The sequence below is a fragment of the Diadema antillarum genome, unplaced genomic scaffold, assembly GCF_040938485.1.
Source record: "Diadema antillarum isolate AM-2024a unplaced genomic scaffold, OU_Dant_1.0 seq00000288_RagTag, whole genome shotgun sequence".
Taxonomy (NCBI): Eukaryota; Metazoa; Echinodermata; class Echinoidea; order Diadematoida; family Diadematidae; genus Diadema; species Diadema antillarum.
The window spans coordinates 668827-813005 of record NW_027271315.1 but is presented as its reverse complement, the minus strand read 5'-3'; the positions used below and the strand labels follow the sequence as shown (position 1 = coordinate 813005).

At 38.7% G+C, this 144179-nt stretch overlaps 5 protein-coding genes and 1 long non-coding RNA gene across 7 annotated transcripts; 4 read left to right on the top strand and 2 right to left on the bottom strand.

Annotated features, from left to right (window-relative positions):
* Positions 1 to 34375: 34375 nt before the first annotated feature.
* On the bottom strand, positions 34376 to 41099 carry LOC139730053 (kelch-like protein 4). Its single transcript, XM_071640965.1, has 2 exons — positions 40918 to 41099; positions 34376 to 35891 (listed from the first exon to the last, which is right to left on the bottom strand). The coding sequence occupies exon 2, from the start codon at positions 35876 to 35878 to the stop codon at positions 34508 to 34510; it is 1371 nt and encodes a 456-aa protein (XP_071497066.1). The 5' UTR covers positions 35879 to 35891; positions 40918 to 41099; the 3' UTR covers positions 34376 to 34507.
* A 9089-nt stretch (positions 41100 to 50188) lies between these two features.
* LOC139730060 (BTB/POZ domain-containing protein 17-like) lies at positions 50189 to 51645 on the top strand. The gene is made up of 3 exons (XM_071640970.1): positions 50189 to 50447; positions 50559 to 51017; positions 51626 to 51645. Exons 1-3 carry the CDS (start codon positions 50189 to 50191, stop codon positions 51643 to 51645), a joined length of 738 nt encoding a protein of 245 aa, XP_071497071.1.
* A 3364-nt stretch (positions 51646 to 55009) lies between these two features.
* On the bottom strand, positions 55010 to 58881 carry LOC139730052 (kelch-like protein 4). 2 transcript variants are annotated; one of them, XM_071640963.1, is made up of 2 exons: positions 58537 to 58881; positions 55010 to 57801 (listed from the first exon to the last, which is right to left on the bottom strand). In XM_071640963.1, the coding sequence occupies exon 2, from the start codon at positions 57786 to 57788 to the stop codon at positions 56349 to 56351; it is 1440 nt and encodes a 479-aa protein (XP_071497064.1). In that variant the 5' UTR covers positions 57789 to 57801; positions 58537 to 58881; the 3' UTR covers positions 55010 to 56348. The 2 variants fall into 2 exon arrangements, with proteins under 2 accessions (XP_071497064.1, XP_071497065.1); XM_071640964.1 differs by having other exon boundaries at positions 58684 to 58881.
* Positions 58882 to 84308: 25427 nt separating this feature from the next.
* LOC139730051 (uncharacterized) lies at positions 84309 to 90205 on the top strand. Its single transcript, XR_011710906.1, has 3 exons — positions 84309 to 84445; positions 89274 to 89474; positions 90157 to 90205. It is a non-coding gene; the product is annotated as an uncharacterized lncRNA (long non-coding RNA).
* A 112-nt stretch (positions 90206 to 90317) lies between these two features.
* On the top strand, positions 90318 to 95248 carry LOC139730050 (uncharacterized). Its single transcript, XM_071640961.1, has one exon. The coding sequence runs from the start codon at positions 90331 to 90333 to the stop codon at positions 91663 to 91665; it is 1335 nt and encodes a 444-aa protein (XP_071497062.1). The 5' UTR covers positions 90318 to 90330; the 3' UTR covers positions 91666 to 95248.
* Positions 95249 to 115938: 20690 nt separating this feature from the next.
* LOC139730049 (tRNA-dihydrouridine(47) synthase [NAD(P)(+)]-like) lies at positions 115939 to 139277 on the top strand. The gene is made up of 13 exons (XM_071640960.1): positions 115939 to 116065; positions 118105 to 118257; positions 122959 to 123488; positions 123921 to 124108; positions 127160 to 127312; positions 129205 to 129321; positions 130250 to 130315; positions 132108 to 132218; positions 132939 to 133035; positions 133942 to 134068; positions 135106 to 135193; positions 136447 to 136628; positions 137518 to 139277. The coding sequence occupies exons 2-13, from the start codon at positions 118115 to 118117 to the stop codon at positions 137588 to 137590; spliced, it is 1875 nt and encodes a 624-aa protein (XP_071497061.1). The 5' UTR covers positions 115939 to 116065; positions 118105 to 118114; the 3' UTR covers positions 137591 to 139277.
* Positions 139278 to 144179: the final 4902 nt, after the last annotated feature.

Here is a 144179-nt window from a genome sequence, read left to right as displayed (position 1 = left end):
TTAGTTCGAGAAGACTTACCATCATACTTCAAATTGTGATTAAAGGTAAAGACTCAAAATCAGACAAGTTGAGTTATCATTTAAGTTTCGCACAAGATCATCGGATCTTCCGTGTGGCAGAATCGCTTAGCACGCTGCGTGTTTATAATGCCCGACCGGAAGGAGAGAAGTTAATCGAGTCCCGCAGGACTTTTTCCTTTTATTTCTTTTTTTCTTTTTTTTTCTGCAGTTCAGCTTCACTCTTATGTCATGAACACAGCTACTCTATTTCCCTTGTTTTGCATTGGAGTTTGGAGGTTGGGTTTGCTTCATTAATTTTGTCACACGTAATGTTGTAAATTGCCCCTTGACACAGTACCCCGCTTGCCACCATTCGTTTTCTCTTTCCTTTTCTCTTCATTTGTTCTTGTTATACTGTAGCAGGATATTTAGGAACGTGTACGTTTACATAACTAACATGAATGGGAACTGAATTAATTAACTCTAGTCCAGGTGCATGGCGTCTCGCTTATCTCTTTGGAATTCCAGGTTGTTATTGTTTGACCAAATAACGAAGTTAAAGACAGGCAGGGAAGGAAGTGACTTGATATTGCTTCATAATGAGGAATTTCGGGCAACACCTTTCCAAGTGTAGTGATTATGACGGGGTTCTCTGTCGTTTATTTTCGTCATGGCTGTTTCACTAGTTAGCCATAGGTGATATATGTTGCTGGCATCTTGGAGAATAGAACAGATCAGTACCAAACTGGAATAGCCCTATAAGCAATGTGGTAAGCGTTCAATTTTTTGCATTATCTTTCTTCTTTAAAGTCAATCACTACTGATCGAAATACACACTATAATATGACACGTTCCACTGGTAGTTTAGGAAAAGGGAGTTAATACACGATGCAATGATAAATGTGCTACCATTGATTTTAGAGACGTCATTGTGGTGTGGCACTGGTGATGGTAAGGGAACCATAGATTGCTTTGAAAGTAATGAGACAATCATTGGACCTTTGCATCAACACCGTATTCCCATCTAGAATATAATGCGGCGTGCGGCGTTTTTTAAAATCCTGACGTGGACATTTTCTTTTTCTTGTTTTTAATTTACGAATGTTATATCTAAATTTGTTTCTTTCTAACATTTTTTTTTGTTGAATATAAAGTTGGACGTTCCTTGACCGAGTCGAAGAGCAGCGATTTAGTTACAGTTTCAATGCATCTTGTTTACCATCTTCTCTGACATTAAATTGATGGTTTTTATATTTGACATTGTCTGTCTATTTGCCTGTTTATGCTCATAAAACACTGCTATAACAACTAATACCTTTGCTTCACTTGTCACACGCAATGATATGGATTGCAGTTGTGCATGCAGTTTTACTTCTGCCACCTCTCGTTTTTCTCTCCCCTTTTCCCTCACTTTGGTTTTGTTATACTGCAGATGGGAATGATTACACTAACATAACCCAACTTGAAGTAGGAATGAGAACTGAATAAATTAACTCTAGGCCAGGTGAATATAGCGTCTCACTCATCTCTTTGAAATTTCAAGTTGTCATTGTTCGACCAACGGAGTTGAAGACAGGCTTTATGTTGCTATAGAGGTATCTCGCGCCACATGAATGGAATGCATACGCTGTTTAGTATTAGTAATGAATTTTTTCATGTCCATCCCTGCCAATAAAAGTGAAGTGTGTTTGACGGGGTTCTGTGTCATTCTGCCTATGAGAAAGCAAAGTTTTATTTTCGCCATGGTTGTTTCTCTATGCGTGGCCGTGGGTGATGGGTGTTGTTGGCATCTGGGCAGTAAAGAACCGAGTATCATGCTATAATACCCCCCCCCCTTAGGTTCTAAGCGTTCAATACGGTGATATATCTCTCTTCTTTATCATGTCAATCACTGCTGATGGAATTACAGAGTTATGTTATGACACGTTTCACTCAAAGCTTAAAAAACAAAGTTTATGCAAGATACAAGCAATGGTGCATGAGTCCTATAGGCCATTGATTTTAGATGAGAAATTATGATATGCCTATAGTAGGGGTGTCATTGATTAGGAATTATTAATGACACGATTAAGCACTCCTTCCACTTCTAACTCTCCCCTTTGAATGTGTGTCGATCACGTGAGATCGTCATAAATTATCATTCACGTATAAGCTTTAATTACATACCCAAGTAAGAAATAATCTCACATCCGCATCTGGGAATCTACACCCTACAAGCAATGCTTCTATGTAGATTCCTCATATTTCACATGTTTTATTGTCTTATAAGCTGTACGTGACAATTCATCCAGGCTTTTGTATCGTGATGTCTATGTTTTATGTATTTGTTGAAATGTGGAATATGGAACAATAAAAAACAAAACAAAAAAACAAAAGCTTTCGTTCAAAGTGTACTCTTAGTTGGAGGAGACCTATAGTTACATGGTTAAAGGCGATGTCTCTTTCGCTAGAGCCGTACGTTTGGCCCGTTTTTCTTTTGCCCTTTTCTCTTTAATTGAGGTATCACTTTCGTCCAGGATAAATCACATTCTCATGTAAACAGACTCACTTGCTCTGTATCCCTTGTTTTGTATCGGAGGCTTCATTGGTTTTACTGCTGGTAAATCTCACAGGCTTGTATATAGCTGTAAGAGCTCTCTGAACTGATCATTATGATAGCAAGATTAGAGGGAGTCATATTGGTTATGTAAATAATGGTCAAAGGTCATGTTTTAAAAGGCCACTGTTAAAGCCAGGATGGTTATAAACACTTAATTGTCATGTTTTATTTGTACGTGCCGAGGATCCCTTGGACCAGGTTTACAGTGTGAGGCTCGGCCGCGCCGAGCCCACCTTCATTTCGGTGTAAACGCGCAAAAGGCCAAATGCGGGGCCAAATTTGGCCTCGCATTAGGCCACGCTCTGGAGGTGGTCTCGGCCGCGGCCGAGCCGCGGTCGCGCCCGGCCTTTTTCTCAGTGTAAGCGCAAACTGGGCTAAATGCGCGGCCAATTCTAGTCTGGCTTCCAAACCCTCGCCTGTACTATTTCGCTATTCAGGATATTAACCACTGCAACGTCGAAAACTAGTATAGTTGAAGGTGGTTTTGTCCTGCAAAGGATTTTCTCCTTCGGCAAAAGCCTTTGCCCGAACGGCGACTTCGTCGCCACGGAATTCAGTTGGCAAAGGATCTGAAAACCAGACAATACCAAATTGCGTTTGTTTACAAGTAGAGCGCCACTACGACAAAATAATGAAAGGTTTGAATCAAAAGCGCGGTCGAGTCCGGCAGTGTAAACGGACTAAATTGCGGGGCTCGGCCTCGCAATTGAGGTTGGCCTTGGCCGCGGCTCCGCCCAGCCCCGCACCGTTAACGGGGTCTAAGTTTATGCACTGTACGTACTCAAAAAGTCCGTAAATCAACTTAGTCGCACACGCACAGAATTTCCACCTAGTTTGTGTGACAGAAAAACAAATGTGATCTGAATAATGTAGGCCCAAAAAAGTTCAACTAAGTATCTCATTATAACTTCCAGGTGCTATATTGCATTCTTTTCTTTGTCGATCACGGATAACCGATATCTGATGACCCCAAGCGTATCACCTAACTCGTCTTTAAAGTGACGAGTTTCATGTCTCGTTTTTTATTAGGTGATACGCTATCAGCGTATCACCTATTGTGATTGTCAAAATTTCTCTTTTTAGGTGATACGCTTTTAGCGTATCACCTATTGTGTTTGTCAAAATCTTCCTTTCTTTCTTTTCTATTGTGATTGTCAAAATTCCCCCTTTTAGGTGATACGCTTTTAGCGTATCACCTATTGTGTTTGTCAAAATCTTCCTTTCTTTCTTTTTATTCTTCTTTCTTTCTGGCACATTTTGTGTCGTGAATATCTCAACATTGACATGACGGAATAACATGACATTTTCAGGCAACATGTCTCATGACAATATCTAGCCACAATAAGGTTTTCATGACAGTAACATATCTATGACGTCATCTAGGCGCCATTTTGTGATTTTCGGACCATGTTACATGATCGATCATAACTTCATAACTAAAGATCATTTCTGTATCATTTTCCTTGGACATAAAGTTCAGGTCACGCTCTATCTTACTTTTTAATGCTAATTACCTAGGACATCATTACGCGCGCATTAGCGCGCGTCAAAGTTTTTAAATGCTTAAAACGACTTCCCAATGGGAAATCTCGAAGTTTCAGACAATTTTAAGCGTTCCGCGCGTTCGCGTCCGTCCGCGCATTTCCGCGCGCAGTGCGCGTAAGCAACATGAAAATGCACATTTTTTGACAGATTTGGATTCCTGATACATTAAGTAACAATATCCATTGATTTCCGATCAATTTCGACCTATAACAAGGGAATGCGCTGGCGTCAAAGTTGAAATTTCGTGTGCGCGTCTATGTGGAAATATAGCGAAAAACATGTCTTTGTTTATTTCGCCATAGCTCTTTAAAACGTCAGGTAACCCTATGTTTTTATTGCATATTACAAAAGCATATGAATTGAAAATAACGTTTCAAGTATCAATATTTCCCTAAATACATTATGACGTCATCATATCATCTGAAATAAAAAAAGTGAAATTAATTTTTTTGAGGTACTGTTTCTGACATTCATTTGCTCGTATCTCTGTTGTTTAAGCTCAATATTATCCCAAATTCAGATATGTTGTACTTTGAACATTTGTCTTTCAAGTCCATGTCATGGTTTTGATATTTGATGACGTCATCATACCTTAAATTGTGATTAAAGGTAAAGATGCAAAATCGGACAAGTTTACGTGTTATGTCTATGGGAGGTGATTTTTTTTAAACCATGCATTGACTTGACAACGTTTAAGCACCTTTATCTCAGCTGATTTTGCTTCATTTCCTCTTAAACTTAAGTATGTTGTAGCTGAGACAATAAGCTGCAGTAATCATATATTTTATTTTTTGAAATCTCATTATCAGGTTGACGATTTTGCAGTTTAAAACTGAAAATGAGAATGGAATGTGGACAAAACGATTCCCGATTCATCTTTCACGTACATAAGTTTACGCTCCTCATATTTTCTCGCCGAGACGTATGGCCGAGTGGTTAAAGGCGACGTCTCAGAGACGTGAGGTTGCGGGTTCGAACCCCACAAGATCACGAAACAAAATACTTAGCTATTTTACTTTTTTTCTTCAATTTTGTATTACATATTCGTCCATGTAGAAATAACGTTCGTATATAAACGCACCTACACACACACACAGACACACACACACGCCATATCCCTCTTTTTTGTGTGTTGGAGACCACATTGCTTCGACTGCAGCACAATTTTGCAGGTTGACTTTGTCAAACCGATCATAGTATGTAATGACGACGACTGAGGTGTTGTACTTTGAACAATTGTCTTTCAAGACGATGTCATTGTTTTGTAATTTGATGACGTCATTACACTGAAAATTGTGATTAAAGGCAAGGTATCAAAACCAGCCGATTATAGGTTTTATGTCTGCGGGACGTATTTTTCCCAAGTTGCCAGAAATGGCATAGCGACCTCAGTCGTTACAAGGCCGCTTTTCCGTCTAGCAATGCAATAGATGTTCACACGGCCACGTTGGTTGAGTGGGCATTGACTTTCCCCCTGTTATATCTATACATTGTTTTTTTTTTGTCTTACCATTTCCGTGGATGACCCGTGGCCGAGTGGTTACAGAAACGGTTTCGCATGTACGCTCAATATAACTTCAAGGTGCCTATATCACATTCTTTTCTTTGTCGATCACAGATGACTGTCATCTGATGACCACAAGCGTATCACCTAACTCGTCCTCAATGTGACGAGTTTTCATGTCTCGTTAGGTTATACGCTATCAGCGTATCACCTATTGTGATTGTCAAAATTTCTCTTTTTAGGTGATACGCTTTTAGCGTATCACCTATTGTGTTTGTCAAAATCTTCCTTTCTTTCTTTTTATTCTTCTTTCTTTCTGGCACATTTTGTGTCGTGAATATCTCAACATTGACATGACGGAATAACATGACATTTTCAGTCAACATGTCTCATGACAATATCTAGCCACAATAAGGTTTTCATGACAGTAACATATCTATGACGTCATCTAGGCGCCATTTTGTGATTTTCGGACCATGTTACATGATCGATCATAACTTCATAACTAAAGGTCATTTCTGTATCATTTTCGTTGGACATAAAGTTCAGGTCACGCTCTATCTTACTTTTTAATGCTAATTACCCAGGACATCATTACGCGCGCATTAGCGCGCGTCAAAGTTTCTAAATGCTTAAAACGACTTCCCAATGGGAAATCTCGAAGTTTCAGACAATTTTAAGCGTTCCGCGCGTTCGCGTCCGTCCGCGCATTTCCGTGCGCAGTGCGCGTAAGCAACATGAAAATGCACATTTTTTGACAGATTTGGATTCCTGATACATTAAATAACAATATCCATTGATTTCCGATCAATTTCGACCTATAACAAAGGAATGCGCTGGCGTCAAAGTTGAAATTTCGTGTTCGCGTCTATGTGGAAATATAGCGAAAAACATGTCTTTGTTTATTTCGCCATAGCTCTTTAAAACGTCAGGTGACCCTATGTTTTTATTGCATATTACAAAAGCATATGAATTGAAAATAACGTTTCAAGTATCAATATTTCCCTAAATACATTATGACGTCATCATATCATCATCTGAAATAAAAAAAGTGGAATTAATTTTTTGAGGTACTGTTTCTGACATTCATTTGCTCGTATCTCTGTTGTTTAAGCTCAATATTATCCCAAATTCAGATATGTTGTACTTTGAACATTTGCCTTTTAAGTCCAAGTCATGGTTTTGAAATTTGATGACGTCATCATACCTTAAATTGTGATTAAAGGTAAAGATGCAAAATCGGACAAGTTTACGTGTTATGTCTATGGGAGGTGATTTTTTTTTAACCATGCATTGACTTGACAACGTTTAAGCACCTTTATCTCAGCTGATTTTGCTTCATTTCCTCTTAAACTTAAGTATGTTGTAGCTGAGACAATAAGCTTCAGTAATCATGCATTTTATTTTTTGAAATCTCATCATCAGGTTGACAATTTTGCAGTTTAAAACTGAAAATGAGAATGGAATGTGGACAAAACGATTCCCGATTCAGCTTTCACATACATAAGTTTACGTTCCTCATATTTTCTCGCCGAGACGTATGGCCGAGTGGTTAAAGGCGACGTCTCAGAGACGTGAGGTTGCGGGTTCGAACCCCACAAGATCACGAAACAAAATACTTGGCTATTTTACTTTTTTTTCTTCAATTTTGTATTACATATTCGTCCATGTAGAAATCACGTTCGTATATAAACGCACCTATACACACACACAGACACACAGACACACACCATATCCCTCTTTTTTGTGTTGGAGACCACATTGCTTCAACTGCTGCAAAATTTTGCAGGCTCACTTTGTCTAACCGATCATAGTATGTAATGACGACGACGGAGGTGTTGTACTTTGAACATTTGTCTTTCAAGACCATGTCATTGTTTTGTACTTTGATGACGTCATCACACTGAAAATTGTGATTAAAGGCAAGGTATCAAGACCAGCCGATTATAGGCTTTATGTCTACGGCGCGTATTTTTCCCAAGTTGCCAGAAATGGCATAGCGACATCAGTCGTTACAAGGCCGCATTTCCGTCTAGCAATGCAATACATGTTTACGCGGCCACGATTGTTGAGTGGGCATTGACTTTTTCCCCCTGTAATATCCATACATTTCTTTTTTGCCTTACCATTTCCGGGGATGTCCCGTGGCCGAGTGGTTAGAGAAACGGTTTTGCATGCACGCTCAATATAGCTTCAAGGTGCCTATATCACATTCTTTTCTTTGTCGATCACAGATGACCGACACCTGATGACCCCAAGCGTATCACCTAACTCGTCAGCGTGACGAGTTTCATATCTCGTTTTTATTCTTCTTTCTTTCTGCCACATTTTGTGTCGTCAATATCTCAACAATGACATTACGGAATAACATGACATTTTCAGTCAACATGTCTCATAACAATATCTAGCCACAATAAGGTTTTCATGACAGTAACATATCTATGACGTCATCTAGGCGCCATTTTGTGATTTTCGGACCTTGTCACATGATCGATCATAACTTCATAACTAGATATCATTTCTGTATCATTTTCGGTGGACATAAAGTTCAGGTCACGCTCTATCTTACATTTTAACGCTAGTTACCCAGGTCATCATTACGCGCGCGTTTGCGCGCGTCAAAATTTTAAAAGGCTCAAAACGACTTCCCAATGGGAAATCTCGAAGTTTCAGACAATTTTAAGCGTTTCAAACATTTTCTCGCGTGCGCGTCCGTCCGCGCAATTTCGCGCGCAGAGGCCGTAACTAACATGAAAATGCAATTTTTTTGACCGATTTGGATTTCTGATACTTTGAGTAACAATATTCATTGATTTCCGATCGATTTTGACCTATAACAAAGGAATGCACTGGCGTCAAAGTTGAAATTCCGCGCGCGCGTCTTTCTGCAAATATAGTGAAAAAACATGTCTTTGTTTATTTCGCCATAGCTCTTTAAATCGTCCATTGACCCTATATTTCTCTTGCATATTACAAAAGCATATGAATTGGAAATAACGTTTCAAGTACCGATATTGCCAGGAAAACTCATGACGTCATCATATCATCATCTGAAATCAAAAAAGTGGAATTAATTTTTTTGAGGTACTGTTTCTGACATTCATTTACTCGTATCTCTATTGTTTAAGCTTAATATTACTCCAAATTCAGATATGTTTTACTTTGAACATTTACCTTTCAAGTCCATGTCATGGTTTTGAAATTTGATGACGTCATCATACTTCAAATTGTGATTAAAAGTAAAGACACAAAATCGGACAAGTTTACGTGTTATGTCTATGGGAGGTGATTTTTTTTTAAACCATGCATTGACTTGACAACGTTTAAGCACCTTTATCTCAGCTGATTTTGCTCCATTTCCTCTCAAACTTAAGTATGTTGTAGCTCAGACAATAAGCTGCAGCCATCATGTATTTTATATTTTCAAATCTCCTCATTAGGTCGACAATTTTGTAGTTAAAAACTGAAAATGAGAATGCAATCTGTACGGAACAATTCCCGATTGTTCTTTGCAACTGGATATTGGTCGAATCCACGCGGCCACTTGTGGGAAGTTGAATAGCGCCATCACAAGTCAACGCTATAACGACAGTGTTATTATACATTTAAGTTTCTCATTCGATCTTCAGGACAGCCGTATGGCGTAATCGCTTAGCGCGCTGGGTGTTCATAACGCCATACCGGAAGGAGAGAAGTTCGACTCCCGCAGGACTTTTCCCGTTCTTTCTTTTTCTTTTTTTTTTCGGCAGTTCAGCTTTACTCCGATGTCATTTATCATATTATTTTATCAAGTGTACGTAACCCGTGAACACGGCTGCTCTATTTCCCTTGTTTTGTATTGGAGTTTGGAGATTGGGTTTGCTTCATTAATTTTGTCACACTTAATGTTGTAAATTGCCCCTTGTTACAGTGTCCCGCTTGCCACCTTTCGTTTGCTCTTTCCTTTTCTCTTCATTGGTTATTGTTATACTGTAACAGGATAGGTAGGAACATGTACGTTTAAATAACTTGCAGGAATGGGAGCTGAATTGATTAACTCTAGTCCAGGTGTATGGCGTCTCGCTCATCTCTTTGAAATTCCAGATTGTTATTGTTTGACCTAATAACAGAGTTGTAGACAGGTTTTATGTTACTATAGAGGTATCTTGTGCCACATGAGTGGAAGGCATCACTGTTTAGTGGTAGTAATGAACTTTTTCATGTTGTATATGGTATAAAGATATAAATGTCACATCCAATCTTCGGGACAGCCGTGTGGCTTTATAGTCACTTGGCGCGCTGCATGGTCATTACACACCACCTTAGGACGAGATGTTTGAGACCCGCAGGACGCTATTATTTTTTTTCTCTCTCTCTCTTTCTTTGTTTTTCTTTTGGCAGTTCAGCTTCATTCCGATGTCATTACCCCACGACACACAGTCACTCAAGTTCCCCCTTTTTTTTGTCGGAGGCTGGAGGTTGGATTTGCTTCATTTATCATACGTAATGTTGTAAATTGCCCTTGGTATACAGTGCCCCGCTTGCCACCTTTCGTTTTCTCTTTCCTTTTCTCTACGTTTGTTCCTGTTACACTGCACAAGACAGGTCGGAAAATAATTTACATAACACAACCGGAGCAGGAATGGCAACTGAATAAATTAACTCTAGGCCAGGTGTATGGCGTCTCGCTCGTCTCTTTCAAATTCAAGTTGTTATTGTTTGACCCAATAACGGAATTGTAGACAGGTTTTATGTTGCTATAGAGGTATCTTGTGCCACATGAGTAGAAGGCATCACTGTTTAGTAGTAGTAATGAACTTTTCATGTCCCTCCTTGTCAATTATAGTGTGTTCAAAGGGGTTGTGTGTCTATCTGCCAAAGAAAAGGAAAACCTTATTTTCGTCATGGCTATTTCTCTATACGTAACCGTAGGTGATGAGTATTGTTGGTATCTGAGCAGTGAATAGCACAGCATCAGGCTAAAATCCCCCTTAGTTATACGCGCTAAGCGTTCAATTTGATATATCTTTATTTATGTAGTCAATCACTGCTAATGGAGTTACAGAATTATGTTATGACACCTTTCACCGAAAGTTTGTAAAGCAAAGTTTATAGACAAGGCAAGCAATTGTAAATGAATAATACCAATGATTTCAGAGGGAAATTATGGTATACCTAAATGTAAGGGTATCATTGCTTTGGAATTGCTGAGACAATATCTTGGCACGAGGGCTTCCACCTCTAATAACTGATCCCTTTGAAGATGTGTCGGTCACGGGTGATCGTCATGATTCGTCTTTCACGTAGAAGCTTCCGTTCCACACTCTTAGTTCGAGAAGACTTACCATCATACTTCAAATTGTGATTAAAGGTAAAGACTCAAAATCAGACAAGTTGACGTGTTATGTCTATGGGAGGTGATTTTTTTTAAACCATGCATTGACTTGACAACGTTTAAGCACCTTTATTTCAGCTGATTTTGCTCCATTTCCTCTCAAACTTAAGTATGTGGTAGCTCAGACAATAAGCTGCAGTAATCATGCATTTTATTTTTTCAAATCTCCTCATCAGGTTGATAATTTTGCAGCTAAAAACTGAAAATGAGAATGGAATGTGGACCAAACGATTCCTGAATCATCTTTCACATTATAAGCTTACGTTCCTCAAATTTTCTCGTCAAGACGTACATGGCCGAGAGGATAAAGGCGACGTCACAAGAGACGTGATGTTGCACACGTACGGGTTCGAACCCCAAAGGAGCACGAAACAAAATACTTATATCTTTTGCTTTTTTTCTTTTATGGAGTATTCACCTTCGTCCATGTAGAAATCACGTTTTCATGTAAACGTACACACACACACACAGACACACACAATATCCCTTTGTTTTGTGTTGGAGACCACATTGCTTTGACAGGCAACTTGGACTTGAAATTACAAATGTTAAAGTGAAGATGACTCTTAAAATACCGCATGGCCATGTTTGACTTTTTTTTTACAATATAAAGACCTATTGGTAAATATTCATTCACATATCCTTTCCAATCAACTTACTTGAACACGCCGACACCACACGAAATTTTCAATTAGTTGCATGACAGAAACAATTTCATCTGAATTATGTAGGACTGTATAAAGAATTGGACTTCACGAATATTTCTCAATATTACTTCAAGTCGCTACTTAACATTATTTTCGTTGTCGATCACTGAAAATGAGAATGGAATCTGGTTGAAACGATTCCCGATTTATCTTTGTAACTGTATATTGATCGAATCCACGCGGCCACTCGTGGGAAGTTGAATAGCGCTATCAGTCACTTGACGTATATAGCCAAAAAACTGAATATCAATGTAAATTTGTGTTGTGTATAGCATACATAGATAGATTTAAGTTTCGCACAAGATCATCGGATCTTCCGTGTGGCAGAATCGCTTAGCACGCTGCGTGTTTATAATGCCCGACCGGAAGGAGAATAGTTAATCGAGTCCCCCAGGACTTTTCCCTTTTATTTCTTTTTTTTTCTGCAGTTCAGCTTCACTCTGATGTCATGAACACAGCTACTCTATTTCCCTTGTTTTGCATTGGAGTTTGGAGGTTGGGTTTGCTTCATTAATTTTGTCACACTTAATGTTGTAAATTGCCCCTTGTTACAGTGTCCCGCTTGCCACCTTTCGTTTGCTCTTTCCTTTTCTCTTCATTGGTTATTGTTATACTGTAGCAGGATAGGTAGGAACATGTACGTTTAAATAACTTGCAGGAATGGGAGCTGAATTGATTAACTCTAGTCCAGGTGTATGGCGTCTCGCTCATCTCTTTGAAATTCCAGATTGTTATTGTTTGACCTAATAACGGAGTTGTAGACAGGTTTTATGTTACTATAGAGGTATCTTGTGCCACATGAGTGGAAGGCATCACTGTTTAGTGGTAGTAATGAACTTTTTCATGTTGTATATGGTATAAAGATATAAATGTCACATCCAATCTTCGGGACAGCCGTGTGGCTTTATAGTCACTTGGCGCGCTGCATGGTCATTACACACCACCTTAGGACGAGATGTTTGAGACCCGCAGGACGCTATTATTTTTTTTCTCTCTCTCTTTCTTTGTTTTTCTTTTGGCAGTTCAGCTTCATTCCGATGTCATTACCCCACGACACACAGTCACTCAAGTTCCCCCTTTTTTTTGTCGGAGGCTGGAGGTTGGATTTGCTTCATTTATCATACGTAATGTTGTAAATTGCCCTTGGTATACAGTGCCCCGCTTGCCACCTTTCGTTTTCTCTTTCCTTTTCTCTACGTTTGTTCCTGTTACACTGCACAAGACAGGTCGGAAAATAATTTACATAACACAACCGGAGCAGGAATGGCAACTGAATAAATTAACTCTAGGCCAGGTGTATGGCGTCTCGCTCGTCTCTTTCAAATTCAAGTTGTTATTGTTTGACCCAATAACGGAATTGTAGACAGGTTTTATGTTGCTATAGAGGTATCTTGTGCCACATGAGTAGAAGGCATCACTGTTTAGTAGTAGTAATGAACTTTTCATGTCCCTCCTTGTCAATTATAGTGTGTTCAAAGGGGTTGTGTGTCTATCTGCCAAAGAAAAGGAAAACCTTATTTTCGTCATGGCTATTTCTCTATACGTAACCGTAGGTGATGAGTATTGTTGGTATCTGAGCAGTGAATAGCACAGCATCAGGCTAAAATCCCCCTTAGTTATACGCGCTAAGCGTTCAATTTGATATATCTTTATTTATGTAGTCAATCACTGCTAATGGAGTTACAGAATTATGTTATGACACCTTTCACCGAAAGTTTGTAAAGCAAAGTTTATAGACAAGGCAAGCAATTGTAAATGAATAATACCAATGATTTCAGAGGGAAATTATGGTATACCTAAATGTAAGGGTATCATTGCTTTGGAATTGCTGAGACAATATCTTGGCACGAGGGCTTCCACCTCTAATAACTGATCCCTTTGAAGATGTGTCGGTCACGGGTGATCGTCATGATTCGTCTTTCACGTAGAAGCTTCCGTTCCACACTCTTAGTTCGAGAAGACTTACCATCATACTTCAAATTGTGATTAAAGGTAAAGACTCAAAATCAGACAAGTTGACGTGTTATGTCTATGGGAGGTGATTTTTTTTAAACCATGCATTGACTTGACAACGTTTAAGCACCTTTATTTCAGCTGATTTTGCTCCATTTCCTCTCAAACTTAAGTATGTGGTAGCTCAGACAATAAGCTGCAGTAATCATGCATTTTATTTTTTCAAATCTCCTCATCAGGTTGATAATTTTGCAGCTAAAAACTGAAAATGAGAATGGAATGTGGACCAAACGATTCCTGAATCATCTTTCACATTATAAGCTTACGTTCCTCAAATTTTCTCGTCAAGACGTACATGGCCGAGAGGATAAAGGCGACGTCACAAGAGACGTGATGTTGCACACGTACGGGTTCGAACCCCAAAGGAGCACGAAACAAAATACTTATATCTTTTGCTTTTTTTCTTTTATGGAGTATTCACCTTCGTCCATGTAGAAATCACGTTTTCATGTAAACGTACACACACACACACAGACACACACAATATCCCTTTGTTTTGTGTTGGAGACCACATTGCTTTGACAGGCAACTTGGACTTGAAATTACAAATGTTAAAGTGAAGATGACTCTTAAAAGACCGCATGGCCATGTTTGATTTTTTTTTTACAATATAAAGACCTATTGGTAAATATTTATTCACATATCCTTTCCAATCAACTTACTTGAACACGCCGACACCACACGAAATTTTCAATTAGTTGCATGACAGAAACAATTTCATCTGAATTATGTAGGACTGTATAAAGAATTGGACTTCACGAATATTTCTCAATATTACTTCAAGTCGCTACTTAACATTATTTTCGTTGTCGATCACTGATAATGAGAATGGAATCTGGTTGAAACGATTCCCGATTTATCTTTGTAACTGTATATAATAATAATAATAATAAACTGTGCTTGTATAGCGCATATCACATTCAGGGAGAAGTCTCTATGCACTTTAAGAATGAAACAATACAAGTAAAGGAAGTAAGGTGAAAATGGGACAGGTAAATGAACAATAGAAAATTAAGATTAAGCTGACACTGAGAAACACTGATGGCCATGAGCCTTATCATTGCAAAAATAAATGTGTTTTCAACATTCTTCTAAATGAATCAATTGTTTCAGCATCTTTGATTTTATCAGGCAGACTATTCCATAATTCTGCTGACGCTACAGCAAATGTTCGTGCTCCATAAAATTTGGTGACAGTCTGGGGACAAACTAAGAGAGACTTGGATTTTGAGCGAAGATTTCTAGTCGGATGATACCTTTGGATGAGGTCTTGGAGATATGTGGGACCCAGACCCTGTAAGCATAGGAAAGTCAGCGACAGTATTTTGTATTGCACACGGACCTTTATTGGTAGCCAGTGCAATTCATGTAAAATAGGAGTGATGTGGTCATGCTTTTGAGCATGTGTCACCAATCTCGCAGCAGAGTTTTGTATCCTCTGAAGCTTGTTTATTTGCATGTCAGGAAGACCATACAGAATACTATTACAAAAATCAATACGTGACATCACATGAGCGTGAACAAGTCTCTCTACTGATTTCCGGTTTAAGTACTGTCGTATTGTCCCAATTTTATGGAGTGCGAAGGATGCAGCTTTACAAATATCATTTATGTAAGAATTCAGCATAAGATGTTTGTCGAGTCTGACACCTAGATTTCTAGCAGAGTCGGCAATTGTATTAACAACTCCTTCATCCAGTGTAACAGATTCAAGTTGATTACGTTGTCTAAATCTACTGGTAAAATGAAGAACCTCAGTTTTATCTGCATTAAGTTTGAGACAATTGTGAATAGACCAATGCTTAATATCTGAAATGCAAGCCTGTAGCTTCTGAATGGCATCATTTTGCCTACCACCTTCAATAAATACATAAACTTGAATATCATCAGCATACATCATACAGTTCAAATTGTGATGTGAAATGATGTCCTGCAGTGGAGCAGAGTACAATGTAAATGCTAAAGGGCCAATTACCGATCGAATCCACGCCGATCGAATCCACGCGGCCACTCGTGGGAAGTTGAATAGCGCTATCAGTCACTTGACGTATATAGCCAAAAAACTGAATATCAATGTAAATTTGTGTTGTGTATAGCATACATAGATAGATTTAAGTTTCGCACAAGATCATCGGATCTTCCGTGTGGCAGAATCGCTTAGCACGCTGCGTGTTTATAATGCCCGACCGGAAGGAGAGAAGTTAATCGAGTCCCGCAGGACTTTTCCCTTTTATTTCTTTTTTTCTTTTTTTTTCTGCAGTTCAGCTTCACTCTTATGTCATGAACACAGCTACTCTATTTCCCTTGTTTTGCATTGGAGTTTGGAGGTTGGGTTTGCTTCATTAATTTTGTCACACGTAATGTTGTAAATTGCCCCTTGACACAGTACCCCGCTTGCCACCATTCGTTTTCTCTTTCCTTTTCTCTTCATTTGTTCTTGTTATACTGTAGCAGGATATTTAGGAACGTGTACGTTTACATAACTAACATGAATGGGAACTGAATTAATTAACTCTAGTCCAGGTGCATGGCGTCTCGCTTATCTCTCTGGAATTCCAGGTTGTTATTGTTTGACCAAATAACGAAGTTAAAGACAGGCAGGGAAGGAAGTGACTTGATATTGCTTCATAATGAGGAATTTCGGGCAACACCTTTCCAAGTGTAGTGATTATGACGGGGTTCTCTGTCGTTTATTTTCGTCATGGCTGTTTCACTAGTTAGCCATAGGTGATATATGTTGCTGGCATCTTGGAGAATAGAACAGATCAGTACCAAACTGGAATAGCCCTATAAGCAATGTGGTAAGCGTTCAATTTTTTGCATTATCTTTCTTCTTTAAAGTCAATCACTACTGATCGAAATACACACTATAATATGACACGTTCCACTGGTAGTTTAGGAAAAGGGAGTTAATACACGATGCAATGATAAATGTGCTACCATTGATTTTAGAGACGTCATTGTGGTGTGGTACTGGTGATGGTAAGGGAACCATAGATTGCTTTTAAAGTAATGAGACAATCATTGGACCTTTGCATCAACACCGTATTCCCATCTAGAATATAATGCGGCGTGCGGCGTTTTTTAAAATCCTGACGTGGACATTTTCTTTTTCTTGTTTTTAATTTACGAATGTTATATCTAAATTTGTTTCTTTCCCCTAACATTTTTTTTTGTTGAATATAAAGTTGGACGTTCCTTGACCGAGTCGAAGAGCAGCGATTTAGTTACAGTTTCAATGCATCTTGTTTACCATCTTCTCTGACATTAAATTGATGGTTTTTATATTTGACATTGTCTGTCTATTTGCCTGTTTATGCTCATAAAACACTGCTAAACAACTAATACCTTTGCTTCACTTGTCACACGCAATGATATGGATTGCAGTTGTGCATGCAGTTTTACTTCTGCCACCTCTCGTTTTTCTCTCCCCTTTTCTCTCACTTTGGTTTTGTTATACTGCAGATGGGAATGATTACACTAACATAACCCAACTTGAAGTAGGAATGAGAACTGAATAAATTAACTCTAGGCCAGGTGAATATAGCGTCTCACTCATCTCTTTGAAATTTCAAGTTGTCATTGTTCGACCAACGGAGTTGAAGACAGGCTTTATGTTGCTATAGAGGTATCTCGCGCCACATGAATGGAATGCATACGCTGTTTAGTATTAGTAATGAATTTTTTCATGTCCATCCCTGCCAATAAAAGTGAAGTGTGTTTGACGGGGTTCTGTGTCATTCTGCCTATGAGAAAGGAAAGTTTTATTTTCGCCATGGTTGTTTCTCTGTGCGTGGCCGTGGGTGATGGGTGTTGTTGGCATCTGGGCAGTAAAGAACCGAGTATCATGCTATAATACCCCCCCCCTTAGGTTCTAAGCGTTCAATACGGTGATATATCTCTCTTCTTTATCATGTCAATCACTGCTGATGGAATTACAGAGTTATGTTATGACACGTTTCACTCAAAGCTTAACAAACAAAGTTTATGCAAGATACAAGCAATGGTGCATGAGTCCTATTGGCCATTGATTTTAGATGAGAAATTATGATATGCCTATAGTAGGGGTGTCATTGATTAGGAATTATTAATGACACGATTAAGCACTCCTTCCACTTCTAACTCTCCCCTTTGAATGTGTGTCGATCACGTGAGATCGTCATAAATTATCATTCACGTATAAGCTTTCGTTCAAAGTGTACTCTTAGTTGGAGGAGACCTATAGTTACATGGTTAAAGGCGATGTCTCTTTCGCTGGAGCCGTACGTTTGGCCCGTTTTTCTTTTGCCCTTTTCTCTTTAATTGAGGTATCACTTTCGTCCAGGATAAATCACATTCTCATGTAAACAGACTCACTTGCTCTGTATCCCTTGTTTTGTATCGGAGGCTTCATTGGTTTTACTGCTGATAAATCTCACAGGCTTGTATATAGCTGTAGGTTCAAAACCACTAAATATGTACAATTCAGTGAAATACGTGTCGCAATAGTTATACCAACGAAAAAATAAAGCATCGACAGATTGTCATAAGTTTCGGGTAATAGCTACCGTTAGTACACTGTTAACTAGAACTGCCGAGAATTTGAACATCCAGTTATGATTCTTTCGGAAGTTATGCATTCATAAAGATGGTAAGCCCGCCAAAAACTGCATGTCGCAAATTAATAATTTTGCCGATTTGTTACTATTATGCAAATGAAAGCATGATCTTTTCTCATTAAAACTTGTTCATGACAAATCAAGCCATTTGCCTACACGTTAGAATAAAAAGAAATATAATTGAAAACTATTTAATTGAATTATTTTACAACTCAAATTTGTCGCAAAGGCCTGTGAAACATACGTTACCATGATTTCAAGTTTTCCTTTAAAACATTCCCTGGGGTTGAAATTGTGAATTATCCGTCCTAAAAACTTAGAAAATGTCTCGTTCAATGCTGTAAACAATAGTTGTGCCACCTGGTTATCTGCTGCAGAGAAAAAGCTTCAAGCACTAACATGTGTCAGACCGTATGGTTAAGAAATGAAACATACGTTACCACCGCTATGGAAAATTAAAAATGAAAATGTTACAAGGAAGTTACTAAACATAGGCATACGGTACCCCAATCTCTCCACTGAGTTTTCAATTATGAGCCATTACTAATCGCTTGAAAAAGTCACATCGAAGGTCAGATGTAACTTACGTTACCGAAACATACGTTACCCCCGAAAAAAATAATCTTAATTAGATTCACTAACATTGCAACCATTCATCGATAACAAGTGCTATCTAGAGCCATCTTACTCCATAGTTGCTTAGAAACAGTCCTTGCGACAAAACGGCGCATCACGTTGACGACTCACAGGGAATGGACTGCACGAGATCTTTCTCAGTATCTGAGCGAACGGTATATATTTTCAAAGTCATGTTTAGCGTAATTACATTCAAATATTGGTACTTTTTTACTATAAGGAAGTACTTTGGTGATTGTTTTGTCGAGGAGAATAACAAGTTTACATCTCACTCAGATATTTATACAACATTAAGGTACCTAAACATAGAGTCAATATTGTAACGTAGGTTTCACTTGAGGTAACGTAAGTTTCAATTTTACATCTGCATTTACACTGTCGTAGTTTTCACCAAAGTTTTATCCTAAAAAAGACTAATAGCCATAAATAAACAGATGAAAAACATATTTCAATTTTAGGCTTGCACTAACCATTCTTTTTTTGCGATAATCATTGTCAATGAGGCCCTGAATACCCTGGTAACGTAGGTTTCAATCACTCTAAATCAATCCAATATGTACGTTGATAGATAAATGATGAAAACAATGGTTTTCATTTTAATTATCATACCATTTACTTCAAAGTTATAGTGATTGTAGTCTACCAAATTCATTATGTGACACTTCATTCCTTGTAATTAGAGGTAACGTAGGTTACGTAATTATGTAAGAATATCTTATTACTGATTTGCAGTATCGATTTTCTTATTTCTCTGTTAAGGGAATTTTATCATTACTCCTTAGGTTCCAAGAGGTCAAAATAGGAACATCAAGAGCCAAGATTCAGGCCGATTACTGAAGAAGGAAAAAGGAAAAGATTGGAGAAGAAGCCTTCCTTACTCTCTCTAAAAGAAAAAAAAATAGTCAAAATATTCACCCTTTATAATGGAGTGAATACAAAAAAGAGTGAATTTAGAGTAAAGTTGGAATGAATTTTGAGTGAAAAAAGTTCATTTTCACTCATTTTAGGGTGAGCTCAGGGATCACTCGAAGATTTAGGAGTGGTCCCTGAGGTCACTCTAAAAAGAGTGAAAATTAACATTTTCACTCTATATTCACTCTTTTTTGTATTCAACCCATCAAGAGTGAATATTTTCACTCGATTTTTTTTAAGAGAGTAAATCCGAGAAACAGCGTGTAAAAGAGTATTACGTTCCTGTGGAAAATCTTAAGAGTTGGGAAAAACAAGAGCGCAGAAAAAAAAATGAAAGAGTTAAGAAGCACAGAGCCTTCGGCAAGAAAATAAAAGACTTAAACTGATCTCAGCAAAGGGTGAATGAATTTGATAATGTCGACTTGATTGACAAGGATTGACATGGAAATTGATTCACAAACTTAAAAATTTGCTAATGATGTATACTTCTGTATGCTTTACAATGAAAGGTACTGGATAAACGTGTTGTCTTGTAGATATCAAATTGAAAGGATGAAATGTATGTAAATTTCCTTGTTTATGCACCGAAAATCATCCATAAAAATTTCTACCAATCTAACTCTTCCAAGATATTAATGAAAATATGAAGTTTAACCAAGAAAATAGAAGAAAGCGTCATACTAACGTTCTTATACATGTACCAACTTTTATATCATTTCACTGAAATACAACTCACCACTTTTGCATTCTTCTCTCCTACACTGGCTCTTACCCAGTTTACCTATCATTGAAAGTTGCCTTTTGCAGAAAAATACCAGATTGTGAGTTTAAAGTTGTCTTTTACAATGATGTAATATACATTGAAGACATTTAATATGTCACCGAACTTTTATTTTATGTAATGGAAATAGAAGAATTCCAATTTGTTCTTCTGACATTTCCACGCATTTTCCATTGCCTCTTTCCAAAAAAAAAAAAAGAAAAAAAGAAAAAAAAAAAGAGGGGGCATCCAAATTATGAAAGGTGCGCCTTTTTGTGTTTATCATTGTTGTCTTTGTAGACTAGTGTGTCATAGGTCAGTTATTCTCTCAATCTAAAACCGTGAGAAAGCTGTCTATTTGCGTGACCCCTCTTGAATTGTTCATAATTCTGTATTTTTGTGACTATTACCCAAACCATGCATTATTGTTGCTTAAAACTTACAGATTTCTTGGCACATTATTGAATAATGTGCCAAGAAATCTGTACGTTTTAAACAACAATAATGCATGGTTTGTTCATTAATGAAACTCGTAATAATCATGCATTATTAATCATAAAGCAGTGCTGGTGTTTGCATTTCAAACTTCATAGGCTCGGTGTGATTTATTTCATATTTTTCACTCAACAATATGCCTGATATACCTTATTGATGTAAACTTTAATATATGCCAAACAGTTAAGTGCTGACCAGTTTGTGCACTTACACTGTGCAATGTTGTTTAGTGATGTATCATTCCTTTTTAATGCATTTTCCAATGCATCTCCACTTTTGAGTGATTCATATTTCAATCTGGAAACATTTGAAACATACGTTACTATCGTTTATAGTACACACTGATACATTTTAGGGGTTGACACTGTCTTTTGTGGCTCTTATATAAGTGCATTCCTTTGGTTTTAAATAGGGCACTTCAACAGGTAATTTTGCAGTGAAACTCATAATATTCAGACAAAATAAACTCTTGAAATCTAATATTTTATTCCAATTTTTCATTTTAGGCCAAATGTATACACTATAAGGACGATAACGTCAGACGACAATTAAATAAATCTGCTTCCAGAAGTACTGAAGGTCTTGCAACGCTAATACTCTTGATATTTATTAGAATTCTTAAGATTTATCTTCTTTTTTAGTGTTTAATATATTTATGTAACATACGTGACTCATATGCGTAACAAACGTTACCAAGCTTTAAACAGTCACATTTTCTGGTGACTGAGATTGTTTGAGAATATGTGTAGGACAAATCCCTTTAAAATCATTTGGCAGTTATCTGCAAGTTCTTTGTGTACGAATAAAAAAAAAATATAGGAAACAATCTAACTTTACATAGTTAACAACCTCCATCATATCTATCAATATCTTAATTCACGGTTACAGTTACTCATCAAATGAATGAAAAATATAGCAGGCACATTGAAATAAGAATGGTCATATCTTCGAAACTATCCACCAATAGAAGGATAGTTGCATTGTCCATCCCTAAACAGAATGAATATGGTCAAAGAAAAATAAGCGCAGTAACGTAAGTTACAGTGGTGAAATTTTCATGCTCAGCTTCAAATTTCAGAACATAAAAAGTTTGCAACATTTGTTGCTCATTTTTGTTTAAGTTGAAATTCAGTGTATCCTCTAGCAATTTTTCGTTGCCGGAATGTTTTTGAAAAAACTCTATTTTTTCAAAATTTCAAAACCTGAATTGTACATTTTTAATGGTTTTGGGCCTGTAAGAGCTCTCTGAACTGATCATTATGATAGCAAGATTAGAGGGAGTCATATTGGTTATGTAAATAATGGTCAAAGGTCATGTTTTAAAAGGCCACTGTTAAAGCCAGGATGGTTATAAACACTTAATTGTCATGTTTTATTTGTACGTGCCGAGGATCCCTTGGACCCCGTTTACAGTGTGAGGCTCGGCCGCGCCGAGCCCACCTTCATTTCGGTGTAAACGCGCAAAAGGCCAAATGCGGGGCCAAATTTGGCCTCGCATTAGGCCACGCTCTGGAGGTGGTCTCGGCCGCGGCCGAGCCGCGGTCGCGCCCGGCCTTTTTCTCAGTGTAAACGCAAACTGGGCTAAATGCGCGGCCAATTCTAGTCTGGCTTCCAAACCCTCGCCTGTACTATTTCGCTATTCAGGATATTAACCACTGCAACGTCGAAAACTAGTATAGTTGAAGGTGGTTTTGTCCTGCAAAGGATTTTCTCCTTCGGCAAAAGCCTTTGCCCGAACGGCAACTTCGTCGCCACGGAATTCAGTTGGCAAAGGATCTGAAAACCAGACAATACCAAATTGCGTTTGTTTACAAGTAGAGCGCCACTACGACAAAATAATAAAAGGTTTGAATCAAAAGCGCGGCCGAGTCCGGCAGTGTAAACGGACTAAATTGCGGGGCTCGGCCTCGCAATTGAGGTTGGCCGCGGCCGCGGCTCCGCCCAGCCCCGCACCGTTAACGGGGTCTAAGTTTATGCACTGTACGTACTCAAAAAGTCCGTAAATCAACTTAGTCGCACACGCACATAATTTCCACCTAGTTTGTGTGACAGAAAAACAAATGTGATCTGAATAATGTGGGCCCAAAAAAGTTCAACTAAGTATCTCATTATAACTTCCAGGTGCTATATTGCATTCTTTTCTTTGTCGATCACGGATAACCGATATCTGATGACCCCAAGCGTATCACCTAACTCGTCTTTAAAGTGACGAGTTTCATGTCTCGTTTTTTATTCTTCTTTCTTTCTGGACAATTTTGTGTCGTCAATATCTCAACAATGACATTACGGAATGACATGAAATTTTCAGTCAACATGTCTCATAACAATATCTAGCCACAATAAGGTTTTCATGACAGTAACATATCTATGACGTCATTTAGGCGCCATTTTGTGATTTTCGGACCTTGTCACATGATCGATCATAACTTCATAACTAGATGTCATTTCTGCATCATTTTCGGTGGACATAAAGTTCAGGTCACGCTCTATCTTACTTTTCAACGCTAGTTACCAAGGTCTTCATTACGCGCGCGTTCGCGCGCCTCAAAATTTTAAAAGGCTCAAAACGACTTCCCAATGGGAAATCTCGAAGTTTCAGACAATTTTAAGCGTTTCAAACATTTTCTCGCGTGCGCGTCCGTCCGCGCAATTTCGCGCGCAGAGGGCGTAATCAACATGAAAATGCAATTCTTTTGACTGATTTGGATTTCTGATACTTTGAGTTACAATATCCATTGATTTCCGATCGATGTTGACCTATAACAAAGGAATGCACTGGCGTCAAAGTTGAAATTCCGCGCGCGCGTCTTTCTGCAAATATAGTGAAAAAACATGTCTTTGTTTATTTCGCCATAGCTCTTTAAATCGTCCGTTGACCCTATATTTCTATTGCATATTACAAAAGCATATGAATTGGAAATAACGTTTCAAGTACCAATATTGCCAGGAAAACTCGATGACGTCATCATATCATCATCTGAAATCAAAAAAGTGGAATTGATTTTTTTGAGGTACTGTTTCTAAAATTCATTTGCTCGTATCTCTATTGTTTAAGCTTGGTATTACCCCAAATTCAGATATGTTTTACTTTGAACATTTGCCTTTCAAGTCCATGTCATGGTTTTGAAATTTGATGACGTCATCATACTTTAAATTGTGATTAAAAGTAAAGACACAAAATCGGACATGTTTACGTGTTATGTCTATGGGAGGTGATTTTTTTTTTAAACCATGCATTGACTTGACAACGTTTAAGTACCTCTATCTCAGCTGATTTTGCTTCATTTCCTCTGAAACTTAAGTATGTTGTAGCTCAGACAATAAGCTGCAGTCATCATGCATTTTATATTTTCAAATCTCCTCATTAGATCGACAATTTTGTAGTTAAAAACTGAAAATGAGAATGCAATCTGTACGGAACGATTCCCGATTGTTCTTTGCAACTGTATATTGGTCGAATCCACGCGGCCACTTGTGGGAAGTTGAATAGCGCCATCACAAGTCAACACAGTCACGACAGAATTATAATACATTTAAGTTTCGCATTTGATCTTCAGGACAGCCGAGTGGCGTAATCGCTTAGCGCGCTGGGTGTTCATAACGCCATACCGGAAGGAGAGAAGTTCGACTCCCGCAGGACTTTTCCCGTTCTTTCTTTTTCTTTTTTTTTCCGGCAGGTCTGCTTTACTCCGATGTCATTTATCATATTATTTTATCAAGTGTACGTAACCCGTGAACACGGCTGCTCTATTTCCCTTGTTTTGTATTGGAGTTTGGAGATTGGGTTTGCTTCATTAATTTTGTCACACTTAATGTTGTAAATTGCCCCTTGTTACAGTGTCCCGCTTGCCACCTTTCGTTTGCTCTTTCCTTTTCTCTTCATTGGTTATTGTTATGCTGTAACAGGATAGGTAGGAACATGTACGTTTAAATAACTTGCAGGAATGGGAGCTGAATTGATTAACTCTAGTCCAGGTGTATGGCGTCTCGCTCATCTCTTTGAAATTCCAGGTTGTTATTGTTTGACCCAATAACGGAGTTGTAGACAGGTTTTATGTTGCTATAGAGGTATCTTGTGCCACATGAATGGAAGGCATCACTGTTTAGTAGTAGTAATGAACTTTTTCATGTTGTAAATGATATAAAGATATGAATTTCACATCCAATCTTCGGGACAGCCGTGTGGCTATATAGTCGCTTAGCGCGCTGCATGGTCATTATGCACTACCTTAGGACGAGATGTTCGAGACCCGCAGGACGCTATTATTTTTTTTTCTCTCTCTTTCTTTGTTTTTCTTTTGGCAGTTCAGCTTCATTCCGATGTCATTACCCCACGACACACAGTCACTCAAGTTCCCTTTTTTTTTTGTCGGAGGCTGGAGGTTGGATTTGCTTCATTTATCATACGTAATGTTGTAAATTGCCCTTGGTATATACAGTGCCCCGCTTGCCACCTTTCGTTTTCTCTTTCCTTTTCTCTACGTTTGTTCCTGTTACACTGCACGAGACAGGTCGGAAAATAATTTACATAACTCAACTGGAGCAGGAATGGCAACTGAATAAATTAACTCTAGGCCAGGTGTATGGCGTCTAGCTCATCTCTTTGAAATTCCAGATTGTTATTGTTTGACCCAATAGCGGAATTGTAGACAGGTTTTATGTTGCTATAGAGGTATCTTGTGCCACATGAGTAGAAGGCATCACTGTTTAGTAGTAGTAGTGAACTTTTTCATGTCCCTCCATGTCAGTTATAGTGTGTTTAAAGGGGTTGTGTGTCTATCTGCCAAAGAAAAGGAAAACCTTATTTTCGTCATAGCTGTTTCGCTATACGTAGCCGTATATCAGGTGATGAGTGTTGTTGGTATCTGAGCAGTGAATAACACAACAACAGGCTAAAATCCCCCTTAGTTGTACGCGCTAAGCGTTCAATTGATATTTATTATCTTTTTTTATGTAGTCAATCACTGCTAATGGAGTTACAGAATTATGTTATGACACCTTTCACTGAAAGTTTGTAAAGCAAAGTTTGTGGACAAGGCAAGCAATTGTACATGAATAATACCATTGATTTCAGAGGGAAATTATGGTATACCTAAATGTAAGGGTATCATTGCTTTGGAATTAGCTGAGAAAATATTACCTTGGCACGAGGGCTTCCACTTCTAATAACTGATCCCTTTGAAGATGTGTCAGTCACGGGTGATCGTCATGATTCATCTTTCACGTAGAAGCTTACGTTCCACACTCTTAGTTCGAGAAGACTTACCATCATACTTCAAATTGTGATTAAAGGTAAAGACTCAAAATCAGACAAGTTGACGTGTTATGTCTATGGAAGGTGATTTTTTTTTTAAACCATGCATTGACTTGACAACGTTTAAGCACCTTTATCTTAGCTGATTTTGCTCCATTTCCTCTGAAACTTAAGTATGTGGTAGCTCAGACAATAAGCTGCAGTAATCATGCATTTTATTTTTTCAAATCTCCTCATGAGGTTGATAATTTTGCAGCTAAAAACTGAAAATGAGAATGGAATGTGGACCAAACGATTCCTGAACCATCTTTCACATATAAGCTTACGTTCCTCATATTTTCTCGTCAAGACGTAAATGGCAGAGAGGATAAAGGCGACGTCACAAGAGACGTGAGGTTGCACACGTACGGGTTCGAACCCCATAAGAGCACGAAACAAAATACTTATATCTTTTGCTTTTTTTCTTTTATGGAGTATTCACCTTCGTCCATGTAGAAATCACGTTTTCATGTAAACGCACACACACACAGGCACACACACACACACACACACACACAATATCCCTTTGTTTTGTGTTGGAGACCATATTGCTTTGACAGGCAACTTGGACTTGACATTACAAATGTTAAAGTGAAGATGACTCTGAAAAGACCGCATGGCCATGTTTGATTTTTTTTTTACAATATAAAGACCTATTGGTAAATATTCATTCACATATCATTTCCAATCAGCTTACTTGGACACGCCGACACCACACGAAATGTTCAATTAGTTGCATGACAGAAACAATCTCATCTGAATTATGTAGGACTGTATAAAGAATAAGACTTCACGAATATTTCTCAATACTACTTCAAGTCGCTACTTAACATTATTTTCGTTGTCGATCACTGAAAATGAGAATGGAATCTGGTTGAAACGATTCCCGATTTATCTTTGTAACTGTATATTGATCGAATCCACGCGGCCACTCGTGGGATGTTGAATAGCGCTATCAGTCACTTGACGTATATGGCCAAAAAAACTGGATATCAATGTAAATTTGTGTTGTGTATAGCATACATAGATTTAAGTTTCGCACAAGATCTTCGGATCTTCCGTGTGGCAGAATCGCTTAGCACGCTGCGTGTTTATAATGCCCGACCGGAAGGAGAGAAGTTAATCGAGTCCCGCAGGACTTTTTCCTTTTATTTCTTTTTTTTTTCTGCAGTTCAGCTTCACTCTGATGTCATGAACAAAGCTACTCTATTTCCCTTGTTTTGTATTGGAGTTTGGAGGTTGGGTTTGCTTCATTAATTTTGTCACACGTAATGTTGTAAATTGCCCCTTGAAACAGTACCCCGCTTGCCACCAGTCGTTTTCTCTTTCCTTTTCTCTTCATTTGTTCTTGTTATACTGTAGCAGGATATTTAGGAACATGTACGTTTACATAACTAACAGGAATGGGAACTGAATTGATTAACTCTAGTCCAGGTGCATGGCGTCTCGCTTATCTCTTTGGAATTCCAGGTTGTTATTGTTTGACCAAATAACGGAGTTAAAGACAGGCAGGGAAGGAAGTGACTTGATGTTGCTTCATAATGAGGAATTTCGGGCAACACCTTTCCAAGTGTAGTGATTATGACGGGGTTCTCTGTCGTTTATTTTCGTCATGGCTGTTTCACTAGTTAGCCATAGGTGATATATGTTGCTGGCATCTGGGAGAATAGAACAGATCAGTACCAAACTGGAATAGCCCTATAAGCAATGTGGTAAGCGTTCAATTTTTTGCATTATCTTTCTTCTTTAAAGTCAATCACTACTGATCGAAATACACAATATAATATGACACGTTCCACTGGTAGTTTAGGAAAAGGGAGTTAATGCACGATGCAATGATAAATGTGCTACCATTGATTTTAGAGACGTCATTGTGGTGTGGTACTGGTGATGGTAAGGGAACCATAGATTGCTTTTAAAGTAAGGAGACAATCATTGGACCTTTGCATCAAGACCGTATTCCCATCTAGAATATAATGCATGTTCGTGCGGCGTTTTTTTTTTTAAATCCTGACGTGGACATTTTCTTTTTTTTTTGTTTTTAATTTAAGAATGTTATATCTAAATTTGTTTCTTTCCCCTAACATTTTTTTGTTGTTGAATATAAAGTTGGACGTTCCGTGACCGAATAGAAGAGCAGCGACTTAGTTACAGTTTCAATGCATCTTGTTTACTATCTTCTCTGACATTAATTTATGGTTTTTATATTTGACATTGTCCGTCTATTTGCCAGTTTATGCTCATAAAACACTGCTATAACAACTTATACATTTGCTTCACTTGTCACACGCAATGATATGGATTGCAGTTGTGCATGCAGTTTTCCTTTTGCCACCTCTCGTTTTTCTCTCCCCTTTTCCCTCACTTTGGTTTTGTTATACTGCAGATGGGAATGATTACAATAACATAACCCAACTTGAAGTAGGAATGAGAACTGAATAAATTAACTCTAGGCCAGGTGTATATATCGTCTCGCTCATCTCTTTGAAATTTCAGGTTGTCATTGTTCGACCAACGGAGTTGAAGACAGGCTTTATGTTGCTATAGAGGTATCTCGCGCCACATGAATGGAATGCATACGCTGTTTAGTATTAGTAATGAACTTTTTCATGTCCATCCCTACCAATAAAAGTGTGTTTGACGGGGTTCTGTGTCATTCTGCCTACGAGAAAGCAAAGTGTTATTTTCGCCATGGCTGTTTCTCTATGCGTAGCCGTGGGTGATGGGTGTTGTTGGCATCTGGGCAGTAAAGAACCGAGTATCATGCTATAATACTCCCCCTCCCCCGTTAGGTTCTAAGCGTTCAATACGGTGATATATCTTTCTTCTTTATTATATCAATCACTGCTGATGGAATTACAGAATTATGTTGTGACACGTTTCACTCAAAGCTTAAAAAACAAAGTTTATGCACGATATAAGTAATGGTGCATGAGTCCTATAGGCCATTGATTTTAGATGAGAAATTATGATATGCCTATAGTAGTGGTGTCATTGATTAGGAATTAATGACACGATTAAGCACTCCTTCCACTTCTAACTGTCCCCTTTGAATGTGTGTCGATCACGTGAAATCGTCAGAAATTATCATTCACGTACAAGCTTACGTTCAAAGTGTATACTCTTAGTTGGAGGAGACCTATAGTTACATGGTTAAAGGTGATGTCTCTTTCGCTAGAGCCGTACGTTTGGCCCGTTGTTCTTTTGCCCTTTTCTCTTTAATTGAGGTATCACTTTCGTCGAGGATAAATCACATTCTCATGTGAACAGACTCACTTGCTCTATATCCCTTGTTTTGTATCGGAGGCTTCATTGGTTTTACTGCTGGTAAATCTCACAGGCTTGTATATAGCTGTAAGAGCTCTCTGAACTGATCATTGTGATAGCAAGATTAGAGGGAGTCATATTGGTTATGTAAATAATGGTCAAAGGTCATGTTTTAAAAGGCCACTGTTAAAGCCAGGATGGTTATAAACACTTAATTGTCATGTTTTATTTGTACGTGCCGAGGATCACTTGGACCCCGTTTACAGTGCGAGGCTCGGCCGCGGCTCGGCCGCGCCGAGCCCACCTTCATTTCGGTGTAAAAGCGCAAAAGGCCAAATGCGGGGCCAAAATTGGCCTCGCATTAGGCCACGCTCTGGAGATGGTCTCGGCCGCGGCCGAGCCGCGGTCGCGCCCGGCCTTTTTCTCAGTGTAAACGCAAACTGGGCTAAATGCGCGGCCAATTTTAGTCCGGCTTCCAAACCCTCGCCTGTACTATTTCGCTATTCAGGATATTAACCACTTCAACGTCGAAAACTAGTATAGTTTAAGGTGGTTTTGTCCTGCAAAGGATTTTCTCCTTCGGCAAAGGCCTTTGCCCGAACGGCGACTTCGTCGCCACGGAATTCAGTTGGCAAAGGATCTGAAAACCAGACAATACCAAATTGCGTTTGTTTAAAAGGGTAGAGCGCCACTACGACAAAATATTGAAAGGATTGAATCAAAAGCGCGGCCGAGCCCGGCAGTGTAAACGGACTAAATTGCGGGGCTCGGCCTCGCAATTGAGGTTGGCCTTGGCCGCAGCTCGGCCGCGGCTCGGCCCAGCCCCGCACCGTAAACGGGTCTAAGTTTATGCACTGTACGTACTCAAAAAGTCCGTAAATCGACTTAGTCGCACACGCACAGAATTTCCACTTAGTTTGTGTGACAGAAAAACAAATGTGATCTGAATAATGTAGGCCCAAAAAAGTTCAACTAAGTATCTCATTATAACTTCAAGGTGCTATATTACATTCTTTTCTTGGTCGATCACGGATGACCGACATCTGATGACCCCAAGCGTATCACCTAACTCGTCTTCAGTGTGACGAGTTTCATATCTCGTTTCTAATGTGAATGCACACACACCCGACGGTGCTTTCTTCGATCTCCATGATATGCCTATCATTGTCGAACTTTCGGCCATGTTTTAGCCATTCCGAAAATTGCTTTTGTCTCTAACGGTATTGTATGCATATGTTGGATGAAATGACACCCATCTACATGTTGCAACAAACAGACTTTCCCGGACTCTGGAGGAACCTCAGATAATATTCTATGCAAACACCAATCAACGAACAAACATGACCTTTTTGGTCTACTAATCAAAAGGGAATACATATTTCAAAATAGCTATTTTCTTCTTCATTGGTCATATTATACTACATTCAAAGTCTCTCATGATAGTGCTCACGACATCGCTGTCTGTGTGTTTCCGCCATTCTAGCCTTCATCGAAACTATGACAGGCTACTATACAAACACATTAAATAGTCCCACCCAGATGGATCCTTTATTTTTCCTTGTGTGTGTGTGTGTGTGTGTGTGTGTTAGTGGGGCAGGGGGGTTGGGGTTGGTAATGGCAAAATTGCCTATTTTCACTAAATTATGTTATGTTATGATATGTTATGCTATGTTCTGTTATGTTATGTTGATATCTCTGTTGAAATGCCAGAAACCTATTCGTTGATCTGACAGGCACAACATACTTCCTACCAAGGGTCATTCATCCTCAAGGGCATGCTGGGAGAAGAAATCAAATTCCTACAGGTCAGAGGTATAGGTGTATACCCCTGAGAGGAGCGATGGCCGGATTGTGACTTGGAAGCAATACTTATTGTATAAATCACGTGACTATATTACCTCCTCTTGCTCAAATCAGTCAGAATATCGAGTTAAAAAACAATAAGAGCAGCAACAACAGCAAACAATTCTTGCTACTTTTCAAACCTTCCCAACACCAACCTTTGAACGAGGCTGTGAGCACATCATATCTGATACATGCTCTCATGCATGAAAGGTAAAAGACGCTATGAATAATGCACAGGGAACATTGCACAACTTGGAAACAGAAGGACTTTATTGCTTTGGACTCTTGGAATATCAGCAGTGTACATTAGTCCAAATAAAACTTAATAGATTTCTACGTGCATAAATTATGCTCGTACAATTCAACTTCACTTAAATGGAATGGCAAAGGTAGAATTTGGATGAAATTGCAGCGGTTCAACTGGAAGCAGATTGATCTAAATACTATTTTTGTGTCACCAAGCACAGAGCTTGTTTTTTCATTTGAAATCACATCCATGTATTAGTGTGCTTTTATAAAGTGAATGCACTGCAGTTTGTGACACCATCCCTATAGAGAATATCAATAAGCACAAGCTAGCCTCTGCATGCAAACTGCTGTATCAGCAGCCAAATTATTTAGTTTTTCTACTACATACCATCGCCATGTTTTCATTAGCATTTTGATTATGCAGTCAACGACAACAGCGTAATGTGCTAAGTGTAATCGAACACCACCGCATGGGTGTTTTGCTGTACAAAAATAATTAGCTAATCAATTAATGACATCAACTATTATTCCATAACATGTGATTTACTAATTGACATGTCAAAATTCTAAATCCTTTATAGCCACAGCATTCAATTGCAGGTATACATGGTGTCTGTAAATAAATATCATAACCTGCAGAATGGGTAATTCCCATTTTACATTTGCAAATACACTCAATAGTGCTGCACCTTCCATTCGCGTCAAATTTCATGGTTTTACATTTCATACATGGTTTGGTTTCATGTCTTATACATTTCTACTGCAGTGCACTCCCGTTTAACATAACGAACACCGTTGTAACAAAATTCCGGTTACAATGAAGCAAAACTTCAGGCTGCAAAAATATCCACTCTGTGTTCTTTATTGTTTGTTTGTTTGTTCGGTTATAATGAAATTTCGATACCACAAAAGAAAACCGCCGGTCACGAAGTCCACGTACTGTATCATAGAGAATCCATAGAGAGCTATGGATAGGTATCCTAAAGCCATTTCTGGAACATACGGGTACTTTTACTAGACCACTGCAGTCATCAGTCTGTTTTGAGGAAACTGAAAGTAAAGTTCAACTTTACGTTCAGGATAACTTTGATATTTCATGAAACTACATGTACGATAATCTCTAACAAACAAATCATTGACAGTTTCATTGAAATTCGGGTAAAGAGAAGACGGTCACAAACGTTTCACATATTCTCACCAAACCATCTTATCAATTACACGAAACTGAGATGAACAAATGTGCTATCGCCTTAAGAATGTCCAGTTCGTTTCCACTCACACGTGAACTTAGATTTAAATTATGAAAGAAATTTGAAATGAAGAAAGTATATTTTACATAAGAAAGTATAGAGTAGTTATAGTTGTGGTAAGGAGTGGAAATTAGTTAGTATATGAAAGGGTAGAATCTGATTTGATTTGATAAAATACTTCAATAACAATAGCAGATGTCCACGCTTTAATTTTCGTTGTCTTTTCTGCCAGAAATGTTTCAGGTAGCTGCAAAGGTAGTGCCTATACAGAAAGATAATTACATGTATAGCGCAGCTCACACTCTTATGTACAGTTCCGAAAGGAACGTTGTTATCGTGTTTTCAAATCTTTTTTTTCTCTTCTACAGTATGTTTACTGTAATACTTGGGGCATTGTGTACAACCGTAGCCCTGACATAAAAGCCACCTCCTCTTACATAGAAATGGTAAATAAAAGAAAAAGTAAATGGTAAAATGGTAAATGTACCTATTCAGTCCCACTCATACGCTGCATGTACTGAATGCCTGTATGTACCACATCAGCCTGCAAACCAAGGTGCTACCTACTGTTCTTTGTTGATATTTTTTCCTCCACACCTCCCCATCCACGGCCCACCTATGGGCAACCCATACACACAATATTTTCCAGTGGTAGTAGTCGATCGTTCCTTTTTTATTGATTTCTATTCTGTTTCTTTTAGTGGCATGTCCAGCAGAGTACAAAACAACCACCAAAAAAGATAAACTCTCAAGTCACCATAAAGAAATTTACATGGTTAACATTTTTTTTTCAGATGAGGAAAGAATGCTAGGACTTACTATATTAAAACTAGCAGTACACCAAGACTCTGCGGATCATCACAAATGATACATCCTAACAGACATCACAAAAACAAAAGAAACATGCCAAAGCTGTAACACTGTCTCTCACACTTTTATGATTCAAGAGAAAAAGTAAAATTGACTTTAGCCGACAAGATACAGTTTCTTTATATACAATGCCATTTGAGGAATTAAGGCAAACTTGCCTTTTCTTTTCTTTTTTCTGATTAAAAAGTAGTGTACAGGTGTATTTTCAATGTAGGATCGTCTTTGATGGGTAACTAAGGTTGCAAAGCAGGGCCTATTTGTTGGAGTGCATCCAATATTTTTCCACACACACACTAAAAAAAAAGAACTTTGCATAGAAAATTTGGATTTGATCATTGTTGCGTGTGCATCACACAAACTTGCCTGATCGTTGCTAGCTAGCTTCATATCTACATACATACCGCTCATATGTCTCTGCCAGAAGTGGCGAAAACCACAAACGCGAGCGACACGTCATAATAAAGTCTGGCACAGGGTGGCGCTATTCTTGACCTTCATTAAACTCATTCCCATCCCATCCCATCATGTCACTTTAACTGTAGATAGATCTTCATGTATGTCATCATCTTTCTTCGTTATGTAAATAAAACTCATTGCCTTTTCCCAGCAAAGATGGGTGGAGTGCGTATAGTGATGACATGATGGGATTCTCGATAGCGGCGATTTGACACTTCCTCCAAGTGTGACACATCCTGGAAGGAACCCTGGCACACGGTCACAACTGGGTTGTCCGGTAGGTAAAATTCAGCATCTTTGTCGCTACTTGTCGTCACAATGGCTATCCTGTAGTATTTTCCCTTGTGTTGTATTCTTGCTCTGCAGGGTTCATTATAGTACCCGTACACGTCCTCAACGTCCACACTGTCGCACAATATGATATTGTACTTCGCATGCCATGCCTCAACATCACCTGACTTTTGGGACTCCAGCTTAACAGTCATCTCCAAGTAGGTGTCTGTCCATGACCCATTCTTCATCTGGATGCTACACGGTACATCTGTGTGAGATTCTACGGGAAGCGTTTGAAATTTCTTGTCTTTAGATCCTCTGGAGGGATGACTATGTCTTTCCTGTTTAAATGTGATAGCATTGAGGTATGGTCTTGGTTGAGCATCCTCCTTGCCCAGTGGGAAGCAGTCTCCCTGTCCTGTTGGATTCTCATCATAGTCCATCTCGGAGCAAAGAGCGCGGGCCTTATATGCCTTCGACAGCAGATGGGGGCACCCTCTGTTAACAAATTGGACTAGTGGTGAAGTCTTCGTCAGAGAGACAAGATTGGCAGTTCCCACCCATGGAAGTCGTATCCTACTGGCCATCTTCCCGTACAACTCCTTGATGCCTTCAGCGTGTTCATGTCCCAGGAGCCAGACATCCACCTTCTTGATGACAGTTTCTTCATTAGCCACAACAAGGTCATTCCTCTCTATGATGGCCAGAACCTCGTCCGCTGAGAGTCCTAGCCATGAGGTCTCTGGTATGTATTCAAAGTAATGAGCCAAGGTTTGGATGCATCGATCCTTCATAGTCTTGAAACACCCTTCATCAGATTCCCTCAGCCACTTGATGACGCCCACCATACTGTCACCATGAAAGGACTCCAACAACCAATCCTGCGCTATCTTGCTCAATTCCTGCATAGCTAGCTGGTCAGCCCAACCAATCATCAATCGGATGTTCTCTCCTGAAAACGTAATCTCGCCAGTGTACATGTAGCCCAACATCCGCTCAAAGACCTCAATCTCACTCTCCGTGGCTTCTGCTTTCAACTGGAGAATTTTTCCAGGATTCTCCTCCATCATCTTTGCAAGGGTTCCACTTGCTGCACCAAGGACCAGGCGGTGAGCGGGATACTGTCTTAATCCGACTTTGACAGAGATGTCTGATAGCTCGCTATTCTTTAGATAAACATTGAGCTTTTGAGAAAGTGCTTCTTGGCAAGAGTACAATACCTCCATAGCCATCTTCCAGGAATACCTGTGTGTAAAATGTCATTGCTTCATTGGTAAGAGGCTGATCTTCTCCTGGCCGTGTCAGAATTTTAAACGCATGCTATTTGCATGTACTCAAAAGTGTTAGGCCCCATGTTGACATGCAGTGGAGTGAATATGATCCAGAGATATGAAGGGTTGTCAAGTAATAATTCAATTCAAGAGAGACACAATGAGTAATTACGTCGTAGCCGACATTCTGTCCTCGTCACTGACATAACACAGGTTTTCCCGCCAAATTTCATCAGATTCGCATTCTACGCGATGAGATCATTCGAGTTCAAGCGAATTTGAATGATCACCAAGATCAACATTCAAAAACGCTAACTCATTTGATTTAAGGCCGTGTCACACCTTTCCGGGCAAGCTACGCGGGCTTAAAGGACATGTTCACCTTCATAAATATAAGGATTGAGAGATTGTAGCAATATTAGTAGAACACATCATTGAAAGTTTGAGGAAAATCAGACAATCCGTTCAAAGGTTACGAATTTTTGAAGTCTTTGTGCAGTACCCGCTGGATGAGAAGACTACTGCAGTGTATGAATAACTTAGATGTCACATGCGTACAACAATATAAGGAAAATATAAAGAGAATTTCACAAAATTCCATCTTTTGAAAAAAGTACACATTCCCCTGACTTGTTACCGACAAATGTTATGGGTAGTATTATTCCCCCTGCCTTTAGAAAGAGGCAAGTCAAGTGCTCTTTTATTATGCGAAAAAAGTGAAAATATGTTGAATTTTCTTTTACATTTTCTTTATACTGTTGTACGCATATGACTCACAAGCTGTAGTAGTCTCCTCATCCAGCGGTTCCAACACAAAAATTTAAAAAATTCATAACTTTTGCATCGATTGTCCAATTTTCCTCAAACTTTCACTAATGTGTTCTACTGATATTGTTGCATTTTCTCAATCATTATGTTTATGAAGGTGAACTTGTCCTTTAAGTGGCGAGGAGGTAGTTTCCAGCACGTAGAAGATTTTCCGCGGGCGAACAAGAATGTTTGCAATTTTCGCATTTGTTTATACCTACTAGACGCGTGCTACTTAGCTTCTACTTGCGTGCATTCCGTATGACCTGCGTGAGAGCCAACTCCTGCGAGGTGCTGCCGGTAAGAGTCTCCTACTGGTGTTCTGCGTGTACCTCTGCGAGCGAACCCCACGACTCACTCGGAACAAGTTTTGAGCATGCTCAAGGCCTTGTTATACCGTATCTGGGGAAGTTTTGCGGCTTGACTTGCGGGGAATCGAATTTGCTCCCTGGAGCTCTCCGCAGTTGGTCCGCACCTGACAGTACCTAGCACGTATCTCGCCTGTACTTGCCCGGAGGTGCTCACGCAAGTCCGATTTTAACCGCAGCCAAGTTTTGAGCATGACCAAAACTTTTTCCGGGTGAGTCGCGGGGATGCCCGGAGAGGTCCACGCAGAACGCCAATAGGAGGCCCTTAGCGGCAGCACTTCGCAGGCAACTCCCACGCAGGTACTTCGCAGTCCCCATATGCAGCCAAGATAATGAAGGCCGTGTCACACCAGCCTTGCGTGCGACTTCCGAAGAACATTTTTGCTATCCGGAGGTCCCCGCAGATGCCCCGCACATGACAGTACCTAGCATGTATCTCAAAAGTAGTTACCCGGAGGTGCGCACGCTGGCTCTATTTACCTGCTGCCAAAAAAGGCCCTGTCACATCAGCTAAGCGGGCTTATTGCGTATGGGGATTTTTCAGCACGCAGAATAATTTCTGCGGCCGGACAAGGTTTAGGGCGAGTTTGGCGTGGGTATTACATGATAAACGCGTGATACCTAAGTCCTTCTTGCGTGTATTCCGTTGAACTGCATGTTAGGAGCGAGGGTGTCACGTGATAGCTTCGTGATAGCTTCTTTTATGTCAGTTACGGGCGACATACGGGCTCTGCGAAGTACCTGCGCCACAACTGCGTGTTATCTGCGTACTAGTCGCCTGCGAGGTGAGTGCTAGCCTGAACAATAGGCTGGTTCGAGTGGATGGGCAAACAATCATTTGTCAACTAGCTTTCAATAAAGTGAAGATGCCCCGTAGACGGAAAGTGCACAAGGGCAGAGAACGTCCAGTGGATGGACAGCCACAAAGCCCGGAAGATTCACAGCAAATGCATCAAATTGCTGCTGAAGTCCATTCGGCGGATGAAGTCCTGTCCGAAAGGGACCAGGTAGTCCTCGACGCCACAGAGGACAGAGGACAAAGAAGAGATCCGAATGAGCCCACAAATGGCACGCACTCCCTTCACATAGGCATGCATAGATCAGCGGGCAACTTACCTACTTCAAGTGGGTCAAATGCCTGTGAATTGCGGCGTCTACGGCCCTCCTACGGGCGTTCTGCGTGGAACTCTTCGGGCAATCCTCGCGACTCATCCGGAAATAGTTTTGGTCATGCTCAAAACTTTGCTGCGGGAAAACTGGACTAGCGTGCGCACCTTCGGGCAACTAAGGACGAGATAAGTGCTAGGTACTGTCAAGTTGGGGCCAACTGCGGAGAGCTCCGGGTAGCAAATTTGTTTCCCCGCAAGTCAAGCCGCAAAACTTCCCCAGATACGGTATGACAAGGCCTTGACCATGCTCAAAACTTGTTCCGGAAGAGTCACGGGAGTTGCCCGTAGAGGTACGCGCAGAACACAAGAAGGAAACCCTTACCGGTAGCACCTCACAGGCAACTCCAAAGCAGGTACTTCGCAATCCCCGTAAGTCGCTCGTAACAGAAAATGGATCGGTTTCAAAGCTCTCACGCGAGTCACACGGAACGCACGCAAGTAGAAGCTAAGTAGCACGCGTCTAGTAAGTAAGAAACAAGTGCGAAAATTGCAAACATTCTTGTCCGCCCGCGGAAAATCTTCTACGTGCTTTAAACTACCTCCTCGCTACAAGCCCGCGTAGCTTGCCCGGAGAGGTGTGACACCGCCTTGACATTCCGTAGGACTTCGGTCATTCCTTCAGAGGAATTCCTTCACTGAGTTGTCAGCCCCCACGCGACTGGTTCAAAGGTCACACAGTATGCCCGCAAGTAAAATTTAAGTAGAACGCGTCCAGCAAGTAAGACACATGCACTGACTCGCCCAAATCCTTGTTCGCCCTCAGAAAATCCCGGTATGCTGGAAAATCCCTACACGCAACAGAATGCATAGCTTGCCCGGAAATGGGCTGAAATCTTGCCCAGAATGGCTGAAATCTCACAGAATTTCATTATCTTGGCTGCATACGGGACTGCGAAGTACCTGCGTGAGAATTGCCTGGGAAGTACTACGCGCTAGATACTGTCAGGTGCGGACCAACTGCGCAGAGCTCCTTGGAGTAAATTTGTTTCCCCGCAAGTCAAGCCGCAGAAGTTCCCCCGTACGGTATGACAAGGCATGAATGAAAATTGCAAGCATTCTTGTTCGCCCGCTGAAAATCTTCTACGTGCTGGAAACTACCTCCTCGCCACAAGCCCGCGTAGCTTGCCCGGACAGGTGTGACACCGCAATGGTGTGACACGGCCTTAAACATGGTTGCGGGTAAATAGATTTGCGTGCACACCACCGGGTGACTACGGCTGAGATACGTAGTAGGTACTGTCATGTGCGGCTCATTCCGGGGACCTCCGGGTAGTAAAAATTCTTCTTTGCAAGTCGCACGCAAGGCTTGCCCGGAAAGGTGTGACACGGCCTTTAATTTCATTAGCATTCTATATCTGATGATTTTCTCACATAAACGTTTAAAATGCGCGTTCACATTAAAATTGCACAAGGAACGTATTCAAATTCGCATCAGCACTGCCATGATGAACGTTAAAGAATTCAAATTCACGAATAGGCAAGCATTTGCAGCATATGGGCAGGATTTTCGTTACTGCATGTTCTTCGTAGTAACTCAGCTGTTTGAGCTAATAATCTAAACTTAACGTACTGTAAAATGGGATCGACCTTTAACTATACTGAAATTTGTCATTCCTACGACAAACCGTCAAACGAAGTAAAACTTTCATAAGCATACACTCACAAATGCACAACTTTGACAGCTGCTCGTGATTTTTTTTTTTAGATAAATCATGACAATACCTTAAGTATTGTATCCATATTATTGATAATGAATAAATTGAAATTGGAAGAAAGATCAGAAATACTTAAAATATGAATAAAAAATAACTGATTAAGTAAACTTTAAAATAAAAGTGAAATTATAAAATTAAATTTTCAACATTGAAAATGGGAAGTAGACATGTATAAATAAATCATTTAAAATAGAGGTTGTTAATGTTGATTGAATTCTAATATTAGATTATAGTTCGAAGTTGTATGTGTATATAAATTAAAGTAAGATTGATACATGGGACGACACTGAACGTCTATCCTGCTGGCGCGAAATTGAATGCCATCTTTACGTCGTTGAATTGAATGAACTTCTCTCTAAGTTGAATGAAGTAGAGCGTTGACGAAAATCGCTTGAATTGGAACGCTTTCTCATTAATTCAAATGCAAATCTGATGACACTGGGCTGGAACATCTATACTTTACTCACCACCAGGTATATGGCATATTTTGCTATTTTTCTTCAACACTTTGCCAACAACTGTATAAAAAAAGAAATTTCCATGTAAAGACGAACGCCTAACATTGTTTGGTTGTTTTTAGATTACACTTCTGTCTATGATTATCTTTTAAAAAAGAACAAGGCACGAAATATACATTTCTACAGCTGTCACTTGGCATAGCAAAAGAGACAAAAATATTTTTGAGATGTCACTAAGGGACCAGGTAGCATTTATCTATACAATTTAGGAACTGCTTCATTTATTCACGCGTTTCCATTAAACAGAATAGGCCGTTTTACGGCCACTATTAAAGTATAAAAGTATTAGAAAGAAATATATGAGGGGCCCTGGCCATGTACTGACAATAGGTAATGCCAAGCTTGGAAAGTTTCGTGCTTTCCTCAAACTAAGTACCTCAGTGTATTGTAACAGGCAATATGGTCAACCTGTAGTAGGCCTACCTTCAAGCAAATTTTGTTGCAACACGGGTAGCTGTTGTTGCTATGTCGAACAAGTCTCTCAGACAAGCTTCGGTGGTCAGGAACATCTGCTGTTCAGCAAGTGGATGATCTGGATCAAATTTCTCAGTGTGATAGTAGCCTTCTTCCTCGCTCCTTCGCTAATTCAACCTGTGCACAATGGCCAGCTTAATGGAAGGAAATAAGTCTAAGTTGAACACTAAATGATCGAGTATGATTAGACTCCCCACGCTGTCAAACACAAACAGTTCATGAGGACTCTGGAATTCCCCAGTACCCATATAATGCAACCTGTTGAAATTCCGACTGTGACGATGCATGCAGTCTCGTGTATTGCGCAGTCTCCGGATACCCGGTAATACCCTGGCCAATTTCCGTTGGCATGGGATTCTTGCCAGTATACACTGTAAAAGAAAAAAGAAAGCGATCCCCCCCCCCCGTTTCGAGATCGAGCCCATGTATCACCTTGAACGTTGACTCTTCAATTCTTGCAACATACATGTACATGAACCGCAGAAGCTTTTGTATTGTACGTATAGATACATTATGTCCTCGTTACTTTCATCTTTGGTTCATGCGTTCCTATAATACCCTCTAAATCAGAGATTCATCGTTATTGTGTACAAGGATTCGAGGCAGCTCAGTTGGTAAGTGATAAGTCGCTCATCAAACCAGTAACTGTAATGCTATCACCCGAAAGTAGCCGTTTACCGTTTCTAAAATGCACACAATATCTGACAAAAATACGTGCCTTTCGCGGTTCGGATGATTTTCATGATTTATATGTTCCCATGTATTGCGTTGTCCTCTCTTTTGTATCTTAAACTGATTAGACCCAAATTAAGGTACTTAATTTGAGTGCAGGTATTGTAACCCGTGTGTGAATAAAACGAACAAAATAAGCAAACTTATTGTAATCTTGAAATACCAAACTTTATCAAGAATGTTTGGTATTTGGAATGTTCGTACTATATTTCAAACAATGCAGTGAGTGTTACCAACTACTTGATGCTTACACCTGACTATTGGTTAAAGAAAACTACATGTATGTGGAAGGAGGGTGCCTATACTCCATGTACCGTATATTGTGTTGTTTCGTATTAAGTCCAGGTTAAAGGGAATTTATATTGGTTGAGATAAGGATTCAGCTTTTAACTTTCTGCACGATACTTAGGAAATACGATATGAACTGTTAAAGAGCATACAATTCGAAAAGGAATTCAAAGTTTATTTGATGAAAATCGGTTTTGCAATGAGTGAGATATCCAAAAACAAAATAAAACAACGCGAACCTAATAAAAGATGTGTCCCACCGTTTATTAGGACCGCTTTGTTTTGGATATCTCAGCTATTTCAAAACTAATTTTCTTCAAATAAACTTTGAATTTCTCTTAGAATTAATTGCTCTTTCATACTTCATAAGACGTTTCTCATTATCTCACCAAAAAGAAAGAAAAAAATGTTGGAAACGTGAAGCCCCATCTCAACCATAACTATACAATCCCTTTAAACCAACACCTTCCTAATCGGCAGATTTGAAAATCAGGAAAACCACCATCTTTCAAATTAGAAATACTGTATTATCGCATCAACAGGTTATGGGAGGTCATGCATGGCGATGCGCCTGAGGTATACATCCCTGGAAAGATACTTTATGGTGAAATAGACAGAGGCACTTAATGTAAAGGAAATGGTGACAGACGGATCAACTGAAAATTGAAAACAAAGCAAAACTTCAAAACGTTCAGCGAGCGACCTGAAATCATATTCTCCGTATATAAGTATCCAAAAGTAAAGAAATACCTTAACTCCATTTGTAGAATGTCAAAAAAAAAAGAGGTTACTAAAGTTAGTTGTTTACCGGCAGGTAAAACTAGAAATAGCAAATGCATGATCTGATATGTTTCAGCTCCTATAGCATTTTTCCCCATAGGTCTATAGATCTTGATGATGTGAGACTGTTAGCAAGAAATTGAAACTACATGTTTGAAAGTTTGATGGCATAACCCCAAAAAGCGTTGAAGGTGGTTAGGCCTATAGACATATATCCCTTGAACTAAGTTGTAACTGGATGGCAAAATAGTTTCAGATATGAATAATTTTATCGGAATCTTAATCAGTTCTGTTTGATTTTCATGTGCACTGTGCAATCATGGTCGTATGACCATTTTCAGCAAAGAAGTCTCAGCTGATCAAACATAATGTCTTACACCTTCAAAATCATGAGGAATTTCACAATTGCGGGGTCATTGACAAACTTGTAGCACTAAGTTAGTCTTCATCTTTGACACTTACCCCTGACTTTTAATCCTTGACCTTTGATCTTATTTCTCACCGAACACAATTTACTGTTTTTATACCAATAATGTATATATACTTAGTTTGATGAGGATACAATTTCAGAAAGATGGTGAAACTGGTAAAATTTCATAATTCATTTGGGAAATATATTCATGGAGAAAAAAAGTGAACGTAGTATTTTCTCTGGACCTTTAATCCCATGGCCCTAAACATTTCTTGACTTTGTCTGGTAATTCATGAATACACTCTATTTCATGAAAAAGGCCAACCGTAGGTATTGTAAAAAGACATGCATACACGAGGGAAGAGGGGGGGGGGGTGGGAGTGAAATTTTAGAATTTGACCTGGGCGTAAACGCTCTCTGATCTTAAACTCGTTCGCCAACAACCCGATAGGCGCGAAGATCGTCTGCTCATTCAAATACATTATACCCAGTTTCATTTATATACCTCAAATCGATGTTAAGTCACGTCATCCACAAAATCGATTACGGACGAACGGAAAACATGTCTCGAGTGACATTTCGTGGCGGAGGCAGAAGAAAAAATGGCAAATTGGGTCTCTCAAAGGATCGCATATATAAGCCCTAAATGGACTCTCCGCTATCCCATCCTCGCTGAGCAGAGCATTTCATGTAAACGGGTATTCGTGTAAATGTGCTTCGTGTTTGACAGACAATACCAACCAAAAGAACACCGATTTTGTAGCGCCATATCGATGCGACAAACTAATTTTCGTATTCTACAGGGGGTATGCGATGGGGGAAAATAAAACAAAACTTGGTGACCGATTTTCTTTCTTGGTATTCATTTCCAATTTAAATTCCATATTCTTCTAATATTTGTCGGTGAAAATGACATCCAATACAACGAAATCAAATAATTTTATAATACTGACTGGCCTCGAGGGAGATACCAGAAAATATTGCCCAACAGTGCGGGCAATATTTATCTGGTGTCTCCCTCAAGGCCAGTCAATATCATAATTATTACCTATAATCCCCTAGGTAAATTAAGAAAATATCTGAATACGGCTATAAATAGATCAAGCCACATTTGACTGCCTGTAGATGATCAACATGTCGAATAATTGAAAAATTGTTCATCAATGCATATCATTCAACTCCAACTTCAAAGATTATGTAGTTGTAACAGGAGGCGAACTTCAAACATCTGAACCGTCTTTTACACTTTATTTTTACTTCTGTTTAAATTTGGAGAGTTGTAAAACTGATGGTCACTGTGCAATTATAGTCATTGTTTGACGGGTAGTGCTGCTGTAAGTGGTCGACCTTGTATGAGTTCATTTATCAGCGTTCTTCTGCGGTGCGTGTAACCGACACCCAGCGACGTCCTGGAATGTTTTCTTTTCGTGGTCGATCGGAATGTTTACAATTAAAGCAGGGAGGTGGGGAGAGAGATTCCACTCTTTTTCTTCCCACCTCCCTGTGTAAAGTGAACGGCGAAAACCGGAAGATTGCAGTTTGCACACATTGTTTTGTGTACGGTACGGTGTGTGTAACCGACACGCAGCGACGTGGCGAAACGAATATTGACTGCTGAGCTTTGACCCTGCAAAATAACAACTGCTGACCTTTAACCCTGCAAAATAACAACTGCAATTGTCTCGCAAAACTACCTCGTATAGGTAATAATAAATGATATTATCCAGCTAGGAAGCATGATAGAATATTCCAAACATAAATAGAACAAAGTGGTCAATCTGTGAAAGTTGGAATGTGAGAATATTATGCTAAAGAAATATGAGGAAATCTATCTCAGTAAGCAAGCTTATTGAGTGTAAGTCCCTTCAGCATTAAAGTCGAGTGTAAAGATTAAGATGAGAAGCAAGGGTACAACAAATATCGAAAACATAGAAAAAAAGATAAAAATACTCGGAGAAATAGCAAATTCTTCACTCACGCAGGTTTGAAGGTCGGAGAAACCCCATGCGTGGTTAAGGCATGGATCTAAATCACACTGGATTTTGCGCGACAAGTAATGAGCAAGCAAAGCGACGTGTAATGATTTCGTACGGGTACGGTATACGCACTGCGCCCATGAAGCGCAACTATATAGTATACTAAATATACTTTGCCTTTGGAGTTTCTGGTTAAAACTATGGGCAAGAGGTGACTCCAAAAGAATTATTTCCTGAGGGGCGCAGTCCCGAAGCGAATAGTTCTTTTAGAGGTGCCGAGGCCTATAGTTTTAACGAGAAACTCGAAATTATGCAAACTGTAATAATTTTGTTATATACTAGTATTTTGGTTCAAAAAGGTTAAACAAAAGAAGGGGAAATGGGCAATGGGGGAAATGCGATTCGAGAAGTCTCGTCTCGGATGCGATGTTGTGAAGGGACCCTACTCTGCTTCTTAAAAGCAGCACATGATGTCAGAAATGCTTTTATGATATTACAAATTGTTTTGATCGAAAATATTTCGTTTCACAGAGTGAAGCTACGAAGCAATGCACAATGTCATAATTGCTTTGTGACGTCACAATTGTTTTGTTAGAAATTGTTACATTTCACAGAGTGAGGTCATTTTGCAAATAATACTTCATGGAGTGTCAAGCATGCCAGCATTCTGACATAGCTAAAAATACTTATAATCGCGTCGAGCTCTTTCAACATCAACCAATTACGTTTTTGTTCCAACTTATTACTTTAATTATATAGGACGTTAAAGGGATTGTATAGTTTTGGTTGAACCTTAACTTCAGGTTTTTATCATATTCTGGTGAGATACTGAGAAACCTCTTATGAAATATGAAAGAGCATGTAATTCCAAGAGGGATTCAATGTTTATTTGATGAAAGTTGGTTTTGAAATGGCAGAGATATCCCAAACAGAGCGATCTAATAAAGTGTGGGACCCACACTTTATTACGATCGTTTTGTTTTACTTTGTTTTTGGATGTTTCAGCTATTCCAAACCTGATTTTTATCAAATAAACTTTGAATTCCTCTTAAAATGGTATGCTCTGTACTATTTCATAAGTGTTTTCTTGGTATCTCGCAAAAAAAAGCTAAAGCCCAATTTTCATCTCCACCAATACTGTACTATCCCTTTAATGAACTTGTGTGGAAACTGTTGTGGTAGCTGCGGTGCCCCATCTACGCAATGGCAATGAGATCTGTGTTCTCATAGATCATTGACCATGCAGCTCACATATCATAAACAGATCGGAAACTGTGGGAGTTAACACGACATTTCGGGAAAGTCCAGGAATAGCATTTCAGACTCTTCGGATACAACATTAATTTCTTTATGTTTGAAAATGTTGAATTCTAGTAGGATATTGATATGTAATAGGTCTATTACCCTGTAGAAGTCATTTTCAACTATTCATCCTTTATTACTCAAGCTTACCTTTTTCTGAGATGATTATTGTCTGCAAGTGGTAACTCCCTATGTAATAATATTCGTAGTTTAGTATTTTGGATGTTTTCTGCATCGCCGAGAGGAAGTGCCAGAAGAAGAACTTATATTACATTTTAAGCGTATTGTGAAAGTTGTTTTTTTTTCATTTCATTTCACTTCATTTCTCTTTCCCAATAATGTTAGTCCCTACTTTGGTGACCCCGACGTGATACAAGACAGTGATATTCGAGTATACACATTATTATTATGGTAATTGCACACACTGTTGCTGGGGTCAAAATTATGTATCCACACGCCTATGCCTTGATTATTGGATCTGGATGGGTCCAAATCTGATGAATGTCATTTATTCAGTGAACAAAATACAAGTTCGCAGTGTAGTTAAGCATGCAGTCGCTTCATATTTGCACATTCAGCATGGTAGACAGAGTGCTGGGAAGTTTATATTTTTATTTCAACGGCTCTGATATGTCATTTAATGCACAAATGCATGTATGATCTGCTTGGTAAACAATATGGTAATCAAATTCATGCAGGCGAACAATCTGCATGATTGATTGATTTGCGTTGTTTGCTCTACTTCGGGTACATAATGAGAGTTGTTTATTTTCATAAGACAACGCGAGATAGGAGGTCAACAGTTGATACGCGCATATGCTTCTGAGCATCGAAGGTTAGCAGTGTACCTTACTCCCGTTCTTTATGAATAAAGAAATCCTGCATAAAATATAACCTTTTATTTTCTTTTTTTTTTAAACAAAGAAACGCAAGATGTCCAGCGATTCAGGTGCTTCCCCGTATCGCGACGGCAATTACTCCTACGATGAGGATTCCGGGTCTACGTACGACAGTGATTACTCCGAAAGTGATTCACAAGACGAACATTTGGAAGTTCTAACAAAAAGAAGAGATGAAGTTTATTCCCATACACACAAGAAACGACGTCAAGACATTCAGGTACAAACATTTTACATTTTCAGCTTCTTCTTGAAAACCCCATGACAGATTTTCACCAAAATTGGCAGGTAGCATCCCTAGGGTTGTAGGATCTCAAATTATTCAAACGAGCACCATCCCCCCCCCCCCCCCCCGGCGGGGGGATAGAGGACACCAAAGCCACCAAATCAAACATAGAAAAAAACTTCTTCAGAAACAAGAGAGATAGAGCTATATTTATTGCTATGAGCAATTAAATATTAAACAATTTCGCATTCTTCCTCTTTACAAATTTCCCCAAAACTTGGCAAGTTTCAGCCCCAGGGGGATAGGATCTCGATTTGTTCAGTGAGCCCAAAATTAAGAAATATTTCAAAATCTTTTTCTCTAGAACCAGAAGTGTTAGAGCTTAGTTAGGGCTTTGAGTTTGTACATTGGTGACAGTAATTTCTTGTAAACTTTGTTTATGGCAGATCCTGGGTTGGCCCGAGGGCCAAATTGGGGCCCAATTTTCAGATTTTCATCTTCTGGAATGTCTTATATTTCAACAAATGAGCACAATCTCTAGAACCAGAAGTAAAAGAGCTAAGTTATTGCTATGTGTGGTGATTGCGGTTTCAAGTGTGTAGATGGCGGATACGGGAATGACCCCTGTGCGCCCTTGTAGGGACTATATATGGGCCAGTTTTCACATGTTCTTCCTCTTATTAAGAACACGTGGTCAAATTTTTACAAGACTTGGCAGTTGTTGTTGCTGGGATGTTTGAATATTATATTTGTATTTCTAAATTGGCATCATGCCCCACTTGGGGCCCCCCTGGGGGTCCCAAAGTCTCCCAAATTAGAGTTTAATGACTGGGACCTACGCTCGACGAGCTTGCTTCTAGGTAGGTTCCATCAACGAGGTTTTATACGTGGAGTTCCAAGTGGCTATAATCATTCAAACAGTTGTCAGATTTCTATTGATGTACAAAAGAATTCCACAGGTGCACTTATGCCTTTGATGATCGATGTTCGACGCCGCCGTCTTGCTGAGCAATCTGAAGATTCATTTCGAACGTTTTCATAATGTTGACCATATTTTGCTTATTTATTTATTTATTTATTAAACGAAATGAAATTTCACTTAATGATAAAGCATGTAAAACAAAAGTCAATTCCGTCCAGAAATTTGTGCAAAAGTGTAAATCAGAGCTGTATCATGTGAAAATGTTTAAAACTGTACCATCCTGGAAAGCTGGTTTCATCACTTTTCCGCATAATTTCCACAAATGAAACTAATATGGAGTAATCTCCAAGTATAATTCTTTATTGATAGATATATGAGATTAGTGCCCGGGTATGCCCAGTCGAGTAATTTTCATCTTTATTTCAGCATTTTTTGCTCAATTTCTATTCGCACATCCTCGTGTCTGTACCACCTACCTTTTATAAGAAGGGATAGCGAAAAGTTGTCATCACAAAGACATATCTTCCTTTGAAAGTGGCTAGTAATTATGCAGTGAGACACGAGTCAATTGTCTTCGTATCTGCGCGGCAGATCCTGTTTGGCACATGCTTCAATTTTTTTTTTTTTTGAGCGGCGGCTTCGAACATCTAGCAAAGGAAATATGATAGTTGTGACTCCATTCTCTAGAACCTCCTTGGTTCCATCATAGTTCTTTAGCGTTCATTCTCAGATTATAACTTTCATAGATCGACTATGATGTTCTTATCATGTTTGCAATATTCTATTATGCCTCCCGGCTGGATGTCATGTATTATTCAATTTTGTAATATTTGATGTATTTGTTTTTTCATCGAGAAACATGAAAATAAATTGAAATTGAATTGAATTGAAAAAAAAAGTGAGACCAGAATTCTCTTAAACATATAAAGTACATTGGAATTTACGAGAGTGCTATCAGGTTTGTATATGGGAAATCTTAAGGAGATGCCCCCTTCGCAGATTGCTTGGGGTTGGGACCAAATTCAAAACCTGTTTGCACATTTTGATCTTCTTTTTGAAACACATAATCAACATTTTATTCAAACTTGGCAGGTGTTATTGCCAGTATGGTAGAATGTTTACGAACGGGCACCATACACCTGTCCCCCGCCGAAGCCCCCCCCCCCCCAATTTATGTTCTTCTGAGGAATTTATAGCCTGCAAGAATGCACGAAAGGTGAACTTGCGATATTCAGCCGAGTGCTAGACCCACTGCCCCTGTCTCTCTCTCTCCCCCTCTCTTGTCTAATCATAACGTCTCTGCGCTATTGATTAATCGTGTGTAATAAGCAGTCTATCAAACAACATGGCATTTTAATAACTTCACCTATTGTCCAGTTAGGCCAATCTGTTTAATCTTTTCGAGAAGGAAGTGAAAACATTTCATCTAGAAAGCAAAGGCACATTATCCAAGTACATTGCACTACACAATGAAAATTTATGTACTTTATTGTTGTACTTGTATAGGACACTCGCAAGAACTTGCAAGAAGGCACGCGAAAAGGAAATCTGGGTGATGGAGACACTGCCTTTGGAGCACTATACGATCAGAAACTGTATAGCGATCTGATTCTTAGAGTAGGGGATCGCACGATCTTTGCTCATCGTCTAGTTCTCTGTGCCTAGAGTGAAGTTTTTAAAACGATGTTGTCTGACCCCACCTGGCAACCCCACGATGAGCTTTGTGACGAACGTAGCGACAACGCTTCTGGACAAGTAATCCGACAGAAACTGGTAGAGGAAGACACCGACGCACTAGTTTTCGAGGATTTTCTAAAGTTCCTGTACACTGCTACGGTAACCCTGACCACTGACAACGTCTTATCGCTGGTCCGACTTGCCGACAAATACATGATCCCTGAACTTCATGGGTTCTGTAATGAGTTCATCGACATCAGTTCAAGTGATGCGGTTACGATGCTTTCGCTTTTGCCGAAGGCCCGAGCATTCAACGTGCCAAACGTCATCAAGCTGTGCCACTAATCCCTTCTAACAAATTTCAACTTTCTCTCAGGTCAGCAGTTGCTCGACATCGATGCAGCGACGTTGCTGCTCGTACTGGACAGTGGACCCGACTTGGTCGTCGAGAGCGAGTACGCCCTCTTTGAGAAGATTGAGCCGTGGCTCAATCAGTGCGAGGACGACAACATCTTTGTTGAAGTCTTGAAGTGCATCCGCTTTCCGTTCATGAATGCCGCACAGTTGCTGAAGGTGACAACCACTGCTGTATTTTTGAGGGCCTCAGAAAAGCTTCCCGATTTACCTTTGGAAGTATGGCAGCTACAGACACTCTTCCGCGAAGGCTCGCACGGAGACCTACCGGATGAGTTCCCAGATCCAAGGCTGTATCTCCGTCCACCAAACAGCGATGGCTCCAAAGACCAGATTCGGCAAGATGCCAGATTTGAAAGCGTTGCGATCACCGTTGGTTCGCAGAGGCGGCTTCATGTTTCTCCTTGGATCAAGAAAGCAGGTGGAGAGAAACAGATTTTCCATAAAGGAAAAGACAAAGTGCTGCGCGTGACTGTGAAAAAAGTGTCAGAGGATCAGATCGAAATAAAGTTAAAGTCAAAGTTGCCTTTTGTTTCACAAAAATATCATGCAGCCATGGCAATTGGCCAGCCCAAGCAAACACCAAAATACTTAAAGGCCAGTGGCTCAGAATCACGACGTAGAATGTCGTCTGTAAATCGTCGGTCTAAACAAAATAGATCCCCTTACACAGCAATTCTCAACTGCAAGGCAAAATTTGCTCAGCCAATCAGACAAGGTGCAAAGCTACGAATCCATGATGTAGCTTTGATCTTTAAAAAGCAAAAACGTGACGGCGGCAAAATCATGACATAAAATTACAGTTATCACGTCAGTACATGATTTCATAGACCATGAAATTATGGAACCTTCCGTTATAATGTTTCTAAGTATATGATTCATCCTACGTAGATCGTGTCAAATGTTTTGTAGTCTAATATTAGACTGCTATCAAGTCGGAACTGTATCATCTATCAAATTATGTACTCTCAAAGTAAAAGCACAGAGAAATAAGCTATAACCGTTGTTTTTTCTCAATGCATGCATCAGGGTACATGAGCAACATGTAGAGTTTTCTATGTTTCTCGCCATGGTCAACTTATACAGAGCATGGTTTTAAGGCTATATCAAGAAAGATGCCAGAGAATGTATGTGTAAGAATTGTATTTTTCTCGCTATGAAAGAACCACCACAAGTGATTCTATGACATGAGTGTATTTCTCCTTGATTAGCAGGTCATTTTGTGTCCCAGTGCAGAGCTAATTAACTCATGAACATGTCATTTAATGGAGAGCATTAACTTTCCTTCTCATATAAGCCGTTAAATCGTCGGATGATTGTCATGGACATGGTTAAAGCATGAGATCACATTATCCTAATTATGATGGTGAATCGTTGAGTTGCTTGATCCAAAATTATAGGTGCAAAATGCTCCAGTCATGCAAGACGTTATCTTATTTATAAACGTCCTTGTTCGTGTTAACACATTCACATCGCTGGAATGGACAATCGTTCTTAAGTTAGACTCTAACTACAATAATTCAAATGTGATAAATACAGTGATAGATTTCCATGAAAACAATTTTATAATTCGAAGCCATATTTTCCAGTTTTTGTACCAAGTAGGCCCCCAGTGGAAACCTGAAAAACGAAAACGTCAAAGAAGGAAAATAAAAATAAAATGAACTAAATACCACGTTCGGTATTTCTATCACGTACGTCTATGATTTGCATTTCACATTTTGCCATCTCCTTATGATAATGGATTCAGGTTTTCCAGAAGACCCGATTGAAATAAAACTTTGGTTACGGTTTGATAGCTGGTATAGATATACATAGTAACTATACATAAACACTTCAAATTTCACCTTTATTTCATCTTGATATGAGATATGATATGACATGATATGCAAATTACATGTATATATAAAGAGGTTTGAGATGTATGTATATATATATATATATATATATATATGTATGTATATATATATATATATATATATATATATATGTATATATATACATGTATATCAACATATATGGGCGCTACTTTATGTCCCCCCCCCCCCCACAAAAAGAATACAACGGGAACCTCCGCAACGATAACTTTAAAGGTAGTGAATCGATTCAAATGCAATTTCAAGGTATGAAACTCACTTATTACCCAAATCTTACAGAAAACTTCCTCCAATTTGCTTCAGTGGTCAAAGAGAAATGAGGGTCTTTGTAGAGCATGTCAGGAATCCCTTCCCTCCAAGTTTTGTACATTGTATTCCCAGTTCCAAGAGCATCCAAGTTTTGAACTTGGAAGAAACGGACCCATGACATGCTTTACAATGATCCATATTTCTCCGTGACCACTTAACCAAATTGAATGGGGTTTTCTGCAAAATGTCGATAGAAGTTATAGTTTCAGATTGTTTGATCATTTTGAAAGTGATCAATGCGAAAATCCGATTGTATGTTTTGGGGTTTTTTTTGGCGGGGGGGGGGGGGAGGACATAGGGCCTACTGTATCATAATATCACCATTAACTTTCATATATCTAGCATGACAGAGCACAATAATCCTCTCTTTCAGAAAGCAGATGAAGTAATATTACTCTCAACAAATGACAGTAAAAAGTCAATTAAACATGTGCGTTTCATGTAACGTGACAGTTTGAGTAAATATTTCCTTGTATTCGTTTTATTAATGTCCTACAGTGATGGCAGGGCACTATAGCAGTCTTTTAAGCAAACGAAACTTGAACAATTTATAACTTTTGAACCGATTGTCCGATTTTCCTCAAATTTCGCTGACGTGTTCTACCAATGACCTATATACCCAACCTCCTTAGTCTGGCATTTGTGTGATGAGCACATCATTCTTGATCAGGGGCGGATCCAGGAATTCTGTAAAGGGGGGCGTGACTAATATTTTTTGGTGCCACTTCCGGGTTTCATTTCATTTTTTCTTTTTATTTTCTTTGTTGTTAACAAAAATTAAAGGGGACGTGCGCCGCTGATACGATATTATGCATGCTAGCATGCTTTAATCGTAGGATACGTCATGAATAGTGCACTGAGAACACTGCATAGCTTGAAACAAGAAGGACTTTATTGCTTTAGACATTGTACATTATTCCACATAAGACGATTCTTTACGGTTGTAATACAGACTTCTTCGTAAGAGTACTAGAAGATCAAATTTAACCGTCAGAACTTTCAACTGACATCAGTTTGGCTGTATGGCCAAAATTGTTAGTGACACTAAGTGTACATTGCTTAACTACGAATCACATATCTTGTGTGAAGTGAATGCACTACAAGCTATATGCAAGCTGCGTTGTCATGTGGACGAGTATGCCTCCGTACTCTGTGTGTTCAGTCATGTTCTGTAATTTTGCGTAACATGCCATTGTCGTGTTTTATAAGCATTTGATCAGTCAACTATAACATCAACAGTGTATATACCAATTCTGATGAAACATTGTATGATATGATATTTACTGCAGGAAATGATGTCTAAAATACAGTCAGGAGAGACAATGTCATATAACAAGTCATTTGCCATGTTTACTGTCTAAATTCTAGACCCCATACACTGTCCTTGCGGCACTCAAGCGTTATCAAAATGGATATCACTAGTTTGTAAAAAAATTGTAAAAAAAGAATCATCAGTCTTGATTTCACGCAGAGATAATTGGTATACTACTCCATGTTTAAGAGGAAAGCACAGACGGTGTAAATTGTGACGAGTATTTTGGTTAATCAATGCCTAGATTAAATGTCACTACTTCTGCAGATACTTTCATGGAAAGCTATAGAAGCTGTTATAACTGCAGAGTGTGTAATCCCCCATTTTACAGTTGCAAATAAACTCAACAATACTTCAACTTATATTCATGTCAAATGTCTGCCTTATATACATGGTGTGGTTGAAAGTCATATACCTATACCACTGTATACTAATGAAAAGAGGGAGGATTCTGTATCCTAAAGTGATTCTCGAACACACTTTCAATGACTACTGCGGTCAAGAGTCTGCCCCATTCAGGAAAGTGAAAGGTAACTTTTCTACATCATGGTGCTACAGGTGGTGGTCTCTAACAGACAGATCTGTGTCTCTAACGTTCCACTGATTTGACAAATGTACCGTGTTTTCGGTTACTAAATTGTACATGAAAGTCAGATGAACTATACTGCCATCGCCTTATCAGGAGTGCCTTGTTAGTTTCCACCCACATGTATGTACAGACGTTTGAATTGTAAAAGCAATTCAAAATGCAGAAAGTAAATTCGACATGTCATCAAAGTATAGACTTTTGCTGTTAATGGCGGGGGGGGGGGGGCGGTTGAGTAGGAATTATTTATGAAGTTGTATTAGATTAAGTTAGATTCAGCGGAATGACAATCTGCTATGTATACAGTCTGTTGACGTAAATGTGTGACCAATGTCTCTCTCTCCTTCAATCTCTTATGTCTGTGACATTTTAGTATCCATTAATCCTTCTCATTATTTGTCAAATCTTACCGAAATTTACTTTCCAGTTTGTACAAATCTACTCCTGTAACGATGCCAACATGGAGTGCAGATCACCTTGAAGTGAAAATTTTCCTCTTTTTTTTTTTTGGCATATCTATATAGGTACAGTGTATGATATTATGCAAAAAAAAAAAAAAAATCTCCCCATACTCCCCGAGCTCTTCTCAAATTGTTGGCACTCCGTTTGGTGTGACTGGACACAACCTGATTTGATAAGTTATTGGAACCAATATAGGGAGGAGAAATACTGACATCACCATGGCAGAAGTCCTCGTTTCAATTTCCCCCTTTTTTTTCCGTCAAATATATTTCAGGCAGCTGGTATAAGAAAGCTCAATATAGATACAGTGAAGCTTAAAGAGTGTACAATGTGAATCTGCATGAGTGAGAAAGTTAGTACGGGGTTTTGAATATTTTTCCTTTTGCAAATACTGTACCTATGCCAGGGGCATCTTCTAGTATCCGTGATGGACAATGTAAACGGCACCTACTTTTAGAAGATGCTTAAGTAATGGTAAAATGGTAAAGATGTCTCTTCAGTCCCACCCATGAACTGTATGCTGATAATGTGTACCACATAAGTCTGGATCTCAAGAGGCTACCAACCGTTTCCCCCTCTACACCCTCCCCCACCATACCAAAAGTGACTCGTGTACACAACATTTCCCAGTGATTGCTGTCATTCTTTTATCATCACTTTCTCTTCTGCCTCCTTGAGTAACATTTCCGGTAAGGAAAAAATAACAACAAGCAAAAACTTTCATGTATCCGTGAAGAAATAAAGGACGCAACGTGATTGTTTGCCCGGGCGAGGACAAATACTGCCAAGATTTGTCTGATTAAAACTAATAGCACGTAGGACTACACCATGTTTATCAGAGATCAAGTTACAAGTCCTGCATTCTACCCTAACAGACACGATGTCTCATACAAAAGCAAAACACACGAACATACAAAACCTGCCACGGTGTCTTACAGTTTTTACAGTTTCAGCGAAAACGTTACAGTGATTTTTTTTTTTGAAATGCAGTACCATTTGAAGAATCATATTGGGAAAAAAAATCACATTGTGCGTCAAAACAAACAAACATAAAAGATTGCATGCATGATGGTGTTCACTGGCTACAAATAAAGTTGCAAAGAGTTTGTTTACGAGCAGCCGATAATGTTTCACAAAAGGAACTCTGCATGGAAAATTCAAGGTAAGAAATCTATGGAAATGTTTCTCAATTGTATGTGTCCATCGCTAGTCCAGTGCATTAAATTGATCCTCACACTTCAGGGTCTGCGTGTCATCTTCATTTGATACATAAATGCAAGTCATTACCTTAATTTTGTCGGGCTTTTTCCCAGCAAATATAGGTGGAGTGCGTATGGTGATGACATGACGGGATTTTCTAAAGCGGCCATGAGACACCTCCTCTAAGCTTGGCACCTCTTGCAAGGAACCCTGGTACACAGTCACAACTGGGTTGTCCGGCAGGTAAAATTCAGCATCTGCATCGTGATTCGTGGTCACAATAGCGAACCTAAAGTATTTCTTTTTGGCTGTTCCGATTCCTACAAGCAGCTCGTCATCGTCTCGATTACTGGGCAATGCGAAATCGTATTTCACACGCCATAGCTCAACATCGCCTGACTTTTTGGACTCCATCTTTGCTGTCATCTTCAAGGAGGAGTCCGTCCATAACCCGTTCTTCATTTGGACGCTACACCACGCATCTTTGCGAGATTCTACAGGGAGGGTTTGAAATAACTTGTCCTGAGTCCCTCCCGTAGAACAAGTGTATCTGTCCTGGCCAAATGGTGTAGCATTAAGGTATAGTCTTGGCTGAGCATCCTCCTTATCCAATGGGAAGCAATCTTCCTGTCCTGTCATATCTTCATCGTCGTCTAACTCGAGGGAGAGTGCTCGGAACTCAAATGCCTTTGACAACAATTGCGGGCACTCTCTATCAACAAATTGCACCAGTGGTGAGGTCTTCTTCACAGTGACTAGCTCGGCAGCCCCAAGGCACAGAAGTCGGATCTTTTTCACCATCTTCCAGTATAATTCCTCGATATCTTCAATGTGTCCATGCCCCAGGAGCCAGGCATCTATCCTCGTGATGACAGTTTCTTCATCAGCCACAACAAGGTCATTCCTCTCAATGATGGCCAGCACCTCGTCCGCTGAGAGTTCTAGCCATGAGGTCTCTGGTATGTATTCGAAGTAGTGAGCCAAGATTTGGAAGCAACGGTCCTTCAGAGTATTGAAACAATCTTCATCAGATATCCTCAGCCACTTGATGACTCCCACCATACTGTCACCATGCAACGATTCAAACAACCAATCCTGTGCTGTTTTGCTCAATTCCTCGAGAGCTAGTTGGTCAGCCCAACTAATCATCAATCGGATGTTCTCTCCTGAAAACGTAATTTCGCCAGTGTACATGTAGCTCAACATCCGCTCAAAGACCTCAATCTCACCCTCCGTGGCATCGGCTTTCAACTGGAGGATTTTTCCAGGATTTTCCTTCATCATCTTCGCAAGGGTTCTACTTGCTGCACCGAGGACCAGGCGATGAGCAGGATACTGTCTTGATCCGATCTTGACGGAAATGTCTGATAATTCACTATTCTTCAAATATACCTTCAGCTTTTGAGAAAGTGCCCCTTGGCAAGAGTACAATACCTCCTGAGCCATCTTTCAGGAATACCTGTGTATTAGAACGTCATTGATTCATTGGATAATAAAGGTGATCCTGTAGAATCGGAAATACGAAACTACACTGGGGAATATATTAATCAGACTTCTTGTTCTAGTCGTTTCAGAATGTTAAATACCTTCTATGTGCATGCACTCCAAAGTGTTGGGCCACATGTTGACATGCAATAGAGTGAATATGATCGAGACATTTTAAAGGTTGCCAGATAATCTTTCGGTTCGACACTGATACAGTAATGAGCAGTTTCTTCTCAGCCGACATTCTGTAATCGCCACTAACATAATACTTTATTCTCACTAAAATATCTGTGTGTATTTGGCATATTCTCTCTGCGCTCAGAAACTTCAACCAATTTTGGGTTTTTTTCTATAGCTCTTCAAACAAAATTACAAAAGGAAAGTTTACCACATATTATTATAACGTACCATGTAGCCACATCCACACAGCATATAAAGACGAACGTCTACTAACATAAAGTTTTGCTTTGTTTTTTTATTTAATATCGCACTTCTCTCTATAATCATCTTTGAAAAAAAAGAACAAGGCACAAAATATTCATTTCTACAGCAGTAGTAATAATTGACATATATCAAAAGACACAAAAACATTTTTGAGATTTCATTAAGGTGTAGGTAGTATTTATGTACACAATTTAGGAGCTGCTTCAGTATGTGTTTCCATATATTATAAGCAAATTATGCACTGAATAGGCCATTTACAACTTACGTCCGGTAATTATAACAGAGGGCAATCAGCTAATAAAATACGTCGGTAATCCCGAGTCTGCGAAGTTCACTGTTTTCCTCAAAGTCCTCAATACCTAGCGAGCAATCCACTCAACTTGTAATGTAGTAGCCTACTGTACTTCGGTACCTTAACTCAAATTTAGATGAAATACCGGTAGCTGTTGCTGCTATGCCGAACAAGTCTCTCGGACAAGCTTTGATGGTCAGGAACATCTACTGTTCAGCAGGTGGCTGATCCAAATGATTATTTTCTGTGTGATTGCAGCCGTCCTCCTCATTCCTTCGCTAATTTCACCTGCGCCAACATGCCCAGCTAAATGTAAGGAAGTATGGCTTAACGGGTAACTAAATGATCGAGTATGATAGCACACTCAACGCTGTGAAACATTTACAGTTCATTTGGACTCTGGAATTCCCCACTCCCAACTACTAGTATTATGAAGTTCTAGCTGTGACTATTTGCAGTATACATACTGCGCAGTCTCCGGATCCCTGGCTATTGTTCACACTAGCTTGCAGTATACAGCGCTGGTACAATACCGTACTGGCGGTATTTCCCTTCGCGTTGGATTCCTGTCAGAAGAGCATGTAAAAGAAAAAAAGCAAGCCACCCCCCCCCCCCCTTTCGAGATCAAGCCCACGTATCACCTTGAACATTGACTCTTCTTGCAACATGTATGAACCGCGGAAGCTTTTGCATTGTATACATTATGTCCTGCGCCAAATTAGTGAAAGAAGATGGAAAATTCAGCCAGCAGTCCAAATAAGTTCTCCCATTGGAACAAATTGCTCTTTTGCTTAGAGCTTTGATTATGTTATGATTGTCTGAGATTTTTTGTCAGCTTTATCGTTATTTAAACGAATCAACCCGATAATCAATTAATCACTTTTCAGTCATTGATATGATCAATCGGCTGATCAGATGAATAAATCGACAAATAAATAACTTCGTCAAACATTGATCAGCCTTTAAGCCACGGAGGCGGGGGGAGAGAGGAGGTGATATTCCTTCTGTCGATATGCCACTTTTTATAAAACATGCATACAATGTGACTGACTGACTGACTGATTGATTGATTAAATGATTGATTGATTGAGTGACTGAATTGATGATTGATTGATTGATTGGATTGGATTGATTATATTGTTTGAATGATCTGAGAATGCATTAATTTCGGACTTTTCTTCTTGACTGAGTGACTGGCAGGTGGGTTCGATATGTCTGTGTATGATTTGTGATAACTGTGCTTCAAAGATCTTGATGTTGTTAATCAAAGTTCTATAACACAATGGAATCATTTAAAAACGTGACAGAAAATTGCCAGAAAATTCCTGAACTATCATAACATAATCAAAACTGTGAGAAAAAAGCAATTTGTTTGAATGAGAATACTTTGGACTGCTCTCTTAATTTTCCATCTTCTTTCAATTTGGCGCAAGTCATTTTTCACACTCTGGACAAAGAGCGTCAGTGTTCAGCCAAGCGTGAACACAAATTTGTTTTGTTGATTGTGCTTGATAGATGAGACTATTGGGCATGCATAGATATGAAAAAAAAATCTTTCAAATATTTTGAAATGTAATTTAGACAATCTTTTTCAAAAGTGTAACTTTTTTATACGCCCTGTATATTGTGTTGTTTCGTATTAAGCAAAGGTTCCAAAAACCACGTAATCAGCAGATTTGAAATATGAAGAATACCATTTTAATTAGATTTACTTATTACCGCATGAAGAGGTTGTGGTCCTCTCTGATAGGTCTACCACACCTTAAGAAAAATAGGTTCAAATTCCACATTTAAGACCTCGTGTGACACAACATAGAGCACCTTTACGGATGTAACTATAAATCTTCGTGGTCTGAAAGGTGCACAGTTGAACCTATATCTTCCTTAGAATGTAGTCTGAAAAAGCAATGCAGAATAAAAAGTAACCGAACCATAAGGATGTAATATCGTATTTATGATATATAAAACGGTCATTAAGGCGAATTTATATTACGTTCGAAAACGAGGTATTTAATTAAAGGGGAATTCGCTCTAGAGGGGAATTTTTTGACAATGTTTTTCAATGCTTTATCAGTGATCTATAGGGCCGAAGGACTACTCCACATGTACTGCACATGGTGTTGCTGTAATTGTCATACTTCTGAATCTCTGAAATAAAACAGCCTTTGTTTATGTCTCATATCCGCCAGCAAATTCTTGTTTGATTCTCACTGCCAAGGACAAAGCGTCTGTTGAGAATGATAAGGACGTTAAGTTGTCACTAAACCTATAGTGTTTAAGACAACTTAACGCCCTTCTCATTCTCAACAGACGATTATAAGCCACGATTATGCTGATTTTTCACAGTATTTTCTGCAAGGAATATGTCCCACCCTCCTTCCCTCCAGGTTCCATGCCATCTACCAACACAGCTATGCTACATCTCTACATGCACTATACATGTATGTGTATTATGTCAAGCATGTGTGGATTGTGTAGCTGACTGCTTGTGTGTATAATGTACCACCACTGTCCTTTGGCTCCTACGGTGTACACATTATTGATGAATGACATATGAACTTGTTACATCCAAGTCCTTCTTCCAGGATAGCAGTACAGTGCCATAGGTCTACATTTAACTGTAAGTTACCCATTATTCTGGGTCTTTTTGTTGTCATCTAGTACGCAGGGGATGTTGAAAGAAATCCAGGTCCCAGGTTACCTAAATAGGCCTACCCTTGTGGTAAATGCCAGAAAGCTTGTACAGATTACAGGGGAGCGAAAGCAAGCATCCTGTATGATGATTGCAATACATGGTTCCATGCAGATTGTATCAACATGTCAGATGAGACCTTTTCCAGTCTTGCAGTTAGATCAGACTTACCACGGGAATGTGCAACACTGCAAAGTGTGGTCTCGCTAACTCTTCAACAAGTCTCTTTGGTTCCTCAAGTGACAAAAGTGATATTAGCTGTCCCGGTAGTCTGAGCAGTCCTGACTTGACATCAAGCCTAGACACTGATTCTATGCCAGGATCTCCTCCAGCACACTCATCACCAACCAAACGTTCCACAGTTAGGAAGTCGGTATCAAATTTTCGTGCTCTCACAATTAATTTTCAGAGTATATATGGGAAGCGTGAAGTTTTCGGGAGCCTCCTAGAGGCTACAAAACCTGACATCATATTTGGTTGTGAAACATGGCTTAAACCTGACATGCATCTTGGCGAGATCTTCCCACCAGGCTATGCAGTATACAGAAAGGATCGTAAAGATGGCTTTGGGGGTGTACTCCTTGGCATCAAATCAAGTCTTAGAAGCCAGCAACCAGAGACTGATTCTGAGTCTGAACTTGTTGCAGCCAAAGTTCTATGTGGCAGGCAACCTGTCATCGTTGGTGCCTTCTACCGCCCACCAAGAAGTAAGCAGCCGTAGGCCTACATGACAACCCTTGCAAATCATATAGAGGATATCTGTAGTACTCATCCAGGCACGCCAGTGTGGATTGCAGGAGATGTCAACCTCCCTGATGTCGACTGGCCTACTGACCAAGTATAGATTATATTGCTAAAAATATGAAATAGTGAGGCATCATCCTCTCCTTCTGATACCTTCACAGATCCTTCACTGAGGGCAACTTCACTTCTATCATCAAAGGTTTCATCATTTACCCTTCTTCCCACTGCAGGTCGCCATTTTGAATTGAGACTCTATTGCAGTTCGGGAAACCCACTCACAAGGGGGGCCCCTCCTTATAAGTAACCCGTCCCCCTTATAAGTAACCCCGTCCCCCTTATAAGTAACCCCCGGGGCACCCCTTATAAGGAGTCTCCACGCTTTTTTGCAATGCAACGCGAAAATGAAAGGACTGCGGCAATTCGCTTGATTATGTCCATAAAGCTTCACAAGTTTCCTAGTTACTCACGAAATTTGAGCAAAATCGGTTTGAGGCATCATATCTAAAATCATAGATTTAAATGCGATGTCAAACGACCCATGCGAATGCTGAAATGCGAGCGATTACTGGCGTGGGTGTCGCCAGGCGCGGTGGGGCGGCAATGCTTGAGTGCAGACGTGGCGACTGAGTACGGAGACTTTCGTACTCGGTCGCCACGTCTGCACTCAAGCATTGCCGCGCCGCCGCGCCTGGCGACACTCACGCCAGTAATCACTCGCATTTCAGCATTCGCATGGGTCGTTTGACATCGCATTTAAGTCCATGATTTTAGATATGATGCCTCAAACCGATTTTGCTCAAATTTCGTGAGTAACTAGGAAACTTGTGAAGCTTTATGGACATAATCAAGCGAATTGCCGCAGTCCTTTCATTTTCGCGTTGCATTGCAAAAAAGCGTGGAGACTCCTTATAAGGGTAGTTCGTCACCAGTACCCTAAAGACATAAGTGAGTCCTTTCTCCAGATGCTTGCTCGTATTGGTTTGGAGCAGATCGTTGACTTTCCTACTAGAAATGGTAAGATAGTAGATGTCATCCATACCAACCGTCCATCCCTTCTTAACCGCTGTGAAGGTTTGCCAGGCCTGAGTGACCAAGATGTCATTTACGCTGACTGGAACATCAGGGCTGGAAGAAAGAAGCCAGTACTCCACAAAATATTATCGTGGAAGAGAGCCGACTTTGAAGCGATACAGAGTAACACTAAGCTGTGGGTCAACAACTTTGTTTCCTGCCATTCTACAGCTAGCCCAGTAGAAACTTTGGCCACCGAGATTGAGCAGTCCTTAAAGAAGACTCTTACCGAGGATGTTCCTTCTAAGCCCAGCTCATCCAGATTCAACCAGCTCTGGTACAACACACTGACCTACAGGATTTGTCAGAGGAAAGCAAGATCGTACAAGAAAGCAAAAAAAGACCAACAGAGATAGGGACTGGAGGAGATATCGCAGACTGAAGAGGGAAGCCCAAACTACTTGCCGCCAGGCCTGCAACCAATACATCAGTGATATTGTCTGTAGTGAGCCGGGCGTTAGTGGCCGGAGACTTGGTGCCATCATCAAAGCAAAGCGCTGCGACCAAACTGGTGTGTTCCCCTTGAAGGATGGTAACTTGTTGTACAGTGATCCAAATGGGAAGGCTGATATTCTGAATAATCAGTTCGCGTCCGTTTTCACTGTTGACGACACTCCTAACCTGCAGTGTACCTGACCTTGGACGTTCCCCTCACTCACCAATGGACCGTATCACCATCAACAACAAGGGGATTATCAAGCTACTCAAAAATCTGAATCCCCACAAGGCGACAGGGCCAGGTGGTATCCCTGCCAGACTTCTTAGAGAAATTGCAGAAGATATTGCACCAGCACTTACACTTCTGTTTCAGGCCTCCCTTGACCAAGGAACTGTACCATCAGCATATGGAAGAAGGCGTTGATTGTTCCTGTTTTCAAAAAGGGAAGCAGGTCATCTCCAGCCAACCACCGGCCTATCTTCCTAACTGCCATCCTATCTAAACTGTGTGAGCATGTCATCCATAGCGCCATCAGGAACATCTCACAGTCCACGAAATCCTATGCGATGCTCAGCACGGTTTCCGGAAAAGACGATCATGTGACACTCAGCTGGTCTGGACCCTCAATGATCTAGCAAGAGGAATAGAGGACAAAGGACAGACTGATCTCATCCTACTGGACTTCGCAAAGGCATTTGAAACGGTGTACCACAGACTGCTCCTCCACAAGCTCGAACACTACATGGAGTGAGAGGGTGTACTCTGCAGTTGGTTGAAGACTTCCTCAGAGATCGCACACAGCAGGTCCAGGTTGAAGGTGAAGTCAGCAAAGATGTGCTTGTGGCATCTGGTGTGCCACAATTAAGGGAGTGTCCTCGGGCCCTTACTCTTCTTAGCCATTATAAATGATCTTCCGAACTGTGTTAAAATCTCTACAACCCGGCTCTTCGCAGATGACTGTGCTCTGTACAAGAGGATATCATCTCCCCTTGATGCGAGTCTACTCCAAGACGATCTTGATAACTTGCAGGCCTGGGAGCGCACATGGAACATGCGCAAAGTGTCAAGTATTGCGTGTGACAAAGAAACGCAAGCCAGTCGCTTCTACCTATAACATTCATGGATTACGTCTTGCAGAAGCTACATCTGCGCCAGATATCTTGGGGTTCACATCAATAGCAACCTTAACTTCAACAACCATGTCGACATAATTTCCAAGAGAGCTATCTCAACTCGAGCTTTTCTTCAGCGTAATTTCAGACGGTGTCCCCGTAAGATCAAAGAAGCAACGTACAAGACCTACATAAGACCCACAGTAGAATATGCAGCAGTAGCATGGGATCCACACACACAACAAAACATCAAGAAAGTTGAGCAGGTCCAGCGAAATAGTGCGAGATATGTCATGAACAACTATGACCGCCAATCAAGTGTCAGCACCACGCTAAATGATCTTCATTGGCCTACACTATACAGAGCAGACGTCGGCACAGTCGGCTAGCAATGCTCTACAAGATACTATTCAACCTAGTTGATATTGATTGGAAGGACCATCTCACACCACTGACGTCAAACACCAGAGGCCATGCTAGCCGATTCTGGATCCCACACTCCAGCTCACAAGTTTTCTCTTCATCCTTCTTTCCCAGCACCTGCAGAAAATGGAACAACCTGAAGAAGGATCCTGCAATCTTCCCATCACTTGATGTCTTTAACAAGGCATTGAGGGAAGCCCTCATCTAGCATCCTGTCATGCCGAACATTTTTAGCAGCACTTCACATGTACATATTACACTGTTAGAAAAAAATCAACAAGGTTGTTTAAAATTTTAAACAACCACAAGTTAACCGGTGAATCGCTCAACTGTTGTTTAAAAATTAAACAACACGTAGTTGTTTAAACTTTTAACCCTTTGTTGTTTAAAAATTCTAAACAACTGTTGTTTAAAAGAAATTTAAACAACTGGGTTGTTTAAAAAAGTTGTTTAAAAATTTAAACAACTGTTGTTTAAAAGTCATTTTATACAACTGGGTTGTTTAAAAAAAGTTGTTTAAAAGTCTAAACAACTGTTGTTTAAATGTAATTTTATACAACTGAGTTGTTTAAAAAAAGGTGTTTAAAACTCTAAACAACTGTTGTTTAAAAGTCATTTTATACAACCGGGTTGTTTAAAAGTAATTTTATACAACTGGGTTGTTTAAAGCAAATATTAAATATTCATGTTTAGAATTTAAACAGTTCTTAATCCCATATTACTGTACAACTCACTTGTATATAAGCACAATAACACACATGTTTATGTTTTTGGCCAATTATATATTTCAGCACATTCTCACTGTCTATATCACTGACAGCGTATCATTAGAAAACCTTCAATCGGTCAACCTGTCCATCGATGTGCAAACTTGTTGCAAATAACAAATAACAAATTGAGCCAATCAAGAATTGTCTCATCCATTTTCAGAATATATACAGAGTAGCAATTCTTCTTATACAGTTAACCTTTGATAAGTCGAAGTTCTCGAGAACCGAGAAAAATGTGTCGAATTGCGCGGATTTAGTAAAAATATGCAGTTTGACTGCAGAGGAAAAATCACGAGCTATTGTTATGCTTGAGTTAAGTGATTTCCCAGCTGAATTGACCTCGACTCATCTAAAGCTTAGTGTATTGTCAAATGTACATTTTGATTCCACTTACATACAAATGGGGTGCTTAACGCCGTAAAAATCACATTTCACAATATTTCAACTAAACTGCAATGGCAAATTGAATTTGAAACATGCAATAAGTAAAGAATTAATTATTATGCATAACATGGATGTGTTCAGCTTGAGATTATGTATACAACTGTACCTGTGCCACATTTAATATTTTGTTGGTTCATTTCTCATATTGTGTGGGTGCATGGGGACCATCAGTTGCCCTCAGATGGGTCCAAAAGGGCTAACTGAATGAACAGTACACAGAGAATGTAATTTTTCAGAATGCTTTTACAGTCCAATGCACACCTTACAGACACATTATCCAGTTTTATAGTGATCATACCCTGACAAGACAAGATAAATCTTGAATGGGTCTTATTTCCTGGAATAATTATCTGATTTTCTTAGAACCACTGACTTTGTTCTTGAAGTGTTTGTCACTATTACATCAGGGTGGTCCACGAGGGGTTTTAGCATGTCGCTGCAACATGCTAAAATTCTTGTGCAACATCCTAAAAAGCCAGCAACATGCTATGCAACATCCTTTCTAAGAATTTGCAACAAGCTCAAAGTAAAAGTATTCAAAAATGTGCAAAACATGTGCATAACATAAGAAACATCAAACTACCCAGGTACTTTAGATATTTGTGTGCAAAACATGAGAGAGAACATTGAATGTAAGCAGCACAAAGAGAGATAAGCAGCAAAATATTGCGTACTATGTACTCATCGTGTGCGCTCCGCGCATATTCAATTTCTGCAATATTCTCAGATTCTGAGCTTGCAACATGCTAAAATTTCAAGTTGTGGACCACCCTGTACATGCGCTTGGAAATCTCATAAGCGAAGCATAAGGGAATGGCCCTCTAAGGATTTGCTTTTCTGTCCCAATACTGTACTTTGTTGCCCCACTAAGAAAATATTACTGAAGGTATTGCACTACACAGCTTCTCTATTAACTAGATCATTTTTAACAATGTTCAGTTTGATGTAACAACATTTTGAATCATTTCAGTTGCAATGCTTTTGGGGAACATCTGCAATAGTAAGTCAGGGGTTATTAGTCAACTTTGTCAAGTAAAGTTCTGATGACCACGAAAATCTCATTCTACGCATCTAATCTTCCTGATTTGAAGAGTTCAGGTGTGTCCTGATCTCTCTCACAGAATTGGACGTCACTTTACCAGGCATTTTGTACACAACTGTCTCCAAGCACTGCCAGGCAGCAAAACATTGAGCCTGGTACTCTACATCTAGGACATAATGCACTTTGAATGCACAGTCCACAGCCTTTGTCAAAGTTGGAAACAAGAATCCCTGTCTCTCTACAATAGGGAGTTTTCGCAAGCACAACGCGGCCGGGAGTTAAGCGTGTCGTGTGTGAAATTTGCTTCTGCACATGATCAAATCCGAGGAACGTCCTGTCCGGGGGAAAACGAGTACGGTACTTGGCCAAAATAGCGTTCGGTCCCGATGCTTGGCAGGAGTGAGCCAGCCAGTCAGCCAACCAATCAGCAATCTTGTCCCCACGCCTCTGTCCTGTACAGGAAAGCGAAACTGCATAGATATGGGGACGGGAGTCAAGAGTACGGGGACTGTCACAAGTGATCGCTTCCTCGTATTCTCGGTCTTCGCGTCGTGTAGCGAAAACTTCCTAATGACAAAGGTTTGCAGTGGCTTCTTCCAGGATCCTCCCATCAGCAAGATGAAGGGCTGTGGTCTCTGCTTCCTGTCAATTTGTCCAATGTAGAAAGCCAGGTCTGTGCCCTCCTGTAAAATGAAATGGAAGTGGAAAAGAAACATGCATAATAACATCTCGATAAAATCTTGAAATAATCTACGCAGAAGTGTTGGGTTGAGGCATTGGTATAATGAAGTCCATCAGAACAGATATATTTCCCACACCTCTCCAATGTTCAAGGTAGAGTTCATAATAAAGTGCCTGGCCAAATTCTGCAACATTTCACTTGCAAACATATACCCTAAATTGGGTATTTTATGTAGTATATAACATCCATGTATTACATTTTCTATTCTTGCAAGGGCTAACCATGACCTGGCTGAATGAATTTTCAACTGTGTGGCCTATGGGAACTTCTGAAAGGCAATTAATTTTATTGCTGGCAAGCCCAGGCAAAAAGTATTATCAAACAAAAACTACTTCTGAATTGCATTTCATTATTTTGGGTAAGTTACTCTTTCCAATACTAGTAGTATAACAATTTTGTCCACTTACATTGTAGGAACATTAAGGAGTATGCGAGGTCTTTTTTCTTTTTGGTATGGGGGGGGGGGGGGGGGGGAGACACCCTGTATCACATTGGATGTATACGAGTGGTATGTAATATATTTCCAGCATCTTGCTGAATATAATGATACCATAGGTCAAGTGCAATATTTATTGATGAATGGAATATTCCTTGTTGGCGACATTTGGGACCAATTTTGCATTTCATGCGAATGTTTTCCCCTTTTTATCAAAATGAAAAGGACATATTGATATTGGACAAGTGTGTGATTGAGCAGTCAGGCACAAAATGAAGTAAATATGTATGTTGACTATGTACATGTAATATAAGATTTTTTTTTTTCATTACAAAAAATTGTGATTCACAGCATACATTAGCAACATAGTAAATTTGCATAAATATGTAGAATCAATGGACTAAACTAACAAATAAAACAGCATAAACTGGGAATTTCTGTAACTATGGACCACAGCTTGATGATTTTTATATTTTGTATTGCAATGTCAAAGTCCATCTCATCATTTTAATAAGAGGGCAACACATCACTTGTTTTAGAAGATAAGCCTCCGAACAGTAAGGTACTTACAGGTTGAAAGTCGTAGAATAACTCCAACGACTCCTGAAAGGAGCACTTGCCCTACACCCCAGCAGTCCAGCCTCGGCAAACTAGCGGCAGCATGCTGAATGCAAGCGTCTCTTTTTCCCCTGTGGAGCAAAATGTATGACACAGGGGGAGTATTTTGAATGATAAGTACAAATATACCCTTTAAAAATAACACAATTAAGGCTGATAAAGAGAAATGCTGACAAGTATCAGCTCATATTCAGATGCTAGCTTAGGTACTTATATTGTACTTGATTGCAACCAGGATTACTAACTGTGGGGGGGGGGGGGGGGGGGGGAGGGCTGTTTTAAAGTTGTTTGGAGGGTATTGTAGAAAATACTACACATTTTGAATGAGGGACTGATTCTGGCAACGGCATTTACTACCAAGACGGCAAGTAATTGTGGATGAGTAGAGCCAAACTTGTAAGGCCAAGCATTAGAATTATAATGCTGTAATAATCATCATGCTATTCTACAAAACAGCAATCAGAGTTACCATGAACTTGGATGAAAGAAAGTTGAATGGTGTTGACAGCCAGTGCCTTAATAAGAATAATCTTGCTCTACTGTTAAGTGCTTAACAAAGACTATTGCAATATGAATGACATTTGGGCTTTTGCAGGAGGTTCATGTCATATTCTGGCATTGCATAAAGCAAGATCAGTTGATATGCATATATCTTAATTAGATTAGCAAGAGCAAGGGATGTTCAAGGTCCAGTGATTTTTATTCCAAGTAGTAGGAAAAAGAATGCAAAAACGTCAATAGTTCATAAAAGACTTCTCTGTTAATGTTATCCTATAATGACAAAAGCTTGATTATCATGTGAGTTGATCAGGCAGTGGAGAAGAAAAGGGGAATGTCGAATCGGCAACAAAACCAAATACGGGAACATGACATGCAAGTTGAATGATGGACAAAGCAGAGTCATCAAGAGCCTGGATGATCTCTTTGATATTGGCTTTGAAATTACAGATCCACTTCAGTTTTTGCAGGTTTTTGCGAAAGTCTTAGAAATTAATTAACAAGCATTGAATGAATTTCTCGATCGAACAATTTTTTTTTTTATATAGTCATGTACATACTGTAATTATTTTGTTAATGTTGTTAATAAATTCACCTCAACTCAAATGCAAAAAAGGAAAGGGTGGTACTGGGGCTGTAGATGATCTCTACACAGAGCAATACTATTTAAAATGTACCTTGGGAAAGGCCATCGGTGTCACCCGTGTGACGAATAAGCAGCGTTTGCTACGATGGACATCTTGATTCCCCATACTAGAGTACTTTGTCAGCATACATGGCCATGCTGCAAACATCCTGTCTTCAGCCATGATCTCCTGGCTGAAGTCTTGCTTGATCTGTACAAATTAGCGAACAAGATTGCATTTGTAATCATATTAAGGGTGGCCCAGAAAGAATGCTATAAACCAAATGGAAAAAAATATAATACTAAAGTTAATAACAACTAGAAATGTCGCTATGGCGACTGGTATGCCTCCGCCATAATGCATGATTCTCCTAATGGGTCTAGATAGTACATGTGGACAATGTGTGATTACATTTTCACAAAACTGGCAAAACATTGAAATGACAAGTTTGGCACAAATGTGTTGAATGTTCACCTTCCTTGACCTTGGTTTAATTGGATGAATAGGAGAGCATGTATTTGGGGATTTAAGGACTTTAACTTGACTTTGACCCATTCATACATTTATGCATTGAGTAATTTTCATGGTACCGGTATGGAGAAAAAGTGCAATTTCTGTACTGAATAGTAAATTGTTACCATGTTCATCTGGCCTTTGACCCTAAAATTCATCAGATAACCACTTTCAGGTAGAACATGCATAAATATGCAGTAAGTTTCACGATAAATTGAGCCACTTCCGAGATATGGAGGAAAAAGTTAGTTCAGCACTTTCACTTGATCTTTGACCTTTTGACCTTTGAGGCAAAAAAGAAAGAAAAAGAAAAAAATAACTCTCCAGAGAATTTCTATTAGGTTACACATGCATACACCAATTGTTTAAAAAAAAAAATAATAATCCTGCTGGCATCGCATGAACATGAGGGAAATTTTGAAGTGTTGCACTTGACCTTTGACCCCTGACCTTTGACCCCATGAACCCTACATTCTCTAAATAATCACTGCCAGTCAGTACATGTATATACTATGTTCCATGAAGATAACTTGAACAATTTTCCAATTTACAGAAAAAAAACAGAAATTTTAATATTTTTACTCGACCTTTTGACCTTTGACCTTTGACCTCATGACCCAAAGTTTCACCAGAGAATCTAAATTGGGTAATACAGGTATACACAAAGTTTCAAGAAAATATCTTCCAGCATTGCATAGATATGGTGGAAATAGTGAAATTGTATGTATTTGACCTTGACCTTTTGACCTTTGACCTTGAGCACGTGCACCCTAAAGTTGATAGGCACAACTTCACCCCCTAATACACATACATGCCAAGTTTCATTCGGATACCTCAACAGGTTTTGATAGTTACCTTGTCCACAAAATTCATTACGGACGGACGGAAAGACGGACGGACGGACGGACGGAAGGACGGACGGACGGACGGAAGGACGGACGGACGGACGGACGGACGGACGGACGGACGGACAACCCGAAAACATAATGCCTCCGGCACCACTTCGTGACGGAGGCATAAAAACATAAATGATGGAGTGATAATTATGCATGATCATTAGCTTCTGCAAAAATGTTCATTCTATAAACATTTTTCTCACCAGTTTGTGTGAATTTGCACAATGTGCTTCGTTTGGCATGGAAATCTTGACAGACTGAGAAGAAAGCTCCTAATCTTTGCATAGAAACTTATTCAAAAGTGACAAAAGTGCCAAAAATTGGTTCCAAACCACCTACCTACACAAAACAAATAGAACTCTACTAAGGTGGTACGTGTGCGCTGGTGCATCTATAGACTATATTGTGCGTTAAAAACACCACAATCTGTTTTCTGTCTTTAATTTATCTTCATTTTCTATAGGGGTTCTAGGCCTTTTTTTCTACTGGAAGTTTACGTAGACCTTAATTCATCGAGCATCATTGATGGCAATGATGCTCAGTACAGAATGAATTGCTCCAGCAAAAGTAGCAGAACTTAACTTGCACTTTAGTATTGGATTTTAGGGGGTTCGTTATGTTTACAGTAGATTTTGGTTGTACGGTTGGATCTACTACCCATCGACCGCCTAATGTTTATTTGCTTGATATTAGAATATTTAACACTGAAATTCATGCAAAAAACTTGACCTACGTGATTGAGAAAATCCAGAGCTAGGCTATCAGTAAATGCCTTTGTTCCCTTTTTGATTCGAAGTTTCAGTGCAAAAATATCGCCGTCGACCTTGCGGGCTTCGTTTCAGCTCCCCGCGGTAACGCTCCTTATTGAGATCGACCGCTGTTTTTGCATTGACAATGCACGCAAACCAAGTTGTATTGAGCACCATGTTGTACGAAGCTTTTTTAGAAACTTCCATACTATATAGACATTACATTACGATTCGGTGAAAATATTCATTCGAAATTTTGTCCTTGATTAAAACCATTAACTTTGTTAATGAACGGTGAATTTTCGCGTTTTCCCACACCATCCTCATCAACAGTCAAAGCCAATCCATTTTTATGTGCTTTGCGTGCAGTGAAGTGCGTACTAATAAAGCATTCAGTGCGCCAATTAACACACGGTCGGTTTTAAAAAGGGTGGTCGATGTAGTAGGGCTATCATACAGCCGACCATGGCATAATAAGTTCTAAATTATGAGGTAGGAAATGATCGAGACAGGTCATTGTGTAATTATGAACTTAGTTAGCACTAGCAGTCTAAAATATAGGCTATCAGGCCCTAGCCCTTGACTAGGCCCTAGCATTGCCTATAGCTAGGCCCTAACCGTCACGTTAGACCCTGGCTATGCCTAACTAACTTGTTAGATTTCTACATCATTGAACTCGGACACTGCGCCTATAATTGTGCATGATGTGATACGGTGCCTGTTACAACTGTACTGTAAAACGAATAGGCTACTGTACTGTGTCAACAATGGGAATATTCCGTACGCTGATTTAGATGATTAGTTTTTGTAAAAGAAATTCGTATTTTTGATGTGAAGTTTTGAAAATGTATGTAAGGATTGAATTATGCAAGTATTTATTCAAGCACGAGTTGGTTGAAAAACATAATGTATGTACGTACCGGTACAGACGACCTAACTTAACGTTAACGTTAACATTAACAGTTTGTTAGATCTAACGTTACATGCATGAAGGCGAGGCGTAGCGCAGCCCGGCCAAGAACCCAAAGCGTGAGCCGTGACTAGCTTCATACATCATGCAAATTACAGATGGGCATGAAGCGATGTAACTATCAGTTAAATAAATAAATACCTTGGAATGACTGGCAAAGTTCTTCTATAGCTAGACCCCATTTGCTGAAAATGTTCGTGACTCCATACAGGGTCCTAGCTGCATTGCAGTCATCGTCACCGCCGTCCATCATGATGAATAGCCGCGCTACATACTGTATAGGCTATACGTAAACGTGTGATGTACGTGTGTGTGTGTGAGGCGCGGTGGCACCGCCCGGCGGCGGCACGATCGATTGCGACGAAGGATATACATGCAGGCCCGCTGATTGGTTCATGACTATCACATGACTTTTGCCCATCAATTTCTAAACAACGATGTTTAATTGTTTGGACAATCATTCCGAATTGTTTTTAAACAACCGCTGTTTAAGGCAATCAAGCTCCGATTTTCTATATTTAAACAACATTGTTTAGAATTTTAAACAACAATATTTTAAACAACGAAATTTTACACAGCGTTCTAACAGTGTACTGCACAATGTATTGTTCACTATATGTAAATAATGATTGGCCCTTGAGGGCCCGTCTCTCAAAGTGCCATGACTGCATGCGGAAGAAGAAGAATTGTACAATACAAAACCATGATACGCCTATGTAGAAACTGACAGGTAGGCCTACTATTATGACCAGATGCGAGTTTACCTCGTAGGCTACTATGCCTATGAACAAGTTAGAAGCAAAAGAATTGAAACGTATACATTTCATTCCACATTAAAGGGGATTGCTACTATCAAACTGATCAGTGGGAATGCTGGGGTGATTGTTCCAATCCTTGTGAGATTCATTTAAGAGTACATTATATATCTATTGTTGTGTGAAAATTATTTGCTTCAGAATGGTCTCATATTCAAGTAATGTGCAGTTCAATGTTTCCTGGTTAGCATGCCTGTACAGTGACGGGGCGATCGTTACGGCCCTAACTTCCCTCAGAGTGAGAGGATTTCAATTTGTGTCAAAGGGGCACGATTGCCTCGAAAACGCAATATTGGGGAACCTTGTTTGAAATCCTTTCTAGGTGTTGGAGCTAAGTAAGTGCTTCGAGTAAGTACATTGGTGACTGTGATTTAACATTTCTTCATGACATGTCCTGGGTGCCACCTTGAGTACGAGGGAACCAATTGCTTTGGGCCTAATTTTTACATTTTCATCTATTCGTGAGAATTGTCAAATTTTCTCCAAATTTTTCAGGAACTATCACGAGGATAACTGAATATATATTTACACAAAAGAGCACTTTGGCCCACTGAGGGACCCTAGGGGCCCATGACAAATCTGGAGAATCACCGGTGATGGAGCTCAGTCATGTCAGTTAGAGCTTTGAGTAGGTACATTCGTGACTGCAGTTTAAAGTGTTTTCTTGGCGGATCTGGCGGTGCCCCCTATGGGCCCTTGTGAGGATGTGGGACCAATTTTCACATTTTCATCGTCTGATTAAAAACGCTTGGTCAAAGTTTTATCAATCGTGGCAGGTATTATTGCTCGGATGATAATATATTTGGAAAATATCTGGGCATCATGCTTCACTTGGGCCCCCGAATTAGAGAGTAAATAGAGAATATGTATATATATATATATATATATATATGTGTATATACATACATGTATATATTGTAATCTTTTAGTGCTCTCAGTAAATACAATGTACATTAGTGAGAGCACTTTCAACTTTGTTTATGGCTTATTCAGACCCCCTTGGAGCCGCAGCCATATTCGCGTGCAGGGCCATGTTTGCACATTTTTATCTTATTATTGAAACTCATGGCCAACTTTTGTACAAACTTTATAGGTATGAGGCCTATTGGCAGCGTTATAGAACATACTAATAGACACCATGCCCCCCCCCCAATCATGTTTGTTATTCTCTTCTTTGGTAATACTCTGCAAGAATGCAAGAGAAGTAAACTTGCGTTGGAAATCAAAATGTATAGGTTATTGATTAGTCGTGTTCGATAAGCAGCCCATCAAAGAAGAAGATAAAAATTTTATTTTGATAATTTTACTCGATTTTGTCGTTTAGGCCTATTTGTTCAATCTCTTCGAAAGGTAGTGAACACGTACAGTGTATATCGGCTAAAAATCAAAGACACATTATCCAAGTACTCCACTAGGAAAATTCACCCACCTGTACTTTGTTATTGTACTTTTATAGGCTGCTCGCAAGTATCTGCAGGAAGGTTATCGAAGGGGAAATCTGGGTGGAGACACTCTTTTTGGAGCATTATGCAAACAGGAACAGTACAGTGATCTGATTCTTAGCGTAGGGGATCACACTTTCTTCGCACATCGTCTAGTTCTCTGCACCTGGAGTGATGTCTTTAAAACGATGTCTGATCCCGCCTGCCAACCCCACAATGAGCTTTGTGACGAACGTAGCGACAATGCTTCTTGGCACGTCATCCGACAGGCACTTGTAGAGGAAGAACCAGACGCACTAGTTTTCGGGGATTTTCTGAAGTTCCTGTACACAGCCACCGTGGCCCTTACCAGCGACAACGTCTTTTCACTAGTCCGACTGGCTGATAAATATATTATGCATGAACTTCACAGGCTTTGTCATGAATTCATTAATAATATTTCAAGTCACGTGGTGGCGATACTTTCACTTTTGCCGAAGGCCCGAGCATTCAACGTGTCAAACGTCATCAAGTTCTGTCAACAATGCCTTCTGACAAATTTCAACTTGCTTTCAGGTCAGCAGGTGCTTGACATTGACCCAGAGACCATGCTAGTCGTAATGGACAGCGGACCCTACTTGGTCGTAGAGAGTGAGTACGTCCTGTTTGAGAAGATCGAGCCTTGGCTCACCCGATAGAGAGAAGACGACGTCTTTGTCAAGATCATTAAGTGTATCCGCTTTCCGTTCATGAATGCGCTGCAGTTGCTGAAGGTGACTGCTACTGCTGTATTCTCGAGGGCATCAGAAAACCTTCCAGATCTACCTTTCGAAGCGTGGCAGCTGCAGGCACTCTTCCGCGAATGCTCTTACGGAGACATACCTGATGAGTTTCCTGGTCCAAGGCTGTATCTCCGTCAACCAAACAGCGATAGCTCCGAAGACAAGATTAGGGGATCCCACAGGACCAACGAGACGAATGTTATCGTCAAATCTTGCTCAGAGAAGTTCTTTGATGTTTCACCCTGGATTAAGACGGTATAGCCGGAGGGAAACAAATCTTTAGCCAATTGCAAGGACATGACCAAATTATGCTTCATGCGCTTCTGACAAAAGTGTCACAAGATCAAATCAAAATAAACGTAAGATATGTAGAGTGGTCGTTTCCTACACAGACATGTTATACTGTCATGGGAATTGGCCTGCCTAACCAGAAACCCAAATACTTTAAGGCCAGTGCCTTCAAAGGTTGGTCTGGATCTAGGCATTCTAAAATATTCTCAAAGTCAACACAAAATCAAGTCGAACGATCGAACAAGATGCAGTGCTAGAAATTCAAGTAGCTTTGATCAATGAAGAGCAGAAAGACGATGAAAGGAAAAGCGTAACAATAGAAAACGACGAAAGTGAAAGCTTGAGGACATCAGAAAACGACGAAAGCGAGAGCGTGGTGACATCAGAAAGCGGCGATATGTTAGAAACGAATAGCTCTTTTGATGACTAGGGCCGACGTCGAGATAAATTCAACGAACTGGTAAGTTGTTGAACTTTACGTTACGTTGTTTCCCAGCATGAATCCTTTTTGGGAGGGTACGTCAGATATCTCTTAGTAGAATCGACACGGTATCATTTAATATAGATATACACTCAGCAAAAAAAAAGTAAACACTTTTTCGAGTTCATAATTTTCATAGAAGATTTCGATCAAAATCCATGTGTTATATACCATATTAAAGGTAATCTAATTGGCTATAAACTTAGTACCTCAATATAAAGCGAAACTTTTGGCATGAGTGAACACATTCGTTTTTGTCCTCCAAGTCACAAAAGTAAAACTTGCAAAAATTGACATTATAATCTTACATTTGAAAAATGCCCTTTAAGATAACGATCATAATAAAAGACCAATTTAACACAATGAGAAACATGAATGAAATAGCAAAAATAAGTTTTCGTTTCCTTTATCTCTTTACAACCCTAAACAAAATCAAAGTGGGGAATTTAAGGGGGAAATAAGAATTTTCTACTACTCAAACTTCAAATGACATGGAGTAAGGGCACAAACATGATGGAATTAACCGACAATCGTTACTCATTTTATTCAATATATAGTAATTTTAGAATCTATTAGACAAATTAAAGAACCACATGTAGTTTACAATTTTCCTAATATGAGAAATCAATTCAAAATCCTTTCATTTTCGTTAATATTGATTCTTCTCATTTCACTTGAATTTAGATTTTACAGAAATTCTTCGTTTTCCTCAATTATTTTTAGCCTCTATTGATCTTTTGGACTTCACAGATATAAACATCATAGGTATAATTGCAACTGAATTCATGTTTCTTATTGCGTTAAATTTGTCGTTTGTTCTGACTTATTGTTACACGGAAGAGCATTTACGCATGAATAACAACTTGTTCATTTTTGCAATTTTCACTTTCGTGCCTTAGAAGAGAAAAACAAAGGTGTTCATTCATGTGGAAAGTTTCCCTTTTTATTGACGTACCAAGTTGATAGCCATTTAAATATCCTTTTATATGGTATATAATACAATAACATCTAGCCAAAAATTATATGAGAAATAAAAACTATAAAAAGTGTTTACTCTTTTTCTGAGTGTATTTTACTTCCAAGTTCCAATTGATTTCTTTCTTTATTTGTTTTGATACATCAGTGCATCAATTTTTTTCGTAGCTATCCACAGTTAGCATATTTCTGCGATGCAAGGTGCTTAGATCACATCAACTTTATTTTTCGTTTCATTCTATTTTATTTATTTTTTTATTTTTTTTTTTGGGGGGGGGGGGTGGTGGGGGGTTATTGCCCGAGGCGATGAATTTTGTTCTCCGTACGTTGTCCTGACGTTGTCTGGGTAAGGAGTGTTAAAACATGGCTCATTAGTCGTATAATATTTCATGGACCAAAGTGACATTTCTGACTCCCTGCGGTGACAATTCCGTCGAATATAAGACATGTATCAGTGTATTCCAGATTGTAAGCAGACTCTACGGAGTTAGTATCGTTCATGTGTACTTAATGAATACTTGTAGGCATTAATTTTCCTTCTCTTGCGTAAAAGCTACGTTTACACCATGTTCCCGGCCACGGCAGTCCCGTTTGCCTTAAAACGTCGTGCTCCATGGGTAGGTGGGATATTCTCCTTTTCCCCCTCCATATTTTAGTCTTGTTTGTTCCTGTAAACATGTCGCTATCAGACACCGTCCTCACGGCGTTTTGTCAGGCTCCTATCGAGTATCATATCATAGGTTTTCCCGGTCAATTTCATACTTTTGCCATTCAAATTCATTTATGTGCATACAAATACACACAGCACACGCACGCGAAAATGTTCATTTCATATTCAATCCATTTCATTTTTGGGAATTCTATTTCGTTTTCGTCAAATCAAATTCACGCATGGGGGTTCAATTTCCAAATGCGAGCATTTTATTCCCTACTCGTGCATTCAAATTCATGCGATAGTCATGTGATAGTCCCAACGAGCCTGTTTTTAAAATTGAAAATTTTATTTTCAGGCGATCAAGTTCGTACTTCGTGCAATCAATTTAACTAGGAAAATGGAGTAGACTTTTTTTTAGAAAGGAGAAAAGGTATACACAACCAACGAAGGCTTGTATAGTGTAATTATGATTGTTTAAAGTTCTGCATTATTCTCTGTTCATGTTTCCTTTGTTTTTATTCTCAATAAATTTTTTAATTGCAAGGTCCAATCAGCAGGGCATCCAAACAACACAACGACAATCTAATCATATTTCTTGATGAATCTGCATGCTGACAAAGCCCAAACACGAACCAAATAATGACAATGCATCAATTTAGGAACAAACTGACACACAATGATCTCACATAGTCCCGCAAAAGTTAACCAAAAGATAGCAATAAACAACAAACAATACGTGCTTAATGTTCATGTTATCAGTTTCAATATAGTCGAAATTGTTGTTGTTTTTTTTCGAAGGTGTCAACCAACCTTCCGTATCATGTTCGTCTGTATAGGCTTATACAGTGCCTAATGTTTGTGTGTGTGTGTGTGTGTGTGTGTGTGTGTTTGTTTGTTTGTTTGTTTCATTTTCCATCAAAAAAGATGGCTGGATAGCCCATATTCAGCTGCAATAGCTGGTCTTCCATGGGGTCCAGTTGGATGTAAGGTGGGACCACTTCATCTGGTTAAACACACTGCTCTTTGCAATGAATAAATGGAGTGGGATCTTTTACGTGCATGAGTTGTGACTCTCTCACACATGCATGGGACCTCTATTTTATGTCCTATCCGAGGGACATGTGCCTGTTTATTCCTTTTCGAGAAGCTTGAGTTCAAAATTTTCAATGAACAGATAGACCTCTATATTGCAAAATGAATAAACTTCATTATAGATCCCAATATATTCAAAGTCAAATAAAAAAGACAGACATACATGTACCGGCCCCAAACTAACTAGATTTAGGACTTCTTTTGAATTAAATGCACTTATTTATTCATTTATTCATTTAATAGTGATATTCAGTGTAAAAGTGGCAATGTGAAAAAAAATGCATATCTGAAATCCGTTATATCTTGTCAAGATGGAAAATAACCCCAATATGGTTACATATTCTAAATGTCGTCATGAAATTTCAAATTTGTTTGAGGTTATCTCATGTGTTGTGGGCCAATTCTAGTTCCCTATCAAATTAGAAAAAAATGTGGTTTTTCTTTTTCATGTAACGTCGTCACTGTGAAAAAAAAAATCATTTGAAGTTAACTATTTTACATGTAATGTCCATGGCAGTCATTTTTCGTCCAAATGCTAATTGACATGACTGTGTTCACTGAACAGTGGCTCACTTATTCTTCCAACGAATTCCTCCCAGGCTTTGATATGTGGTAACCGACAGGTTGGATAAACGGAAATTTTCCCAATGCTGTTTGTTTAAATGTCGGAATCACCTGTACAAAGGTGGCTGAACTTGAAAATTAGGCTTCGATTTAAGGATCTGAGGTTTTGTGCAATACAGCGTGTACGCGACACGACCTGCAGCATCTTTTCCGGAAGATACCGGCCTCGAATCCTGGTTAAGATTACGAGTCAAATTTAAAATTTAAATCTCAAGCATTACATAGCCATTGCCTTCAATTTCGGCTTGAAAGAATCACCTAATTTGCTAGGCTTGACTAATATTACTATAAGTCTATAGTCATGCTATTGAATCGTTGAGGCGTTTGATGCATAATAATACGAGCATGTGATGTTAAAGGACAAGTTCACCTTCATAGACATGTGGGTTGAGTGAATGCAGTAATATTAGTAGAACACATCACTGAGAGTTTGAGCAAAATCGGACAATCCGTTCAAAAGTTATGAATTTTTGAAGTTTCTGCTCAGTCAAGGCTGGATGAAAAGACTACTATTGCTTGTGAAGTCACATGAGTACAACGATATAAAGAAAATAAAGAAAATTCAACATATTTCCATTTTTCTCGCATAACAAAAGAACACTCGACTTCTCTCTTTCAGAAGGCAGGGGGAATAATATAACCCTTAACATATGTCAGTAGCAAGTCGAAGAAATGCGCACTTTATTCAAAAAATAAAGTTTTGTGAAATTCTCTTTTTATTTTCCTTATTGTGACCGTGCACCTCAAAACGAACATAAAGTCGCACACACTGATTTTGCGTGAGGACTGAAAATAAGTGAAATGGGTCAACCAAGCCGAACTTGACTTTTTCATATTTTCTGAAAGAACGGGTCTTCTTTTACATTATGCTGAAATTTGGTATCATAAAACGGGTAGGAAAGTGTGTTTTTTTAGCAGTTTATCTCGAACATTTTTAGTAGAATAGTGTGATTAGGTGTGTCTTTAGAATCCCTTTTTCATTTCTGAAAAAACCTTGTCCACACTCTTCACTTTCAACTGTAATAACTTTTGAAAGGATGATGGTACTGCTTTGAAAGTTGGCATTAATTATGGACAGAATGTGTTAATGAGGCATGCTCAATATCAGTTTAATCTGATAATCCCTTCATTGTTGTTACTCTGGTGGTTTACTTCCTGTTTTTTGTCCCATTCATCGCACAGCCAGCACGGTTTGGTAAAGATTAAGCGCTTGAATAGACACTGTACGTCAGAGCCTCTTTTCTCAGTTCACACTTTTCCTGAGTTTGTGCTTTCTTTCCAATATTTAGATAGGTTAGGAGAGTCCATTTGATTTGAGTTATACATCATTTTAAAGCTTAAAGTCTGTTCTTTCAGAATATGGTCTTAACTAAAAATCCATGTCTGGCGACTTTTTGTTTGTTTTGAGGTGCAGGGTCACATATAGTTGTACGCATGTGACATCATACACTGTAGTAGTCTTCTCTTCCAGCAGTGACTGCGCAGATACTTAAAATATTCATAACTTTTGAATGGATTGTCCAATTTTCCTCACACTTTCACTGATGTGTTCTACTAATATTGCTGCATTCTCTCAATCCTTATGTATATGAAAGTGGACTTGTCCTTTAACTAATGAGACGTTATCTCAATGACTCTTTGTTGTTCATGTTGTCTTATCACTGGAGTGGGCAGTCATTGTTACAGAGCCGGCGGAACGGGAGGGGGGGGGGGTTGGGGAATGCTTTTTTTTTTTGCTTCTTAGCTAATGAAATGAAACCCGGAAGTGGTTCTCCCCCCCCCCCCCACACACACACACACACACAGTTTTGAAAACGAAATATTTACTGCAAACGGTGTTAGACGGCGGGAAATTCAACATTTTGGGCCACGAACGGTATAGATTAAAAACCATATATTTTTAACGACTAAATAGACGTCTACTTAGATGTGAGTAACGAACGAAACGGCTGAAAAACGTCTGCAATACGTGTATCAACATTCAGTTTGCGCCTGTATAGAGATATGCCAAGCTCCGCCCTTCGCCTCATCACAACAGTCGTAGCTCATCGACGCTCAACATAGATTGTTCTAGTTGCAAATTTCAGTAGGTAGATTCAAATTTTCTATCCTTTGAAACAAAAAAAAAATGAATATAAAATAAGTAAGAAAAGGGGTAAATTGGGCCCTCATTTAAAAGAATGGATACTTTCATTTATACAATAGTTTGATTCATCTTCTCCCTACGTTTATGTACCAGAGTGATTAATCAGTAAAGGAATGTTACTTTATTCTGATTTTGTGCAGACATGGATAATATGCAGTTGAGCCTCACCTATAGGCAGAGTCGTTTTAGTGTTTTTGGAGTGAATGATGGGGCATTTGCCCTTGTTACTATGTTAGAGAGATTGGTGGGGAGCTTACCTTAGTCGACAAATCTGTATTTGATTCTTTTTTTTTTCAAAAGTGGAACCCGACCATTATCTCAAATTATTGTGAATGCTTTTCCCTGTTATTATGTGATTTCAATACATGTAATTATTATTTTATAGAACGTAATTTATTTCCATGGCTCTTGTTATGGTGGGACTCCACTGCATATGCAGGGAGACATTTTCGTTGTGTTGTGTTGTGTATGTTGTATTGTATTGTATTGTATTGTCTTGGTTGTGTGTTCATTTATGCTCCATTGAGCATTATACTTTCACAGGTATGATATTTACTTTGTTTCATGGCAAATGTTATAGTTTTCAATAAAAACAGAAATACCCCCCCCCAAAAAAAAAAAAATCGCTTGTTCTAAAATTACATGTACGTTACTTTGGATGACACTTTATTGCATGCATGTCGGCGGGAAAAAAAAAAAGAGTACTTTGACAGGCAAGATTAAGAGCAATGGAGCTGAAGCCCCAGCCAGGTAAGCCCAGAACCCTCCAAATCCTTCTCCCATGCAGGGAACAACCTTCAGACTCGGATACCGTCCTCAGTGATCAGGAGGACAAGAACTTTAAGAACAATTTAAGGACAAGAAGGATTGTCTGTGGGCCGAGAGGCCATGGAGCTTGGCGGTGAGGGTGAAATTTTAATCATTAAAAAAATAATTATTGTCGTGATTGTGAGAAGTTTTAGGTATGCCATGTGTCAGTATTTTTCTCTATTTTTTACTTTTATCATGTTAATTTCTGGTAAACATTCATTATACAATTCAGAATAGGTATCTTTAAGCCTATACTGTATTTTTTTTTTATTTACTTGTTTCGTATATCATTTAAAAATTTCTTATCAACTTAGTGTAATATTTTCCATCATCTTTCTCTATTTGAATCCTACATCAGAATATGATCCGTATATATCTGCATTGCAATTAACCAAGATATATTTTTTTTTTTATTTGTTGTATTCGACAATTCACACTTTTGTTATCTCTTGTAATCTATTGATATGTTTATGGTTTATTTGTAAAACGTGGAACATGGATCAATAAAAAACAAGCCAAAAAACAAACAAACAAACAAAAACAAAATAGATGTCTTGATAGAAGGGAAACTTAGATGGGGGAGGGGATGCGGTCGAACAAGTTTACGGTTGTGTCGTACAGCAACCCTCCCACACACGCACCCACACACAATCAATGTTATCCATACACATACATGCAAATCGACCTTGTATTGCAGTTTGGCTTTGGTTGTAGTGGAATTCCCATAGAGCTATATTTATACAGGTCTATGGGAATTCCCCACTAGACGGGGAGCCGCAGACGGAGAAATGCAAAGACGCCCTCCGAGCTCCATTATCGCGTCAATATCACACTTCGACGCCATTATTAGGCCTACTTACACAATATGAACTGCGGTATTGTGATCGTCTTTGCGTGCAGACGCCCTGATAAAAAATCGGGATATTCACGTGTTGCTGGTTCTCATTTTCTCACTGATTCAAAGTTAATGATATCAGTCTGTGAAGATTCAAAGCACCAGAGTTGGTAAGTGAGGTACATGTATTATTGATTACATCGTCAAATTATCGCCTCTTGACAAAAATCTGGCATTTGAATCTACACGCTATAATAATTATAGTGTACATCCGACAACTTTTCGCGTGCCTTTATCGTATAGGGTCTAGTGCATGCCGTTTGATGATCCCGTGTATTGCGATTTTCTCCCTTTCAGTCACCAATTAGATTTACACTGAAAGGTGTAGACTACGTGTGATGACGCTACTGTAAAGAACAATTCTGTTGATACAGCTGTACCTCTGATTTAACATGTTTAGAATGTTTGTCCTTTTAGGCTCAGTGTATAGGAAAATCCTAACAGCGATTATCACAGGGAATATTCATAAAGGTATTTACCATTGAACAGTGATTAAAGTAAAAAAGAAATGTTTGAGTTATCACATTATTATTCTGATGCATATGCGTAGTTCAGTTATATCACAAGATATCCTGCCATATAGAAATCCAAAATAAATCCTAAAAAATAAGGATATATCACAATTTTTTTCATATTAACCATAACTGCAGTAGATGGTTTATTCTAAAAATGGTTTTATAGGTTTTCCCGGTCAATTTCATACTTTTGTCATTCAAGTTCCTATTCCGAGCATTCGATTTCACGCATTCCACGCTCGCAGCACTGAATCAGCAATCAAATTCAAAATCCGGTCATTCAAATTCACTATCCGAGCATTCAAATTCACTCTCGGAGCATTCAAATTCACTAACGGAGCATTCAAATTCACTATCGGAACATTCAAATTCACTATCGGAGCATTCAAATTTAAGAGAGGAGCACGCATTTCATCAAAGAGCATTCAAATTCATGTCAAGCTGGCGACGGAATCTTGTCGGTCATTCAAATTCGTGAATAGGCAACCATGTTCCAAATAACTGCATTCAATTTAAAAGAAGTCCTGAATTTAGTTACTTTGGGGCCGTGTATGCATGTGTTTCTCACTTGGCTTTGAATATATTGGGATTTATGATGATTATTTTGCAGTAGAGGTCTACCTGTTAATTGACAATTTTGAACTCGCGCTTAGCAAATAAGAATATACAGGCACATTTCCCTGGGATTGGACATAAAATGGAGGTCCCACGTGTAAAAGAGTCACAACTCATGCACGTAAAAGATCCCACTTCATTTATTCATCGCAAAGAGCAAAACATCTAACTGGACCCCATATGGAAGACCAGCTTTTGCAGCTGAATATGGGTTATCCAGGCATCTTCTTTGATAGAAAATTAAAAAACAAACAAAAATTAGGCACTGTATAGGCCTACAGACGAGCATAATACGGAGGGTTGAGTGACACTTTCGAGGGAAAAAAAAGACAATTTCGACTACATTGAAACTGATACATGAGCATTTTATACGTGAGTCTGTTGTGTATTGCTGTCTTATTGATTTGATTTTGCGGGACTATGTGAGATCATTGTGTGTCAGTTTGTCTTAAATTGATGAATTGTCATTATATGGTTGGTGTTGGGGCGTTGTCAGCATGCAGTATCATCAAGAAATGTGATTACTAGTCGTTGTGTTGTTTGGATGCACTGCTGATTGGACATTGCAATTTGAAATTTATTGAGATGAAAAACAAAGAATACATGAACAGAGAACAATGTAAAACAATGAACAATCCTAATTACACTTTATGCAAGCATTCATTGGTTGTGTTGGCGCTTTTTCCTTTCTTAAAAGTCTCCTCCATTTTCCTCGTTAAATTGATTGCACGAAGTAGGAACTTGATCGCCTAAAAATGAATTTGAACGCTCCAAACAAGCTCATTGGGACTATCACGTGACTATCGTATGAATTTGAATGCACGAGTAGGAAAGTCGGTGCTCGCATTTTGAAATTGAATGCCCAATCGTGAAGTTGATTTCACGAAAACGAAATAGAACGCTCATAAATGAAATTGATCGCTCGGATTCTGAATTTGAATGCCCCAATATTTTCGCGTGCGTGCGCTGCGTGAATTTGAATGCACATTAATGAATTTGAGTGACAAAAGTATGAAATTGACCGGGAAAACCTATATTATAGCTAGGTTGTTCACATGTTGCATAGTAACAATACTTTAACATTGGTTATTATACTGATGATCATTTTCACATTGGTTGTTTCTATCCCTCGCTCACATTTTAGGCTTATTTTGAAGAAATGAAGCTGAGTTTTTGTTTCATCTGCAAAAATGGTACATAATGCCTATAATTACCGCTGAACAGCTGCGGGGGGGGGGGGGAGGGACCTGAAACCAAAGCTGTCCACAATGGTCCACAATACGACTCAGTAACTTCCATTTGAAACCAGTTGAACAAACCGGCACATACACCAGCTGGGTGAAATGGATTCAACTGTAACCAGTTAATACCAGTTAAAATACAATGTGGTATCAAATGTTTCTCAGCCCGAATATTAATGAAACATTTTTTTTTCTCTCTCTCTCTTCTTCTTCTTCTTCTTCTTCTTCTTCTTCTGGTCCCCATGGAAGACCAGTAACTCTACAACAGTGTCGCTAAATATGGGTTTTCCAGCCGTTTTCCTCTATCTCATTTATTACTTTGTCTTTATTATTATTGTTTAGGTTCTCTGTTTGTAAACCCATACTCTTATTGTTTAATGATATCATTTTTTTTTGTATATGTTTGTATAACAATGCATTTCTGTAAACTCTGTATATTGTAAAGTTATTTCATTTGTTCGCCTTTTTATGACGGGAATAAAACCAAACCAAACCAAACATAAAATTTGGAAAAGCATGATCAATAATAAAGTGGAATAAACGTGACTTTTGAGCCAATACATGTCATACACGTGTATTTAGGTTAAACGACGTAACCTGCAGGTTGAATAATTTATGAAAAATGAACGCAATAGTGGTCATGAATAGGGAAGATTTTGTTCATATAAATTCACCATACTTTCTTCAGATAAAAGTTTACATGACGACTAGCAAATTTACCCGATTACGATCGACACCTATATAGGAATATTGACGTAAGACACGTTAACATCATACTATGTATGAAAAAAATATATATTTTCGTGAAATTCATTTATGTGAAATAAAGTCGTTCTATTTTTAACGTAAAGATCTGGCCTTAACCCTAAGCTCCCATATCCTTCTCCTGCTTTGTTTCCCTCCACAGATTTACTTCACTTTCCTGATTGATAAATTTCCAGATATGCACATGCACCAAAAGTGTGCGTCAGAACGTTGAATTTCATGATATTCTCAGCGAGAACAAATAATAAATGATATCTTTGTATAGGAATATTATTGTTGAAATAATCTACATCAAAATACTGATACCATACTTAAACCAGGGTCGATAAGTCGATAAAAACATGCCAAAACATGCCAAAACATGCACCAAAGTGCTCCATTAACCATATCGATATGCAAAAAGTTCTCATTGTGGGAGGGGGACACCCCTTCTCTCCCCCTTCTCCGCACCCACACCCTCCTTCCCCCTTCTCCGCTCGCTCGGGCGCGGTCGCTTCGCTACTTCGCAGCCTCCATCACCCCCTCCCCCGAAAGATTAAATCCTGGCTACGACACTAAGGGAAAGTAGAGATAATGATAATAATGATAATTATAGTGTATACTTTTATAGCGCGACAGTCCATCAAAAGATGCTCACGGCGCTTTTAGTCTTAAGGTTCGGAGAAGAAAGAAATAAAGCAAGAAAGAAAGAAAGAAGAGAGAGGGAGAGAGAAAGGAATTATGTGACATCTTCACTTTTGTTTTATTTCCTACAACATATTAAACAAATATGTTTTTAAGGATGATTTAAATGATTCCACAGAGGATGACTGGCGAACAGTGACAGGGATATCTTTCCATACTTTTGGTCCACTGTAGGAGAAAGAGCGAGTTCCCCATGAATGCTTAACCTTAGGTATCTGAAATGAAAAGGAAGTAGAGGATCGAAGTCTGCGAGGAGGGTTATAACAATATAAAGAATTCTGGAGATACTCGGGTGCCGTTGAATGAACTACATGATACACAAGAAGAGCAATTTTGAAAATAATTCGCTTTTCAACAGGAAGATGGAGTATATATTGCTAAACCATTGTATCATACATACAGGGCGTATCCAAAAATAATTACACTTTTCAGTTAATCAATCAATCAAGCAATCATTTATTCAATCAATCAATCAATCAATCATGTTTTAAGTGGCAGATCGACATAGGAAATTATCACCTTTCAATCATTCAATCAATACAATCAATCCAATCAATCAATCAATCAATCAATCAATCAATCAATCAATTAATCAATCATTTAATCAATTAGTCAGTCACAATTGTTGCATGTTTAAAGTGGCAGATCGACATAGGCATAGGAAATATCACCTCCCCCATTCCCCGGTTTTTTGTTTTGTTTAGGTTGTTGGTATTTTGTTCATCCAAAATGGCCACTGCTCTCTTCCCTTGTTGTTTCCACCACCAGTAAAAGAGCAATTTGTTTGAATGGGAGCACTTATTTGGACTGCTGGCTGAATTTTCCATCTGCTTTCAGTTTGGCGCAAGTCATTTTTCACACCCTGGACAAAGAGCGTCAGTGTTCAGCCAAGCGTGAACAAAAATTTGATTTGTTGATTGCACTTGATAGATAAGACTATTGGGCATCCATAAATATGAAAAAACATCTTCCAAATATTTTGAAATGTAATTTAGACAAGTTTTTCAAAAGTGTAACTGTGTTATACGCCCTGTATACATTTGAATATCATTCTAATTGCAACTTATCTGAATAATTCTACAAAAGTCTCTCATGACTTTTTTTTTTCACAACCTAAGAACTTCAAGATGAGCGATTCAGATGACTACCGGTATTACGATTACGACTCCTACGATGAGGACGATGACGATTATGGGTACAGTGATGGGGATTACTATTCATACGACGTGGGATGGGCACATGAGACAGGAAGGAAAGCCGACGATGATCCCCATAAGCGCCAAAAACAACTTGAAGAGGTTCAGGTACATCTTCCTCATGTAAGAGAAGCATACATGTAATTAATAATTGATAAATAAAGACATTGTACCAGTTTTACAAATATACATATGAGATATTAATCTGTACATAATTTCCATATTCTTCTTTCAAGCATGTTTCTTGTCAGTTTTCCTTACTTCATATCAAAAGTTCAGCTTTTGAAATATTGAAGACAGGGAAGGAACGAACTCATTAAATCCGGCCACGACTCCATAAACCTGAAAAAAAAAAATAGGGCTGTTATTAGCGTATGTCCTGTGAATGCTACACTCTGACCGATGTAAGCACTATGGTTTGATAAATGTGTCTCGTGCTCTTCAAGTAAACCTTGTCTAGGGGGAGAAAAAGGTACACTGATACTTTATATCTATAAAGCGCCTTTGTCACTTGATACAAAGTGCCTTGAGGTGTCATCCCGGGTAAGCATTGGAGTCAAAATACGTACAAACAGTGGCAATGCAAGTTCTATTAAGAAATGGGTTTGCAAAAAAAAAAGACAAATACAAAAACAAAACAACACAAAAACAAACAAAATATATCTGCAAATCATGTGTTAATTTTATTGTACGTTACCAAAGTTAAATAGTCTTGTTTGTGTTTTACTCTGTAGGGCCTGATGGTAAAGACAGTGAAAAACGGGTATTGTCAATCATTTAATTTATTTCTATACTTATTTTTTAGGCTGCTCGCAAGTATTTGCAGAAAGGAACTCGAAAGGAGAATCCTGGTGGAGACACTGTTTTTGGAGCATTGTACGACCAGAAACTGTACAGTGATTTGATTCTTTGCGTAGGGGATCGCACTTTCTTTGCGCATCGTCTAGTTCTCTGCGCCTGGAGTGACGTCTTTAAAACGATGTTGTCTGATCCCATCTGGCAACCTAACAATGAGCTCTGTGACGAAAGTAGCGACAACGCTTCCGGACAAGTCATCCGACAGGTGCTGGTAGAGGAATACCCCGATGCACAAGTTTTCGAGGATTTTCTGAAGTTCCTGTACACTGCCACAGTCACCCTGACCAGTCACAACGTCTTGTCGCTGATCCGACTCGCCGATAAATATATGATCCCTGAAATTCATAGACTCTGTAATGAGTTCATCGACAACAGTGACGTGGTGACGATGGTTTCGCTTCTGCCGACATCTCAAGAATTCAACATGCCGGACATCATGAAGCTGTGCCATCAATCCCTTCAGACAAATTTCAACTTGCTTTCAGGTCAGCAGCTGCTCGACATCGACGCAGCGACGATGCTAGTCATACTGGACAGCGGAACCGACTTGATCGTCGAGAGCGAGTACGCCCTCTTTGAGAAGATTGAGCCATGGCTCACCCAATGCGAGGACGACGACATCTTTGTCGAGATCATCAAGTGCATCCGATTTCAGTTCATGAATGCCCTGCAACTGAAGAAGGTGACGGCTACTGCTGTATTCTCGAGGGCATCAGAAAAGCTTCCAGATTTACCTTTCGAAGCGTGGCAGCTGCAGGCACTCTTCCGCGAAGGCTCGCACGAAGAACTACCTGATGAGTTTTCAGGTCCAAGGCTGTATATCCGTCCACCAAACAGCGATGGCTCCGAAGAACAGATTAGAGGATTCCACATGACCAACGATAGGAATGTTTATATCACAATTGGTTCGCACAAGTGTTTTCGTGTTTCTCCTTGCGTTAAGAAAGTAGTTGGAGAGAAACAGATTTTCGAACAAGGAAAGGATGTCGAGATGGAAGTGCTTGTGACAAAAGACCCAGTGTCAGAAGATCAGATCGCAATAAAGTTAAGTTCAGAATTGCCTTCTGCTACACAGAAATATCATGCTGCTATCGTAATTTCTCATCGAGAACAAACACCCAGATACTTCAAGAATAGTGTCTTTGCCACGCTTCATGACACAGGATTGTCACAAAATATTGGGTCCGTCAGTAGGCGTAAAAGAGGATTTCGTACAATTTCAACAGAAATTCTCAACTGCAAGACGAAATTAACTCAGCTCGTGGAACAGGGTGAAGAGCTACAAATCTGTGTAGCTTTGATCATCGAAATCCAAGAAGATCATGAACATGATGAAGATGTCGATAGCAAAACCATCACAGCAGAGAATCTCGAGATGTTGATACAAGAACGTTTAATGCTTAATTACATCCTAAGCCAACGTCTACATCCTGTCCTGTTTGATGATCGCCTGTAGTGTGTTTTAACTCATGACATGAGGATGTGTCAGATATCTGTCTGTGGTGCTTTTAAATCGAAACGGTATTGTCTACTCTATTTTCCAATAAGCGCAGGAAATAAAGGTTTTCAATTGATTTTTTTTCTCTCGATATATTACTGTAAATGAACCAACTGCAACGGTTTCTACATGCCCGTAGAAAGATCTACGAAACGGTGGACAGAGTTAAATTTTACCACTACTCTGGCAATTTGGTTGATTGCTAGGAAGTTTCGTCTACTGATTTGTTTGGTTTATTTTTATTGCTACACAGGAACATGGACAAAGCAAGACGTCATGATTATCCTAATTACGATAATGGATCGATGAGTCATTAGATACAAAGCTGCATGTGATGTTAACTATAGGCCTATACCGAAATGCATCAGCCATGTTAAACATGCAAAACGCATAGGCTACTTCATTCACTCTCTCTTGTTCGTATTATAGGCCAATGCTCAGATGCTATTGCTTAAGTGGGCAACCGTTGTTCGATTCAGTAGATTCTAGATATAATAATCCCAAAATAAAATCATTGTTAACATCGGCCATGTTAGTAAATTTGAAATTGAAGCTATTATCTCCTGTTGTTGGTGCCAAGCAATAACTTAATGTGAGACCATGTACAATGTCAAAGAAGAAAAAATTCGGGGTAAAATTACGAAACCTCGCGTAGTACTTTCATCGAAGAAGACACATTACGTGTATGTGATTTAAATTCCTCACGTCGCCATCGTCTCTATGGATTAAGGTTTTCCAGAAGACGTCATAAAATTGCCATGATTTGACAGCCTGTATGATTATCATGATATGAATGTATAATACGCATTAGACGTGATAACAACAATCAAATGTTTACGTAGATTAGCCTTATGTCATTCTTTGTGCTGATTCAATGTAGCAAAATATTGAAGCGGGCTTCTCCAATTTAGCGTTTGTTTCTACGGGGCTCTGGCGATCAACAAAGACACACGGAATTCACCAAAGCTATGACAGAGATGCATGATACTTTAATGATTAGAGGGCGGACCATGTGAAATCCCTATATATATGGCGATGTAAATATAAAACACCGGATGCTTTTAGATGTGCTAAGAAAGGCAACAAAATCCTTGGACTTAACCGTCTCATTGAGAATATTTGGTACATCAAACAAATTCGAAAAGATAGATTCGAGTTGCGCTGACTTACTTTAAACTATAGAACACTGAAAATTCAAACTAAAATGTGTATTGTCGGTTTATAGATTTCATAAATGCTCAAAGGAGCACTGGAATTTTCAACTTCAAGTAAAAATTCCTGAACCGAAAGATCATGATGTAGCGGTCTATTGGTGGTATGAATCCATGTTGCTTTGATCATAGAAAAACAACACGATGACGAAAACAAGCGGTATCGTGACAACAGAAAAAAAAAATACATATATGTGACGAACTCGCCTTCTCGTCGTGAAGTAAGAGAGTGTATTTGACTGTTTGTACAAATGTCTCCGCGAGCCGTGTCAGGATGGCCGAGTAAGCGGGGTTCGTTTTGTTGCAGTTTACAACGATCCCTTTAAATTATTAAAACTACTAGTCTGTACGCTACCATGTATTATGTTGTGTCAGAAGCAGCTCACCAACACAAGCGGCACACATACCAAGTTCAGCATCACTTGTCACTCCCAAGCGTCACTTGTAGAGGATGTTAGATTGGTACACTTATTTTGTTACCAACCTTTTCTACCAACTCTTGCTACCAAGTTCTGCTACCAACTCTTGCTACCAAGTTTTGCTACCAACTCAGTCGCGCTAACGTGGAACACCTTTCACAACCATACATGGTGGCACAGGTATCGTTGATGGCACGGGGTAAAGTGCTGTATCGCACCGTTACCAACTTCCTCAGGCGACGACTGGAACTTGGATTGGGCACAGGGCATATGCGACAAGTCACATTACCACTATTCCCGAAATCCAACGGCGACGACTGGAACTTGGATTGGGCACGGACTATGCGACAAGTCACATTACCACTACACCCGAAATCCAACGGCGACGACTGGAACTTGAATTGGGCACGGACTATGCGACAACTCACATGACCATTATACCCGAAATCCAATGACTTGCTAGTTGGTCTTCTCAGGAACGGCGCTCCAACTCAGGAACATGTACCACTACTCTCCACACTGTTGTATTGTGGTAGTACCCCCAAGAAAAGTGAAGGCAGCAGTTCAGGAACACATGTACAGTTTATTACATACAGAAGTGAACATTAACAATACATTGGAAATGTATCATACACGGGCTACTTGTTGCGGACTATGTCACACAACGGCCACTTTATAGGCCTCTCCTCCTATCGCGGAATGAGGAGGCAATCCCGCACGGCCGTAAGTGAAGCGGAAAATACCCGCAGTACTGGTTCAAATTATTTACAATGTTGGCGTGGTTATCAATTTCGTACAACGATTATAGATTTTAGCACTATCTCTTGTACATGCTTACTATAATTCGGCATGTATCATCGGTCTAAACCGGAGTTGGTATTTAAAATAATCCAAACTTGTCCATGACAAACAAGTAACCACATATTTAATAATAAATGTTAAAACTCACAATAATGCACTACCACATTAAAATGTTTGTCCAACATTCCGATAATCGCCCATTTTATGCTATAGGCACAATCGATCATAACGCATTATAATCGAAACGGTTAAATCGAATCGGTTCCACCGAATTTCGTTACAATATATATATTTCTGAACATGAAATTATATTTTGGACTAAAAACGATGTTGCGACAGTTTTGTTTTAACTGTACAGTTTCATAATTTTACGCTATGATGTATCACAGCATGATTCATCATAGCATGCATAGGAAGGCGATTCGAAAATGTAACAGTATTCATAGTGGATTCAAGTCGGAAAGATATCTTCTATATTTTGTTCTCTCAAAAATGTGTAATGAAGGTTGCTAGTGATTTTGTTTTATTGATAGGGCTAACTATATATCGCTGTAAATAAGCAAACTACATTGTACAATGATTTCTATGCTACATGACTGCCTATAATTACATCTGTCACAGTGGTAGCTCGGATCCCCAAAGCTCGGATCATGAGAAAGGGTTCCTACGGTCATGGAATACCTGGAAAAATCATGGAATTATGAAAATATTCTTCCAGGCCTGGAAAAGTCATGGAAAATGCAGAATTATATGTCATGGGAAGCTGATGGTAAATTTGTGAATTTGTATATCATTTGCCTTTTTTTTTTTTTTTTTGATCTTCTGATTTTGCAATGTCATTTAGTTTTTAAGGAAAATTTCATCAAATAGGAATCGGACAAACTTGTTGACTACAGACAGTGACGAGGTGGTACTATACACCGACCCTTTACATGGACACTACTTATCTAGTAGGTTTTTCAGTGATTTAACACTATTCATGAAGGTTTTCATGAAGTTTCCGTTGAACAAAAGGGTCCCGGATTTCTAAATATGTACATTGAAAAGTCATGCAAAAGTTATGGAATTTATTTTCGTTAAAGGTGCAGGATCTCTGATGAGAACACTAGTGTTATTGCAGTCTCATCTGATTCGCGTTTCATTCATCAGATGGCATTGTCATGCAATACATTATACATGATGTTACATTTTCCTGATTTTTTCTTTTTTGTGACGATAAGAAATATGCTTTCCGGAATACATGTACTTTCACACCACGCCCTTTAAAGATTAATGAATTAATATAATGTCATGTCATGTTGCTGGTATGTTGTGTATGATCATAGATGACGTCAAAAGTGAAGTTTTTGTTTGCTGTTGCTAAGGTCTGCTAGTAAGCCATGATTTCGAGGTGATATACACGTACGTAATGCATCCATTTGCAACAGTTAAAATCATGAATATTCTAGATTTCATATAAGCTTCCTCTCTCCATCAATCTATCATATCCTTGTGCAAAACTCGTAAGGAAAGCGGTAAAGACACCTTTTCCGTTTAAAGTGATTGCATTTATTTCATACAATGACATTGTATTTAACGTTATTTATAAATAGTTTCATACACTGAACGTGTCATATAATTTCAAAATGAATGCACGCGCACTGGACGGTGCTTTCATCGCTCTCCATGATATGCCTCTCGCATTGTTGATCTTTCGGCCATGTCTTTGCCATTGCCAAACTTGCTTCCGTCTTTACCCGTCTTGTCTGTGTTGGATGAAATGACAGCCATCTACATGTTGCAACGAAAAGACATTCCCGGACTTTGGAGGAGCCTCATACATAATAATATCGTAGCCTCTCATAGTTTCGATAAAGTGCTAGAACGGCGAAAGCACACAGACAGCGAAGTCGTGTTGACTATAATGAAAGACTTTGAATGTATAGTATAATGAACCATGAGGAAGGAAAGTACTGTTTAAAACTATATAGTTGGTTGGTTTTTTTTATTAGGTAAACCAGAAATTTATATGTTCGTTCATTGATTGGTGTTTTGCATAGCATAGCAAATCAAAACCTAAAAGCTGTTAAAACATAAAGATTTGTTTTTATTGATTAATAGGGCAATTTATGTGGATGTACAATAATTCACTTCCGTCTTTTATTATTTCATGAATATCCCACTTCGAATGACCACTCGACGTTCCAATGAATTTCATTTATCTCTTTTACGAACAATTCTTGCTAAGAGTTCACTTATCTATACTGGCACAACCTATGGGAGTTCTTGACTTATGATATAAAAGATCCCCTTCTTTTATGAGGAAATTAAAGTTCTATCTATTGCAACCTTTAGCAATCCTGTTGGCTTATTTTGTTACCCTATCGAAGAATTCGCCGTACCACTGATATACCGTACATATATTTTCTCGTCCCTTTATGGTATACTAATACATAATACAGGGCTACATATTAGTCTTGATATCTGATTTGTAAGTTAATGTTCCTTTTTTTTTTCTTACTTTGTTATTTTGATCATGCAAATCATTTGCAAGTACTGTGATTCTTTACGGTTTAATAAAATGTAAAAAGTAAGAAAACAACAATAATTTTCTTTTTCTAGTGTAAACCTTTAAATCAAACTCCTATTTTGCATATTAATGCATAAGATCACCTCGTAATGTCACACTGTATTATGATATTGAATCGTCTGGTTTGATACGTTTTATACATGCATCAGCCATGGTAAACGCATCTCAACCACTCTTTCTTGTTCGTGTCGTTTTATCGGTGTCCAAAGATGTTAGCAACTCTATAACTGCGGCTGTTCCTCAAGTGTTGCTACGAAGTGATAACCTAAGGAAATTAATATGTGGTCAGAAGAGAAAAGTATTACAACAAAAAAAGAAACTTCGATGGAAATCTAACTCAAGTTAACATATGGATAAGGGAGATTTATGGTGTACATGTAGAGAAGTTTGAGAAAGATCAGTTTATGCGTTCAAAAGTAACGATTTTTTTTTTTTTAAATTTTAGTCAGATCCACATGAAGTCATTGCTGGTTAAGAAGACCACAGCAATTCTTGACGTCCAAGTATTAGGCAATAATAAAGATATAATGCAAAGAGTATTCCAAATTTATTGTGTTTCTTAATGAGAAGTACACATTCATCGATTTGTTACTGACGTATTATTTCTCTTGCCTTTTGAAAGAGGCAAAGCACAAGTGCTCTTTTATTATACACTGTATACTATAGAATATGAAAATGTGTCGCATTCATGTTGAATAGCTTGACATCATAGAATTTGAATATAAGTCTCCAGTTTTAAATTCAGTAATACCTTTAGCCATGTTCTCTATAGTGATATAGTTCAATACTAAAGCCCCTGTGCCTCACTGCCGTTTATCGATACCGCTTGCCTTCGTCTAAATATCTACGTAAGAAGGGGTCAGACGGCGGGAAATTCAACAGTTTTGGTCATAAACTGTAGTTAAATACGTCCGATAAACGTCAGACACATTGGTCTACCTGATAAGCATTGGTAACGTCTTTATTCAGCGCAGCTTACGGATCATCAAACGCCTGCGTAAGTCTAAGTAACGAACGAAACGGTTAAATAGTCTGTAATGCGTGTATCAACATCAAAGAGCTTGGGATGATTTGAGGAGAAAAATCTAGCCGATCAATATTCAGTTTTACGCCTCGTGAAAGGCCAAACTTCCCCGTAGTGGCTCCACATCATTATAGTCGTATGTGTAGCTCATGGGCGCTCCACATTATTGTTCTAAATTTACGCGTATGTTGTCTTTCATGAGATTTCATTTCATCATCCATACCGCCTTACGAAGGAGAGCATTAAACAGGCAATATTTTGATAGGAAGCGGAGCGGAAGCACCATCCGGATGCCCTCTGCGACCAGAAGAACGTGACCTTTATAAGAACGAGGACCAGAAGGATCGTCTGTGGGCCGAGGCCATGGCGCTTGGCAATGAGGGTGAGATTTTAGTTATTTTATAAAACAAACATCATTATTGTGAGAAGTTTTAGGTATTCCTTGTGTTAATATTCTTCTTATCATTTCTTACCTTTATTTCAGGAAAACATTAATTATACAATTCAGAATAGACATCTGTAACCGATATAATTTTATTACTTATTTAAGTCTTTCATATTATTGAAAAAAATTTCAATCAACTAAGCGTAATTTTGAATAAAATGTAAAAGTCTTTTTCCATCTAATCTTTATTTGATTTTTTTTTAACCAGAATCATAAATCTGCCTTTAAAATAACCAAGATATATATATATATTGTTTTCGACAATTCACGCGCACTTTCACGTCTCTTGCTATGACTTATGGTTAATTTGTATAACGTACTAGAACATGGAACAGTAAAAACAAGCAGAAAACCCAAACAAAACAAAATAAATGTGAGGATAGACGAGGAGCTAATGGGGGGGGGGGGGGGGGGGCATCCGAACAAGTTTACATGGTTATGTGAATAACAATCCTCCCACACACACACACACACGCACCGCCACACTTAAATATCATTCAAATATGCAAATACCTTCGAGAACAATGTAGTTCTGCCTTGGTTCGCTGACATCGTGGTGGGATTCCCCACTATATACAAGATGAACTGCGAAGGAGCCCTCCATTATTCCGTCCATATCACACCAGCACCATTGCAATAATATACTTGAACCGCAGTATCGTCTATTTTGCATACGGACGCCCTGATTACTCTAAAATCTGGATATTTATGTGCTGCTGGTTTTTTCACTGGAAGTTTATAGGCCGATATCAGTCTGTAAGGATTCAAAACAACAGAGTTTACGGTAAGTGATATGTTATTGATTGCGCAGTCATATAAGCACCTCTTACTCGATTAAATGTATTTAAACATGATAAAACTTGCATTTGTTTCTACACACTATAGTCTAGTGTTCGACATATGTTATTGTGCCTTAGGTACCTGATAGTGCATGCCGTTCGACATTCCCAGTCATTGCGATTTTCTCCCTTTTTTTTTTTGGAATTATTAGGCTGCACTGAAAGGTGCTAGTGATGGGGCCACATTGGAAAAAAAATACAATTCTTTGGTAGACCCTGTATATAGCTGAACCTATTTTTCATACTAAGAATATTTGTCCTTTAGGTCAATCAATTCAAAATGTATACAGGTATAGGAAAATCCTGGTAACGCTATTACAGGCATGCAATGAAGGGCCGCGGGATAGGGTTCGGTTCTAGGAACAGTACCCCCTGGAAAACCACCCTCCGGATAACTACCACCCGGATAATTACCCCCCCCCCCCCCCAGGACAATTCCCCCCTAGGACAACTACCCCCCGGACAACTACCCTCCTAGGGCAATCACCCCCCAGGGCAATTCCCCCTTAGGAAAACTACCCCCTGGATAACTACCCCTCGGATAACTACCCCTGGATAACTACCCCCTCGGATAACTACCCCCTGGATAACTACCCCCCGGAAAACTACCCCCTGGGTAACTACCCCCCGGAGAACTACCCCCTGGATAACTACCCCCCGGAGAACTACCCCCTGGGTAACTACCCCCCGGAGAACTACCCCCTGGGTAACTACCCCCAGGATAACTACCCCCCGGATAACTACCCCCCGGATAATTACCCCTCGGATAATTACCCCCCGGATAATTACCCCCCGGATAATCACCCCCCCCCCCCCGGATAATTACCCTCCGGATAACTACCCCCCCCCCCCCCCCGATAATTACCACTAGGATAATTATCCCCAGGTTAATTACCCCCTCCTCCGATAACTAGACCCCAGATAACTTCCACCCGATAACTACACCCTCCGATAACTTCCCATGGATGATTACCCCGGATAAGCAAGCCTACAACTCCCCCTCCCCTATAACTATCAAGACGAAAATTACCCCCAGGACATCATTTTATGAAAACAACATCTTAAAGATTTACGATTTGTATCGTTTGCACTTAGGACAATTTATGTAAAAGCTTAATTTCTCCCTCTGTATTTTGACTCTATGTTCATAAAAAAACGAAGCTGTCCCTTCATATCCTACCCGGTAATCCAGTAAATGTCAATGCCTTTAACCAAACTATTTTCGCTAAATCTGTATTTTCTTTTACTGTTCCGAAATTTCGGATTTCTCTTGATAGTATAGTATAAAAGAAGTTTTAAGTTTGAATGCCTTTACCATTGAACTAAAGACATTTTGAAGAAATGTTACTCTTCAGAATGAGTTAAACTTTTTGCAATATTTTTTTAACCACAATTGTCTATCGTTTACCACAACTCCATGTAACACTTCTTTATTTTGAGGAGCTTATATCTCATGCTTCACGTGCCCTGGTTTTGACCCATCATCTTCCTCTTCCCTCTCGCTTTTCTCTGTCCACCGTGAAGGTAGTCTATTCCTGTCATTCATAACTCACCTTTCCTCTTTCTCTCATTACAAGGGATTTATCTCGTGTGTGTTCATGTGCAGTGCACTCCCGTTAAAACGAAATGCTCAGGACCGGCAGTTTTTTTTTTTTTCGTTTTAACGAAATTTCGTTGTAACCGAACAAATATAATATGCAATGTATAACGAAAAGAAGGAAACCACGCATAAAAAAAATTATGTTTGTTGAATCCTTATCATACGCTGGAAAGCTATGTGAAATGGGAGAATACCTTTTTAATTTCGTTTAAATATTACATTTTAAAAAGAGCATAAACTTGTTTGTGTTGTCACACATGTGTAGAAAATGACGGTGTGGATAGGATTTGGTTACAGTTCGCTATTCCAAAGGTTATTTTCTTACTAAAGTACGTTACTCCGAAGACTCCTTATTCCGAAGTTTCGCCATTCCCGGGATTCCGATGGTTTGTTTATGTGAAGGTTCGCATTTCCGCAGAATCATTATTCCGAAAGTTCATAATTTAGATCAAAATAATATATTGTTCATTTTCAGAAGGTTCGTTGATCTGAAAATGAAATGAGGTTCGTCATTCTGAATGTTTATAAATCAAAAAAAGAAAAAGGTTCACTATAGTCAGAAAGTCCGTTGTTCCGAAGGCTTTTTCATCCGAAAATGAAATAAGGTTCGTTATTCCGAAGAAATTTTGTTAATGAAAAAAAAAATGAGAAAGGTTAGTTATTTCGAAGATTTATTTATCTTAAGACGATTATAAAGATTGCAATTCTTAAGTTTTGTTAGTGTACTCTCCTTTTTCTACCATGGATTAACGATACTTTTTGTAATGTTCTGATTAACGAACGTTTTGAATTCCTATCATTTTCGGACTAACGAACCGTATAACAATAAGAATAAGGACCATATTTTATTATCGAATTAACGAACCTTTGGAATAACGCCAAAATGTGCTTAATAACAAACCCTCTTTCATTTCCGAACTAACGGACATTTAGAATAACGCCAAAATGTGCTTAATAACAAACCCTCTTTCATTTCCGAACTAACGGACATTTAGTTGTATCAGAATCTGTGTGTTTTGTATTAAAGGACTTCGGAACAATGAAACAAACCTTATCTGAATTCAAATTATTTTATTACAACAACGCAAGTTCCCCTCGGAAACTTTGCGTGATACACGGAGTGAACATTCAATGATGCGTTCGCTCATGCAGAGACGCTTTAATAATGCTTGTTCCGCTACGCATTTTCGAATGCGATCCGCATTTCGTTATAACGGAGCGCATTTCTTTTCTTCTTCTTTGTCAGTGGCGCTCAGAAAAGACTTCGTGATAACGAAAATTTTGTTATAACCGTCTTCGTTATAAGCGAATTTTGTACCATAGACTTTAATGGCGATAATTTTGGGACCAGAAGTTTTGCTTCGTTATAACGAAATTTCGTTATAACCGTGTTCGTTGTAACGGGAGTGCACTGTATCTTTATTTGTGTACTTCGTCTCTGTCTTAATTTGCTTTCTTTGCATTGTTTCATCAATTTTGTAACTATTTTACTGTTATACCGTTAACGCTCATTTCAGAATTGCCCTACTGCATTATTGGGCATATTAACAACTACTAGGTGTTTCAAAAAACATTTCCCACTTTTGATCCTTAATAGTTCAAAAACTATTCATCCGATAAAAATGTCATTGATATGAGTAATAGCTGGATAGTGTACAATTTGGTTGAAGGTAATTTGCACGTGAAAGCATAAATCAATTTCATTAAATCTAAGATTGATTTTGAAGTAAGGTTTCAGATTTTGGTCAAATTTTAACCCTCTGTACAAAAACTGAACTTCGCACAGGAACCAATGATGTGTATGTGAGTGTGTGCTGACAATGGCCCTGAACAATGGACATGCCTGAACCACCTGTTGACTAGGCGTCAATCTCGCGCTCCCTGGCACATGAATGCTTAATCAATAATTCATGTGAATTGCCCTGGGTACTGCTAGTCTGAATTCATGCACGGTAGAAAGTGCTTGCAAACACCACATTTCATTCCAGCTGGCAATCATTTTCAAATTTTGCTTCACATATCACTAAATTTGGGATATGAATAAGCATAAATGATCTAAAGTTCCTCATTTTAATACAACTGTCTACTAATTAAATTGTCTGACAAAATTTTTCGCTTTTTCGATAAAAAGCGATCATCTTTGGTAAAGAGTTCAGCAGCATTTACCATATGGGCGATTTGTTTCACAGTAGATTTATTTAAGGCTCCATATACACAAGTTATTATATACTCTAATTTATTTTCTTTGCTTCCTGTCACCACATTTACGATAGAACAGAAGGTATTCGTTGTAATTCTGTTTTTCAGAAGTAGGGAGAGCACTGTCGCAACTCAACGACAGTATCGACAGGCGTTTGACTTTACACAGATACTGCCAGAGGCTGTATAAAGACTAGTTGTGAAAGTGGAATTTCTCATGAATAAATAATGAAGCATTCAAACTCTGGCCATTGTTCAGGACCATTGTCAGGGTGTTAACCACACACTCCCATACACACCCATTGACCCCTGTGCAAAGTAAAATTTTGTACAGAGGGTTGAAAATAGAGCAAAGTCTGGAACCTAACTGTGAAATTAATCATGGATTTCATGAAACTTATTCATGTTTTCATATCTAAACCACCTTCAACCAAATTGTACACTATTCAACTATCACTCATATCAATCACAATGTTATCTGATACATAATTTTTGAATTATTAAGAATCAAAAGTGGGAAATGTTTTTTGAAACACCTAGTAGTATATCAAGGATGTGGGAAGAGATTGTCACCTCCTTGGTATGATCACTGCAGAGCATTACCTCCCTTGACAATTACTCCTTATTAAAATTAGGCTCCAAACAATCACCCCTCTTACAATAACCCTCCCCCAGAAAATTACGTCTCTCATTGTTATTTTCGAACACGTTTGCTATTTGAATTGGAAAAAAAACACATTTTTTTCATATCGTCTGGTTTTGGTCGAGACCTAACTTCAGGTTTTAAACATCTTTTGGGTGAGATAATTAGAAACCCCTTACGAAATATTAAAGAGCATGTTATTCCAAGAAGGATTCAATTTTTTGAAAAAAAAAACTCTTGAAATGGCCGGGATAAAACAGAGCAGCCCTATAATGTAAAAAGGATTCTGTCAACTACAACTCTCCCTAGATCTATTCAAAAAGAGGGTGCAGGACAAAAGACTTCGTTAACAACTAGGGGTGTTTTGTAAAAAAAAAAGAAATACCGTTAAACTCGTAATATTTTACTCTTTCTAATGAGACTAACTTATATTTAAACTGGATTTCCTCTTAAAGTGTCGAGAACATTTAATTTGAAAACTAGCATAATTCTACTTGTATGTAAAACAAGCTGTAATCTTACTCTCAGGACAGATTAGGGCACCTTTTGATAAAAGTTGCCAGTTATGATATCTTGTTAGTCTCTAATAATTTCAATAAAACCATGGGTTCTGCTTGATTGATAAGCTCGAGTCACTGACTTGTTACCATGGACCTGCTTTGATCGACCTACAACGATTGGTAATTGTGTGGAACTGACAGCTTGTCAGGACTGATAACGTTCATAAAACCGTGCCCGGATCCTATCAAAAATTATGGCTTTATATCGAAGAGTCCCTCGCTAATGTTAAGGGAATATGAATTGCAGTGAAATCAACTCTCCTTTTCTTATGTTTATCGTCTATCATGTGTTATAACGGTAGAAAATAAATGACAAGCCAAAAGAGTGATGACAGTGTAAGAGAAAGGTGCATCTTCTGATATGGTGTTATGAACTTATGGAAAATATACGACGGGTGGTAACTTTCGGGGGGCGGGGAGGGAGGGTTGTCAAGTAGGTAAGTATCAGGAGGGGGCGGGGGGGTTCGGGGTATGGTTAAAGGGGGGGGGGGGTAGTAATCCGGGTGGTAGTTATCCTGGGGGTAGTTATCCGGGGAGTAATTATCCGGGTGGTAGTTATCCTGGGGGTAGTTATCCGGGGGGTAGTTATCCGGGGGGTAGTTATCCGGGGGGTAGATCTCCGGGGGGTAGTTACCCAGGGGGTATAGTTCTCCGGGGGGTAGTTACCCAGGGGGTAGTTCTCCGGGGGGTAGTTATCCAGGGGGTAGTTATCCGGGGGGTAGTTATCCAGGGGGTAGTTTTCCGGGTGGTAGTTATCTGGGGGGTAGTTATCCGGGGGGTAGTCATCCAGGGGGTAGTTACCCAGGGGGTAGTTATCCGGGGGGTAGATGTCCTAGGGGTAATTGCCCTTGGGGGTAGTTGCCCTAGGAGGGTAGATGACCGGGTGGTAGTTGTCCTAGGGGGTAATGGCCCTGGAGGGTGATTGCCCTAGGAGGGTAGTTGTCCGGGGGGTAGTTGCCCTAAGGGGGAATAGACCTGGGGGGTAATTATCCGGGTGGTAGTTATCCGGAGGGTAGTTGCCCAGGGGGTAAGTGCCCGGATACGGGTTGGAGCTACAACCAACTTCCGTCCCTTCATTTCGCTTAAAAACGAGCAAAATACGTTTTACCTGAAAACAAACATGACAAAATCAATCATTCATTCATTCTCTGAAATTACACAAATTTACTCAAGAAAAAGTAAAGGAGTAAAAAATGTGAAAACAAAGACCTGGAATTCTTCAAAATTTGAATTGAAAAAATAGTTTAGAAAATATTGATTGGTCTTCTGTTTTTCAAACTGAAGATCAAAATTTGTCTTTTAATAATTTTATCCAGATAATGAATTTAGATACTTAAATTCCATTACGTAAAATAAAGAAAAAGTATCAAACAATTATTCCGAGACTTCCTTTGATTACAAAATCGATTTTAAGATCAATTGACAAAAACAAAGATACGTTGATTATAAGAACATTCTTACAAAAGTTCTTCATATAAAAAAGAGATAAGATGTTACACAAATCAACTTGATTTTTTTAAACAAGAAGAAATGAAAAACACATGGAAAGTTATTAAAGATGCATTGAATATATATGAAAATATGTCTAAGCTTTAGACAATAGAATGGGGGTAATGTCATTAGTGAGAAGTCAATGATAGCTGAAACTTTTTAATGAGTATTTTTCAATTGGTAAAAAAATTGCGCGGAATGTTCAACCGACGCGAAAAATATCCAATTACTTCTCACGTGCGCCTAACCCAAATTTCATATTTTTGTTTTTGTTTTTAAAAGATTGTAAATTTTATGTGATCTTCATGATAAGAAAAGTTCTGGTTTTGATGCCACTGAAAATTGTTTACTGATAAATATAATTATGTTGTCGATCCCCTTTTTCAATTTTGTTAATTGTCTATCTCTTCTGGTGTTGTACCTGACAATATGAAAAAATAGCTAAAGTAAACCATTATCGGCCCATTTCATCATTCGAGTATTTCAAAGATTTCAAAAGGATTAAATAAATGTCGGAACACGAAGATTTTGTCGAGCAAATCAGGTTCTAGTGATTCAAAATTTGGTTTTCGTCAAAAACATAGCACATCACACACATGCCCTTTTATACTTGCGTTTGAAAGAAAAGCAACACAAGCATTAAATTGGTTTTGTCATAATTATGGTCAGTATCTTCCTGGACTTCTCCAAGGCCTTCGCCACCATTAACAATGAAAATAATAATAGAATTCGTTGGAAGACCTTGGAGTGGTTCAGGACTCTAACAGGAAAAACAATTGTGATATTAACAGCATAAACTCTCAAATGCTGAGATTGCGGTGTTCCACAATGAATTCCACAGTTTATCCTGCTTGCAGATGATTGTAATTTGGTTCTTTTTATCTCTAAATCTAAATTTATGATTTTTAGTATTAATAGAAATAATGCCTACTGATATATTTGTTGATAATATTTCTCTTGAGCAAAATAATAGTATAAAAGATTGTTGGTATTAGTGACGATAGCAAACTGAGAATGGAAAGATCATATTAATGTTATCTGCAAAACAATTTCACGTAACATAGGTGTAATTGACAGACGTTAATATGTGTACCATCTTCCACATTGATTATGATTTATTCCAGTTTTATTTTATTTGTTTGTTTTATTTTAGTATGGGGCAACACGAATCAATTTCTGGTAGAAAAAAAACAACTTTATTACTTCTAAAAAGGGTAAATGACTTATATTTATTTCATCGGGGACAATTTATGTTTGATTACAATAATAAAAATCTACCAAAAAATATTTGCATGGGTACTGTTTACAATCTTGCAGTTCCCAGTCGTACGACTGGGTCTTAACATGTTGAATATTTCCACGACCGGTCGTTGGCTTTCAGCCAATCACAATGCAGTAAAATGCAAGCGCACGCAGTGCGCATGCACTGCTTGTGCTTTAAAACTCATTGGCAAAATGTACTGAAGACAGGACAGTTCTAAGCCTATTCGTAAGGTGAGGTCGCTTAGTGTGCGTTGGCAGGTCGTACGACTGAATCTTATGGTCTTTAGGTACGCGTATAGTCGTGCGGCGATACATGGGCTTGCTTCCACAGGTCGCCTTCACACCGCACGTTAAAACTAAAGTTAAACCGCCACTATTTGAACATACAGATCTATACAGGATTAAAAACGATCAGCTAAAAGCCGATTTACATCGAAGTACTGTGTGGACAGTGCAATTTCCTGCACAGGGGATTATTGTAAAAAAAAGACAACATCAAAAGACCAAAAAATAAAACATCTTCCAACAGATTTAAAACATAGAAAAAATATAGAATAGCGATCGCCGACCAACGAAAAATGGACGCGCCCGTTGTGTGCATGATGTCACGTGAGGGATATTTGCCATGGGACAGAAAGTAGTGTATACGTGTATTGCTATCCCATTGTATTGTTCATCTTAACATTTGAATGTTACTCTAATCGCAGCTTTTCTGACTGTTCTATTAAAAGTCGCACATCATTCTTGTTTTCGGAGCCCAAGAACTACAAGATGTATTTCAGCGATCCAGATGCTTCTCCCAACTACGACGACGTCTACGGTTATAACGATACTGTCTATTACCAAGATTACGGGACCTACTGTGATGGCGAAAATGCATACGGCACAGGATGGGCATATTATGAGACAGAATGTGCTGCAGTTGATACCCTTGTGCGCCAAAAACAACTTGAAGAAGTTCAGGTACATCTTCGCCATGTGATAAAAGCATATTGGCACAAAGCTTAAACATTGTACAGATATCAGCCGAACAGAACCGTAGGGATTCCAGGATATAAAAAGACATTTTACTATAAACACGATGAATATGAAGTGTTTGATTGCAAAACAAATCAACTCCACCGTGGTTTTGGGGTTTGTTTTTTTTTTATAGATTTTTGCCATTAAAGCTGCTGAAAATAAAGAAAGTAAGAAATATGGACCATTTTAACTACAAAATTATTCCTTGTTACGTGACAAGTAAGTTAGGTGTCACTGGAAAGGTTTTCATATTACTCTCTCTAATGATGGACTGTATACTTTCAAATGTTAAAAAATGGTGCTTAACCCTTTTTTGCTCTCAAGCTGTAATGTCACATGATAAAAACCTGAAAAAAAGAAAAATAAGGAAGTTATAGAATGACATTTTTAAGTTTCGCTAATTTTTCAGGAAACAGTTCTTGAATGGTCAATATGAATATGTAAATGGCAAAGTGAGCATATCATCCCCTCACAACTTATATATATATATATATATATTATATACAACCATATATTTTGTATACATACAATTGTGAAATTTCAAGTTTTTCATTCTGCCAACTTTTCATTACTCCCGAGGCTCAACTCTTGGTAATCTAACTGATCACTGGTCTGAAGTTATTCAACCAGGAATAACTTCATGTTTCAGATCTCAATGACAGAAACATTGATTTTTTCCCACTTTTGTGTATATATACATTCAATGGAAAATTATGAGGTTATGACATGGTTAGCTCACTAATCTGCATATCAATATTCACTTTACAAGAACTGTTTTGCATCATTTGCATATTTATATCCACTGTACAAGAACTGTTTTGCAGAAATTAGCAAAACTTCAAATGTCATAACTTCCTTATTATTTCATCCAATTTCAGTCAATTTTTACCGGTGAACTGGTAAGAGTTTACTCTTTTTTATCAGACTAACGTATCATTGGACTGGATTTCCCCTTTAATAGAGCACAGTGACAGTTTGGGTAAAATGTAAAAAAAAAAACCGTTAAAGAATAATGATTTTTTTTTTACAGTTTTGGTGCCGTCATCGCTTGATGAGAAGACTGCTACAGATCATGACGTAACGAATGGAAGACGATAATGACAATATAAAGAAAATTAAACATTTTAAACACTTTTCTATCATAAAGAGCACTAGAAATACTTAGTCACTCAGAAAGCAGGGAGATAATATTAACTTTGACTATTATGTCAGTAATTATTCGAGACTCAAATGTTTACTTTTCATTTAGATATTGTATTTGTGTCCTTTATATTTTCTTTATAATTATAGTTTTCCATGTGACGTCATAATCTGTAGTAGTCTTGTCATTCAGAGACGGTAGCACTGAGAGCAAAAAAAAAAGTGATTTTTTAACAAATTCTTTTTGCAATATTTTCCTTATGCTTGGTAATGTTTTCTGCTATTATTGCTGCTTTCACTCAATCCACATGTGTACAATATAGTGCATTTCTAATGAAGACCTCGGGACCGGAGATTTTCTTTTATAACAAAATTTCGTTATAACCGAACAGCGGAGAATATAAAGATATAGGCCTATAGATGATGATTTGGGGAGCTGAAGTTTGATTTCGTTTAACAGGAATAGCACGGGAAGTGCACTGTATTTGGATTTCATTCCCCTTCAAACCCCCCCCCCCCCCCCCGCCGGCCTAGACTCCACAATATGAACAACAAAATAAATGTTTTGGGGTTGTTATTAGCGTATGTTCAATGAATGCAGCACTGAAAAAAAAAACACTTATACATGCAGTTAATATCTACAGAGCACTAGATCCAACGAACTCTGAAATGTCATCAGATTCCCCCTGTCTGCATTATTGGAGTTAAATTGTACTGGGCAGTTAAAGTGCGCCTTTGCGCCATTGGTTTGCAAAAACAGATGTAGGCCCTCTCTCCAAATTTGGTATTATTTCTTTTGTAGGTTACCCAAGATTATTTCTAGCCATGTTTTGTGTCTTACTCTGTAATGGTAAAGGTATCAAAATCGGGTATAAATGCCACATGATCAGACTATAAACAGTAAAAAATTACCCGATTTATCTCTTATACACTTCTTAGGCTGCTCGCAGGCATTTGCAGGAAGGTACTCGAATGGAAAATCTTGGTGGAGACACTGCCTTTGGATCACTTTACAACCGGGAACAGTACAGTGATCTGATTCTTAGCGTAGGGGATCGCACGTTCTTTGCACATCGTCTAGTTCTCTGCGCCTGGAGTGACGTCTTTAAAAAAATGTTGTCTGACCCCACCTGGCAAACCAACAATGAGCTTTGTGACGAAAGTAGTGACAACTCTTCTGGGCAAGTCATCCGACAGACACTGGTAGAGGAAGACCCCGACGCACTAGTTTTCGAGGATTTCTTGAAGTTCCTCTACACAGCCACCGTGGCCCTCACCCCTGACAACGTCTTATCGCTGATCCGACTCGCCGATAAATACATGATCCCCAAACTTCATGGGCTCTGTTGTGAGTTCATAGACAACAGTGACGTGGTGACGATGCTTTCGCTTCTGCCGACAGCTGAAGAATTCAACATGCCAGACATCGTGAAGCTGTGCCACCGATCTCTTCAGACAAATTTCAACTTGCTTTCAGGCCAGCAGCTTCTCGACATCGACGCAGCGACGATGCTAGTCATACTGGACAGCGGACCCGACTTGATCGTCGAGAGCGAGTACGCCCTCTTTGAGAAGATTGAGCTGTGGCTTACACAATGCGAAGAGGACGGCATCTTTGTTGAGATCATCAAGTGTATCCGATTTCAGTTCATGAATGCCCTGCAGTTGCTGAAGGTGACGACCACTGCTGTATTCTCGAGGGCCTCCGAAAAGCTTCCAGATTTATCTTTAAAAGTGTGGCAGCTACAGACACTCTTCCGCGAAGGCTCGTACGGAGACCTACCGGATGAGTTCTCAGGTCCAAGGCTGTATCTCCGTCCACCAAACAGCGATGGCTCCGAAGACCAGATTAGGGGATCCCACATCACCAACAACAGGAATGTTTATGTCACAGTTGGCTCGCAGGAATTTCTTCGTGTTTCTCCTTGGAATATGAAAGAAGTTGGGGAGAAACAGATTTTCGAACAAGGAAAGGACAACGAGATGGAAGTGTCTGTGACAAAAGACCCAGTGTCGGAAGATCAGATCGAAATAAAGTTAAGTTCAAAGTTGCCTTCTGCTACACAGAAATATTATACTGCTATGGTAATTTGTCAACGAGAACAAACACCCAGATACTTCAAGAATAGTGACTTTGCCATGCTTCATGGTAACGAATCATCACGAAAAATCGGGTCGTTCGGTCGGCGTAATAGGGGATTTCATACAATTTCAACAGAAACTAGGGCTACAATTCTCAACTGCAAAGCAAAATTAACTCAGCCCGTGGAACAGGGTGAAGAGCTACAAATCTGTGTCGCTTTGATCATCGAAATGCAAGATGATCATGAAGATGGCGATTGCGAAACCATGACAGCAGAAAATTTCAAGATGTCGCCACAAGAACGTTTAATTCTTGATTACGTCCGAGCACAACGTTTAATACACCATCTTCAAATGTTTCATTATTGACCTGTAGTATATTTCACTGCATGACATGAGGACGAGTCAGATATCTCTCAATGGTACTTTTAAATCAAAATGGTGTCGTCAACTACATTTTCTACTCTAATAAGCGCAGAAAATGAAGGCGCAAGTGATGTTTTTTTCGATACATAACTTTAGATGATCTAACTGAAACGGTTTCTACGTTCATGCACATGGCTAAATCTACGCAGCTGTGGACCAAAGTTATTTTTTTTTCACTCCTGCCGTGACAAATTAGTTGATTGTAAGATGCGGGCTTTATTTGTTTGTTTGTTTGTTGGGTTTTTTATGATCACTACAAAACAAACCATTAAGTCTTGTGTCCCCGATCATAGCAGGTCTTAAAGAGCTAAAAATCATTTACTGGAAGGCATTGCGGCTTTTCCGACCCTAAAGCCATCACAATATCATCGGGCGACATTGGTATGAACATGGACAAAACAAGACTTTATGATAATGCTAATTAGGATATTGAATCGATGAGTCATTGGACGCATATATTAGTTTTATAGATAGGGCCTACATGTGAAATTGTGTGATGATAACTATCGAAAAGCGTCAGTCATTCTAAACGTGCTTCATTCAGTGTCTCTTGTTCATGTTATCTTATTGCTTTGGTGGGCATTCGTTCTATTCTAATAGCTGCTAGGTGCTAGTTTCAAACAACCTGTGTAAAGCAGTTTCTACGGGGCTCTGGCGATCAACAAAGACACATGGGATTCACCATAATAGGATGCATAATGCTTGAATCATTAGAGGGTGGACCATGTGAAATTGCTGTGGCGATATTATTGTAAAGAACAACCGATGTTTTTGTGTGTACTAAGATAGACAACTAAATCCTTGAACTAAAAAAAACAAAACAAAACACCTACTTCAGAAGATTTGGTACACACACACACACACAAACACACACACACAGTAGCAATCAAAAAGAGATTGAATTTGATTTTTTTTTTCTTTTTGCAAGGCCCGTCTCACGAAAACACCATTCAATATCGTGAATTTCGCAGGGTTTCACTAAATTACTGGTAATACAACCGAAATGTGTATTGTCAATGTAGATATGTTACAGTTCCTATAAAGTTTCTTCAAATGCAAGACAGATTTTTCGGGCAAATGCCGATAGAGCAAGGTGCAGTGCTACGAATCTGTATAGCTCGATCTGCATGATCGTAGAAATGTCACACGATGACGAAAGTAAGGATGTGAAAACAGGTGAAGACGACAATACCGTTTGATAAACATGAAAGTCTACTTTGTACTTGCTAGAACCGACGTCGGTTTTTTTTTTTACTACATGTATAAAATTTTGGAACTTAACATTACGATGTTTCACAGGCTGGGATTCATCGTAGGGAGGGCAATTCAGATATGTATCGGTAGTGCATTCAAATTTGAAAGGTATCTACTACTTTGTATGCATGTAGTTTCAAAAACGCAGAAAATAAAGCTGTAATGTCCAGTGGATACGTCACCGGAAATAAAAGAACTGCATTGATTTTCATATTTTCATGACTAGATGACTCATTCTATCAGAGAAGTGTTCGGATCATGAGAACACCTATTTTGAGATTGCAGTCTCATCCGATAAGAATTAGAATTGTCCTATTTCAGAATTAAAGTAAGATCTCTATCTGTAAGGCTGTCAACAGGCCCTGAAGAGCTAAAATCAGGCACGCGTAATTTACGGGAGGGCATTCAATTCCCATACTATGGATGGTAGGCTTGATTTTGATTAAAGATTTCATCGGATGACATTGGCATGCAATGCATGACGTCACATTATCCTAAGTTTTTACTTTTTTGTAATCAATGAACCGATTTTTTTTTTGTCTAGAATACTTCACTCCACGCCCTTCAAAGATTAATGGATCATGATGTCAACAAAGCGAAGAACTACTAGTATATAACTATTGTAGATTATGTCGAAAGCGAAGTCTTTGTTTGCTGTTGCCAAGTAAACCATGATTTCGAGCTAATGATAACCGTAAGCCTTGGGCGGAATGTATACTGTTTGAATTGGCAAGAGTGCGTCATCATGAATAGATTTCGTATAACTTTCCTCTTCTCACCAATCTATCACATCCGCCAATTCGCATGAAACATAATTTTAATTCCATTTATTTATATACAGTGACGATGTATTTATTGTTACTTGTACATAATTATAATTGCCACGCGCGCCCGATGGTGTTTTTGTTTTTTTGTTCTGGTTTTCTCCATGCTTATGTCGGAATGTCGGCCGTTTAACTTTTTGAGACATTAATATTATTGCTTTGGTATGATATAGTATCGACTGTGTGGAATGTAATGACAGCCGTCAGCAAGTAACACCAAACACACATTCCCTGACTCTGGAGAGCCTCGTATATGTGTAGAGCCTCTGCACTTTTGATAAACATGATAAAGGGCTACGGATTGGCCGAGAGCACACGAAAAGCTTGGTCTATGGCATGCCATTTAATACTTTGAATGTAGTAATAACCATGACTAATGAAGAAGGAACATTACTATCATCAAATGTATGTTCTGTTTTGCTTTGTTTTGTTTCCGTGAACTAAAAATATATTATGCTTGGTGAACGGTGTTTGACATAACAAATCAGAAGAAGAGGTGTCCTATTATTGTATAGCAATGCTACTTTGTTCTAACCCTTCTTTCATGTGCAGGAATTAACATAGTCTGTTTAGTATTTCTTATGAAAGCATTTTTGCGACTTTACTTTTGCTGATGTGATGAAATTATGTTAGATAAGATTAGAAACAATAAGGAATGTAACCTTTTTTTTTATAACTAAGTATGATACATTTAATCTTCGAAGAAGGAAAATTTTACCCAAAAATAAACATGTTAAAAGTGATTATACAGCGACTTCTTGCAATGTCTTGTGAAGTGTGTATACACATGTGAGGAATTGTGTGAATGTTTTGTTTTCTTTGTTAGATGTTTCACCATCACGTCGATTCACGATCGGTCATTTTTTTTTCCACCACCAAGGCTTATTTCTTATCACATTTTAAATTTCTGATTGAATACTACAAAATAGGGTTTCAAGCCTTTATTGATTGCATACACAAAATTACTTCTCTTTGAATCCATACATATTATATACATATCTTATGTATATGTATATATATGTGTGTGTATATATATACATATGTATATATATATATATATATATATATATATATATATATATATATAAGTAACAAAACTGCAACAAAGCTCATGCTGTATTCACCAACGGTTTATTTCTTCACACAAATTTTCGAGCGTCTCGCCGCCCTTTTTTAAGTGTTGATCAACACTTGAGAAAGGGCGGCGAGACGCTCGAAAATTTGTGTGAAGAAATAAACCGTTGGTGAATACAGCATGAACTTCGTTGCAGTTTTGTTACTTATCTTTTTATCTTGCCAACACGTGGACTAATTTATCAACATATATATATATATATATATATATATATATATATTTGTGCGTGTGTATATATATATCTTCATGTTCGAGTCAAAATTGTTATATCAAGACATTTTTGCAAGATATGAAATAAAAACCAAGATCGACATAAAAATTCATTGCACTGTTGATCGAATGAGATCTTTTTAAACATGGAATTCATAACGTATCATATACGGTAGCTAGTATGTAGTATTATGTAACAATAGGCAATGTCAAATATTGGACAAACACACAAGTTGAATTTTGATCAAAATCACACTTCGATGTTTCATATGCATGCAATACAAGAAATATATGCCTATATCATATGCATATATCAGATTACATAAATATATATATATATATATATATATATATCGTATTACATGCATACTAGTTTAGCATATGCATGTAACACACGAAACACAATAGGCAATGTCAAATATTGGACAAACACAGAAGTTGAATTTTCATCAAAATCACACTTCGATGTTTCATATGCATGTAATACGCGAAATGGTTACGGGATCTAATTAGTATGGTGGTGGCCTAGCTGGTGCCACCTCACAAATTTGCCGCCGGTAACAGGATCCCAAATTTTCTCTGTTCATTTTGATACACAAAATCAACAGGAATTTTTCCCCGTTTCTTATCAAATTACGTCATCTCCATGAGGCAACTAAACAAAACAACAGGAGGAAAGGCTGTGAAACATATTAACCCGTTGAAAGGACTTGTCATTTGATGACATTATTTGCATTCATGAGTAAAATTGTTGCCACCAATATTCCTTTTTTTTTCTCAGAAAACATGGCAGACTTAACCATTTCAATTAGACTTTTTTTCCAACGTAGCCGCTTGTTTGATTCTTCTCTTCAGTAAGAACATTACCTTGAACATGGGAATGACACGATATTAAAGATATCGCTGGTGATGGGGGAAGGGGGGGGGGGGGGGGTAGGTCGGGGTGCAGTGGTGGTGATCGGGGGAGGGGGAGGGGGAGGGGGCGCCGGTGCGCACATCACACACGTACGTACACACAAAAAGCCCAGCTAGCTAGCTAGCTTGCTTTGCTCATTGCACTCGGTTACGTAAGCTAGCTCCTAGCTCCTCACTACTGCACACTTCTACACTCTTGTGGATAGCAGAACATTACGTGAAATACTTCTCAACGCCCTTAGTAGCCGAAAACCGGAGCCGGGAAAAAAGAGAGGAGAGTTAAAAGCGGTAAGTCGGTAGGTAAGTCTACAGACGAGCGAAGGTGTAAGTCCGCAAACGTTTGGGTAGTGCCAATGCAGATCAGCCCCATATGCTGCTTTCCGTGTTTGTTGTTGCACGTGTATGCTGCTCGTTGTCGTGCATGGTGTGGGTGCGCGCATTACTTCATTATGACCATGAATTGCTATTGGCATTGGCCATTATTGCATTGATGGCAGTACACAGTTAGTAGACTATGATAAAGCCTAAAGGCTACAGTACCCTCATGTATTCTCCGTTTATTGGAAGGTGTATTTTAATGAATTATTAATCAAATAATATTCCTTTCTTTAGTTTAGTTTAGGCTTCAATCTTCATACTCATCTCAAGACATCTGCTCATATACCGACCATAGACCAAAAAGTGGTATCGTAAATGTAGGAAAAAAGTTGGTTTTTGCTCATGAGATGCAAGATGGGCATGTGGGGTGGTCCTCCTGCCCTGGCCTGGACAGGCAGGAGCCCTGATCCTGTTAAATTTACTGTTGTCATGGTTCTTCTTCATCCAGTTTAGCGACCACAATCAACAAGTAGATTATTCTGTCACTTTTGTCATGTTGAGTGTTGACTCGACTGTGCTATTGAGTATTTGGTCTATGTACTATGTACAACAACTGTCAACTGAAAATAGACTAGCTAGACCTACATATAGATCTAGTGTAAATTTAATTGTATTTTTCTGTTCAAACTAATTGTAGTGGATTTATTATGTAGTTCCACTACTAACACACTAGCCTTTTACTTTTAGAAGTAGATCACTAAAATACTCTAGACCTAGTAGTAGTACTAGTCACTGTTATACTGTACAGAATTTGCACAGTGTTTGGCTGCTAGTAGTAGGGTGTCGGGCAATTGAATTTTCAAACTCAAATTTGATTAGCAATTTCAGCTGATGAAAAATATTTTCAATGATATCCTGTAAAAGTTTACACTTCTATGTAAGAAAACCGCGCTACACCAAAGTTAGTTTGTGTAGCAGTGGTGTAAAAATGCATAGCAAATTGCTATGCGATACCAGGAAAATTGTTCCCTGGGTGTGTAGGTACATGTACTGCACTGCTATTGATACTTTCTTAAAATCTTATTCTATTGTTGATCATATATTGCATGTTAACCCTGGCACAGGGCGCTGTACGGGTTGGGGTCGCTGGTGCGGTTAATTGCCTGTATGCAATTACAGTGTACCTAAAATAAAAAACTCCAGCTCCTTCATCCAAAGGGATGAAACAGTTTCGGTTGAGATAGGGCTTGAGGTTTCCAAAGCTTTTTGATTGATGGTTTTTTGAGATAAGGAGAAACCTCTTAAATGAAATATGAAAGAGCATATATTTCTGAGAAGAATTCAAAGTTTATTTGATGAAAATTGGTCTTAAAGTGGCTGGGATATCCAAATCAAAGCAATCCTAGTAAAAGATGGGACCCATCTTTTAAGTGTTGCCTTGTTTTATCTTGTTTTTGGATATCTAGCCATTTCAAAACTCGTTTACATTCAAATAGATAATATATTGAATTCCTCTAAGAATTTTTTGCTTTTTAACATTTTCTAAAAGTGGTTTCTAACCTCACATTGCCAAAAGTGAAATGCTTTATTTTCACATAGTAACCAATACCGTACTATACTAGCCTTTAAAGTCTTTGATCTTTCTGTCTACTAGTGCCATACTACATCCACCACTGTAGTAGCAGTGCTATTGATGTTACTCCTCTGTGCTCCCTACCATGGTTATTTTCTTTTTACATAGAGAAGATCAGCAGTAATGTAATCACAATCAAATTATCAGTATTTCAATATTATTGCTATACATGAAATCATTGAAATGTAACAAACTTTGAGTAAAATCAGAAATGAAGTGTGTAATAATTCATTCTGATGATTATTTCACTATAGATCCATTGTTCCTTTTATGCTTCAATACAATACATGCAGGGGGTATTGGTCAATTCATCATTTGATTGCAGTGTAACGCTGGTATCTAACTTAAAGTTTGTTTGTGCCTCATTGAACACCAGAATCAAGAATATGGCTGATCATGCAGAGACAAACGAAGACAGACCATGTCTAGAGTCTCGTCCTAGTCCTGGGCCTGCACCGGTGGTTCCATCACGTGACGAGTTACTGGCCTATGTCAGGGCACAACCAGGAAGTGCACCGATCAAAGTCGAGTAAGATTTATAAGTCTTTAGTCCGCCATGGCATAATCAGTGATGTAAAGGTTTACATCTTTCTGTGGGAAGGGTCATGTCTCAACATTGCTTATACATTGTGGTACATTTGAATTTCTTTCTTTCCTTTGTTGAATCAGTTAGGTGTGAGAGAGAACCTCCTTGATTGAATGGTGCGTAGTTAACCATAACTTTTGCAATCAGCAACAATGTCCTAAAGTCAAAATCAAGGGACAGTATATTGGGATCAAATCCTTCTAACCAATTAACCTAACACAATGGCCTTTATGTAATGCTGTAACATCGTTACACTTGAGTGGGCTCGATCAACAGTGTAGACAAGATTATAGAGGAAATCTAAAAAACATGCTGGCAAACGTTCTGGCAAGTTGTATGGCACAACCACATGCACAAAGGAGTTGAACTGAGTCGAATAAAAAGATGTCTATGTTTATGTCATTAACACTTCCAATCTATTTGCTGTTGTAATAGTAACTCTCACACTGTGGATAATTCTTATGAAGGTGACTCAAATTGGGAAGTTCACAATGACCAAATTGTCAGTTCATAAATTTGGCTTGTTCTGTTATTATTATTATATGTGACCTGCCATAACAAAAGGATCCTAAAGTCGCTGACGGCTGAGGTGAGAAAATTGAGTTTGAAGGGAGATCATCAAAATCGGTCAAAACAACTGGATTTTTCTTTTGTATGGCATAATTTTGTAGTCTGATTTATCATCTATAGTCTGCCGAAATTTAAAGCAAAATCATCTAAGGAAAGGCAAGAAATTAGCGTTTTTCTGGGCCATGATTTTCCGACTTTCAAAGGAACAGAAACATGTCCAAAGATTTGGATTTAGCTCCACAGTTAGGCTCCGCCCCTAGCAATGGGGGAGTGATCTTATTGGTCAGTGTGTGGCATCCTGGTTACTTATTGGTCGTGCGTAGACCGCTGGCACTAAGCTTGAATGAACATCGCAGAGGTTGCTAGGAGCACATGTACCATCTATTGTCACAAGGTGACAACTTTCTTGCCTCCCCTTGATCATGATAGCGTCGGAAGGAAAACTTTGAGCTTGTTTTCTCAAAATGCTGATTTCCTATACCACTCAACATGTGCTAATAAAATCATCGATATCTCCGCAACCAAGTACTTTTATGAGCACTATGGTGTTATACATGAAATTAAAGTGGAAGAGTAAGGGAATAATGTCATGTCCTTTTCAGAAAATTGTCCCTTCCGACTTTCGGATCCTTTTGTTGTAGCGGGTCACATATTGTTTGGCATTGTGTATGAAATAAGTATTGCTTTGAACTACTTGCAGGGTCACATACATGTATACACAGGTGTGGGATATGTACAATTTGTAACAAGGACGGTAGTTTTGATAGTCCATGAAACATTGCCGTCCAAAATAATTCAAATTATGTAATATCTGTAAGAATAACATCTAGTTCTTCACCATGGAGCAAATGGAATCATTTAGCTGCTGGATGTTTACAATTGCATCAAAGTATGCTGTACTATGTGAAACAAAGCTGTATTGCTGATCATGAAATCATGTTGTGAGCAGTTTCCAGGCTTTGTAGCACATACTATAATGATAATAATTCACAATATTTATATAGCGCATTATCACATGAAATGTCTCTAAAAGTACTACAGAAAAAAAATATATAAAAGGAAGAAAAAGAAAGAAAGAAAGAAAGGAAGAAGAAATAGGTACAGCTTCAGAGATGGTAAGACATGAGACTACTCAATAAACTAATAAGTTTTTGAATTTTAACATGGATTTAAATTTGTCTATCAAGTCTGCTTGTTTTACAGTGTATGCATTCAGGTAAATTGTTCCAAATATTGAATATGGGCATTTCCGTGAGTTGTGCGACATGACCACCAAAATTTTACCCGCATATTTCAGGACAACTGATAATCTTACTTTGTTAGCCATAGTTTGAAGTGTGTGAAACAAACTTTACCTTTAAGAAAAGTTCCCTTTTGTGCATTTTTATACCTTTTGAAGCCAGAAAGCATTTTTTGACCTAAAAATCCCTAAAAATGCATTTTTGTTGCTCTTTGTGATTATTTTTTATATTTGAGGCTCAAATCAAACTTTGTTTGGTTTTACAAATCAAAAATATATTAATCTAGCAGAATATAAGATATGTACTTCGGACACCAGCGTGCTCTTACATAGCTCGAGAAGCTGCTGTAACGTGAGTTACCGAAACATGAACTTTTTAACCTAGCAATTTTACTATGCCCAACTGAGACATGGTATTTTGGATTATCAAATAACTATGCAGCACACATCCAAGAAATATGATGGGACTTATAGTCTTTGCTTCAAATTCTCATAACAGAGGTCTTAACATTGTAACGTGAGTTACCATGTAACGTGAGTTACCACAATGTAACGTGAGTTACCGACATGATTTTTCTTTAATACCAAGAAATGATATGAAGGTTGTGATTGTAAGTAACCAATGAGTACATGATTACTGAACAAGTATTAAGATTCTATTTCCAGTAGATTGTTATTCTCTTGGTCTCTCTCTATCACCAAACCAACTGGTCTACATGTACAATGTATTAATTACACATGTTCATCACACGTTAACTTCTGAAAGAAACTGTTCCATATTTACTATTTAATATTACAGTGCATATATACTGATCTGTTACGAAAGTTGTTAAAAGACATTTCTTCTAAAGCTGCATGGACCTTGTTCCAGCAAATTATCAAAATTTTGTGATAACTATTAATAGCCTCCTGATTGGGATAATCACTGCATGATTACTCTGGAAAAGTTCTTGTTTTTGTAATTCAAGTGATTACTATTTGACATTTCATAGTTTATACCTACCTGTATAGACCAAAGCCATTGTTTATGAGGCTGAAACATTTACATGTACACTGTATGAACAGAATTTTAAGATTGGAGCTCGCTTCCTGCTGTTTCTTCTGAGATTTTTGAAAACTGAACATTGTGAATTTGACACGCTTATGCGTTTTATAATAATCTACTCTGAGGTTTTAGCTATATTGTTGCAAAATCCTACAATGAAACTTTTCCATGTTTACTATAATTTACTTTACATGCTGATCTATTACCAAAAACTTGTTGAATGTGAATCTCATTATCAGACATTTTCTTTAAGAGCTGGACAGTCATGTACCTTAAAGCAAACTATCAACACTTTGTGATATTAATAGTTAGCCTCCTGATCACAAAATATTTACTATTCATGTTTTTTCATTGGGATTTACTGCTTCAGTCTGCTTGATTACTCTAGAAAATACTGGTATATGCTTTTTACATGTATTTACAATTTAAATAATGGCTACTTGACATTTCATAGACCAAAGCCATTAAAGGCTAAAACATTTATGAACATATTTTATTAAACTGATCAATACTGGCAGCAGATGGAAAATTTATCTGCAGTTTCTGTAATTCAAGTCTAATTTCTGTACCAGTTTCGTATAAGAATTTGTAAACAAATCAAACATACAAACAACTGATTATTGAGTAATTCAAACAATTATCAAATAATTGGAATATAAATTGCATTGTTTAAAAGTTAAAAGATTTATTGAAATATTTCATTTCTGAACCTTTAAACTCTCCACAGACTACATGTACATGTCTCTAGTCTCGTGACTCAGTGTATTAAATGGAATAGTTTATGGATGACTTGTTTTATCTAGATAGCCTGAAATCCATTTAAATCTAGTAAAATAAAAAAAAACAATCAAATCAAATTCTCAATTAAATCCTCAATTTCTGATGCATTTGTTAACTGGAAAAGAGTGTAATTTAATGAAATAGACTCTGTTTCATATCATTTTGTGGAATACAATTTTTGTCTCAGTACAAATGAGAGCTTGGAAAACTACTCAATTAAAAATGAAATTTATCTTCAAGTTGGTATTCTAAATGTAAAGTTTCCTGCCTTTTGGTAATCTCATGGATAAAATGGGATTAATTACTGTCAGATCAATGTTCAAATCAATTTAGATTCTTTATTCATGGAGTTTGTTTTTGAAAAAAAGTTGTCTTGGTAAGTTTTCTTTGAATTATTAAGACAAAAAATCGTCTTGTGATCATGTGGACAAACTGTAACGTGAGTTACCGTAACGTGAGTTACCGCTTCACATGACGATACCTGGAGAATGTAAGACAATTTGAATTTTTACCATACTCGGTGATGTATGTTGTTAGTCCATGACTTTGACACAATAGACTTTAAAGTCTCTCTGTTTCTTGTTTGAGGAAACTTTTGAATATAAGACATGCCAAATTTTTGCATGTCCAAATTATGTAACGTGAGTTACCGACATTTGTAGTGTTTTTTCTCATAGTTCTCATAAGAGTCTGTGGATGTAATGTTGCTGTGAGGTAGGATGGAGGTGCATGATACTCATTCACATATAGTAACTCATATCACTAATTCGGTTTTAAGGATATTGATCTCAACAACCTAATTTTGAGTTCAAAATGTAACGTGAGTTACCGTGGAAATGCCCATATGCTTATGATACTGGCCTCGAGCAGACAGGCCAATGATGCAAAACATGTGGTCGTGACATACAGAATCCGAATGCACATTATAAATAATGATGAAAGTATACACGTGTATATCACTAAATTCTAGTTGAATTGTTTTTTTTTCCCTTCTGATTTTGCTATATAGCTATATAGATTTCTCAAAAGTAAAGGAAAAGTTTGCAAGGAATAACCAACAGCGGTCAACAGAAGCCAATCATGGCAAGACCAAAGGTATCCGTGAGGGATCTGGTGACGAGCCTCCAACCAAGAAACAAAGGGTCAGAGGTCAAAACAAGCACCGGCCCCGTGACAAACACACGCTGCCCAGTGAGCGCCCGTGCCTTGATGTGCTACGCGGCGGTACGTGTCAGTACGGGGAGCAGTGCAAGTACAGTCATAACATCAAGAAGCTGATGGATGACAAACTGCCCGATGTGGGCCCGCGCTGCTTCATCTTCGACCAGTTTGGCGCCTGCCCATTTGGACTCCTGTGCCGATTTGGCTCCTCGCATATAGACGCAGAGTTCAAGAGCATTATCGACGATGAAAAGGTCAAGCAAACGGGTGGGAAGCAAATTGTATTGAATGCGCTTTCAAGAAATCTTCAGATTCAACTCAGGAAAAAGAAGTATGACTTCAAAAAGTATGATCAGTACATGAAATCACTGAAGACGAGTAAGTCTTCGAATCATACTTCAAATGCTAAAGGTGGAGGCAACTCCTGTGATAATGTCAGTACAGTTTGTGCTCCTGAAAATAAACAGAGTGCCGTAGCAGGGAAACTTGATTCTCCATCAATTAGTGAGGTTGCACAGAGTGTCCCAACATCCTTGGCCTCCACAGGAGGTGCGGCAAGTTCACTTGGAGATGATTCAAATGATACACACGGTGTAACCGTGCCAAGCGATGCAGTCACAGGGCAAAGTTGTGGCCAGACTCTTACTTCAGATGAGGTCATCCAGGTAGACAGGGGCAATAACACTAGCAACGACATTGGGGAAAAAGCAGAGAACAGTTTCAAGAGGGGTCCGAACATTCCTACCACGGAGGATGCAAAACCGATGACTTCAGATAGAGCAGCCCAACCCGATGAACAGAAGTTGAGAGGTGGCAAGAATGGGAGCCTGAACCAGGCCGGCACACCCAATGACCTGGCTGGGAAGGTCACCATAGCTACAGATAATGCCGCAAGGCATGCAGGGGCCGTAACCGACGCAGACATCATCAAACTGAGGCCTTGTGAGAAGAAGAGCTTGGATGTTGAGAATAAGTTGCTGCTGGCTCCTCTTACGACAGTGAGTCGGACAACCATTAGTTGTGCTCTTTCATCTAATTGATTTTTTTTTTTTTTTAGTACAGTGCACTCCCGTTATAACAAACACGGTTATATAACAAAATTCTAGTTACAACAAAGTAAAAATTCAGGCCGCAACATTATCCACTCTATATATTTTCATTTGTTCGGTTGTAATGAATTTCAATATAACGGGAAAAAAAAACCTGCCAACCCCAAGGACTTCCTTACAACAGAAGTCCACTGTAGCACAATTTGGCAAGTTTGTTATTTCAGCATGGCCCCTAGTGGAGCTTACCTACCTCTCTTCAAAATGAGAGTGATGTGTCAAAAGGGATTTCAAGTTAGGATAAAGATGTCAAATTATGCTGCCTCTGTGGCAGTACTTTATGTAGAAACATATTTGGGCAAGTCCAAGATAAGGTCCCCTCAGAAGGCAAAATTTCATCTTTGCTCAATATTGACGTGTTTGGTATCATTTTGAAGCTTATGAGTTGAAGTTTTGATTTCCATGGAGGAAAAAATGATATTATGTAAGTTTATGCAAATTTCAAGGGCTTCATTTGCATAAATGTGAAATACAGCGTTACGTATGGGACATTTATAAAAATTCATATTAATTCAAAGGAAAGCATATGATATTTGATTAATATGTGGACATAAGAAGTTCATCAAATAGTTTAACTTGGTATAAAAATTTAGGGATTATGCAAATGATTATGCAAATTAGCTCGTGTCTTATCATGAGATGTCCCATACGTAACAAATTGAGGTCATTTTTTTAGGTTTTTTCTGAAATTGCTATGGATATTTTAATGCCCTTTTGGAAAGTTCTAATTTATTGTTTAGAGAAACTAAATACCATAGAAAAAAGAAAAAACAGTAAAAGAAATATATTCTATTAGGCATTAAAATAATGTTACGTATGGGACAAATGCGTTACGTATGGGACATCCCCATACATATTGCATGTGAATGCATGTAGCTAGCTGGGAAGGTCTCTCAGTACACAAATGGTCAATCATCCTGAAGAAAGCATCCCAACATTGTAGCTACTTTTTGAGTTTTAGACACTTGAAACAATGCATGTACTTGACTGAACAATTTTCAGAAAGGGGGAGGGGAAAATGGCAAAATGCACAATGAAAAATCAGCATTAAAGGGATGGTATAGTTTTTGTAGAAATGGGGATTCAGTTTTCAACATTTAATGAGATGATTGGAAACCAATTATATGAATTACTAAAGAGCATACAATCCTAAAACTAGAGGAATTCAAAGTTTATGTGATGGAGATCCAATTTGAAATGGTTGTGATATATACAAAAAAAATATATAAAGTAAAATGATTCCTTTTTATTGCAAGTGATACACAAATAGTCCTTATTCAGTTTCAATAGTACAATGTAGCCACGACAAAATTCATGGGTATACATACCGAGGTGTGACACGAATCAATGACCTGACTGCTAGACAGACATATATCTACTCGATCACTGGGGTTCCACGCAGCAGGTATTGCTTATTTATTAAAATTAATATTTCTTGTGTCAAGTCATTTTTTGTTGAAACTAAATGGCAAACTGCCCTTCATCAATGGAAGTAAACACTTTAAACTATTCAATTTTTCAGTAGTAACTATCCTGATAAAAATAGGGCATACATACTCAGGTTAGTCATAAGAAATATAGAATATTATTAAATATGATTATGATGGTAAATACACGGGGAATATTGTTCCCTTGTCAATCTGGAACAGCATTTGAGTAATTTCAACTGATTCTACCTCAATATTTATGCAAAAATTTGTTTATGGCTATTTAGCAAAATTATTTTGCAAAATACCCATATAAACTTGGTTCTCCACACACTAAACGAATGGGGGACAAAGGGCATGCATACTCAGGTTGGTCATAAAAACATGAAAATATGATTGAATATGATTATGATGGTGAATATTCAGGGAATAATGTTTCCTTGACAATCTGGATCAGTATTTGAGTAGTTTCAATTGATTTTACTACAATAATTATGCAAAATTCCCATAAACATGGTTCTTCACACACTAAATGAATGGGGGACAAACTGTCCCATACGTAACTGTCCCATACGTAACACGTCATGTCTGTCTTTAATTAGAACCTGTAATTAGAGCTTTTTGCCTAATGACATGAAACTTACCTGTGATAATCTTGAGTGTTGTGACTTTTATCACAGTGAGTTACAAGTTATAGAATGAAATACTTTCAGAGAGTTTTGAGGTTGAAAAAAATGTTCAAAAAAACAAAAGTTTTCTGGTCCCATACGTAACGGCACATATTTTCTCTTCTAGAATATAATTGTCAAGGTCATTTTTCTCAATCTTTTACATGTTTATACTTCTCCTAGATATCAATCACCATGATGAAGTTCAATATGATCAAAGGCCATTAACACTATTTTTCAGGTCATAAAAGTCTCTGAATGTCCCATACGTAACGCGCGCATTATCTTGGACTTGCCCATTTGCAGAAATTTTGGAGAAAATCTACTCCATGTATCCCTGGCAGACAATGATAACGTGTAGTTTGGCATGAATGCTGTCATTATGTTTTTGCCAGCATTTTTGTTGTTGTTTGTTCATTTGTTTGTTTGTCTGTCTGTTTGCAAAATAATTTAAAAAGTTGCAAGCAGGTTTGGATGAAGCTTACCTGGGAAAGTTGATAATGGCACAAGGAACATATGTGTGTATGGGTGAAAATAAGCGACTTAGCAGAGGTCTTCACTCTCTGAGTACTTTTCTAGTTGTTCATATTTTCCCTCTTATTGTCATTGTGTACAAGAGAGAAGTATAATATTCTCTTCCGATGCCCCCAAAGCTTCTAATGGACAGAATGATGACTTAAACTTTCCAAGAGTTTTTTTACTGGTAGGTTTGATTTATTGTGTTTTTGTTATTGCACGCAAAAGTATCCCAAATTGAAATCATGCAATGCACATGATTCATGTACATAGAGCTCTGACTCCACAAACAAAAATGTAACTTCCTTCCCTCCCTTTTTTTCTCATCGTAGGTGGGCAATCTCCCATTTCGCAAAGTCTGCAAGCAGCTTGGGGCTGACATTACATGTGGCGAGATGGCGATGTGTACCAACCTACTGCAGGGACAGACCTCTGAGTGGGCCCTGCTGAAGAGGCACCCTTCTGAGGACGTCTTTGGGGTGCAGGTGGGTGCCTGCTGGTGTACCCTTACCCTGTGAATCGCCCATCCCTATCCTGCTCCTTAAAGGACAAGTCCACCTTCATTTAACATGTGGATTGAGTGAATGCAGCAATATTAGTAAAACACATCAGTGAGAGTTTGAGGAAAATTGGGAAATCTTTTCAAAAGTTATCAATCTTGAAGTTCCTGCTCAGTCGCTGCTAGATGAGAAGACTACTACAGCGTGTGATGTCACATGTGTTGAACGATAGGAAAACAGAAAATTCAACATACAAATGTATTTTCAATTTTCTTGCATAGTGAAAGAACACTTGACTTGCCCCTTTCAGAAAGCAGGGGGAACCAAATAGCCCTTAACATACGTCAGTGACAAGTCGATGAAATCATGCACTTTAAAAAAATATATATATAATTTTGTGAAATTCATTTCATATTTTCTTTATTTGTTCTATGCATGGGACATCATACACTGTAGTGGTCTTCTCATCCAGCAGTGACTGCATAGAAATTCATAACTTTTGAATGGATTGTCCGATATTCCCCCAACTTTCACTGATGTGTTCTACTAATATTGCTGCATTCACTCAATCCACATGTTCATGAAGGTGGACTTGTCCTTTAATCATTTCCCTCCCTTCTCCCCTTCCTCTTCGCCCCACCCCAAACATACAGGAAGAGTGGTTCTCAGCAAAGTGGTTCAAAGCCTGTATGAAGCAGGTGGTCAGGTATTTGGCTTTGAATCATTTCAATTCTCATATCAAAGATATTGCAAGAGGTGCTAATTGTAGGTAGAAGTACCATATGATACATTTTAGAAATTAATCCCTCTTAAATTCTTTTGAGTGTGAATGCCATGCATATTATGTACTGTGCAATGCCACAATTTAAGCACTCTACATTTGCTTCAAATGAGACAATAAAAGTATGTTACTGTAGCACAGATACCTTACTGCTTCATTGTGTGTGGACACAAGGGGTGCTTACCTTGTATTTTTACCCTCTTAAATGTAAATGTGACCCTGCACCTCAAAACAAACAAAAAGTCGCCAGATATGAATTTTTAGTTAAGACCATATTCTGAAAGAGCAGACTTAAAGCTTTAAAATGGTGTATAACTCAAATCAAATGGACTCTCCTAACTTATCTAAATATTGGAAAGAAAGCACAAACTCAGGAAAAGTGTGAACTGAGAAAAGAGGCTCTGAAGTACAGTGTCTATTCAAGCGCTTAATCTTTACCAAACCATGCTGGCTGTGCGATGAATGGGACAAAAAACAGGAAGTAAACCACCAGAGTAAAAACAATGAAGGAATTATCAAATTAAACTGAAATTGAGCATGCCTCATCAACATATTCTGTCCATAATTGATGCCAACTTTCAAAGCAGTAGCACTATTCTTTTAAAAGTTATTAGAGTTGAAAGTGAAGAGTGTGGACAAGGTTTTTCAGAAATGAAAAAGGGATTCTAAAGACACACCTAATCACACTATTCTACCAAAAATGTTCAAGATAAACTGCTAAAAAAACACACTTTCCTGCCCATTTTATGATACCAAATTTGACCATAATGTAAAAGAAGACCAGCTCTTTCAGAAAATATGAAAAAGTCAAGTTCAGCTAGGTTGACCCCTTTCACTTATTTTCAGTCCTCACGCATAATCAGTGTGTGCGACTTTATGTTCGTTTTGAGGTGCACGGTCACAAATGGTCAATGATTCATCTGCCAAACACAGGTGACCAATTCTTGCAGGTCAGACTGTATGCAAAGATAATCATTATGCTCTCAATCGCATCAAAATCCCAGTCACAGTCTTGGTGATTGAACCTTAGGAGTTGGCTGACTGGTTGTTTTGTGATATCTCTCTTGTAACTGTTTGTTTTTGTAACACCATGCAGCTTTGTGGTGGCTACCCAGACACGATGACCAAATGTGCAGAGCTCCTCAGCAACACCATCGACATCGACTTCATTGACGTCAATGTCGGATGTCCCATTGACTTGGTTTACCACAAGGTGAGACTGGCTGGTAGAAATCTTAAATTTGCATCTCTTGACAAATGTGGCCTCCAGACAGATGTGGATGATGCCTATCTTAGTCCTTAGATTAGATCTGTGTACAGACCAGCAGTCGGTGTATTTCATTTAGCTAACCCTTCACAGAAGAATTAAGGTCAAAGAAAATGATTTGAATTAAGCTGAGTTAAAATAATTGTCCCAGTAAAGCATGTTAACAAAGAGATAAAAGTAGAAACGTTTTCTGAGAGATTGTACCCTTGGTCACAGCAAAAGTTATTTAAGGATGTGTCAACATTTTATTTGACATGAACTCTGGCAGCAAGTACTGAGGAGGTTGTGGATGCAAGTGACTCATTTGTAGTAATCTAAAAATTCTCATTTTATCAGTTTATCAGTGTATGGCTTTGTGCTTGGAATGTTGTACTGTAAAACAATGTATTCACGACATGAGATTTTTGTGAATTGGAGTCGACTGCCTTTTTGGCGGCATGAAATTTTTGTGAATTGCTACTGGCATTCAATGCTTATAGTGTGGGCAGGAACTTTTAAATGCATCTGAATTCTGTGAATCTTGGCTCTCACGAAATTCACAAAACATGGAAATACATGCAATGCAAACATTCTTCATTTTACAGTATGTTTTCTATGATGCAATACTCATCTTTGTATTTTGTTAAATGTCTCAATGCCATAAAAGATGAACTGTTTTTGGTGTTAGTATGTTCACTTGTGCTGTATTTTCATGAAATTGCTCATGATGACCATGAGAGAGGGCCACCAATGACACGTTAGACAATTGCCACAAAAGATTTGTCTGCAGTGTAGTGGCAGAAGTTTAAGCAAATTCTGTAACGATGTGATGCCATGTTTATCTTGTTTTTGATTCGCTTGCATCATTTTTTTTTTTTTTTAATTCTTTTGACAGGGAGCTGGCTCTGGCTTGATGAATCGCATGGGGAAATTTCAAGAGATTGTGAGGGGAATGAGTTCGGTAAGTGATTTACCCCCATAGCTTGGGAAAGTTTTATCTGATGAAAATTGGTTTTTGAAATGACTGAGACATCCAAAAACAAGGTAATACAAAGGGATCCAAATAAAAGTCATGGCCTTTCCCAATTTATCACGATTGCTTTGGTTGGATATCTCAGACATTTCAAGATCAAATTCTGAATTCCTCTAAGAATTACATGTTCTTCCATATTTGATAAGAGGTTTCTCATTATCTCACACACACACACACACTAAGACCAAAGTTGGAAACCTGCAGTCCCATCTACACCAAAACTGCACAATTCCTTTAAAATAAGCCGCAAAGGAGAGACTGGAGATGGCAAAAAAACACTGATATTTTTGCAAAGTCAGACTACTTTGCCTTCGTATGTGTGCCGTAGGACGTAGACGAATTGCTATGCAGACAAAGTAGCTCAACATACATGAAAACTTGCTTCCACCCATTTGAAACAATTGTTCCGTTGAGCAACATTTTGATCATGCTGGATTAAAAAAGAAAAGAAAAAAAAGTATAATCTGATACATCATTAAAGAGCATGGAAGGTTGCCACAAATAAATTGTGGAATGAGAGAGGAAGGAATGTGTATCAATCTGTAAGGGGTTATTAGGTTTTGTCAAAACTTATTTCAGTGATATAGGGTTATGTTTTGTTCAATAGATGTGTAGTCACATTTAAGTGGAAAGAATTAGTGCGCCTCAGAAATTTTGTCATGATAATGGCCCTTTAAAGCAGATGAACTGATTTATCCCAGTCCCACTGAAACAGCATAAACTGTATAGTGAAGAACTCCATTGCTAGTCTTGGGTAGAGCCAGCCTGGGTAAACCTTGACAAAGTTGTAATAGTTGAGGATACAAATTGTAAGCTGTTTTTCAATTATTAAAGTATTTTTAATTCTTACTAGAGGGATTCCATGGTTTGCAGAGATGGAATTTTGTTAATGTTATGAGTATTTTTTTTCCTTGTTATTTCTCTTGTTATTATACCTTGATCTTTTCCCCTCTTTTTTCCAGTCCAAGTTTGCGCAACCTGTGACATGTCGTCGCTGGGGTGACAAAACCTTGTATCTGCAATTTTGGTGAAAATGACTTTTTCAGATTAATGGTCAAATAATGGGTTAAGTGATGTCCTGTCCAAATCCCAACTGTCTTACTACAAAAGTGAAGCCACCACAGCATGTCAAAGGAAAGGCTATCCCATTGCCACAGTGCTTTGGCCGGCATGTTTTTTGGCTCTCCTGAACATTTGACATTTTGTAGATAAGATGTCTTGTCGCCCCAGCGACGATATATTTTCTGTGGGTATCCAATTTCCTGGGAATATGTTATATTTCACACAAGAACATGGAATTTATTCAGTACCGTTTTCATGAATCAGGGCTTGTAAAACAATATTGTGAGCAGTTGTAGTTTACAGAATGGCAATGATACAACTGTCATCCTTTTTAATAAGAAAAGTTAGCAATTACCCCTTTGAGGCAGTATACAATGCTTTTTGTTTTTACAAAAGACAATATTTTATTGTGTTATTGATTTGAATATCATCGACTTGCAAAATTCATAAAATAAACCCTCCCACAGCGTATTCTTTGCCATCTACACTCCTGTGAAGTGCATATTTGGAGAAGTGCATTTAGCTGCAACATTTGAGAGTTCAATTCATCCCATCAGAACTTTAAAACTAGACGAGATATTGCTTGGTTTCTTGATATTCTACATCAGACAACATTCATTTAATTTACTATCCTTGCTTCCACTTTTTGTGCCTGAAGGTGCTGGACATCCCACTGACCGTCAAGATGAGGACGGGCATCCAAGAAGGGAAACTCATCGCCCACAAGGTTATTCCCCAAGTTCTCAACTGGGGCGCTTCAGTTGTCACGGTACGCGGCTTGTATGTTTGCTCCATGGTCTACTTGTATTGCCGCATAACATATTTTAGAATACTGCGCCAGGAGCACTTTTCTTATTTGTGGGTGTTTTGTTTTTTTTTTTTTTGTTTTTTTTTAATGGGAATTATCCAGTTGTCATGGCAGATTACATTTAATGGTAGAATATTAACATGAATGCATACATGTATAAAGCCTTTCATAGTGATCTATTCCATTATCTATCTTTCAAGTTGGTATTCTAATGTAATATCGGCTTATAGTGGTAATTTTGTTATGCACTTTTTTGTTGAAGTTTCTAGATCTTGTACAATGTATTTAAGTCTAGAAAGCATTTAGGCACTTATTTTTAGAAGAGTCAAGAATTCAATTTGGGATTTTTTTTTCTTTTTTTAACATACATGAGTAGAACTATGTCTTGAGCAACAGCCAGTGTTGCTGTATTAATCCTTTGCTGACATATTGGGATCCAATGATACAAAATATCCTTGATGGAAGTTATCAATATGCATGTTTGTGTGTATGTGTGTGTGTTGTTTTGTTTTCCTTTATAAGGGCAATGGAAACTGTTCATACAGTAACAAAAACATAATGAGACCAAAGAAAAAGGTCTTGTGACTGTTCAGAAGAAAACTTGTCTCACATGTCTCAAGAGCATTTGATTGTCAGGCTCACACCAAATTATCACACTTTGCATTGTTGACTGCACTTCAGGTGCATGGCCGGACACGAGAGCAGCGTTACACCAAGCAGGCCGACTGGAGTTATCTCAGGCAGTGTGCAGAAGCAGCCGCTCCTTACCCTTTCATTGGTGAGAGCAATTTTAGTTATACCCATGTGTGTTTGTACACAAACTGTTTGTGTGTGTAATTGTACTTTTAATCTTTATTGGTATGATTAGTTATTCACTGTGTGTATATTATGTATATTCAGCAATTATGGACCATCTCATGCTATCTCTAATCGAAATAATCTTTTTTTCCACATCTATGTGACAAATGTAATGTTTAGCAGGAGAATGCTAGATCTTTAGCAGGAGGATGTAGAAGGCATACAGTAAGAGTGGGAGAAATTCACACTCGTGCGGGAGAGCAGGAGGTTTTGAGGGAATGACCTCAGAGCGGGGCGCAAATGAGACAGTTTGAGTCTCAGGAATAGATTGTTGCACTATCCAACCTCAGGAGGTGTTTCATAAAGCTATTCTTAAAGTTACGAATGACTTAAGAACGACTAGTGATCAGTTCTTGTGCTGAATTGTGGAAATTCTGATAAGTATAGCACATCAGAACTGATCACTAGTGGTTCTTAAGTCGTTTGTAACCTTAAGAGCAGCTTTATTAAACACCCCCAGGACCATTTCAATACGACCGACCATGGTATCTGACTGTAGATAGTTTACACTCCTACCCGGTATCTTGTATCAAGAAAGATGATGTTTTGGATAGCAGTAAATAAGAAATGTTCTGCTTTGTCAGGGAAGGTTTAACCATTGCACAAAATTTAGAATATATCCAGTCTGCACTACACGTATGCCTGGATACATTTGAGCTAACGTACGCAGGCTGTCAAAACTAGGTATAAAGATTGAAGAGTTCAGAGTTGCAGACGATATACAAAGTTTTTTAGGTGCTATTCAAAGCTAAATGCATAATGTGGAGTGTTGACACGTCCAGAATTAGATGTTGATGGCTTTTTCTCGTCATGAATTGTTTGCCAGGAAATGGGGACATTCTGTCGTACGAGGATGCCAATTTCTTCAGGGAGCAGAGTGGCTCGTCGGGACTCATGATTGCCAGGGGAGCCCTGATCAAACCTTGGGTCTTCACTGAGATAAAAGAGCAGAGGTGAGGACGGGGATCAGACAGGAAAAAAGAGGGGGTAGGGGAGAAAGGAAGGAGAAGAGAAGGAGTTGTGGAGATGGAGGGTGGAGAGCAGTGTGACTCTTAAATCCATTGTATTCATCACAAGAAATGAATATCAACCCATTCTGGGCCGATGAGTCAAATGTGCACAAATTCCACACACAAAGCTATGGACAGGTAAAAATGTGGTACCCAGGGGGTTAGAGTTTTGTTAATGACAAAGGGAAATGCAGCTAACACTGTCTAAGTTAAATCCAGAGGGACTGGAGAAAGTCCTTTGACTTACCGTGTACATTCAATTCTACTAACACAGAAGAATTGGCATGTTTGTATCCATCTGGAATATCATTTTTATTTTGACTTTGCCAATTTTCAGCTTGTGCAAGATTGACTATAGTACTTTAATTTTCCATTAACCCAATGAGGAAAGACTGATTTTGCTATAACTCACATGTCCCATAGACACCTGCCCTAGTATTCTCTGGACTCATCTTCAACGGATTAAAACACCAAGTTACTACACATGCTTTAGTATTTGTCAAATATTTGTCATGCGAAATTACATGTCATTCCCCTCATCTTTCCCATGTTCCCATGTTTTTTTTTTGTTTTTTTTTGTTTTTTTTTTGTTTTTCCTATCTTTCTTTTCTCCTACCTCCCGAGTGAAAGATGGATTTGTGAAGCGCTGTGATACATTTGTACTATTTGTAAGAGCGCTATAGAAATACTAATATTGTATTGTATTGTATTGTTACGTATCTGTTAGGGAAATAAAGCAGAATTTTAAAGCTACTAGAACTAACTGAACTACGTGCGCTGCTAATATTATGAGTTAAGAGACTGAATTTGATAAATCTAGTTTGTCTTTGCAGTAAGTTGACACTCCTTGAGTTTGAAGAATGGAGAATGAAGAATGAAGAATATTTTGTCCACGCCAGCTCTACAGAGGCTACCATGTTGCAGATCTTTGCCTAGCCCATAGATATTTAAATCTCTTGTTATTTGGTGCTTTCTTGCAGACACTGGGACATCTCTTCCCGGGAACGTCTAGACCTCCTGCAGGACTATGTCAACATGGGACTGACACACTGGGGCTCAGACACAGAGGTGAGAAATAGAGTGCAACAAGTTAATTCTGAAGATGATTTTCATTTCACATCATTTCTTTCCGCTTTCATAATTGGTTTACCAAATTTGCATAAAAACAGACAAACAAACAAGAATGCATGGTATCAAATATGATCATGGCAGAATCATGAGAAGCACAAGGATAGGATATTATTGAAAATAATCGCTAAACAAATATCTGATGTGAATATGTGTAATCATTTATAATCATTTGTTATTGGATTGAAACAACGGAGTACAAACAAACTATACATTAAAATTCACAACGACTTGAAATCAAGTCAAAGAATGAATACGTGTACATTATAAAAGAAAAGAAGAAAACTCCATATTAAATGTAGATGAAATGATTTCAATGATCACCTGATTTTAGTGGCAATGATAATACTGATAGCAACTGCAAGGATAATGCTAATCCTGATAATGTGAAATAAAAGCAGGTTGCTATAAAATGATTAGTAATCAAGGAGCTTTCAATTTGTGACAGAAGGGCATACAGGATGGAGAGATAACCCACCATGCCCATCTTGCACCCTCCTGATTTGTTGGCTGTTTTGATTTCTGGGGGCGGGGATGTTTGTGCCTCTGTACTGTGTAAGCTGTCACATGCATGTGTGCTTTACAGCAGCTAGCCGCTCCATCCTGTTTACTGACCGAATGCAATTTCCACCCAAAGCTATCCTGAAAACCAGCATGATGGAGAGAAACTCAGTTTTGCGCATGTGCAGAATGATTTTAAACTTTGCCTACCGTCCTGAAATCAAAGCGCATTCATCATGAAAATTAGGGTGATGATAAATTTGTAATGTTGATAATGATAGCAAAAGGAATAATGATAACACAACCGGTTATAAAAGGCCTTATCATCACAGCCAAAAACATAATCATGACAGTCATAATGGAACTATTAAACATTGATGATAATAAGTCACGATATTGTGCGTAATTTTACAGATAAAGTCATGGTCATGCTGACATGAATGTTTACTTTTTAGTGAATGCAAGAATCCTCATACCAATTTATTCTGTAAACTGATAATAGTTTGCACTCATCTCATGAGTGGCACTGTGGCCTATGCAGAGGTCGTCACTTTCCAGTTGTTTCTGTTTGATGGCGTTTGTTTTACCAACTCCGTATTATTTCATTTAGAGTGGAATAACAGATATTCGAAGAAATGCAAAGAAAAGAAAAGAAAAGAAATTAAATGAAATGCACTTCTATGTCCTTCAAGGGTGTCCGGAAGACGAGACGGTTCCTGCTGGAGTGGTTGTCCTTCCTCCACCGCTACATCCCAGTTGGCCTCCTGGAGACCCTACCCCAGAGGATCAACCAGAGGCCCCCCTACTTTGTGGGCCGTGACGACCTCGAGACGCTGATGACAAGTGCCAATTGCGCGGACTGGCTCAAAATAAGGTATGCAGAGCCACGAATTCCCTGTTATTCTGACGGAGGCTTCCTGGAAAACAAACAAACAAACAAACACACACACAAACAAACAAACCTGTCATTCATGTCCTCACAAGAGAGTATAAAACCCCCAAGATTTGGGGATCATTTTCAGCTATTCAAAGCCCCTTTTCTGAAAAGCAATATTTTGAGAGTTTTGATTATTTGCCACTTCAGTTGGTTGCAAACACATTTCTTGTTGATCAATGATAGGTCATACTGAGACTGAAAATGCCTTCGAGATTGTAAACTCTTCCATAATGTACTGTACATGTATACACTTTTGTATATTATATATGTACTGTACATGTATACACTATATTGTATATGTACTGTACATGTATACACTATATTATATCTAGCAAGTCTAATATTTGGGGAATCCGGATTTCCCAACGATTTTGCGAGTAGTTAGATTTGTGATCGTTGAGTACAGTACTGATTGGAGAAGTATGCCTGCACATCACATTCATGTCAGGATCAGAGTCAATGTTTTTGCATGTCTTTAGATTTGTGAATAGCATGTGGCTTGCAAAATTCACGAAAATAAAAACCTCGCAACATGTTTGGTGTGGGAATCTCATGTGGCAACCTTTTGTTTACAGCTTCGTGATGCAAGATCACAAATACATGTACAGTGTACCCAAAAAATGTTCACTCATGCTTATATTCAGTCAGATTTCAAACAAAACCACTACCACGAGCAAGATTATTTTATGTCCCTTGTACAAACAAATGAAAAAAAAAAATCATCCTGAAGAAAAGATGTATGGTATCATCATTGACATGAAGGAATGATTAAGAGCGCCTCCATTGGTTCTGATGTTACCATTTTTTTGTCTTGCTCCCTTTACAGTGAGATGTTTCTCGGTCCAGTACCAGACGACTTCCATTTTCTTCCCAAGCACAAGGCCAACGCCTACAAGTGAACCCGACGACAAGTGGCTGCCCCTCTGTTTACCCCTTTCACAGCTGTGGAGGAATCGTAGACCTTTTGTGGACAGTGAGCATGTCTTCACAGGACGTGGCACGACCACACCATTCCATCACACGGTGGCTCCTCTTATGTCAGAGCAAGAGATTTGTTTTTGTTTTTTTCCGTTAAATGTTGTGCGTCATCACATTACCCGAATAAAATCAGAGATCTTAAAAGGAAGAAAGGTGCATGTTAAGCCGACTTTGGCAATATAACTGTCACAGTTTTCTATTTTTCTTCTTCTGTTTTTAAAAATATTTTCCTTGTGATGAAGTAGGAGAAATTATATATCAATGTGAAGCTTAGCATCTGACAAATTCATATTATCTGTAAAAAAAGAAAAGAAGATTTTCCCAACATTATATGTGACCCTGCACCACAAAATAAACAAAAAGTCGCCAGACATGGATTTTTAGTTAAGAGTAGCTTCTGAAAGAGCAGACTCTAAGCTTTAAAATGATGCATAACTCAATCCAAATGGACTCTCCTAACCTGTCTAAATATTGGAAAGAAAGGACACACTCTGGAAAGTGTGAACTGAGAAAACAGGCTCTGAAGTACAGGGTGTATTCAAGCGCTTAATCTTTACCAAGCTATGCTAGCTGTGGGATGAATTGAACAAAAGCAGGATGTTGACCACTGGAACAACAACAATGAAGGGATAATTAGATTAAGCTGAAATTGAGCATGCTTCATTAGCACATTCTGTACATGATTAATTCCAACTTTCAATGCAGTTGCATCGTTCTCTTTAAAGTTATTGGAGTTGAAAGTGAAGTGTATGGACAGGGTTTTTGAGAAATGGGAAGAGGGTTCTATGAGAAACAATTAATCACACTATTCCACCAAAAAGTGTTCAAGAAAACTGCTGAAAACACAAGTTCCTGTTTGTTTTATGATCCCAAACTTTAATATGATATAGAAAAAGACTTGCTCCTTCAGAAAATATAAAAAACTCAAGATTGGTCAGGTTGACCCATTTCACCTATTTTCAGTCCTCACACAAAATCACTGTGTGCGACTTTTTGTTCATTTTGTGGTGCACAGTCACATATGGCTATCATGATGACACATCACAAATTTTCCCATCATTAATTGCAAATAGAAATACAGCTGTAGCGGATAGTTTAACAGTCAGTAAACCTGGAAGGCAGATATTTCTACAGGCTTTACAGACACAGGGTCAGTAGGATCTTTCATTGGTGGAGAGGTTTTCCTTCATACTCCAAGCCAAGTGTGGTGCCGTGAAGCTGTATGTTGTGTACCAGTCAGTACTTCATGAATTGTATCTTGTTTTATCTTTATTATTCCAATGTGTATGGACACTCAATGTGTTGTTCACAAAGTCTATTTGGATTTCAGAGTCTGGATGGAATCAAGTTAACTGGAAGATGATTTCAAATATCTTAAATGATATTTCCTTAGGCTAATAGGCTATGATTGCTCTACTGGAACAGTTCTCCCTATCCCATATACATTTAAACATTTTGACTCTGATAACTGGGTCTGTATTCAGTGGCCGTATGCTAGGTGCAATACTAATGAGGTGATCTTAACCTGTTGAGGACGAGGCCCAAGTATACCGTACTTGGGCATGTGTCTATGGAAAATACATGTTGTAGCAAAATCAGCCCATCCTCAACTGGTTTAGTACCCATGCACTACACTTGGAGGTCACATTTTTGGTGTTGTGCATTTTGTTACTGCTTTGGTGCGGTGCAGAGTGTGCAGCAGACATGCACAAGTCGTACATACGTGTGGTACATGCACTATAGTGATTCTGTCTCCCACTTTTCTGCGGATTTTCATCATGACTTCTGCAAAATAATTCAGCTTGTTATCAAAGATCCAAAGTCCAGGACCTTAATGGGTGTGTACAGTTCTGGTTGAGGCGAGGATTTAGCATTTAACGTTTTGCGAGGTAATCAGAAACCACTCTATGAGATGTCAAACGGCATGCAATTCTAAGTGGTATCAAAAGTTTATTTGATGAAAATCGGTTTTGGAATGGCTGAGATATCCAAAAACAAGGTGAAACAAAGAGATCCTAATGAAAGGCGTGGCCTGTCACCTTTTATTATTTTCACTTTTTTGGATATCTCAGCCATTTGAAAACCCATTGTAACTGCAGAAAAGTTGAAGAGCACCATGAATAAAAACAAAGGCTTCGACGGGAATTTGAGATTCGATGATGTTTCTTTATTTGTCTTATTTGAAGGTTTGAATCCACGGTGTTGCAGTATCTTGACATCAGACAATAATTTCATGGTTACAGTCAATCAACCTTTTTGCGACTCAGTAGAGTTTGATTACACTATGTGTCCATGAGAATTTCTGTAAAGACGTCATCTTGTCAAGAGCTGTACAAACTGTGTTCGCTAAACCCGAGAATTCCTTTCATACTTTCTGTGGTAAGTTTCTTAAATGCCTCAATTCCTCAAACTCCTTGAAAACTGTAGGTTCAAACAGACAGGAAAGTCATAAGTACAAGGCATTACATATTTGGATAATTAATCTTTCATGTCCTTATCAGCTTTGAGAGTATAGCCAAATTATTCTGATGAATCAACCTCATAGATCTCAGGCTCAGCTCAGATGACATATAAAAGGCTTGCTTTAAGCAAGCATCTTCCATTTCCTGAAATTTACCTTGTCTGATAACATAGAAGATCCCAACACATTCAAGCATGGCCTATGATGACACTGGCTGAAGTCTTTCACTGCAGTAAACAAAGGCCTATCTGATCTGAATGTGAATGACATTCATACTTAATTTGCATAATCCTGTACAGCACTGAGAAGTGCTATTCATCATTGGAATGTGCAACTCGGGTCTAAATCAAACCTGTGCTTATGCTCTGGATGCCAGCACATAACCTCTAGCTAATGAATGCATCATGTTTTATTATTTCATACATACAACTCAGTTACATATTACAGCATTCTCAACATGTTTAACTTAGTCACTACACATTCTGTACATTACTATAATATGCACTTTCACCTACATTACCTGCATTACCTAGGCAATTTCAATGTGCCAAAACCAAAATAAAATTGCTTATTTCTGGCTTATACTTTCATATTTCTTAATTAAACGTGAATGAATGTTTCAACTGACCTCTTTACCTCCAAACATCTCCTTTTAAGAACAACCCAAGTCAGGATGCTCAAGATTTAAGATGAATTTGCTCCACAACTCCATCTCCAGGACTGACTCTTTATCAGTCACTTCAATTGCCCAAGAGATGGCGCTGTCACCAAAGACCAAGGTCAATAGGACTCATGGTCCACATATAGCCTATACTGTGAGTCTGAGTTATAGACTGTGTACTGTTGTATGGACACACACAATGTAGTGTACACCTCTGTGTGCACCTTGCCTATATACATATATCTGTCAGTAGTCTGATCCTCAGACTCAAGGAGATATTTCTGTTGTGACAAATTAGATCATTTTAAGGCTTCTCAAAACAAATCACATTAATGAAATGAATATCAAATCAGCTTTCATTACATGGCTCCTTTAAATTAGAATTTCTAATTTACCCACATGTTCAAATTATAAAAAGCTGCATTTGATCAGCTTTAGCAAAGCAAATCACATTTGTTTACCAACTGCACCTTGCAATTGAGAGGGAACATTTGTCAAAAGGCCTCGGTGTCTCCCACAACAGAAATTAGTATTTTGCATACGTGTTGTACTCTGATAATAAACACAAGACTAATTTCCCCTTCTTTTTTTTTTTTTTTTGGTTTTGAATTTTTGAAAAAAGACATGGAAAACATCCAGTGTAGCGTATATACATATACACAAACTTAATCTCGCTACTAGTCAGCATTTTATCCAACTGACAACAAATTGTGTGTTTCCAGGTCAAACACTCGACCTGCCAAATCTGCGTGGTTCTGCCGATGAAATGTGCTAAATGTGCTGTGAATATGCAGAGTATCACATTTATGCTAGCAATCAAATAAGAAACTCTTTGTCATTATTTCTTGTATAAGTACATTGTCTCAAAAGGTACATATTTTCAAACAGTATTAAACCATTACAGTAATCTGCAGTTGAGATTTTACAAACAAAGGTTTTACAATACCTGCATGATTTCCGTTTAACGAATTGATGAAATTGATTTCAAATCATGAAATTAATTCACTCGCACCATATCACCTAATGCATACTGTGTAATATGATGCTGAAAAGGCAGAGTGAATTCACCTCAATTCAAACATAAATCTGCTACATTGGCGAACCTTTACGCTGTAAGTTTTGGATTGATTGACATGTACCACACATTGGATGCAATGAGATGAATCTACATAAACATAAAATTTACAAACTCCACTTATAATAAGTCTCAAATTCAGACTTTAATTGAGAAATTTCACGTTTGATCAAATACATTGTACATCTAAACCAATGTGAGCTTAAAGGTTCAAAAGTATTCCAGCACAATGCTTAGTCTAAGTTCAGACTTGAATATATAAACAATGATACGTGACTGTTAGTCTGGCCTATCAGACCCTAATGAGAATAACATGATATCTTCATTGAACAGAAGTTCACGCAGTGTTCATCAGTCTTTCAGTCACAATTCTCTAAGGATAGTCTTCTTTGCAGACTCTAAATGAGTTGATTTTCAAATTCAGGCTTTAAAGTGTCATTTGAACTAAATGCGCATCCAAATATGTTTCACAGTTTCATGAATCTCCCAAATGAACGTTTCCATTGGTTCACGTTTAAGTTGTTTTTCCTTTGTTCACTTAAAATTTCACATGGCAATTTCTTGGACATTACACAAACTGTAGCAAATCAAATTTTGTGAAGTTTTTAGCGACATCTCAATTCCAACAAATAGGCTATGCTCCTTGGCTGGGAATTATACCTGGTCTTCTGCCGCAATCAGAAGAACTAGTTTATGAATTGGGCGCTCGAGATAGCACTGTGGGGAAACTCATTTTCCTTTGTTATTTAGTTTTGAATCACCAACTGCGATTTTCACTTTGCGAACATGAGCGTCTCCAGATACAAACGTTTCAGTAATTCTTCCCAGAGGCTACACATCTCTGGGAACGTTTTCCTCTTTGATCAGCACAATATCACCAACTTTCATATCACGCTGCGGGACAGTCCATTTCTGTTGCGATTGAAGTTGGCTCAGGAATTCCTTTCTCCAACGACACCAGAACTCATTCGCTAAGTGTTGAACCCTTCTCCAGCATTTCTTGGCGTAAACGTCCTCCCGAGGGAAACTACCAGGCGGTGGTAGTATCACCTTTGACTTTTGAGTTAGAAAGAAATTTGGCATTATGGGCTCTGGGTGAGATGGATCATTCAGGAACTCTACTGACAAAGGTCGACTATTCACAATGGCTGCTGCTTCGCTTAGCAATGTCCGCAGGGAGTCATCATCTAGTTGCTGACTGTTTTGGTACAGCAATGCTTCCAGAACATTGCGAACGGACCGGATTTGTCTCTCCCAGGACCCTCCCATGTGACTTGAGGAGGGGAAATTGAAAGTGAAATCAAAATAGTCACATCCTTTTTTGAGTAAATCACATTTCACTTTCTCATGGTCCATTTCCTTTCAGGCTTTCATGAGTTCGTTCGCAGCACCAATGAAGTTTGTCCCTCTGTCTGACCTCAGCTGACGAATAGGACGGCGAACCGAGATGAAACGTCGAAGGGCATTCATGAATGCATCAGTGCTCAATGAGTCCAATACTTCAATGTGGATCGCACGTGACGACATGCAAGTGAAAAGGAGGCCATACCTTTTCACTTCCTTTCTGCCTTCTTTGATAGTCCAAGGGCCGAAACAGTCCATGCCGCAATAAGAAAATGGCGGTTCACAGGCAAGACAATCCTTTGGAAGATCCGCCATCTTTTGTACCTGTGTCGGTCGTCGAAGTCTTCGACAGGTAACACATTGGGAGATGAACTTGGACACAAGATTGCTGCATCCCAAGATCCAGAGGCCATGAGATCTAATGCAGTTGGTTGTCATGCCTCTTCCCTGATGAGCAACTGCGGCATGACAATCAGCCACAATCAGTTCTGTTAGGTGATTTTGAGGTAGGATAGCAGGATGTTTGCTTTCAAATGAAGTCTCAGACCTTCTCAAGCGACCTCCTACCCTCAGGATGCCCTCACCATCCAGAAATGGGTCAAGTTGATGCAAACGACTTGTAGTTTTACAGTAGCGTCTTCGCTCCCGAGTAGATTTCTTTGTGGCATCATTCATACCTCTGAGTCTCTGAATTTCGTCTTTGAATGCCTTTCTTTGTACGTGCCTTATCATCTCCTTTTCTGCTTGAAGAAGTAATTTGGCAGACATGGGCTCCATCACTACTCGTTTAGGATCCTTCCCATGGTCAGCTCTCTGGTGCCTTTCCATACATCGTCTTCTTAGGTAGGACTTCAGTTTTAGACAATTTGCTACAGCCCTTCTAGTTTGGTGCCAATTGGAAAAGCGATCCAGTCTTTCTAGTTCAAACTCTTCAGTGTCCTTGAAAGCAGCATGAGCTTGAACCCACTT

What these genes read in the sequence shown, in the direction of transcription:
- LOC139730053 (XM_071640965.1), bottom strand. Translation starts at nt 35,878, where the DNA reads ATGGCTATGGAGGTATTGTACTCTTGCCAAGAAGCACTTTCTCAAAAG.
- LOC139730060 (XM_071640970.1), top strand. Translation starts at nt 50,189, where the DNA reads ATGTTGTCTGACCCCACCTGGCAACCCCACGATGAGCTTTGTGACGAA. An exon ending in GTTCATCGACATCAGTTCAA is followed by an intron (nt 50,448 to 50,558) that starts GTGATGCGGTTA and finishes ACTTTCTCTCAG; the next exon opens with GTCAGCAGTTGCTCGACATC. An exon ending in TCCTTGGATCAAGAAAGCAG is followed by an intron (nt 51,018 to 51,625) that starts GTGGAGAGAAAC and finishes TGCATGCATCAG; the next exon opens with GGTACATGAGCAACATGTAG.
- LOC139730052 (XM_071640963.1), bottom strand. Translation starts at nt 57,788, where the DNA reads ATGGCTCAGGAGGTATTGTACTCTTGCCAAGGGGCACTTTCTCAAAAG.
- LOC139730050 (XM_071640961.1), top strand. Translation starts at nt 90,331, where the DNA reads ATGTTGTCTGATCCCATCTGGCAACCTAACAATGAGCTCTGTGACGAA.
- LOC139730049 (XM_071640960.1), top strand. Translation starts at nt 118,115, where the DNA reads ATGGCTGATCATGCAGAGACAAACGAAGACAGACCATGTCTAGAGTCT. An exon ending in TTGACTTGGTTTACCACAAG is followed by an intron (nt 129,322 to 130,249) that starts GTGAGACTGGCT and finishes TTCTTTTGACAG; the next exon opens with GGAGCTGGCTCTGGCTTGAT. An exon ending in GGGGCGCTTCAGTTGTCACG is followed by an intron (nt 132,219 to 132,938) that starts GTACGCGGCTTG and finishes ACTGCACTTCAG; the next exon opens with GTGCATGGCCGGACACGAGA.